Source organism: Adiantum capillus-veneris, chromosome 27 (assembly GCF_014529385.1).
Source record: "Adiantum capillus-veneris isolate H3 chromosome 27, ASM1452938v2, whole genome shotgun sequence".
NCBI classification, from domain to species: Eukaryota; Viridiplantae; Streptophyta; class Polypodiopsida; order Polypodiales; family Pteridaceae; genus Adiantum; species Adiantum capillus-veneris.
In genome coordinates, this window is record NC_140957.1 from 90751283 (window position 1) to 90895461 (window position 144179).

Sequence of the window (144179 nt, forward strand, 5' to 3'; positions counted from 1 at the left end):
CAGGCACAAACATTTTGATTTTCAAATTTGGCTTTATGAGTAACACTATGAAACTATGAAAAAGTTTACCTCGCTATGTAGAAAGAGAGTCCAAAATGGGCTCTTCAAAGAAGAGAGAAGGGAGCGGGACACCAAATTTTTGGTTTTCAAGTATTACCACGGATTTTGCCACGTTTATTACCACAATAATTATCGTAGCTATTCCATCACAGGGCCTCACCCCCCTTCTATCACAGAGCCCCACACCATTCCATTGGACTCTTGTTTTATCCACGTGTCATAATAACTAATATCTAATTCTCCTAAATGATTTTCTCATGTTAAATCGATCATTTAGTATGGGGAAGTACCAGGGGAGAAAAAGCTAGAATATTGGTAAGACTGGCAGCTGACTGGTCACAATTGGGATCCAAAGGGGGCTGCGGAGGGGGCGAGTCCTAAAGGTAGGGGAAGAGAGAGAAGAGGTGAGAGAAAACACACACACACACACACACACACACACACACACACACTCCAGGCTTCCCTTTACACAAAGGGCATAGTGGACACATGTCAGGTTCCTAGCCCAGTTGTCCCAAAGTGCATTCAAATCCTATTGGATGGCCATAGAGGTGGACCAATGAGAATTAGGCTAGAGTAAATTTAGTTTAATTCGTTAAAAAACACTTGATAAAAGAGCCAATAGAAATTAAGCTTTCTAGAAGACTATTGGATAGTCTCCCAAGGGATCCAATGAGCATTCAACAGCCCAATGGCTTGCCTGATTCCTATTGGCCAAAAGACTAAGAGGCCCAATGAGAGATTAGTTGAATTATTTAAATATCTAAAGCTCTCACAAAAGGGGAAAGGGGGACACATGTCACAAGACTAGAAATTATGCTTATAATTTATGATTGGCTAAGCTTTACAGGGGCCAATTGGATGTCGTCATGAGGAAATAGCAAGAGAGGTCGACCAAGAGAGAGAGGGAGACTGATTTTTGCAAGGCATTATCACACACACACACACACACACACCCACACAAGCTCATGTGTGAAGTAAAGAAGACTATCTCCTTCTCAAGCTTTAATGAAAAGCTCATTATCTACTCCAAGCTTGTGAGAAGGGAGGCCAACACCAAGAACTCTTGGCTTTGTGATGCAAATCCAACCATGAGCCAAGCTCCAATGCATGCTCATCTCCTCTACCATGCTAATTACTAACCTATGCTAAGCTATTGAAAGTGATTATGTGAGGAGAAATACTTCTTTCTCGTAAGAATACTTCTTCTTCCTCTCGATCTACTCTCATACCCCGCTAGCTCTCACCATCTTCGAAGGTGTGTGAGGTTTTCGGTTTGAGACCATGAGGGAATTGATGTTGTGTTTTCAAATGTAAGCTTGGTGCTTGAAGCTTCCATATTTATTGCACCAGCAAGTTATTGAAGGAACACAAAGTATTGTATTGTAAAATCACTACAACAAAATAAGGTGTCATGGACGCAGATATCGATGCGGCGCGTCGCTATACGCGTCGCTGTGAAACCAGTCGCTATTTGCGACGCAGGTATAGACGTGTATAGAGACGCAGATTGCCACGCAGATAGCGACGACCATAACAAAAAAAAAAATCTTGGGTAGAGGGCAGGTAGCCTGGCCTGTGCCCAGTTAAAAGATGGACACAGCCACAGCCAGACTTCCTGCTCTCTGCCCAAGAAAGCGAGTAGCACCAAAATATCAACCATGCTCCCGCACGCAGAAATTTCGGCAGAGTTCCCTTTGTTTTTACATAAATTTTAAAAAAAAAATTATATCATGTATACGCCTCCTACATGCTATCCATGTAGGATCTCACATGAGATTTAAGGCCAATGAAAGACAACCGTACCAACTGAAAAGCATAACCATAACGAACCATAACCATAACTTAAAACCATAACCGGCTATAACCACTTTGATCAAAACCATAATGCAGATAACCATAACCATAAACAAAATTAACAATAACCATAAGCATAACCAGAAAGAGAAACAATAAATGTCTATACAATGACAATGACAATAATCATAACCATAAGGGAAACAATAACTCTCTGAACACTAACTGTTTGTACAAAAAAGAGACACAGAAGCATGTCTGTGTCTCACAAAGCATATATATGAAATCTGGTCCACTAATAACTAGGCGTCGCAACCTGCACATAGGACAACTCACAAAATTAGTATTGATATTACTTCACATGTACTGACTTAATTAAATCAACTTACACATATTAACGTCTCACCTCAAGCGATCAGCGAGACTGTAAGGCCTCCCAGTCTACAGGCTCTCCTGAAGCTTCAAGATCATTCAGTACTTCATAGATACCTCTGCGATATCCATCTGACTCCTCCTCGCGTGTCGGAGCTCGATGCATCGCAAGATTCTGCGTTTATACAAAAATCAAAGTAATAAGAATACATGATTCATCGCGTTTTAAAAAACGCCATAGTTAAGATTGGATTAGAAACTCACAAACTCATAGCGAAAGGTGTCGAAGCCTCCGCTGCTCTTTTGCATGAAACTAACCATTACCCCACTGTCAAACGTGTTTCTTCTGCTATCAATTTGTTGTGTTCTGAAATGCTTTCCATGCGACCACAGTGCCATGTATGTATGATACTTCCAGTCACATCCAATAGCCAGCTCTTCCTCTTCTAGAGATATGGGTTCTCCGATCTGTCGAGCTGCTCTCACTGTCTTGTCCAACTATGCCATTGTAGGGAATTAAGATAGAGGAGCGAGATAGTCTGGTAAGGGTATAAGCCTCATTAGGGGAATTTTGAGGTCATTTTTGTGCCTTTTAGCGTGTAGAGAGAGAGTAGTCTCAACCAATGGTTGAAGAGCTTCCGTTACGGAACCTCTATTTTTGAAAACTCACAAAAAAAGCAAATATTCTATCTTTACCGCAACTTTGAGCTGGTAAATAGCAATGTAAACAAGTAAAAGTGCAAAGGCATTCAATAGCTGTCGCTTTTAGAAAGACGTACTTCTCATATTATATTGTTTTCATTTTGCACGTCGTCATCATAAAACAACGTTTGGATTCTATCTCATGATCTTTTCCAGATTTGAACCGTTTTTTGCACATTCTGCTTATTCTTCTCTTGAACTCAGGCTAAACTTCTCTGCTCATTTCTTTTTTCACCATGGAATCTTCATCACGATCAAAACGACCAAGAACTTCCATTGAAGCCATTGTCACTTACAACACGACTGATCAAAATGGAGAATGGATTCCAATAACTATACACAAAGGAACGTGGATACTGATGCAACAGAACAAGAGAATAAAGTCTTCCACCAAAAACTCTTTCTTGGCGGGATGGAAGGGCATTGTTAAAGATTTCAGCTTTGGCGACAACAAAAAATCAATCAAAGAGGTGTTGGTGCAGCATGTGTACATGCATAAAGATCTGCATATTGACTCAGAGAGTTCTGCTTTGCCATTACATAGACCAAACTGTAAGTCTCTTAACTTAAATTCTTATTTGTAATGCATGTTGTATAAGGTTATTTGTTGTACAGATTTGTATCCTTCAAACATTATGGAATGGCAGCCAGTAGAATGTGTTATAAATATTCTGGATGTGTGTCATGGATCAATTGGTGAAGAAATATACAAGGGAAGGACTAAGGGTTCATTGGCAGAGAATGGAATATTCTTCTTTGACCATTATTATGTTCCACCTAGAAGGACTGGAGAACTTGGAGCCACAACTAAGCTAGACTTGCCTGATTTCAAAAGTGGAGAATGGTCACTCCCTAGCTCAAATACAAGTGAGGGCTACAGGTGCAAACTGTTTTGTGAGATTCAAAAGTGTTTGAAAGCAAACATAGCAAGCAAACAGAGTAGAATTTCTATATTCATGCCCATTACAGTTTTTGTAGACTTCTTCTCTAATGCTGAAGTCAGAAAATCTAGAACAATGTTTTCAGTGAAGACTTTAGACTCAGCAAATGTACTTGAATTTGTGGATGAGGGTTGGAACACCAAAACAGTGAATGGAATCACTTGTAATGTGCAAGCTGGCTCAATTGCTTGCAAATACATGATAGGGACACAAAACTTCATTATGTCATTTTATTACAGAAGATGGCACTATGTTGGTGGTCAGCTAACTCCACTTGATCAAGACATGGAGGACTTCATTGACAGCCCAATAGAAGACATTGATATATGGGTAAACAATGAGCATCTGTCAATTGTAAAGATAAGAGGCATGTGTAGCTTACATCAATTGAGATTGGACCTGCAAAATGATGAAATTGAACTGCCCACAACATTCTGCTTTCAAATAAATGGTGGAAAGGTAACTGTTATCCCTAAAAGTCTCTTGTTCTCTTATTGGTTCTTTATTTAACTTGGGCTGTTTTTGTAGGTATCAAAAAGGAATGAAAAGAGGCTACAGTGCAAGGACATCTTGGATGGCATTGTACATTTGGTGCCTTGAACATCCTTTAAGGCAATTTTGTAACACATGACCTGCAAGGATCTTATTTTGTATCACATGACCTGCAAGGATCTTGTTTTGTATCACATGACCTGCAAGGATCTTATTGAAATAAATATCTAAAAGGATCTTTATTTTGTTATTGAAATGCAACTTTTCCAAACATCAATGATTTGATTTTGTAACAGAGTCTTAAAACAAGGTGATCAAAATGTATTCAATTTCAAATATTGGCAATTACATAGACAATTGGATACAAGTGGGCTATAGAATAGACAATTGGATACAAGTGGGAAGCTTGATACAAGTGGGCTACAATTAGATACAAGTGGGAAGCTTGATACAAGTGGGCTGCAAAAAGCTTGATACAAGCTTGATACAAAAAGCTTGATACAAGCTTGATACAAAGGGCTATAGAATAGACAATTGGATACAAGTGGGAAGCTTGATACAAGTGGGCTACAAAAAGCTAGAATAGTTTTCTGCCAGGAGTTTTCCTGTCCCTAGGGGTTGGTGCTTTTGCAGTGGGCTCTTTTGTCCTGGGAGATTTTCTTGTGGGCTCTTTGGCAGGAGGGCTTGAGGGCTGCTTCCTCTTTCTCTTATCATCCATCTCTTCACTTGCCTTTTCCTGCTCACCACTCTCTTCTTCCTCTTCACTTCCCTTTTCCTCTTCTAGTTTTGCTTTCCCCTTTGCCTTTTCTAGCTTTGCTTTCCCCTTTGCCTCTTCTAGTTTTGCTTTCCCCTTTGCCTTTTCTAGCTCTTCAGCATCATCATCTTTAAATACCTCTTGTAGTCGTCCATTTGCTTCAATCATATACTTGATAATCTTTGCTCTTGTCAACCATACATGGTTCTCACTATAGCACTCTCTGTTGATCTATACAAGGCAATAGAAAGCAAGTTTTAGGAACAATAAAATGAGAAAAAATACAGCTAGCAAATATGAAATATGCTATACTTCTATATTCATATTGTCATTGCAGTATATGAAGTCCAAGAGGAGCTTGGCATTTGTCACTACCCTCCATCCACATGAATGGCTTTCAGGCTGGATTGGAACCTGCAACTCATTACATGTATTTATGGGAAAAAATATTTGAGGATAATCCATTGAAGTGAACAAAGCATAAAGAATTCCAACCTTCACAACTGAAAATTGGATTTCAGTCAGCATCTTTGGCATGGGTGGACAATTCTCCAGTGTCTCTATAAATCTTGTAGCAACACTGTCCAAAATTCTTTATTAAAAGTATGTGCTTGAGGTTCTGCTTGTGGTTTACAAAATGTGTCTGCTACTATACTTACAATTTTGCTTGACCATGTACTCCAGCAAGAGAATTGATAAAGTAGCATTTTCTTTTCACAATATCAATTGCAATTAAACTCCAATGTGAGCTATAAAAACAAGCCTCAGTTAGCCTTCTAACATGAATTAGTAAATTCTCTTCACAAGGTGTAGGTAGGAAACTTACCTCTCATGATAAGGAATCAAGAAAATTTCACAGATTTCCAAGTCCACATGAATCAACCACTTTGTGAGCTCTCTAATATTTGTCTCTGTCCCGAGAAAGTGGGAGATAGAAGGGTCTAAAAATTCCACCTTTTCTTGAAGGTCTGGCTCATATGTATGCATCATTAACCTGGTACAAGATATTGTTATATAAAGAGTTCTTGCTATAAACAAAAATACATAGGAAAACAAAAACAACCTGAGGCATGTGATAAGGAGTGGAGAATTGATCTCCTTGGTCCAGTCCTTGAGAATTTCCAAGGTCTCAGAGTCAAGTGAATTGTAATCCTCCCTAGGATCCTCCTCACTGAATAGAGCGACAACAAAACCAGTAGGATTGACACTCCTCAAGAGGGGCACTAGTTGAGGTTCCAACAGGTCAAGCTCCTTTCTCTTTGCAATTTCCTTGTCTTCCTTTGCTCTCTTTTTCCTTTCCTTTTCCTGTTCTTCAGTAATATCAACTACTCCTACTTCAGGCTCCTTGGGCTTCCTCCATGGAGGAATGTTGAGAATATTAAAGGCCTTAATATCATGCATAGGGACAGGCTCCAACATTCTTGAAAACCTGTATCTCAGCCTCCTGAGGGTGATCATGTCTTTGTCCATCAAAGTAACCCTATGGGCATGAGCTGCACAGATATAGGCATCTTGGAAAAGCTCAATCATAAAGTCCTCAGAAGCCTCCTGGATACATGCGAATGCAGTTCTAGTCCACCTCATGTCAATCTTGTACTCCTCTGCAACTTGTCTGCATAGTCTTTGGAAGGGCAGTTTGGGAATTGCAAGATTGATGGCCTTTATGGCCTTCCTTATCTCTCTTAGACATTTGACCCCCTGCTTGAACTTTCTCTTTGTAAGGAGAGGCTTAAGCTGCACTGGCTTGAAAGCTTTCCTCTGATGTGTAGTTTTTCTTTTGCTTGGTTGAGGGTCAGGTGTGCTTGGTTTAGGGTCCTTCCTCTGAGATGTGCTCTCCTTTGGTTTTGAAGTACCAGCTAAAGCTTTGCTAGGCTGAGCTTCTTCTTCATCTTTGGATAGAGGCTTATCAACCGGCTTATCAACCTTCCTTGCAGTCTTCTTGGTCCTTGCCATCTTCAAAAGGGATAGGAATGATTGTTACACAACAAACATTAGTAAAAAAAGTAAACGATGTATATTTAGTGGCACACATTTCCGTACATAGTGGAACACATTGCGGTGACACCCCGTACGCGAAATCACAAAGGGACCAATGTCCTCACACTTACGGTGATCGCGCACGGGGTGACGGAGCATTACACAGAGACGGTGACACTTCGTACGCGAAATTGCGAAGGGAGCACAGTCCTCTCACTTACCAAATTCGCGCACGGGGTGACGGGAGTCCCAAGCGGTGAAAACCTCTTAAACCTCTTGAGACACATATTGTATGCATGGTGAAAATAGTGGCACACATTGCGGTACACATCGTAAACATGATCACATTTGTGGACATAGTGGAACACATTGCTTTGAAACTCCGTACGCGAAATGACAAAGGAGGCAAAGTCTTCTCACTTACGAATATCGTGCACGGTGTGACGGTCAAAGCGCTCGAAGTTTTGGGTTGTGGACCTCCTTCAAAACCTCCTTCAAAATGCGCTTAGTTTGGGCTCTGAGGAGGTTTATATAGGGTGCATGGCGCAAGTCCCTAGGCACATAAAAACTAGCCGTTGGACCAAACTTCGAGGCGGCAACCGATTTGCACACCCCCCGAGGCGGCGTTTTTGGCCATAAAAGGAACCTACCCAACCCGTTTTTTCGCTTATTGTCATTCACAAGGCTTCGAATTTAAGCCTCCAACCCTCCAAGCGACACACCGCGACACCCATGCGCGATTTTGGGGGACGTCAACCTCTTCCTAGCAATAGGAAATCGCGTACCAAGTGTCACTCTGTGCGCGTAGTTAGTGAGTGCCGAGTTTCTCTTAACTTCTCAAAGTTCGCATAGCAAGTGACAAACTTAGCATGTCACAATTTTATGTAATTCTTTTTTGCTTGCGCTTAATTTGTGCGCTTAATTTGCTTGACAATTTTATGCTTTTAATTTGTTTGTAGACTTGATATAAAGAAGGGTGGTTAATGTCTTGATAGACTTCTCTTTTCTCTTTTTCAGCTGAGCATTTGTGGATTGTCATAATGGATACAGAGGATATACAAGAGACCGCTGATGACAGGCTGATGTCTTTTCTTTACAAAGTTAATGAACTTACAAGATTTCAAAGTGTCAAACAGATTTTTAATGCTGCCTTTGATCTTCAAGCACTTGTGGATGGCTTCTCTACACAAATTAGTGACTTGAAAGAGATATATACAGAATTGATCAGAGATCACAGGCTTGACAATCTTGTTCATTTTGTTGATATATGCAAAGCAGGTAGCTTGTCAAGGACAGGTATTGCAAAGAAGTGGTCAAGCCTTCATCCAGACTGGCAAAAGATCATAAAGCCTTGCAAATTTCATGGTAATATGCATTGCCAGTTGGTAGATTATGACCTTGGACTTATCATTTTCTTCAGTGTACTCCCAACACCAGAGGGCAAAGAGATTCCAAAGCAGATTTCCCAGGCTGAGGAGGACTAGGAGAAAGAGGAGATAGAGATGGAGTTCCATGAAGAGGAAGAGAAGCTACAAAGCACTGAGATGCTGGACATTGCAAAATTTAAAGCAGAAAACATCACTAAAGTGGAGAATGTTGACATTGAGGATGAAGATGTTGATCCTTTGCATTGCACAGCAACATTTCCCACATACAAAGTTAACAAAAAGGAATATGTTTTGCTGAATGACATTCAACATCTTTTTGATCTAAGGAAAGATTATGATTTGGCAGTTTTGGCTGAGTGGGGATCTAATGACATAGGATTTATTGATTACTCACCTTGCCCCTTAGCAGTCTTGGACACAGAGGCGGAAAATTTTATTGACAGCTCAAGTGTTGGAAAGCATGTGCAGGACATTGTTCTGAGATATGAGCAACAGGGTGTACCTTCTGAAGAGGAGTTCAATGAGATCCAGAAAAGGCTTAAAATAGAGCATATGGGAGAGGAAAAGACCAGAGATTATGAAGTAAGGCCAACTAGATCCATTGATATATGGGAACCTGCCTTGTTTGAGGAGGATGAGTCTCCTAAGGTATGTTAATGACCATTTTGCCTTGTCTTATTAATGTGCTGAACAATTAACCAAGACATATTTTTGCAGATTGAAATACTGGACACAGACAAATTCCTTGGTAGGGGGAAGGGTTCCAGACCCTTAAATTTAGGAAGGAACCAGAGCTTGGGACACTTTATTGGGAAGCTCAACAAAGAGACTGTCATTATATTCCATAACAAGTTTACAAGAGAACCATTGCTGCCAATGCTTGCAATTAAAGCACTTGCAAAGGTTGTTGGTTCATATCAGCTTCCTCCAGGGTTAGAGAAGTTAATATTGGTGGAAAAGGAGGAAGCCATCATAATTTTTGGATTCTTCCCTGGCCTTACTGGTTCTAGAGCTGGTTATTTTGCAACAATGGCATCCTATGTGCTTGCCCACTCTGGGGACCTCAAGAGACAAATGATAGGCTACAATAAGCAGAAGTTTCTGAAGTTTAGGGGTGAAGTTGATGTACCTTCATCAAAAGACTGACTTTGCTCATACCTGTTCTTTGGCCCACTTTCTACCTTGTCTCTCTCTTGTAGCTAGCCATTGTAAGAATTTTTCATTTGCAGATGAACTATTATATGAATTTTGTCTTTTTTGCTTGTTCCTGTGTAAGGCATTTGCTAAATCTGAGTTCAGTAGTGCTTTCTTTGTCATTCTTGATCTGGTTCTATGCCATATTTGTCTATAGAACCATTGGAAAACCTCAAGCAAGCTGTTTGCCTTCACTGCACCTCCTCCATGTCTTGTATGCTTGAAAAACTTGGTTCTTGCTTGATAATGGGATTTCTCCATGCCTTGTGTAGACCATATGGACAGGAAGCCCCATCTCTTTACAAACCAGGGAGTGTGATTGTAAATTATATGCTGGCAAAGTAAAAGTGTGTCAATAATTAGTAAGTATGAGATTAATCATATGCTTCCAAACTAAAAGTATGTACATATTAAAAAGGAATAAAAAAATTACCATGTAATGTGTGAATTCCTGATCCCAAGCATCTTTCATTGCACTTCTGAAGTTATTGAGCACTTTCTTGAAATTTGGCAGATCATTTTTTCCCCAGGATGTCTTATCATAGTAGGAAAATACTTTGTCTAGTGATTCCCATACCTCTGCCTTTTTGTTTCTTGATGTACCTTCAAGACCATGATCTTTGATGGCATTGTGGAGAGCTTTCCACTGGTTATACTTCACATTGGATGAACCCTTCTTGGCATTTACCTTTCCTAGTTTGCCATGAAACCCTAGGAAAGCTCTGGCCTTCACACCACCAACAGATACCTTTCTAGGCACATTGTTTCCATTTGAATACCTCTTCAGGTCTGTTTCAATCTTAACCTTACCACTGTGAAGGCCAATTTCTGATAAAACCGTTTCAATACATTTGATTGCAGCATCTCTAGCTGCTTTTGGCTGTAACTTCCAGGCAAACCCCACATAGAGATGTACAATTTTCTCCACAATTCTGCAAAGAGCATGCAGAGTGCATATGTGGACATTAGCAAGTGGAATATTTAAAACTTCTTTGAAGTTTGGATCTTGAGTATGCCTATTGGGTGCTTTGTTCCAATTTGCAGGATTACATTCTTTTGCTGATGCCATACAATACAAACAAGGGCTCTTTGCCATAGCTCCTTTGGAGACATTGTACATACATTTAAGGGTTTTAAGGTCTCCTCCCATGTGCCATTCCACCCTGTAACTTCCAAACCCTTCAACTTCAAGCTCTTCCCCTAATTCTCGTGCATTAATGACTTCGGGTATTGTTGTTTGATGGAAAACCCAATCCAGAACATCAAAGTCTTCACTCTCTACTTCAAAAGCACCTAGCCACCAGACATTCTTCTCCGATTGCACGCTGAAGTACTTGGTATCCTTCGGTTTCAATGCTCTGTTCATTAAAGTTATGGAAATCCTCTCAATTTTTCTGTTCTTAACAATCTCACATTCATCAAGCTTTATCACAAAACTGACAACACCATTTGCTTCTGTATGCTCCAGCTCATAGAATCTGATCATTTCCTTCTGAAGTGTCTTCAAGTCAAGGAAAATATTATTGAACTCGTCAAATTGAAGATCCCTCTTTTTACCATGATAGGTACCATGAATGTGGTGAGGCTCACCCAACATCTCCATTATCCTCTCATTGATCTTTTTCCTTGCCTGCTGCACAATGGATGGGTTTGGAAGCAAAGAGGACCTGACCTTACATTGCTTTAACCTTGAATTCATATTTCTGAACATCTTGCTATAACCATCTCTGCTAATGCCTACCTTATCCATAGTATATTGCACATCCTCCTTGTCCAAGCAAGAGCTCTGCAAAAATCCCTCAATGCACTGCTCCTTTGCCTTTTTAAACTTCTTCTCTGTGAAAATATTTTTGGCAACCTTGAGAGGTAAAACATCACAATAATGTTTAGCTGCCATTTCCATGTTTGATGCAGAGTTTGGTTGTAGCAAAGTACTAAATCAAAAGGTACAAAATTAACTGATTATTGTCCAAATGACACCAACAAAATAAACAAACTAAATTAAAGTTAACTGAATATTAATCATTTAATAAAGAAAAATAGCATAATAACAATAACATAAGCATAATAATGTGGATCAGAATCACAATACAACTTAACAAAAAGATTAACAACCTAACATAAGCAGAATCATATAAAATAACAATACCTTGCTGCTCTGATTCTCCTGCTACAACCTCCTCCACCACGTCTCAAGGCTTCAATGTTCTTTAACTTCTTTTCTCTTTGTCTGTTTCCTAACATTGTATTCTTGCTTCTAGCTTGTTTGAGCTGAGTTTGTAGCTTTTCGTTGCTCTCTTTACATTCCTCAAGTTGTTGTTTAAGAGTATTTATCATTTGTTTGGTCAAATGATCTTCTAACTTAAGAATATCTCTCTCTGCCGCAAGACTCTGTGTATAACCCAGCAACCCTCTTTGACCATCACCCACAAATTTTATCAAAGATGAACAATTTGAGAATGGGGGAGTGCTCTTTGTCATTGGGTCCACTGGATACAATCTTCCATCAGTCCAGAGATCAATGTGATTTTTTTGATCTTGCCACATTGCTTCAAATATGGACGAGGACACCTCTGCACATTTGTTTCTCTTGCGCACTGGACAATATTCTTCATTTAGCTCAATGTGTAGATGGTATAAGCTTCTTCTCTTCCTCATGGAAGTCTGTTAACAGTATTTGTCAGAGATAGTACTATAGGAAAAAGCTGTGCAGATACGAGGAAGAAGACGACACAGAAAAGGTTTGTTTCAGCTTTTGGAAATTTTGAATTTTGGGCCAGAACTGACGTTTTCGTTAGTTTTGGAGGGAGTATATTTTAGAATACGAAAGATCCTAGAAAGATTTGACAATGACATGTTTCGGTGGAGGTAAAAAGGACGCAAACTCACCTTTTTACAAACATTTCACTATTTTTAAAATAAAGTATATATTCTCTCTCTACATATTCTTACAGGGCACAAAAGTGACCTCAAAATTCCCCTAATGCTAGTCGTTCGACTTCGCCTGAAATCCTGTCGCTCTAGATTGCGTCTCTCTTTCTCTTCTTCGTACCTTTCAAGCCATTTTTGCATCGGCGCTAAATTTAGTATACAGAACTTCATGATTTTTTCTCGCATGGCCAGGTTCATTTTCTTCAGCACCCCTTGCCCTTGTGGCTCCTCTCCTACCAGTCTTGCATCCTCCTCATCGCTCCACAGTCGAGGCATTTCTGGGTCAGAAACGGATAGAAATTCGGTCGTCAATACAAGAGACTCTTGCACCAGCCATCCTTCTGCCATGCTCCCCTCTGGACGCGCTTTTTGGCGAACAAAACCCTTAAGTGTTTTCATGAACCGCTCTAGAAAGAACATCCAATGGCTGTGGACTGTACCTGCCACTGCAACCTCATCTACTACATGGACGAGCAAGTGCATTTGGATAGTTAGGCAGCTCGTGGGTAGATACTTCTCAATCATGCATAGTCCACATAATAAGTCCATGGATCCTTGCATGCTGTTGTCCTACTGGTTCAATCGCATCTGCTATGTCGATCCCATGCCATAACTCCTGGATCTCGTCAACTAGTGAAGCTAGATAAACATCCATGTTTTTTGCCTTGAACTTACTAGGTACAATCAAGCTTAAAATCAAATGACCCTTCTTGATAGCAAGCCATGGCGGGAGGTTGTAATTGATAAGGCACACAGGTGAAGTGATCCATGACGAGATTTTCAAGCCAAATAGATTGACTCCATCCATTGCCATGCCCAAACGCAAATTGCGTGGTTCACTCTTAAAATGTGGCCAGGTATCTTCAATGTGCCTCCAAGCCTTCGAATCAGCGGGCACCTAAATGTTGCGTTAGTGGATCTATTCGTAGAATGCCACCGCATCAACTTTGCAATGGAACCACAATGAAACATGTTTTTTATCCTAGGAATAATAGGGAAATGCCGCAACACTTTAGCTGGCACTGTCTCGCCAACTGCATCTTGTTTGTAGCGCATTGCTCCGCACTTAGGACACGACAGACAATCTGCGAATTCATTGTGAAAAAGAATGCAATCATTTGGACATGCATGAATCTTGTTGTAGTCCAATCCAACTGAGGTCAGAAGTTGCTTTGCGTCTGGCCTGGAGGGGGGCATTTCATTGCCAGCCAGGAGAAGTTTCTCCCGCAATAACCTGTTTAAGCCACATTAAATTAAAAAGCTCTCCGAGCACATCACCGTTGCAATCGGAAAATCTCTTTTGTAAATTACGTACCTAAACAAAGCAGTGACGCTTGCATCTGACCACCCGTACATTGACTGAAGATTCAAAACGCTAGACAAGTACGAAGCACAGATATTTTGGTGCCTTCATAGATTGGTTGACGTGCCAACTTCCTCAACATCTCTTCAGGAGATAGGCGCACGGCTTCTGGTGCTGCTTCATTCGCGTTCTCCTCGCTTGTCTGGAAGAAGGCATCCAGCATCTCCTCCATGCCGTCGTCTTCTGTCTGTAAGCCCTTTTTTGCTTCCATCCATGGCTCTATATTGGTCGGACCTTCACGCATAATCTTTTTTCTCTCTCTCTCAGATGTAGGTGCTACGTCGCGGAAATCAATGCCCGTTCCGTAGGAGTCGTATCGCAAATTCTGTACGATTTCTCTAGCAAACTCTTCGTACTTGTGCACATGCTCATTACATATCCTACGCTTGCGTAGGATTGATACTTGCAGAGCGTGCACGAGCATGCAATCTTTTCCTCCATGTTAGTTGATGGCGTTGCCATCTACAATGATTATGAATGTTGTTTTAATATCTATATATATATATACTCCTCACAATGTAAACTACCTCGCATTCTCTAGTCTTGCCCAATCTCCGTACACCTCGGTCCAGAGGTGTACGGAGATCAGGACCACCGGATCAAAATCTCGTCTTTATTGGTCAAATCCTATATGGGTAGACACATACGTGCACTCCCAGGTGTACATGGCAATGCATGTAGCAGGCAAAACCTCTTTGCCTCTTTTAGTTCCATAGTTTCTTCTCTGTCTACGTACCCTATCTCTTGTTCTTTCTCTCTCGATCTCGCTCTCGCTATCTCTCTTTCTCTCTCTCTCTCTCTCTCTCTCTCTCTCTCTCTCTCTCTCTCTCTCTCTCTCTCTCGATCTTGCTCTCGCGATCTCTCTTTCTCTCTCTATTTCCCTATTTTCCTATCTCTCTCTATTTCTCTGCCGTAACTCCTGGAGCTCCACTTCCCTATCTCTCTCTCTCTCTCTCTCTCTCTCTATATATATATATATATATATATATATATATATATATATATATATATATATATATATATATATATATATATATATATATATATATATATATATATATATATATATATATATATATATATATATATATATATATTTCCTATCTCTCTCTCTCTCTACTTCCCTATCTCTCTAATGATCGAACGAGCGACTGATCTAGGGAGATCTAGACGCCCACGACTACGGAGGACTACACAACATCGATAGAGGCTGCATCAGAGGATCTAGCTAGGTCACTTTGGCTCGACATGCACAATGCCCGGTCAGAGTACTGACCATGGAGGAGATCTACCTATCCCAACTAGCTCGTTTAGCCGTTTAGTCCACACCCAGCAGTTTAGGATTCCATAATATTTTATTTTGTCATCTTCTTACTCTGACTTTGTATCAAATCCATCACATTGTAACTTTCTTGTCTCATGTCTCATAGGTCACTTTGGCCTTTCGAAGACGTTAATATAACATTTCATTTCATTTCTCTCTTTAATTTTTTTTCTTTAATTTTAATTTCCTAAGCAAACATTAATTCTCTCTCTCTCTCTCTCTCTCTCTCTCTCTCTCTCTCTCTCTCTCTCTTTGATTACCTACACACACACACACACACACACATTTCTCTCTCTCTCTCTCTCTCTCTCTCTCTCTCTCTCTCTCTCTCTACACACACACACACACACACCTCTCTCTCTCTCTCTTTCCTACACACACACACACACCGCTCTCTCTCTCTCTCTCTCTCTCTCTCTCTCTCTCTCTCTCTCTCTCTCTCTCTATTTCCTACACACACACACACACACACACACACATACACACCTCTCTCTCTCTCTCTCTCTCTTTGCTCTACACACACACACACACACCGCTCTCTCTCTCTCTCTCTCTCTCTCTCTCTCTCTCTCTCTTTCCTACACACACACACACACACCGTTCTCTCTCTCTCTCTCTCTCTCTCTCTCTCTCTCTCTCTCTCTCTCTCTCTCTCTTTCCTACACACACACACACGGTGTAGAGGTAGAGAGAGAGAGAGAGAGAGAGAGAGAGAGAGAGAGAGAGAGAGAGGGGTTGGGGAGGGTGGAGATGGACATAATACCCGCGCAGCAGGTTTCGACCAAGATCCGAGCAGGCGAAAATGGTCTCTGCGCGCGGGTTTCGCTTTTTTTCCCCAAAATTTTTTTGCGTCGCTATATGCGTCGATATACGCGTCGCTATACGCGTGGCAAATAAAATCCTTTCCACGCGTATATCGACGCACACTGCGACGTGTATAGCGACGCCCGCTAATGTCGTCGATATACGCGTGGAAAAGCATGGCCGTCGATATATACACGTCGATATCTTCATTTAGTGTTGTAGTGAATGTCTCCCTTCATAGGGGAAACCTATGTTACAAAGCCTTTTGGAGGGGGGACCAGATCCATGTAAATCTGGTCCTCAACTATTGTCAATAGCTTAATTTCTATCTCTTTTTGAAATATTGTTCATGCCTGTCTAACTAGGTGTTATACTTCTTTTCCTCTGTCCATCCAAGCACTCTTGCTATGCTAATTAGGAATCTATTCTTCATGAAATGCTCACTATGTCTATGTTATTTTCCGCTACACACAAGTTACTAGACCATTAAATGTTACACTAAGCATTGTCAGCAGTCCAGAGGTGGTCGACAAACTTCCTCTGACATCGTGTGTTGATGTTTGTCTCAGGGCAGCGAGCGCCGTGAGAGATGGAGTGGCGGGAGGTCGTGTGGCTTTGCTTGTTTTGGTGGTGGAGGAGGGACAGAGTCCTCTATTTTGGAGCGTGCCACTCCAAGCACAAAGGACAAGGACACTGATGCACCCGTGCCAGACACACATTGGAGCTCCTATAGGGTGAAGTTGACTTTGGTATAGCACAAGGTAGGGCATTTTGGTGCCATCTTCAAATTCTTATACACTTGTTGTATAAGAATTGTTTTATAAAATTCAAAGATCAACAACCCAATCATGTATACTACGTCGAGGAAGCATTGCATGCTCGATTTCCAAATGCCCCAAATGAGCGTTTTCAACACAATGGTTGGAGGTATATCATTTATTTATTTTTTGAAAAACAAGGAATTAAGTGTACGGTGAGTAGCAGCCAACCAAGTCGTAAATCCAAAAGCGGCTATCATGGTAGCAACATGGCAAATGCAGAGTGAGAGTGGAAAATGCACAAAAAGGATGAACAAGCTGCAACGGGCTTATCATATAGTCAACAACACAATGCTCGGGTCAGACTCGGCCAGGGGCCAGACAAACTCCTACAAACTATGGTTCGGGAGGAAAAGTAGCTCGGAAGGACAAATATGTAAGTTCTTTAAATTGGACCCTAAACTGGTTCAAAAAATGTTTTAGTTTATGAATTTCTTTTGTTATTGTTAACTTAGAAAAATATCACTCTAACCCGCTCGACCAGAGAGATGATCAAGTATCAAGAGTGACACACAAAATTTGATACTTGGAAATGGTTGGTAGAGAACCATCACATCTCTCGCGAGCAATTCAACTCAGCAATCGGATCTCTATAGGTGGTAAGTATGGACAAATAATATTGTATTAAATATTGTTTTGAGTTATTAACTTGTTTAATTTGGTTTTGATTATTCTAGACTCAGAGTGATCAAACATATGTACCTGTGGACGAGAACAAGGAGGAGGAGGAGGACAGGGACTTGGATAGATAGATAATTTTTTATATTCCTCTTTTACAAGTGAAAATGTGGCACAAAAAACTCTATGGTCATATGTATAAAAATCTCATTTAAAATTTTGGTTTTATTTGTAATTTTTTTAAATTATGTCTCTTTTGTGCTTTAAGTTATCAAGGTAAAATGTAACTTGCAATTTCAAAGTCTGTTGTTTATTTATTTTTCCTTGTACACTTTTCAAAAAAACAATGCAAGTCAAAAATGAAAGTGCTCATTTGGACCACCCAAAATTGGGTGGCCCAATTGAGCACCTCTATTTTTGAGAAGCCGTGGGGTGATAATAAACATGATAATAAATGCAATAATACTCGCAAATATAAATCGATGACTATTACTGTCAATATTGTTGGCAAACCGTTGCCAATTAATTGCCGCTTTTATTACGCAGGCTCAAAGTTTTTCCTCTCCATTTCCATTTGCTAATCCACGGCAATGTTAGCGGTTCTTGATTTTTTCTCTTATAGTGTAAGGAACCCTACGTAAACTAGGGTTGGGTGAAAGCATGATAAGGTGGTAACAAAACCTTGTCCCAAAAGCTAGCCTAGCTCCTTAATTTACTAGTTTGTATTTTACAGTTTATCACATGCCATACCCTATCATGTTATATATCACTTGAAAGGTCTTCATGAGTAGAATCTAAAAAGCTAGCCTCTGTAAACTTTGAACATATTCTACAAAATTTCACCCTACGTCGAACTTCTTTCGAGATTTTACTAAATAGCTTAGCTATTGTACCACCTTAGCATACATTCAGTGGGTTAGGAGAGGCGTTGAGTGAAGGTGGCAATTGGGGTGAGCACAATATACAACAGTCCAAAGTGATCAACATGGTATAATTGAAAGAGCACTCCAAATAAAGTTTTTCCCCAACTTAAACTCGACTCTAACCCTTCAGCTCATCCTCAATTTGAACAAATTATTGGTACATGTTTTGACTAAATTTAGAGTTATTTTTGCAAAAAAAAAACGCTAAACTTCTCTAATATTTGTACTTTTTTACCTTTATATTTTGAACTTTGACAGTGAAATTGCATAAAACCTAGGTTTTTCTTGAGCACTATGTACTTACACTGATTCAATATTTTCTAGAATGGCTAGGATATATATGGCTTTTCAATTTAGGATTGGCTTTGCAAGTAAGGAATCCTAGGAAAACTAGGGTCATGAGCGGCATTGAGTGAAGGTGGCAACTGGGATAATCACAATATACACAATGGTAGTTTAAAGTCATTAGTAGGGTTATAAGTCATTAGCAGGCCGGGGGCTAAAGACTAATATATGTGGGCCTCTCTCTCTCTCTCTCTCTCTCTCTCTCTCTCTCTCATGGGGGGAGGGGGCTAGAGAATAGAAGTGCTTTTCTTCATAGTCCCCCACACTTAGGAAATTCTAAGTGTCAAATGCATGGCAAACAATCAATTGTTGCACGTTGCCCTCTTGTACACATGGCTAGATGGGTGCTAGATATGGGACTTTCCATGTGTGTGTGTGTGTGTGTGTGTGTGTGAGAGAGAGAGAGAGAGAGAGAGAGAGACCAATATTTAGCCATGGGTGACAAAAGTGTACTACAAGCTCCAACTTATTTTTTAATCTTGTGTAGAATCTTTGTACTATTGCATTAGGGTGAAAGCATGTTACCATATTGACATGCTTTTAGTTGTCTCATCTAGTGCTAGCTACCACAATTTTGACATATGCTAAATAGTACAATAACGCAAGCTACATCTTTAAAATCTATGACGTAAGATATATCAATAAAATTTTTCTAAAACAAAGAATCCAAATGTACAAACTCTAACAAATTTTGATACTATTTGTGAAAATTTTACCATAAGTCCGTGTTTTTTTAAATGTGCTAACCTGAATATGCTAAATAGCACAAAAGCATATCACGTTAACATGATTTTACCCATTGCAATTTAGTGTGTCAGTTGTAGGTGGCTTGGGCTTACAAGGTAAAGGACACCCTCGTAGCTCTCAATGTCGATCAACATGTGAACAAGGATTTTCGTGCAACATTAGTAGCATGCTTTAATTAGAAGTCGGCTGACTTTTCATCCATTATTTTCGCTTAGGGACTTTAAATTTCTTTTTGTTTTGCTATAACATTTCACATGCATATGTGATAGTTCATAAGGGCCTCTCAAAAAGCGCAAAACTGCTATCTTGATTAGAAGAAGACACTTGCTAAAGTGTGTAACATTTTGGGTCTATTCAGATACCCATTAATTCATTTTCCAGCAAGATTCCAAAACATCTTAACTTTTAAAACTAACATTCAACTGGAGGCAATGCACACGCTCTGTATGTTTCTCTCTCCTTCGCTTCTACCCCATCCTGTCTCGCTCCACTCCACAGTCTTGTGACCTGTTCAAACACTCAACCCCAACATGAGAGTGGCCTCCTTTGGTGCATGCAAACACGCAGCAGAGAAAGAGACAGACAACAAGATTGCACGCCCCCTTGTATCTTTGTCCTTGCCCTCGTCTCATTTTTTCGACAGTACCGAAGTCTCTCTCTCTCTCTCTCTCTCTCTCTCTCTCGTATGCCGTTCACAGAGCTCTGTCGCCCTACAGTGGTCTGTGCCTAGCCGCGCTCCTAGCTCGCCATGCCTTGCTCCGCAAATGAACACAGACATACCCTTGCTGCCATCCTCTGCAGTAGGCCTCATCCCTCGTATTACCTACCATCTTGTTCGATCTCACTATCTTTCTTGCTTCGTCCAGCTATGCACCACTTGGTAGGACATAGAGATGCAACCCCGTAGCCTTGGTCGCCTACTCCATATTGCTCCCAACCTCCTCCTCATGCAGTCCAACCATTCCCGCCCACTCGCTCATCCCCATAACTCCTACGACCAAGAACCTGCAGTTGGACAAGTACTACCCTTGAGCCCGACCATTTTCCTCCCTTTGAGCTTGACTTTCTAAACTCTCGCTCGTTTTGCTGCTCTGCCAACCCCCCAGCCAGGTTCAACAACCTTTCTTGACACCTGCAGAAGCCGATACACACACACACACATGCGTCCCCCGCATGCCACACTGCCTCCCTCCTGCATTGTTTTGACGCACGGGTTGTCTCCCCCTGCTCCACGTGCCAGTCCTCTCATTTTCGCCTCAATGACACGAGAGCATCTTGGTTGATTCTCCCTAATACCACCTGCTTGCAAAATTGTAGGGACATGCTTGCTAAAATATTTATGGTAAAAGTTCATCTCAAAAAGCACAAAGCTTATATCTTGATTTCAAAGAGGAGACCTCAGAAAATCTATAAGTGCTTAAGAATATAAACAAAAATACAACCACAGTATGTGCCCGTAATCTTGGAAGCACGTCGAATTAACGGGTATTTTGGCAGATGCCTTGTGAAAAATCAAAGGAAAAGGGGAGTTTTTTATCTTGAAATGGGTGCGTGTCCTTCAGCATGGGTGTGTGTGTGTGTGGCGACTTCGTTGATGACTCGCGTCGCAGCACGGGGAGATGTAGGCAGCAACTGGCTCGCAAGGCGGCATTCGAAAGGAGGCGGATGTCAGCAGACGACGACTGCAAGCTCTATCGAGGGTAGTGTGCGCTCAGGCAGCAGGTTTCTGTATGCATGGCCGCAAGCGGTTGTTGCATTTGCAGGAGAGAGAGAGAGAGAGAGAGAGAGAGAGAGAGGTAATGTGGCTATGGCGAGGTGAGAACCCTCTATACGGGCAAGACGCTCCTGCCTCCTTGAACTATCAGGCAGTGGAAGCGTAGTGCTCATCATCCTGCGGACGGTTGGCGATGGCGATTCGGTGCGGCACTGCAACATGATGAAGACGATGGGGACGATAGTTTTTTTGCTTCCAAGTTTGTAGATTCCAAGGAATCTAGAGCACTAATTAATTAATGCACACGACGTAGCCCCAGTAGGCGCGGCCAATTTTGCATAAGGGGTTTCATAGGGGGAATAAATGGAGATCCGATGGTGTTTTGGGAAGGGAAAAGGAAGGGGGGAGGTGACACGTGGAACATACACAGGAGACAGTTGCTTACTTTCCTTGAATTTATCGAAAGGATATTTTGGAGATTGAAAACGGAATGATATTAAGCTGGCATGCATTTTTGCTGAACACGTTATCTCTCTCTCTCTCTCTCTCTCTCTCTCTCTCTCTCTCTCTCTCTCTCTCTTTCTTTGGCCTCGCAATCTGACCAAAGCTCGCGCTGTCCCACACACCTGGCATCTCCATTAGGACTGCTTTCCCCTTGCTGGACCACACAATCTTGCCTTGCAGCGCTTGATGATACATCTCCTACAACGCAATGGAGAAGACTGCGACAGTCCAGCATGGTAGGCAAGAACGGGAGCTTTGGTTTGGGGGCGGTGCAGTGGAGCAGGTAATGGGGACGGTCCGACTGACTACAGGTTTGACTGACATGAGAGAACTCAATATGCAGGCGGACAAGGAGATGCCCGGGCGGACAGAGAGAAAGGGAGATGTTGTCTGAGGGCAGAGATGCGCATTGATGGAAGGGGGGGAGCACACACACAAGAAGAGTCGGTCGGGGTCTCTCTCTCTCTCTCTCTCTCTCTCTCTCTCTCTCTCTCTCTCTCTCTCTCTCTCTCTCTCTCTCTCTCTCTCTCTCTCTCTCTCTCTCTCTCTCTCGCATTGCAGTCCGAACTTGAGCAAGGCAACGACCTGAGGGAGCGTATGTCGTCAGCTAAGGACGGTGGCGAGTTGAGGTTGCAGCGCGGGGCTGCAATGGTGGATGTGTCCAGGCAGAGATAGGCTCCTCTCTCTCTCTCTCATGTGTAGGAGCAAAAGCTAGTCTCAGTCACTCACTGCAGGCAAGGCGGCAGGCATGCGGAGAAAAAGGGAGCCATTTTCTTCTTGTAGGCACTGTTGAACGAGGTGCAGAGCAGGTCTGCATTGGTGGCAAAGCAAGCAGGCATCGAAGGGTGCAATTGCGACAAGAGAATGGAGACGTTATTGAGATGATGATGACAAGGGCTTGATCTCCGACCGAAGGTGTGCAAGCTGGAGAGCGGTTCATGCACTTGAACGCGGCCCCAAGGCCTTTTCCTTCTAGATTTGCAAGATTCGCACAGAATCTTGGTGGCTAATTAATTAATAGATTAGTATCCTTTAGCTATATATAATCGAGCTTAAAATTTACAAGGAAGGATAAAAGTGGCAATGAAGAGCAAGAAGTTAGGCATCTCCTAAAGGATTAGTATCCTTTTGTACGATATTTTTGGTCTGCTAAAGGATTAGTATCCTTTTGTACTATATATAATCGAGCTTAAAATTTACAAGGAAGGATAAAAGTGGCTCTCAAGAGCAAGAAGCTAGGCATCTCCTAGGGTTCGCGCATCCCCTTTGAGGATGGGGGTGAGACGGGAAAGGTCTCTACTTTGGGGGTGCTCTCGTGGGAGGGAGCCTTGGCTGGCCGCCCTTGCTCTTCAAGCCCGGATGCAGTGACCCTACCTTTTTGGAATATGGGCTCCATGGGGGCCTCCTTCAGGTTTGTGGGAAACTTTTGCGCTCTGTTGGCTGTGGGGCACAGAGTCGTGGAGGTCGAATCTAAGGGTGTGTGGCTCGACGTGGAGAGCGGGCACTTTCCACCAAGTTCAGGGGCTATTGCGTTTGGGCCAGGCCCGCTGTGCCTCTGCAGCAGGGGATCGTGCAGGGCAGGGGCCTTCACATGCTAAAGAAGGGCCTCTCGGTCCTTTGCTTGTCTCACAGGCTGGCTCCGTTCGGTTCTTTTGTGCTGGGAAGGTCTTATGGGGCTTGGGATGGTGTTCTTGCTCTCACATGTGGTTGGTGTTTAAGTCGGCTCGATGACAGGAGGTGGAGGTGTGGCAGACCTTCTCGGCTTGGTGGCATCGCCGTGTCCCCTCGAAGGTGCAGGGCTCGACCTCGAAAGCCTCTTTAACATAGTTTTTGGCGGTCTGGTGCTGGCTTGAAACTGCTTGTCCAGATGGTGTTTCTGGTGATGGAACTTCTGTGGCTGATTTGGTGGTTCTTAAACGACTTTATCTGGTAGCTCTTCCCTGGCATGCAGGCTGTTGGTGGCAGTAGAGCTGGCATGGTGGCACCTCGGGAGGCTCCGGTTGGTGATGGGGTTGCTAAGGCCCGCCCGTACTACGAGAATCTCCTGTTTTCACCCCTTTGTGTATGGGTAGCTTATATTTCGAGGGTGGCTCCATGTTCAACCGATGTTTGATGGATTTGAGGATGTTGTGTCTGCTTGACTCCATGGTTCGTGTTGAGCATGGAGGACTATGTAATTTTTTGGTTCCGTTAATATACTCACCCACATATTGTGGGTTTTGCAAAAAAAAAATCAAGAAAGGAGAGGCCTAGAGGTGTCAGTTTTGGTTAACTAAAGAGCACTTACAAAATATGTAACCTAAAATGTAAAAGTGAAGGGTAAAATTTGACAATGTAAAGTCAACAGATTTTTTAGCTTACATAGAATAAATGTACAGCACGTAACAAAAAAAATCCTAATTTAAAGGAAGTTTTTGTTATTCCATGAAAATTTGAATTTTGAAGATATATTTGGACTTATCTTTTCAGGATGGTTTTTTTAAAGACCAATATTATTATTTTTAACAAATTTTGTGCAAATTTATATTTTTTAAAGAGAGAAAAAGAGGAAAGCTCGCCTATCCATGCATTGAATTGGGATTGTCTTGCTAAGAGACCATCACATTGCATGGGTATCTCCATGTCCGTGTGTGTGTGTGTGTGTGTGTGTGTGTGAGTGAGAGAGAGAGAGAGAGAGAGAGATTTGATGATTGAATGAAGGGTAAAATTTGACAATGTAAAGTCAAAAAACTTTTTGCTCTACATAGAATAAATGTACCAATCTAACTACACATAACAAAACAAGTGAAAGGGTCACAACGACTTTCAAAACAATAAGAAAGTGATAAAATTGTTACGTTGAATTAAACTGATATCAGTGTTTGGGAAAGGATTGCCCTAGCTTAGTCTTGAGCCGATTGAAAATCGAGACTAGCCAAGTGCAAACCATGGTAAACGGAAGAAAAACCGATGAAATATGTGAGAAAGTCGTCCAAAAATTTTGCAAATCTCAAAATTTTTGCTAGTGTTTCTGATTTTCTTCTTTGTGAGGAAAAAACTTGATCAGCACCCGCTTAATAAAAGAGACTTTCTTGAACATTAACACAGTGACTGGAATCAAGCTATAAAATACAAGAAATGTAAAGCCATGTGAAGTTGTGAAATGAAAGGTGAAATAAAAGAACTAATTAATATATATGTGTGTGTATAGAATTTATTAGAATTATGCAAAGTGCAGTTCACTTTAGCATTCTAAAACAATAGAATGCAAAAAAAACGTGTGTGTGTGTGTAAAATTTTCTAAAATTTATGCAAGTGAAGCTTCACTTTAGCATTCTAAAACAATAAAATTCAACAAAAGTAAAGACATGTCCAAGATGTGAAATGAAAGTTAAGTTTCCATTTATGTCACGATGTGAAATGAAAGGAGTCTCGCTAACCCAACACAACATTAAGGGTTTTTTTTTAAAAAGCCAAAAAAGTAATTTAAAGGGAGATTTAATTTGTTATTTAATGAAAAGTTTAATTTCTAAGATATATTTGGATTTATCTTTTCAAGGGGATTTTTTCAACATCAATATTGATATTTTATTATAATTTTTTGTAAAGCTGTATTTCTTTAAAGAGAGAGAAAAATGAGAAAGCTCACATGTCCATGCGTTGACTTGGGATTGCCTTGCTAAGGGACCATCACATTGCATGTGTGTGTGTGTGTGTGTGTGTGAGTGAGAGAGAGAGAGAGAGAGAGAGAGAGAGAGATAGTTCTATTATCGTCCTCGGAGGTCAAATATGACCTATGGAACCAAATGAACATGTCACATGGTGTGACTGGAGGTCATAAGTGACTCTTGATGCTCAAAAATGGCTGAAATGAGCATCGCAATAGAGAGTCCACATCGTGGTTGGGAGAGGAAGGTATGTAGGGAGAGCTCATGGCTGAATATATGGGGAAGAGAGAGAGAGAGAGAGAGAGAGAGAGAGAGAGAGAAAGATTTTCGATTGAGTTCATAGGGAGTCCATCTCTACAGAGGCACCCTTGCCATTCAAATTTCAGAGATGTTAGCATTTTCTTTGCATTATAATCTATATTTTAAACAGTAGCTAACAGTTTGCACCTGTAGAGAATGGAGAAAATGCTTTGAAATAGGTAAAATGCTCCACAAAAACCAACCTTGACATTGGCACCCCAAATGGGGGGCCACGCTTAAAAGTCTATAAATTCTCTAAATTTTGACAGACAAGGGTGCTTATAAAAAATCAACCAGAGAGAGAGAGAGAGAGAGAGAGAGAGAGAGAGAGAGAGAGAGAGAGAGAGAGAGAGAGAGAGAGAGAGAATTACATGGCAAGGAGAAGGGAAAGAGAGAAAGAGAGGGGAAAATGTTTAAGGTTATAGTAGCAATCTAAAGAGACATTAATGTTCAACATGACAAGTCTTCAACAGTTGAATACCTATGGGGAGGAGGAAGAGAGAGAGAGAGAGAGAGAGAGAGAGAGAGAGAGAGAGAGAGAAGAAGAAGAAGAAGAAAAGCAGAAGAAGAGAATTTTTAATGCCATAGGAACAAACCCAAAAGATATATTCGACAATTTGGGTGAGAATATTCATGTTACAGAAGAAGATAATTTTTAATGCCATAGGAACAAACCCAAAAGATATATTCGACAATTTGGGTGAGAATATTCATGTTACACCTTCTGATTCTCTCTCTCTCTCTCTCTCTCTCTCTCTCTCTCTCTCTCACACACACACACACACACACACACACACACACACAAAAGTCTTAATAAGCGGAGAATTCAAAACATTGTAGAAACACTCTGATGATAGCTCAAAGATCTATTCCATGGTCTCAAATTCAAGACTTGAGAGAGAGAGAGAGAAAGAGAGATCAATACATAGATTTTATTATCGTCCTTGGAGGTCAAATATGACCTATGGGACCAAAGTTACATGTGATGTAGTATGTGTGTGGCTGATGAGTGACTCTCGATGCTCCAAATTTGTGGTGTTGAGAGTCGCAATGGAGAGCCCACATTGTGGTTGGGAGAGGAAAGTGTGTAGGTCTAAGTCATGGTTAAAAATGTGAGGGAAGCAAGTTTGGATGGAGCAAAAGCTGAGCACTCTAGTAGTACGCCGTACTCAAACTCTCGAATTGAGCATAATGTGCACAATCAATTTGACTCTTCTCCATTGCCCGAATGCCCTGTTCCACATCGAAGGGAGTGGAAGCTAAACTGAATGGCTGTGATATTGCATATCGCTGACAAGGGGATAGGCTCAATCATGTAAGTGTGAGTACGGTTTCCCCTTTTAGGGAAGAACATGGTTTTGTAGTCGGGGGCAATATCAGTGGTGTAATGTATGAAGCGTGACCATTGGATTCCTCCCAAGCCGTAATACATTGGCGTTGTAGAAAATCTTCATTCACTTGCAAGTCAATTGAGGCATCATGTAGCAAGTGTAATTTCTTCAATCATAGTGCTAATTTGCTAGCTACTAAGCCACAATGACAAGTCGTATATGTATGCACACACAAGCTCCAAGCAAGCTACTATCCATAGAGCACTTGGGGGGGGGGGGTTTGTGTGTGTGTGTGTGTGTGTGTGTGTGTGTGTGAGAGAGAGAGAGAGAGAGAGAGAGAGAGAGAGGGAAAGCATAGAAATTTTGAGTGTCATAGTTACCATCCTGGATTGATAGCAAAAGGTCTCAAGCTCTATTCTTGGGGGGTGCATATTTAGAATCTCCCCGTATAACGTGTGTTTGGGGTAATAAAACCCCCTTTTGAACATGTTCAAATCAATAAAAGACCCCTTCTTTTAGAAATTTGTTCCAAAAAGAATATAAAAACCCTTGTGTTATCAATGTATCTCTCTTAATTTGCCTCAAATTTTGCATTGAAAAACCCCTCTTCTTAAACTCATGTGGTACATTACTATGATTACATAGTACACCCTCCAAGGATCTATGTGACAAATCTTCGATTCAAGCCTACACACACACACACACACACATAGAGAGAGAGAGAGAGAGAGAGAGAGAGAGAGAGAGAGAGAGTTTGGAATCATAAGAACAATCGTGATCGCTCTTATATATGTATCCATAGAGACTTGAACTCAAGCACACACTTTGTGTGTGTGTGTGTGTGTGTGTGTGTGTGTGTGTGTGTGTGTGTGTGTGAGAGAGAGAGAGAGAGAGAGAGAGAGAGAGAGAGAGAGGGATGGAGGGAGATCTCAACTTATGCATGCTATCTGCGTCTCATTCTGATTTCATCAAAGGCTTCAAATCAAAGAACTCCAAGTGTGTCATACCCACTCTAACTTTGTCTGCACAGACTCTAACAAGATCTGTTGTGTCTCACTAGAGCATTGTCACTCTACTATTGTCTCTACAGATTCTACTAGCATGTCTTGCACAACTAAATTGTCTGTTTTGTGAGCATGGTGGAGCTCACCCACGAAGGAGACACGTCTCCCCTCTCGTGCAAAGCATGCCAGCAACAAAACCAAGACTATGTCGTCTTGAACCTCAGATACATGCATAGGATATCCCAAGCCACTGCGGGCTCCTCTAGCCATCACTAATGATCTGCAATGCATTTGGAAAGAGTGCTCTTTAAGAAATGTCTGACACCCACAATCTTCTAACTATCTCATTGAGATCAAGCTTTGTTTCATTTGAGGAACATAGCACACATGTCATAGTGTATATGATGCACCACTGGGCAATGACAAGCAAACATCTCCAACACTTGTATTGTCAAATGTTGAACCATCGGCCAATTGTAGACAACCAAAACTTTCACTAGAGGAGGTGCTAAACCACTCACGATGCAGTGTAACGTGGAAAACGGCGTCCTCATCTAGTAACCAATGAGGAGAAGTGTCACCTCTCAAAGACATGTAAGCAAAAGTGTTAATTGAGTCAATGTCAGTTAACAGGAGCTGCTAAAGACCGAAGATGTACGGATGCACATTGAAGATCAACAGGAAGAAGCAGTAAAGATTGGAGCTACACATTTTTCACATTTTCTCAAAATGGTCATGTATTGTAAATTCCCGATTTATTTCAAGACATTGTAATATTTTAATGTGTTGCGGGCTCAATGGGAGTTCCAAGCTGTAAAGAACATGTAATGGAAATTGCTTATGAACTTTGAGAGTAGTGGAATTAGGAAATTAGGTGAAGCACTTTTGAGACATTCTTTGTGAGCATAGCGATTGAACTTAATTGACGGTAGCAACATAAATATGGTACTTAGTTAACTTGGCATGAACAATACTTTTGCAAGAGAGAGAGTTTAGAGAACATGACAATAGTTGAGGACCGGATTCATATGGAGCCAGTCCCCCCTCCAATAGGCATTTGTATTATAGTTTCTCCCATCAAAAGAGACTTGGTAGAATACAATCTTTGTGTTCCTTGTAACCTAGGTGATGCAATAAAGATAGAAAGCTTCATGCATCACAAGCATAACATAAACTTGAAGAAAGCATTAACTATCCCAAGCCTCAGTCCCAAGGCCTCAAACACCTTCTAAGGTGGAGAGAGCTAGCAGGGAATGAGGATATGGAAGAGGAAGAAGAAACATTCCATAGGAGAAAGAAATAGTTCCTCACTTATCATCACTCTTCTTGCTAGCATACATAATAGCATAGTAATGAAGATGGAGAAGATGGCAAGCTTAATCATTGAAGCATGAATCTTGGTTGGATTTGCATTCCATAGCCAAGAGTGTTGGTGTAGGCGTTCACTCTCACCAGTCTGAAGAAGGAGGTGGTGTTCCTCAACTTTCACCAAGTGAGAATGGCTTTGCAAACGAGTGTGTGTATGTGTGGAGTATATCCCCCAAGCACCCCCCCTCCTTGCTTTGGGCGAGTGGTGACCTTTTTGCATGTTGCAAGCTCATTGGACCCCTCTCCCCCTAGTCAATCACATGCAGCATGCAGTCAAGTACATGGGTAGTCTTTTGACAAGTGTCCTCCTTATCCCTTAGAGAGAGAAAGAGCTTGAAAATATCTAGATATCTGTTAGATGTAAGTAGAAGCTCATTGGACCCCTCTTTAGCCCAACTAATAGCATTCAAGCACACCATGTGGTTAAGCTTAGTGAGAGTCTGACATGTGTCCCATGTGCTCTTTTAGAATTCCCCTAACTTTGAGATTTTTATACATAGGAAGTTTCTCAAAAAACTTCCTCATTAAGTGTGTAGGTTCTCTTTTTGACTCAAGCATCTTACCCCCCATGCATAGGAAGCTTCTCAAGCAACTTCCTCATTAAATGTGGCAAGTACCTCAAGTACCTTAGTCATCAAGTATGACAAGCACCTTAGGTGGAGTTCCCACTTCAAGCACATCCCTAGCTTGCCTAAGTTTAGGTCGGGTTCCCACCTCAAGCATAGCCCTAGCTTGGCTAAGTTTAGGTCGGGTTCCCACCTGAAGCACAGCCATAGCTTGCTTAAGGTTCCCACCTCAAGCACAACCCTAGCTTGCTTAAGTTTAGGTCGGGTTCCCACCTCAAGCTCAGCCCTAGTTTGCTTAAGGTCAAAGGACTTTCAAAACTAACCATTGGAGGTCTTTAATGAAGCTAACCCTAAGGTCTTTTAAGCTTCATTAGTTAAGATTGCTCTTTGACAGACCATCTCTCATTTGGGCCCCTTTACCGTTGGTCTCGTGTTGAGATAGATCCGTAAGCACATGTCTATATTCTAACCCTTGTTCTCGTTTATTATCCCATATTAAATGATCAGTTTAATATGAACAAATATTTGGGTTGGTTAGATATTAGATATTTACTGACATTACCCTGTCTTGAAATCATAGTCGTCCTCGACTATGAGGTAAAAGATATAAAACACATAGTCTTTAGTCAATTTGTCTTAGCGGGTAGAGGATCCCTTTTTACCCTATGACATCATTCCAAGATGGATGACTAATCCATTTGGTGCTTGGGAGACATAGCTGCCGCAAGCATGTCTGCTCTTTAGTCCATTTCATCCTCCCAAGTAGAGTGACAAATTCTACATAGTGTTTGAGAGACGTCGTCATCCCAAACATGATTCTTAGTATACATACTACTTAAATTTGTGCACAATAAAGAAAAGAGAGAATTAGTCTTATAAGACAAAACATTGATCATTTAAAAGAAACATGTACATTTGGTTACTCTAATGTAGTATTGTAAGCGTTGACAAGGTTCATACTATCCTTAAGTTGGATTGCTTGCATCCATCTAGCAGCTTCAAAAGGATAATTTTGGAACTTAATAAGATACCGTCAGATAATCTTACCATGTCATAGTACCTTGTCTTCATGCCGAAAGATAGCTTCGGGTTGTAGTACCTCTTCTCGATCTTCGATTTCGGGAGGGTCTTCAATAACTGGTTCATTTGGAGGCTCTCCTTTGTAGGGCTTGAGTAGGCTCACATGAAAAGCATTGTGTATGATCCAATGGTTAGGTAACTTGAGTTGATAAGCCACCTCATTGATTGGCTTCAAAATTTGAAAAGGACCATATTATATTTTTTCTAGTTTAGCATAATACTTTTGATGGCCTGTAGGATTTTTTCCCGTCGTTTGCCTCAATCGAGCCTTAGGAAACTTAAGTAAGACCCAATCATTTTCTTTGAATGTTAAGGCCCTTCTGTGCTTGTTAGCAATAGCTTTTTGCCTTAGTTGGGAAATGGATATAACCTCCTTAATCTTTTGAAAAGATGTTGGCAGGTCACGGCTATACTCATCGGCAGCGAAGATATTCCCATGTACTTTGAGAAGCAAGGGACTTTTAGGTCTTCCATCTATGATTTCAAAAGGTGCTTTTCCCGTAGAAGTATGGATAGTATTATTATACGCATACTCTACAAGAGGTAAGTAATTTTCCCATTGTGAGTGTTGATCTACTTCTATAACATAGGTCTTTAGTAGATCAAGAATCGTAAGATTGGTTATCTCACTTTGGCCATCCTTTTGTGGGTGATAGGCCAAAGAGAAATTCAATCTTGTATCTAAATTTTCAAAGAGACCTTTCCACAAATTAGTGGTCATTCTAGGATCTCTATCTAACACGATGGATGTTGGAAATCCATGGTGTTTGAAAATCTGTGATATGAAGAGAGTTGTCATTTGGTGTGCCTTAATAGTCTTCTTGACAGGGATAAAGTGTGCTTACTTGCTAAACTTGTCGACTATTGTCCATATTCCCATATTCCCATGGATAGATTTTGGTAATCCAAAGATAAAATCCATGGATATACTCTCCCATGGTGAATTAGGAATTGGCAATGGCTGGAGTAATCCAGGTTGCTTCCCTCTATCATACTTGGTCTTTTGGCATATTACACATTTTGAAACATACTCTTGTATGTTTACTTTCATGGTAGGCCAATAAAAGTATGTCTCTACTCCTCGAAGAGTAGGTTTGAAGGAGTACGAGCGGAAGTGCGACGCGAGAGAGAGTGCGAGAAGAAGAGCACGATGATATGGTGAACTCGCTCTACTGTAATGTGTAGAGCATAGTGAGTTCTTATTAGGTTTTTACAAAAGAATATGTGTACATACCTGGCGGCCCGCCCACTTACCTGGACGACCACATTGGGCTTTATACCCCAACAACCTCCCACTTAAAGTCCAATGTGGTACTTTAAGTGTGAGAGAAGCTACTATACAAGCTAATATACAAGAGATGTAGAGAAGTGATGTACTACCCTACACCTAACTGCTTGCGAAAATGCGCAAAGCTCTCTGAGGGAAGTCCTTTTGTAAGTAGATCAGCAGGATTTTCTGTGGTGTGAACTTTGACAAGCTGAAGTTGCTTATCCTCGAGCATTTCCCTGATAAAATGATACTTCACATCCACATGCTTTGTCTTTGAGTGATAAACTGGATTGCGAGCCAATTGTATAGCACTTTGACTATCACAATATAACACAGGCATCTCTTCTTTGATTCCCAAATCTATTACTAGTCGATTAAGCCAAATTGATTCTTTGCATGCCTCTGATGCTGCAACATATTCAGCCTCTGTAGTAGACAGAGTAACACAATCTTGTAATCTAGAATGCCATGATACTGCTCCACCAGCCAATGTAAAGACATACCCTGACGTAGACCTTCGGTTGTCTAAGTCACCTACATAATCTGAGTCTGTAAAAACCTTTACACTTAGCTCCTGACTCCCATAGCATATACGCATACTCTTTGTAGCTTTCAGGTATCTCAATATTCCTTTTACTACCTCCCAATGTTTCTTGCCTGGGTTTGACATGTATCGACTTACTACTCCCACTGCAAATGCAATGTCTGGGCGAGTAGCAATCATTGCATACATCAAACTACCCACTGCAGACGCATATGGAATCTTATCCATTTCAGCCTGTTCTTCCTCAGACACAGGACAATCTTGTTTGCTAAGTTTCACATATGGTGGCAATGGAACACTCAGTGCCTTTCCCTTCTCCATATTGAAACGTTGCAAAACCTTGTCAATATACTCTGTTTGAGATAACCAAATCAACTTCTTTGATCTGTCTCTCTCAATGCGCATACCAAGTATATGACTTGCCTCACCCATGTCTTTCATGTCAAACGATTTTGCCATCTTTGACTTCAAAGCTGAAATTTCTTCCAAGTGCTTGCCAGCAATCAACATGTCATCCACATACAAAATAAGGATCAGCCAACTACCATCCTTAGCCTTCTTTGTATATAGACAGTGATCGAACTCACTACGTTTGTAGCCTTGAGAGAGCATAAACTTGTGGAATTTATGGTAACATGCCCTTGATGATTGTTTTAAGCCATAAAGACTCTTTAACAATTGGCATACCCAATCTTCCTTGCCTTTCTCAACAAACCCTTCTGGTTGCTGCATGTAAATTTCCACATCTAAATCACCATGCAAGAACGCTGTCTTGACATCCATTTGGTGCAACACCAAATCTAATATGGCAACCAATGCAAGAAAGCATCTCAATGTAGTCATCTCGACCACCGGAGAGAAGAATTCATCAAAGTCAATGCCTTGTTCTTGCTTAAAGCCCTTGGCAACAAGCCTTGCTTTGTACTTTGGCTGACTATCATGAGCGGTGATCTTATACCTGTAAACCCATTTACAAGGTAGAGCCTTTTTGCCCTATGGTAATTTAACTAGCTTCCATGTCTTGTTTTTATGTAGAGTTGTCATCTCTGACTGTATGGCCAATTGTCAATTCCCGGAGTCCTTCATTTGCACTGCTTCCTTGTAACATGAAGGCTCATTGCAATCAGTCAACATGACATAGTTCATAGATGGAACAAACCTATCAGGAGGTCACGTGACACGTCCAGATCTACGCACAATAGGTGGCTCAGGCTCAGCCACAACCTGTGGTTCCACTCTATCATGTCCTTGCTCCTCTTGAGCCCTGACATTTTGTCTTGCACGTGCAGGTCCATCTTCTTGGAAGACAACTCTTCTAATCTCCTCAATCGTCTCTGGTTTAGAATGATATTTGGATTCATTAAAGTGAACATCATTGCTGCGGACAACCTTTCTGGATTCGGGATCCCAAAGTCTGTACCCCATCTCACCAGAATTACCATAGCCTAGAAAGATGCACTTTCTACTCTTTGGCTCAAGTTTGTTCCTAAATTCCTAGAGAATATAAGAGGGGAGGACATTGCAAATCTTACCTTGCATGGCGAAGGTCACAAAAGCTCAAGAAGTTCAAAGAGGGAGGAAAGAGTATCTCTTTTCTCACCTATGATGGCACCTTTGGTGCTACCGACAAAGTATTGGCCTTCATCCAACAATCTGGTTGTACTATACCATTTGTAAATCCTCTCTCCCTTGATAAATCAATGAAAAGCTCAGTTTTTGCGTACATGATTTTTGTCAAAGAATCCCTAAAAGGTCCTAATGTTTCATCAAAGGTGAATGGTGGGAATCAAGAAGAGTCAGACTTGTTTAAATTTCTAAAAGGATTCCAAGACGTGTTCATTGATGATATCCCTATGGACTCACCTCCAAAATGAGGGGATGATGACCATTGAATTGAGCTCCTATCAGGAATCTCACCGCCTAACAAACCTCCCTATTGAGTTTCACAAGCTCAACAAGAGGAGATCATGAGGCAAGTACAAGAATTGGTAGACAAAGGAATGGTGAGGCCTAGCTCCTCTCCCTTTTTCTCTCCAGTCCTTTTATTGCAAAAGAAAGATGGTACATACCGCATGTGTGTTGACTATCACGCACTAAACCATGTCACTGTCAATAACAAATTTCCCGTACCCCGAGTAGAAGATCTGTTTGATAAGCTACAAGGATCTACCTACTTTAGCAGGATTGACCTTAAAAGTGGCTACCATCAAATAAGGATAGTGAATGAAGATATCCTAAAGACCGTGTTTCGTACAACGTTTGACCTTTATAAATATCTAGTTATGCCTTTTGGCTTGACTAATGCACCAACTACATTCAATCGATTAATGGAGAAAATTTATAGACCCTACCGCAAATTCACTGGAGTGATCTTTGATGATATCATCATATACTCCAATTCCTTGGAGGAACACAAGAAACATCTCCAAGTGATTTTTCAAGCATTAAGGGAGCATAAGCTTTTTCTTAATCAAAAGAAAAGCGATTTTTTCCTTCAATAATTTCAATACTTAGGTCATATTATCTCTCGAGATGGTATCCGTATGGATCCATCAAAGTTGGAGGTAATAAAAGCATGGCCTAATCCAAAGAATCTACATGAGCTAAGAAGCTTTATTGGTATGTGTGCATAGTATAGACGCTTCATAGCAAAATTCTCTCAAATAGCAGAACCATTACATGACTTAACAAATAAAAACATTAAGTATTCATGGACTGCTAAGGAGAAAAGTGCTTTTGACAAGCTCAAAGAAAAGCTTATCTCCCAACCAGTCCTTATGCTTCTGGATCTCTGAATAGACATAGCTTTCATCGGTAGAGGAAGAAGGTGCAGAAGAAGGAGAAGAGGGTGACCTCTTTATTGCCCTTTTCTTCCTTGGTTTCCTCTCTTCCCTTTTGGAGTGACGAGGAGAAGGACTATGGGTTAACCGTTTCCTCTTGGGAGGAGTTGGCGATCGTTTAGTCCTCCTTCTTCGTGGAGCCACGTCTTCAGAGGAATTTAGGGATTCATTGCTTTCTTGATCTTTGGATTCCTCCTCTCGTATGGGAGAGAGTCTTCTTTTGGGGGTCTCTTCAAGAGGCCTCGTAAGCTCTCTTTCCTCTTGGAGAAGAAAGGAAATCCCATAAGCACGAAGTTGTTGAGTAACTTCGCCTTGAAAAGTGGGGTTGCCCATAGCTTGTTGCAACCTAGTGACAAAATAATTAACAAACATGGGGGCATCATCATTGGCACCTTCATGTGCAAAATCAAAGTTATCAATGTTCATTTTCCTCTCTTGGTTATTGTTATCCATGCTAATTAAACTTATGTGTTTACTTAATGTATGCTTTGGCAATTCAAAACCTTAGTTACTACTTCTCTTAGCCTTTGAAAATAGGCACTTAAGTATCTACACCCACGGCTTGAATTGGTTAACACTAGAATGGTAACCTAACAGGACATAAAAGTGTCCTTTCAGGGTTTTGGGAAAAAAATCCAAAACCATAGTAGATCCACTCATTTTGAAAAATCCTTTCATGAGCTTATAGTTCAATAACTAGTACATATGGAAAAAATGAGAAACTTGTAATTTTTCTCATCCCTTGGTCACTACAAGCCTCCAACGTTGATGGACCAGTGCATTTTGCCCAAAACAGCAATTTCTTATGGTTGATTGCATATTAATAAGAGTGGATATTTTTGTAGGACATGAGATAAAATGCCCCATTAACTTCAATGGGTTGGTGACCAAAACATATGGTTTCTTTTACCTCATTAATTTATTTTTGGGCAAAAAAAATAGGTACAAAAAAGTTGCATTTTTTGCCATTCTGCGGACCTATCATCAAAGTTTCTATAGTCACGCTCAATACAGATACTATATACATGTTTTCTTAGTTCCCTTTGGGCCTCTGGATTCAAAAGGAGCCATGTAGCATGTCAAAAGGATAATGGATCTCTTACAATTGGAACCTTGGGGGCAATGATAAAGTGCTAAATACAGCAAACATGAAAAAACTGGGTTTAGCATTATGACCTCTAGAAACCCATAGAAACTACTCAATATCTAGCCAAGTTTGTAGTCTATGATTAGATATGGTTACTACCTACAAAATACACACAATTGGCCTAAGAAACTAGCAATATCGAGAAAGTTATACTTGCTACTCTAAAATGTATTGTATTCTTCAGTAATCAAAAAACTCAACCATCATCATATACTATGCTAGATAGAATATTAGGTCCCCCAAAAGTCAAGGAAGATTAGCTGTATGTTATACATTACACTTACACAATCAAAATTGAATTTGGATATCAAGAAAACCACCAAAAAAATCATAAAAGTGCTAATTTAGGCCAAAAAACAGGATCATGCAATTCTTGTAAATTGGTCATAACTTTCAATTTTAACACTTAGCTCTCCCTACAAGCATCAAAACATGTTGAGAACTATGAAGGCCTAACCTCTAGCCATCTAAACCTCACAAACATGAAGTTTACCGTGGTATAGTTGCCAAAATCTGAAAAAAAAGCCAAAAACAGGACCCGTTTTTTCACACAGTTTAGGTTCAAAAATGTTGTGCAAGAGTAAGGTTAATGGTGAGATCGATACTCAAAAAAAAATGCTAAGTTTTTTTCAGCTCATAAGGCAACTTTGTGGATATATAGCACCTAGAAATTCATTTTCATACTCTTCAAATAATTCAAGCAAAATGGTCACTTAATAGGACATAAAAGTGTCCCGTTACCATTCTAGTGTTAATTATAGAGAGTAGTGGAGTGAGTCTAACATAGAAAATTGTCGAAGGATAGCTCCTTTCGGACTTCTTATGGCTCAATAATGGTAAAGCCGTAGGAAAGTCTAAAAGGACTCCATTATTAAGACCAAAGCTCCCGAGGTGTGCACCATATCCCACTTAGTGGGCTCAACAAAACCGATAATAGATCCCATACCCACTTACCCTAATATAATTAACAAAAACAACCATTAATAGTCTACTTAAGGACCTCTCTTCCTAAGCAAGAAAAGAGAAACCAAATGCTCTGATACCAATGTAATGAAAATTGACTATGAACTTTGAGAGTAGAGGAATTCGGAAATTAGGTGAAGCACTTTTGAGAGATTCTTTGTGAGCATAGCCGTTGAACTTAATTGACGGTAGCAACATAAATATAGTACTTAGTTAACTTGGCATGAACAATACTTTTGCAAGAGAGAGAGTTTAGAGAACATGACAATAGTTGAGGACCGGATTCATATGGAGCCGGTCCCCCCTTCAATAGGCATTTGTATTATAGTTTCTCCCATCAAGAGACACTTGGTACAATACAATCTTTTTGTCCCTTGTAACCTAGGTGATGCAATGAAGATAGAAAGCTTCATGCATCACAAGCATAACATAAAATTGAAGAAAGCATTAAGTATCCCAAGGCCTCAAACACCTTCGAAGGTGGAGAGAGCTAGCAGGGAATGAGGATAGGGAAGGGGAAGAAGAAACATTCCATAGGAGAAAGAAATAGTTCCTCACTTATCATTACTCTTCTTGATAGCATACATAATAGCATTGTAATGAAGATGGAGAAGATGGAAATCTTAAACATTGAATCATGACTCTTGGTTCGATTTGCATTCCGTAGCCAAGAGTGTTGGTGTAGGCTTTCACTCTAACCAGCTTGGAGAAGGAGGTGGTGTTCCTCAACTTTCACCAAGTGAGAATAGATTTGCAAATGATTTTGTTTGTGGAGTATATCCCCCTAGCACCCCCCCCTCCTTGCTTTGGGCGAGTGGTGACCTTTCTGCCTGTTGCAAGCTCATTGGACCCCTCTCTCCCTAGCCAATTACATGCAGCATGCAATCAAGTACATGGGTAGTCTTTTAAAAAGTCTCATTTTACCCCTTAGAGAGAGAGAGCTTGAAAATATCTAGATATTTGTTAGATGGAAGTAAAAGCTCATTGGACCCCTCTTTAGCCCAACTAATAGCATTCAAGCACACCATGTGGTTAAGCTTAGTGAGAGTCTAACATGTGTCCCATGTGCTCTTTTAGAATTCTCCTAACTTTGAGATTTTTATGCATACGAAGATTCTCAAGCAACTTCATCATTAAGTTTGTAGGTTCTCTTTTTGACTCAAGCATCTTACCCCCCATGCATAGGAATCTTCTCAAGCAACTTCCTCATTAAATGTGACAAGTACCTCAAGTACCTTAGTCATCAAGCATGACAAGCACCTTAGTTGGAGTTCCCACCTCAAGCACAGCCCTAGATCGCTTAAGTTTAGGTCCAGTTCCCACCTCAAGCACAGCCCTAGCTTGCCTAAGTTTAGGTTGGGTTCCCACCTCAAGCACAACCATAGCTTGCTTAAGGTTCCCACCTCAAGCACAGCCCTAGCTTGCTTAAGTTTAGGTTGGGTTCCCACCTCAAGATCAACCCTAGTTTGCTTAAGGTCAAAGGACTTTTAACACTAACCATTGGAGGTCTTTAATGAAGCTAACCCTAAGGTCTTTTAAGCTTCATTAGTTAACCTTGCTCTTTGACAGACCATCTCTCATTTGGGCCCCTTTACCATTGGCCCCGTGTTGAGATAGATCCGTAAGCGCATGTCTATATTCTAGCCCTTGTTCTCGTTTATTATCCCATATTAAATGATCAGTTTAATATGAGAAAATCATTTGGGTTGGTTAGATATTAGAAATTTAATAACATTACCTCTCTCTTGAAATCATAGTGGTCCTTGACTATGAGGTAAAAGAGATAAATTCATAGTCATTAATCAATTTGTTTTAGCGGGTAGAGGATCCCTTTTTACCCTACGACATCATTCCAAGATGGATGACTAATCCATTTGGTGCTTGGGAGACATCGTTGCCGCAAGCATGTCTTCTCTTTAGGCCATTTCCTCCTCCCAAGTAGAGTGACAAATTCTACATGGTGTTTGAGAGACGTCCTCATCCCAAACATGATTCTTCGTATGCATACTTCTTAAATTTGTGCACAATAAAGAGAGAATTAGTCTTATAAGATAAAAACATTGATCATTTAAAAGAAACATGTACATTTGGTTACTCTAATGTAGTATTGTAAGCGTAGACAAGGTTCATACTATCCTTAAGCTGGATTCCTTGCATCCATCTAGAATCTTCAAAAGGATAATTTTTGAACTTAATAAGATATCGTCAGAGAATCTTACCATGTCATAGTACCTTGTCTTCATGCCGAAGGATAGCTTCGGGTTGTAGTACCTCTTCTTGATCTTTGATTTCGGGAGGGTCTTTAATAATTGGTTCATTTGGAGGCTCTCCTTTCTAGGGCTTGAGTAGGCTCACATGAAAAGCATTTTGTATGATCCAATGGTTAGGTAACTTGAGTTGATAAGCCACCTCATTGATTGGCTTCAAAATTTAAAAAGTACCATAGTATATTTTTGCTAGTTTAGCATAATACTTTTGATGGCCCGTAGGATTTTTGTTTGTTGTTTGCCTCAGTCGAGCCTTAGGAAACTTAAGTAAGACCCAATCATTTTCTTTGAATGTTAAGGCCCTTCTATGCTTGTCAGCAGTAGCTTTTTGCCTTAGTTGGGAGATGGATATAGCCTCCTTAATCTTTTGAAAAGATGTTTGCAGGTCACGACTATACTCATCGGCAGCAGCGAAGACCTTCCCATGTACTTTAAGTAGCAAGGGACTTTTAGGTCTTCCCTCTATGATTTCAAAAGGTGCTTTTTCGTAGAAGTAAGGATAGTATTATTATACGCATACTCTATAAGAGATAAGTACTTTTCCCATTGTTAGCGTTGATCTACTTCTGTAACATAGACAAGAATCGTAAGATTGGCCATCTCACTTTGGCCATCCATTTGTGGGTGATAGGACGAAGAGAAATTCAATCTTGTACGTAGATTTCAAAGAGACCTTTCCAAAAATTATTGGTCATTCTAGGATCTCTATCTGACATGGTGGATGTTGGCAATCCATGGTGTTTGAAAATATGTGATATGTAGAGAGTTGCCATTTGGTGTGCCTTAATAATCTTTTTGACAAGGATAAAGTGTGTTTGCTTGCTAAACCTATCGACTATTGTCCATATTCCCGTATTCCCATGGATAGATTTTGGTAATCCAAAGATAAAATCCATGGATATACTCTTCCATGGTGAATTAGGAATTGGCAATGGCTGGAGTAATCCAGGTTCTATCATACTTGGCCTTTTGGCAGACTACACATTTTGAAACATATTCTTGTATGTCTACTTTCATGGTAGGCCAATAAAAGTACGTCTCTGCTCCTTGAAGAGTAGGTTGAATGCCTCTATGCCCCGCATAGGGAGGAGCATGGGATTCATACATGATTTTCTCACGAAGGGAGTGGGTAACACATAGCCTATTGACATGGAGAAGATAACCATCCTGCAAGGTAAATGGTTCCTATTTCTTCCCCAAAGCAAGGGTTGACATTATTTCTTTAAAGTCAGGGTCAGTAGCATACTCATCTATCATGGAAGATAGATCATTGTGAGTTGCTATTGACACAACATTAACTTTTGGTGCATCAGCCACTTGATTGTGCTTACTAGCAATGTGAGCAATGTGGAAATTAAATTGTGAAAGAAAATTTTCCCACCTCATTCGTTTGTTGGAAAGCTTTGTTTGCATCATGAAGTACGTGACGCTTTGATGGTCTGTTCGTAAGATGAATGCAGTCCCCAGTAGATAGTGCTTCCATGTGTCTAGGGCATGTAGAACAGCTAACAACTCTTTCTCATAAATGCCTAAGACCCATTCATCCGTGTTGAGCCTTCGGCTCTCATATGATATGGCATGCCCTTCTTGAAGCAAGACTGCTCCAAGGCAATCAAAACAAGCATCACATTGGACCTCAAATGGATTTGAGAGATCCGGAAGCATAAGGAGTGGTTGGGAGATAAGCTTCTCTTTGAGCTTGTCAAAAGCACTTTGCTCCTTAGCAGTCCATGAATACTTAACGATTTTCTTTGTTAAGTCATGTAATGGTCCTGCTATTTGATAGAATTTTGCTATGAAGCATCTATAGTATGCACACATATCAATGAAGCTTCTTAGCTCATGTAGATTCCTTGGATTAGGCCATGCTTTTATTACCTCCAACTTTGATGTATCCATACGGATACCATCTTGAGAGATAATATGACCTAAGTATTGAATCTCTTGAAGGAAAAAATCGCTTTTCTTTTGATTGAGAAAAAGCTTATTCTCCCTTAATGCTTGAAAAATCACTTGGAGATGAGAACACTCCAGTGAATTTGCGATAGGGTCTAAAAATTTTCTCTATTAATCGATCGAATGTAGTTGGTGCATTAGTCAAGCCAAAAGGCATGACTAGATATTTATAAAGGCCAAACGTTGTATGAAGCGCGGTCTTTAGGATATCTTCATTCACTATCCTTATTTGATGGTAGCCACTTTTAAGTTCAATCCTACTGAAGTAGGTAGAGCCTTGTAGCTTATCAAATAGATCTTCTACCCGAGGTACGGGAAATCTCTTTTTGATAGTGATATGGTTTAGTGCGCGATAGTCCACACACATGCGGTATGTACCATCTTAATTTTGCACTAAAAGGACCAGAGAGAAAAAGGGAGAGGAGCTAGGCCTCACCATTCCTTTGTCTACCAATTCTCAAGCTCATTTGTTGAGAGCACTCTTTGGTGAGAGCTCTTGAGTGTGTGGCTATGGAGTCCTTGAGCTTCTCCTTGCTCATGTGAATTGATTAACACTAATCAATGCTTAATTCTCTTTCACTATGCCTCTCTCATGCTTCTTGTGATTGTGTATGATGCTTTGATTAGCTAGATCATAACTAATTAGTGGCTAATCCCTCTCTAATCTTGTGTCATTGCCCTCTTTTTCTTGTGTGCATGTAGTTTTGATTGGAGTGTGGTGCTCGATAGATCTATGTGTGTGCTTGCAATTAGTGTGTTGCATGATAGAATTAGTGTTGTATGCGTCTTGCAATCATTAGTGTGTGTGATTGGGTTGATTGGAGGTGAAAGAAAGTGGATGTGGAGATTGCCCATCATTGTGGCTTAGCTCCTACATAGGCCGAGAAGCTCACCTCATAGAGTCAACCATTCATGTTGCCATGATTAGCTCACTAATTGTGTGAGTGTTTCCATGCCCTAGCTGGGTAGCTCATCCCTCCGGATTGATAATTTTGTTGGTCTGGAGCTATGGAACGATAGAAACCTCCAACATTTGGCGCCGCTGCCCGGGACGATGGCCTACGCTAGTGTAATGGTGGCATAATTGGATGTGTTTCCTCACTAATTTCACTTGTGTGTTTATGGTTTTGTGGATTTTGGATGTGTATGCGTGAAGCAATGTGTTCATTATTCCCTAATTTGTCACCGTATCTTGCCATTTGTGTGTTTACACACTCTAATTTCACACTAATCCCTTGCTAATTTCACTAATTTTTCTAACTTACACACTAATTTGCTACAAAGCAGTGGAGCTTTCAACCGTCAATCGATCTTCATTGGAAAGGTAATCAAGGTGGTATTCTCAACCTCCCTAGAATCTAAAGATGTGTAGAATTGTGTAGAGACTCCACAATGATGATACAATGTCAATGCCATGTTGTTGCAATGCAATGCTAAGGCTATGATGCTATGCAAATTTTTGGATTGTTCGTTTTCATGCTGTCATAATGCTGAAATTTTGCAGATTTGGTGGCGTATGAATTGATAAGTTCAATTGCTAATTGGTGAATGTGCATTGCTAATTGTGTGCCTAATTGATCTAACTGCATGCTTGAATGGTCAATTGCAAGTGTGTGTGCATTCTAATTGAGTGTGTGTATGCTTAATTTTAGGTGTGTGTACTTAATGGTTTTTTCAATTGTGATGATTGATTTGTGTTGTGGTCATGCCCAACTTGAGATTTGTGAAATCACATTGCAAATTTGACAAGATTTACCCTTTTGTGTGTGCACCTAAAGATTGGTAAAAACTGCCAATTATTAGTGTGTGTGTGTGTGTGTGTGTGCGCGTGCGCCTAAAAAGTGCTTGATGTGCATGATTATTTTAATTTTTGATTGCATGTTTGATGTGTGTAATGGTTAATTACTGTGTTTTTTAGCTCAAAACAAAGATTTACACACTCCAAATGCATCAAATTTTGACCTAATTTTGTCGCTAATTTTGCCAATATAATTGTTTAGTTTGGATTTTATTGATCAAATTATTTGGCAATTAAATTGATGTGCTTTTTGTGATTTTATTTGGTTGCACTAATCTCCTATGTCTAGAGATTTTTTTTTAAAAAAAGGATATTTTTTGCTAATTTTTGCTTAATTCCATTAAAAATTTGATATCTTGCGATCTCTACGAGCTGTTTTGAATGCGTGTTTAGGGCTTGATTTTGAGCGCATTGGGACTTTCATTTGTCAAATTTTGAGCGTTTTGCTATTTTCGAGGACCGGATTGATGATTTTGTCGAATTTGGTACTTTCGGTAAAAACTGCTATTTTTTGTGTGCTCTTGCATGTCGAAATGTTTGATTTAGATTGCCGATGATTTTTAGAGATTTCTAGATTTTTTCGAGAATTTTTTGAATCTTTTTGATAACTTTTTGGGATTTTCATATGATTTTTTGTGTTCTCGGGTGATTTTCAGGCTAATTTTGGTATTTTTTGACGATTGAAAATAAAATAATTAAAAAACAATTTTCGAGCTTCGACGCCCTTGCTTGAGGTGCATGAACTCTCCTAGTCGGTGGATAGATCTTTACGGTCTCTTGGGATAGTTTCCTACGATGTTAAAATAATCTTCGTTCTTCTTCTGTTTACCACCGTGCTCCCTTGCTTCGTGACGCGTGAACACCACCCGTCATAACTCTCCCTCTTACTCTCTCTTTCTCTCTCCCCCACAAGCGATGATTGTCATTCTCTCTCTAACTCTCTCTTTCTTTCTCTCCCACAAGCGATGATTTTCATTCTCTCTCTAACTCTCTCTTTCTCTCTCATCCCCCTCACACTCTCTCTCTCCAGCTTGACCAACTGACCCACCCTCTCTCTCCCCGCTGCCCTTTACACACACACACACACACACACATCGTATACAGCTTGCGAGTTGCCGCCATTTGTGGCCCCACAAATCCTCTGTCGCAACCTGCCTAGGGCCCAACTGCACGCTCTTAGTCGCTTTCAATGGCTCAAAACCCGCCTCACAACCCGCTGCCCGCCAGGTCCTCACACACACACACGCACTGTAACGCACACACTTGCTCGAAGTTCTCTCTCTCTCTCTCTCGCTTGCTCCATGTATTGAGCGCCAGAGTCCAGACCCTGCCACATCAACAGCGCAATCTCTGCCTTGCACACAGGCCGTCCTCTCTCTTTTCCGCCACGTCAGCACTGTGTCAGGACTGCGCGCAGAGTCTCTCTCTTCCGTCTACACCAACGTACTTTCCTCTTCCCTGCCTTCAGCCCTTGTTGAGCGCTCGGCACGCTGTAATCAACGCTGTCAACACACGCCGCCCGCACATCAACGCAACCAGTGCCACATAATGTGCATTGCTATTTTTCAAAAATAAAATTTAAAAAAGTAATAAATCAATAAATAAAACACACAAAAAATAAAAATAAAAATAGAAAAAACATAAAAATGAAACAAAAGTTAAAAAAATAAGGTTTAAATCACAAAAATTTTTCTAAAGAGTATAGAAAATTCATAAAAATTCCACAAATAATTCACAAGACATGTAGAAAATTCGTGGAAACTCACAAAAAATCATAAAAAATAAAAACATTCACAAAAAATCCCTAAAAACATTAAAAATCATAAAAACTCACAAAAAATTCATTAAAAAATCATAAGCTGATCAAAAAAATCATACTTAATCAAAAAAATTCATAAAACCTTAAAAAAACTCCATAAAATTTACAAAGTTCACAAAAAAATTACAAAATCCATAGAAAATTTAGAAAATTACAAAAAAAAGTTTATTAAAAATCAAAACTTTCCCAAACAAGTCATAAAAATATCAAAAAAAATAAAAGAATCCAAAATTTCACAAAAATACAATAAAAATAAAAAGAAAGTCGTCGAAAAAGCCAGAAAGAGGTAGAAAAGCAAAAAAGCAAAGTCAAAAGAGTCGCACACCGAGCAAACAGCACCGAGAAAATAACACCGCGCAAAGAGAGCAAAAAGACCAACTCAACGCCGTTTGAGGGGCAAGCAAACTTGAAAATTTGGCACGCTAGAAATTGGCAAGTGCAAGCAATTGCTTTGCAATTTAGCTTCCAATTGGACGAACAGGGGCACAAATCACCGTGGATTGCACATTAGGCTATTCACTGCCCAGATTTTCATCGTTTCAAAAGGCTACCATCAATTCTGACACTGTCGAGCCAGAGTTAATCAACTCTTGTGAGTCTAAGAACAGTCAACTGCAAAGGTGCTTTGGCTAAAGAAGTTTAATCAAAACCGAGGAGGAGAAAATCTCCTAATCAGCACGAGAATCTACTACGAGATAGTTTTTACAGAACGAGGATTTAAGTACAATAGAGCAAACCAGTAGCAATGGCAACACAAGTACAACTGCAACAAAGAAAATTCTACAACTATATGGCTACAATAGGGATAAGGTTTTGTATGGAGATTCAAAAGGCCATAGATACTTGATGAGCAGCAAAAGCAGCACAGGAGCCAAGATCCTATTGATCAGAGTAAATCCAGATTCAAAAAACTCCCAGATGTTCACAGACTTCAGTGGAACCAGGTATTGCAAGCTCAAAGATGAAGTGAAGATAGAAGTTCAAAAAGTCAACCCAAGTGTTCATCCAGAAATCTGCACGAGCCAACAAAACATACAGTTGGTGCATATGCAATCAGGGTCATTGTACATGGATTACAATGGTCAGATATATAGTCGAGAGCCATAATTGCAAGATCCAACAAATCAACCAATAGAAGCCAGTCTAATTGGAGAACCAAGCCAAAGACGGTACAAAGGTCAAGATGGAGCATTCTACAACATGATGCTCAATGTTTTGAAAGAAGATTTTTGACAACTTGGCAAGCATAGAAACAAAATATCCTAATCAAAAGCTTGACATGACATAGCCAGTTGAAATACCACCAATCATGGCGTATTTCTTAGATTGTGGACAAAAAGGTGGACATTTTTTTGAAGATTGTCCAAGAAATCCAGACAACAAGGACACATCAACTGCCAAGCAAGGTACATAGCATATTGGAAATCTCGATGTAAGTGCATCTACCTTGTCACTTTTAATGCAATCAAATGATTTTTCATTACCATTAGAAGCACCAATAAAAACACTACAAGTTCAAAATGAGCATAAAGATGCACAGGCACCTGAAAAGCTTAAAATTGATTCTTTGAACAACCAATTCCTGCCTGAATTTGGTCAAGGTATTCCAGATAGCACTGAATGTTGAAAAGACTGTTAGGTTTGCAAATGATTCTGCATCCACTGCCACAAGTGTGCAATCATTCACGAGTCTAAAGGACACATCAAACACAATGTTGTTATCTTTGTATGGCACCCATAATTTATATGCACACTATGTAGACCAAAAAGGGAAATTGTACAAAAAGGATCAACCATTGTTTGAACAACCCACATACCAGCTCATAGAAGTGCGTTCAGTGATAGATTAAAAAGGATGGTTCATTTCAAAGGAAAGAATCTTTTATAGCCCATCCTCTCTAGAGTTGAAGGATATTACCCAAGTGAACCCAAAAATCTCAGAGCCAAACTCTCCTCCATCGAAAATCAAGCTTCGACGTTGTAACTAAAGGAGCATATACTTTGACCAAAACAACCATAGATATAGACGCGAGTCTAGCATCTATGATGCCTTGGGTCCTGAAACCACAGAATCTCATATCATAGGGGATAGGAGACCCATGGGATAGACAATATCAGAGCAAAGATACTACTCTCTATAGCTTGACTTGGGGAATAATTTGTCATGTTTCACGGAGATACATAGGAAGCTATGTAGAAGGTTTACAGATGCCAAACATCAATAGTGTTACTCAAAGTGTACCTTCACAATCCCAAAAGGTAGGACTAAACCAAAGCCAAACAATTTTGAACTCTTACAATGAAGCAGGCTATAGTGATCACCCTACGAAGGGGGGAGCTACAAATCCATCAAAATCAGCTCTTGTACCAAGAACCACAATGTCAGTTAGAAGACCTAGAGCCTTTAATTAACCAACAAACTCCTTCAAAGAAAAATTTAACCATTGAAAGATCATATGGTTGTTAGAAGTTTCCAATTGACCCATATTCCATCAGAGTCTATAGAAAAACGCCTCTATGAAGATCATCAGGGACAAAATTTTCAGCTAATCTCCATAAGTCAAAGCCAAAAGGCAACAAATCCAATAGTGTTTAAACCATTACATGTGATCAAGATTACATATGCATATCAAGATGCACATGGTGATGAATATCAGATAGATCAAGACCTTGTACAAACCCCTATGGATGGCCTAACTAAAGTCAAAGAAAATTTGAAGATGATGCAAAGCCTCAAGCTGCCAGAACAGGTGACAAAAAAGTCAAAGTCAATAGAAGCTAAAGTTCAAAAAGCTACACAAAGGTCACCACCAAAATCTTCACAGAAGAGACAGATTCTACCAGAAAGTATAGTGGATCTATTAAGATCAAGAGTTACCCAAATGCAGGCAGACAATTTTCAACAATTGCAACTAAAAAGTACAATATTACAGCCAATGGAGCCAACATCAATTGAAGCAGGTGATCAAAGCAAAGAAAAGGCAAATAAATCTCAACCAAAGGACACTGCCACAACAAAATCACTCAATACACAAAGAAATCATGAGAAGATCAAGTGCAACATCACCAGTGAATACAAAGAAAAGCTGTCAAGTGAAGTAAAGCTGGGTTTTTAGCTAGACAAGAACCTCATGTCCTTTTGCACTTGGAAAAGATGTGGCCAACCATATCTAGAAGATGCTCGTGAGTTTGTGAGCATATCAAGAAACAAACGAGCAGAATGCTGGGGAATCATCTCCATCGCCATTCAAATAAGTTCACAGATCATCATAGCTCAATTTTGCGTGATCATAGCAAAGGATATGCCAAATAACATCATATTGGGAATGTCAATGGCCCATAAGATGTTAGAGATACAGAATGTAAAGAGGATGCCGTCTTCAGAGACAATAAAGAATGAACATGAATACTAGTCACCCGCGGACGACAGCACAAAGTCCTGAATGGAGACTGATATCAAAGCATATTTTATTCAAGATGATTCATCTCCATCAATCAGAACTTCAAAAGATCTTAAAGAAAATCAGGCAATAGCAAGTGCAGATCAAACAGAGCAAAGAGAAACCACAAAAGTTATTGAGCAAAGAATGCCACCAAAGCTAGAAGTTAAGAAGAATGTGGATATACAAGTTCAAGAAGCAATAAGAAGTCCAAAGATCCAAACATTGCTATCTAAATCAGTTGAAGAAAGTCAAGTTGGAAAACAGATACTCAAGCCACCCTCCATAGAGGCACAGTTAGATCAAGATGAGACCATGGCAAAAGCAGGACAAAGATCTTCAATAGAACCAACAGCAAGAATAGATGTAGTTCTCAGCAAACAAAAGGAGCAAGTGTCAGATGCAATGCTCTAGTGGATAAAGAAGCAAATTGGAATATGGTTGCAGACAACATCCAAAGCATTCTAGAGATTACTCAGGACAAGCTAGGTAACAAGAAAATCATGGGTAAGACTACAGGTCAAGAAGAAATGCTTGCTACCCTTAGCATCCAGCAGCATGAAGAGCAAGTAACGTTTCAGGTGAAGCCTTCAAAGGAAATGCTTGCAAATGTCATCCTTGGACATCAGTGGTTAAATCAACACAAGGCCTACAAAGAAGATACAATGCTAATACTCTCTTTTCCAAGAAGTAGCAAGCAACAGTTACAAGTACCATTAATGCTAGAATCAGAGTTGCAAAATTCACAAGAATCAAAGACAAATCTTACAGACAAAGGTAAAGCTAAAGTGGAACTTTCACCGAGTAGCAAAGTTGTGACATCATATGCCTCTTTATCAAAGAACCTCATGGATCAACTTCTTCAAGCAAGTCAGGCTTTCAAAACTTCAAGTCATTTTTGACCCAACTGAAACCTCTAAGGAGACACTCAGAAAAGCAAAGATATATCAGCCAAAGTACTCAAGAAAGCAAAGGAATTCAAGCAAGTGTTTGTTCAGAGCAATTTAGTCAAAGTCAATGATCCAATTTGGATTAAAGACAAGAAATCAACATGGAAAGGCAAACAAATGGGATGGATAGCATCACAATGGATCTTAAAAGCACAGGAGTACTATGGTGGTAACAGACAGATATGGGTGCCAAAACCACAGGTTAGGGAATATGAAGTAACTTCAAGATCCTCCCAAGAAATAAGGCCCACATGGTATCAACCTCGACAATATCCTAGGATACCTAAAGAAGCAGGTATACAATAGAACAACATTAAAAGATACTAAAGTCAACCACAACTCTCAAGAGGATACAGAACAAAGATGGATCTCAAAGAATGTTCCTCTTGGACAAGGATTCTACACAGGTCATACAAAGATTTGGCTACCAGTCAACCACAAGCCAAATGCAACTACACCAGATCTGCATGAAGATCTAAAAAACTCAACAAGACCTAGAGCAAGGCAAAGTCAACAAAGGAGTTACAAAGGTCCTCAAAAGATTTGGATTCCTAAGTCTTCCAATGCTCCTAGTCAAAAGCCAAATGCCAATAGTGAACAAAGGCCTACAACAACATCAAAGACTCCTATCAACAGGTCTAATTGGAGAATCAAACAAATAATGGAGTCTTCACAGTCAAAGAAGGACCACCCAACCAACGTGAATGCAAATTCACAGAAGATAAAATAGATATGGCAAAAGAAACCTTCAATGCCAACTTGGTGTTGTAACATTTAATGGCCTAGTAACATGTGTGTAGCGGAAAATAGCATGAACATAGTGAGCATTTCATTAGAATAGATTCCTTATGAGTATAACAAGAGTGCTTCGGTGGAGAGAGCAACAAAAAGCATAACACCTAGCTAGATATCATGAACAATACTTCAAAAGAGAGAGAAATTCAGTTGAGGATCGGATTTACATGGATTCGGTCCCCCCTCCAAAAGGCTTTGTATTATAGGTTTCCCCTATGAAGGGATACATTTTACAATACAATCCTTTGTGTTCCTTACAATAACTAGCTATTGCAATGAAGATGGAAGCTTCAAGCACTAAGCAAACACTTATAAAACACAACATCAATTCCCTCACAGTCTCAGACCCAAGACCTCACACACCTTCGAAGATGGTGAGAGCTAGTGGGGTATGAGACTAGATTGAGAGGAAGAAGGAGTAGTCTTACAAGAAAGATGTACATCTCCTCACATAATCACTCATATTGGAAAATCATAGCTTAGTAATTAGCATGGTAGAGGAGATGAGCATGCATTGAGCTTGGCTCTTGGTTGGATTTGCATCACAAAGCCAAGAGTTGTTGGTGTAGGCCTCCCTTCTCACAAGCTTGGAGTACGTAATAAGCTTTCTTTTAAAGTTTGAGAAGGAGAGAGAGAGTCTTCTTGCTTCACACATGAGATTGTGTGAGTGTGTGTGTGATAATGACTTGACAAATTCAGCCCCCTCTCTCTCTTGGTTGACCCATCTTGCATTTTTACTCATGCTGACACCCCATTGGACCTCTCCCAGCTTAGCCAATGAAATTTAAGCAACATAAGTGATAGCCTTCTGACATGTGTCCCCCTTTCCCCTTTTCTGAGAGCTTTAGGGATTAATTAATGCAACTAAACTCTCATTGGACCCCTTTGTCTCCTGGCCAATAGGAATGAGGCAAGCCATTGGGTTGCTGAATGCTCATTGGACCCCTTGGGAGACTGTTCAATAGTCTTCTAGAGAGGTTAATTCTTACTGGTTCTTTTATTAAGTGTTTTAATTAAACTAGATTTACTCAGCCTAATTCTCATTGGTCCACCTCCATGGCCATCCAATAGGATTTGAGTACACCTTGTGGGCATCTGGGCTAGGGAGCTGACATGTGTCCCTCATTCCCTTTGTGTAAAGGAAGCTTGAGAGTGTGTGTGTGTGTGTGTGTGTTTCTCTCTCATCACCTACTTCCAAGGCTCATCCCCTCCTATGTAGGACTCATGAAGACTTTTTGTACACACACAAAGCATCCAATTTTCCTAAGCTTTGACCTTTGGACACAACCTTTGACTTTTGGAACCTTAGCATTTTGGAAGTCTTAATGGGTTGAACCTTAGGGTCTTTAAAGCCCATTGTTGCACATTGCTCTTTTACAGATGGCCTCCCCTTTGGATCCCTATTTTTCCTCCTTTGGATTCCCTATTGTGATTGTGGTCTACCAGCTTAACCAATATTCTAGCTTTTTCTCCCTTGGCACTTCCCCGTATTAAATTATCAGTTTAACATGAGAAAATCGTTTAGGAGATTAAGATATTGATTATTATGACATTACCTCTCTCTTGAAATCATAGTCGTCCTCGACAATGGGGTAGAGAAGATAAAGCCTATTCATTAGTCCTTTTCCTAGCGGGTAGAGGATCCATATCTTACCCTACGACATCATTCCAGAATGGATGACTAATCCATTTGGTGCTTGAAAGCCTAAGTTGCCGCAAGCATGTCTGCACATCAGTCTTATCAATTTTCCATTGTAGAGTGACAAGCTCTACTTGGTGTTTGGGAGACGTTGTCTCCACAAACTTGATCTAAGTATGCATACTACTTAACATTTGTGCATAATAGAGAAAAAGAGAGTCTAATAAGACAAATTTTTTTTTATTTTAAACATTTGTACAATTGCTTACTCTAGGGAAGCATTGTAAGCATTGACAATGTTTAGGTTATCCTTTAATTGCATGCCTTGCATCCATCTAGCATCTTCAAAAGGATAATTCTTAAACTTAATTAGATATTGTCGGATAGTCTTACCGCCTCTTAATACCTTGTCTTCATGTCGGAGGATGGACTCGGGCTGTAGCACCTCTTCTTGGTCCTCGATCTCCGGTGGGTCTTCAATAGTTGGTTCTTGAGGTGGCTCTCCTTTGTAAGGCTTTAGTAGGCTCACATGAAAACCATTGTGTATGAGCCAATGGCTGGGAAACTTGAGTTGATAGGCCATCTCATTGATTGGCCTAAGAATCTGGAAGGGACCATAGTACCTTTTTGCTAACTTAGCATAGTACTTTTGGTGTCCCGTAGTATTCTTGCTTGTCGTGGGCCTTAATTGAGCCTTTGGAAATTTAAGTAAGACCCAATCATTTTTTTTAAAGGCTTGGGCTCTTTTGTGCTTATCAGTGGTAGCCTTCTGCCTTTGCTGTAAGATAGAGATAGCATCCTTAATCTTTTGGAAAGATTCTTGTAGGTCTCGGCTATACTCATCTACAGCGAAGATCTTCCCGTGTACCTTAATTAGCAGGGGACTTTTTTATCTTCCCTCAATTACCTCAAAAGGTGATTTTCTCGTGGAAGTATGTACAGTATTATTGTAGGCATACTCCACTAAGGGTAAGTACTTCTCCCATTGGGACCTTTGATCTACTTTCCTTACATAGGCTTTTAGTAGATCAAGAATTGTTAGGTTAGCTATTTCACTTTGGCCATCCGTTTGTGGGTGATAGGCCGAAGATAAATTTAGCCTTGTCCCTAAATTCTCAAAGAGACCCTTCCAGAAATTATTGTTTATTCTAGGATCTCTATCCGACACTATGGACATTGGCAAGCCATGGTACTTGAAGATTTGTGAAATGAAGAGGGTTGCCATTTGATGGGCTTTGATAGTCTTTTTGACAAGTATAAAATGAGCTTGTTTACCGAACCTATCTACTATCTTCCATATTCCCATATTCCCATCGATAGACTTAGGCAATCCAAAGATAAAATCCATTAATATGCTCTCCCATGGTGAATTAGGTATTGCCAAAGGTTGAAGCAATCCGGGTTGCTTCCCTCTATCAAAATTTGTCTTTTGACATACCACACATTTAGAAACATACTCTTGTATGTTTGCTTTCATTGTAGGCCAATAGAAATATGTTCCAATCCCTTTTAGGGTAGACTGGATCCTTCTATGCCCCGCATAAGGAGGAGCATGAGATTCATACATTACTTTCTCACGTAGTGAGTTAGTAACACATACTCTATTGCCATAGAGAAGATAAGCATCTTGTAAGGTAAATGGTTCCTCTTTCCTCCCTAATGCAAGGGCTGAAATCACATCTCTAAAATCGCGATCAATAGCATATCATAAAAGATAGATCACTGTGAGTTGCTTTGGAAACCGCATTCACTCTTGATCGTCTTGAGAGTGCATTGGCTACTTGATTATGCTTGCCAGTAATGTGAGAAATATGAAAATGAAATTGCAAAAGGAAATTTTCCCACCTCATTTGTTTGTCAAAGAGCTTGGTCTGCGTCATGAAGTACTTAAGGCTTTGGTGATCAGTCCGCAGAATGAAAGGAGTCCCCAATAGATAGTGCTTCCATGAGTCTAAGGCATGTAGAACTGCGAGGAGTTCCTTTTCATATATGCCTAGAGCTTGCTCAACAGGGTTGAGCCTTCAACTTTCATAGGCTATGGCGTGCTCTTCATGCAACAAAACAGGTCCAAGGCAATCACCTCAAGCGTCACATTGGACCTTAAATGGCTTTGAGAGATCTGGCAGTGTAAGCACAGGTTGAGAGATAAGCTTTTCAAAAGCATTGTTCTCCTTGGTAGACCATGTTTTCCATTACATTTTTCTTTGTTAAGTCATGTAATGGTCCCGCAATTTGTGAGAACCTTTTTATGAAGCATCTATAGTATGCACACATACCTATAAAGCTTCTTAGTTCATGATGATTCCTTGGTATAGGCCATCCTTTTATTACCTCTAACTTTGATGGATCCATTTGGATGCCATCTTGAGAGATAATGTGACCTAAATATTGAATCTCTTGTAAGAAAAACTCACTTTTCTTTCAATTAACATAAAGTTTATTCTCTCTTAAGACTTGAAATATTACCTGAAGGTGTTGCTTGTGTTCATCTAGTGAATTAGAGTAGATGATAATATCATCAAAGAACACTCCAATAAAGGTTCGGTGAGGCTTGAATAGATTCTCCATCAAGCGGTTGAATGTGGGTGGTGCATTGGTCAAGCCAAAAGGCATGACAATGTATTCATAAAGACCGAACATAGTGCAACATGTGGTCTTTACAATGTCTTGATCAACTATCCTTATTTGATGATAGTCACTTTTTAGGTCAATCCTATTGAAGTAGGTCGACCCTTGTAGCTTATCAAATATATCTTCTACCCGTGGAACGGGAAACCTATTCTTAATAGTGATCCTATTTAGTGCTCTATAGTCGACACACATACAATATGTGCCGTCTTTCTTTTGCACTAATAGCACAGGTGGACAAAATGGAGATGAGCTAGGCCTAACCATGCCCTTCTCAACTAACTCATGCACTTGCCGCATAAACTCCTCTTGTTGAGCTTGAGAAACTCTATAAGGAGGTTTATTAGGTGGTGAACTTCCTGGAAGGAGTTCAATTGCATGGTCATGATTGCCTCGTTTAGGAGGTAGTTCACAAAGGATGTCGTCAATAAAGACATCTTGAAACCCCTTGAGAAAATTGGATAACTCTAATTCCTTGTGGTTGTTTATATTTTCTTTTGCTAAAGCATTAGGTTCATTTTGAGAATCTTTAACAAAAATCATGTACACGGAAATAGAGTTCTTTATTGACTTATTGAAAGCTTGTGTATGTACAATGGGTATGGTGTTACCCATTTCCTTTGCATCTATGTACATATCTTTTTCCCTGAACCTAAAGTAGATTCTCCTTTTAGGGAATTTAACATTGGTAGCCATGCGATCAAACCATGGTGCCCCTAGTATTACATCCTTGTTCTTGAGAGGAGAGATAAAGAAGTCTCTTTGTGCACATAGCTTTGGACATGGAGCCTCAATTTCTCGATTAAGGGAGTGACTGAAGCTTCTTGCCCCTTGAAAGCACCATTTACGGGTAGAACATCTCCCATCTCATAGGCTTGGATGCCTAGCTTGGTGGCCAGCTCTATGGATATGAAATTGTGAGCTCATGCTAGATGAGATGAGCATAAGAGTCGAAGTCTATTAAGTTACAAATGGTAGAGTGTCGTAGAGTCCAACACTCATGCACAGTGCACAGTAAGATGAGAGCACATATCTTCGTCAGCAAAGACCATTCTTAAAGGGGTGCCAGCTTGCAAAGCCATGTCATATGCTTTTATAGCTACACCATCTTTCTGAAGAACCCCTCAAAATATTTCTTACACGGCATATTGTTTTCCATGCATTTTTGTGTATGCATAAATAGGATGTCCCACCATTGGACATATGCATTAGACACTCTTTTTTACTTCCACATATGCACCTTGAGTGGACTACAACAGGCAAACCAATGTTCCATCATGCTACCCTCTCATATTTGTTGTCTTTTTAATTCTATATCTATCAGCAAATAATCCCATGAGTACTTTATTAATATCTCCCATGCTACTAAGTACTCGAATAATGCACGTATCCCAAAGAGACTTTTTTTCCACTGGGTTTTTTTCCCTTTGGTCATCCAAGTATTAGACCCTAATTTAGAACCTCATCATTCTACTTCCCTTATACATACTTTTCATAAATAAACAATAGCCTCATCATTATACTATTACAACGTAAAAATGCAACATCATCTCTCACAAGAGACATATTTGGACCAATCAAGATGCTGCAGCAAATTGAAACTCATCAACAAATTTTCAAACCATCAAAAACCTTCCATAGCCTCCTCGGACACTTTTCAACAGTGCCCAAGGACGGGCGCTAAAATCGGAAGGGGGGAATGTTAACTGAGTCAACGTCAATTAACAAGAGCTGCTAAAGACCAAATGCGTACGGATGCAGATCGAAGATCAACAGGAAGAAGCAGTAAAGATTGGAGTTACACATTTTCCACATTTTCCCAAAATGGTCATGTATTGTAAATTCCCGATTTATTTCAAGCCATTGTAATATTAAAATGTGTGACGGGCTCAATGGGAGTTCCAAGCTGTAAAGAACAGGTCAGTTAGTGTGCCTAGGTAGCAGATCCAGTAAGTGGTGGAGCCCTAAAGGCCTTGGACGCCCGGACATTGCATATTTTTAACCTAGTTATATAAAGCAGTGTGTAAAATAAATTAGGGTTCTCAAGCTCATTTGTTGAAAGCACTCTTTGGTGAGAGCTCTTGAGGTGTGTGGCTATGGATTCCTTGAGCTTCTCCTTGCTCATGTGACTGATTAACACTAATCAATGCTTAATTATCTTTCATTATGCCTCTCTCATGCTTCTTGTGATTGCGTATGATGCTTTGATTAGCTAGATCGTAACTACTTAGTGGTTAATCCCTCTCTAATCTTGTGTGATTTCCCTCTTTTGCTTGTGTGTGCATGTAGGTTTGATGGGAGTGTCGTTCTCAATACATCTATGTGTGTGTGCTTGCAATTAGTGTGTTGCATGATAGGATTAGTGTTGTGTGCGTCTTGCAATCTTTAGTGTGTGTGATTGGGTTGATTGGAGGTGAAGGAAAGTAGATGTGGAGATTGCCCATCATTGTGGCTTAGCTCCTCCACGGGCAGAGAAGCTCACATCGTAGAGTCAACCATTCATGTTTCCATGATTAGCTCACTAATAATGTGAGTGTTTCCATGCCCTAGCCAGGTAGCTCATCCCTCCGTATTGATAATTTTGTTGGTCATTGGAGCTATGCAACGATGGAAACCCCCAACAAAGAGGAACGCTAAAGAAAAATGTGACATCATCGTGACGCATAGATTCCCGCTAATGTCGCATATGTCTGAAACAACGATACCTAATGTGCCCTGTGTGACCACAATGCCAACAACACAAGTATCGGCAACCAAACTTTGGTGAGAAAACCTGGGAGAAAATTGGCAGAGTCTCCCGTGTAAACTAAGAAAAAAACTCAAGTATAATCTCTACCATAAACCATGCCAATTTGGCAACAAAGTGGGAGATAACTCAATCACCACACAATCATGGAAACTATGATCAAATGCATCAAAATCGATGCTCACATATGCATAAAATTAGCTCCATAATTTGCTATATTTGCAAGCACACAATCTGGACAAACAGCTCAACCAAGCATAAATCGCATAACCATATACGTAAGTAGTGAGTAAACTAGCTCAAAACATATCCTCAAGAGAAATTCCCTGCAAAAAATGTGCAAAATACCTGTGAAACCTATGACTAGAAAATTATGTAGCCACATGACCATATGTAACTCTCACTCATGTGAGAGTGTGTACAAGGCTTACAAAACCTGTCAAAATGGGAGTCAAACACTCAACCACTGAACCATTAGAGAGAAAAACTATAGATATGCATAAAATAGGGCGAGAATTTGACTGGAGAGATAGAGAGAGAGAGAGAGAGAGAGAGAGAGAGAGAGAGAGAGAAAGAGAGAGAGAGAGAGAGAGAAGAGTCCTTGGAGCCCAGGTGGTGCCGGACAGGGCTCAAAATATATTTTTTTCTTGAGTGGGAAAGATAAGAGGTGTTTGGTCCAAATTTAGAGGTATTTAGATGAAATTCTTTCAAAGATTTGAAGAGTTTTCCACCCTTAAACCTTTAAAAGAAAATATTGAATTTCGAAGGTGCGCATACATTAAACCTAGGTTTGTTTTTGCACTGGTGCAAGAGAGTCAATTTAATTTCACCCATACCTTGCTCCGTCGTAGGCCTTGGGACCCATGCCCTATTGTGTGCACAATCCTTGATTCAATCTGTGAAGCAAACTATGAGCGATGTTGCTTTGGGGCAATACCTACACTCTGTCATTGTGTGTTGTCCCTCTATGAACCAAAGTACCCTCCAAGTCTAACAAAATAGAGGATTAGCATACTCGTGGTCACCGTGGAGTGCAAAGTCAAAAAGAAGTGGAAACTGATGGACAAAGAAACCCTCATTGGAGGTGCTAGCATGAACATAGTGTCAGAGAGGGTCAAGAATACACCAAGGCTAGAAATGCAAGACAGCACTATTCAAGTTGAGGATTGCGGATCAGACGATATCAGACCCCCTGGGGATGGTGGAGGATGTTCCCATCAGAGTAGAAGGGATGAGTTTCAAAACCTCATTTTCCTGATGCTTAAAGGAGGGGATTCATATGTTGTTCTTCTAGGAAGACCTTGGTTAAGGGCGCTAGAGTAGTCCATGACTGGGGCAAAGATGAGCTAACCATGAAAATAGGTAACAAAATGTTACTGTTTCAACATTGTCCCCTAGCCTTCCATGAGAAAATAGGCCAGGTGAGATATTCATTTCAGAGGCCCAAGAATTATGGAAAAAACTAGAGGCTAGTAGCATTGTCCCAATGGCCAATCTGGATTTAAACTAGTGACTGTTGATTTGAAGTTGGTAGTTCAGTAGAGTATGTTCCCATCACACTTCAAGAACACTGAAGAAGGCACCACACAGGTATGTCGCATGGCCACCCATGACCTAATTGGGGACGAAGTAGAGGAAATTGTGGTAGGAACTGAGGGATAAATGACAGTACAAGTGAATAAGAAATTGTCAGAGCACTTCAAGGAAGCACTCAAAGTATTGTTCCTGAAATACAAGGATGTTTCTGCATGGGACCACACTGAACTCAAAGGAATTGACCCAAGAGGTGTGCCATCACAAAATATTGTTGAAGATGGATCCCAAGCGAGTAAGAATGCAACAATACAAGATGAATCTCAGCTATGCAGCAAAAGTAAACGACGAAATCAATGCACTTCTCTAAAGTGAAAAGTAGTAGCTGGCTATTCCCATTGTGGTGGTCCCAAAGAAGAATGGGAAGCTTAGGATTTGTGTGGATTTTAGGAAGTTGAGCGAGCAAACCATAAAAGACCCATTTCCCCTACTATTCATTGATATGATGCTAGATCAGGTAGCGAGCTATCAAATGTATAGTTTACTAGACAGCTACAGTGGCTATAACTAGATCAGACTAGCCAAAGAAGATATCCAAAAAACTGCATTCATAACTGAATGGGGAGAATTTGTGCATCTGGTGAACACACCCTGGTGAACACACCAGCGACATTCTAGAGGTCAATGATGGCTATATTTTTACAATATTTGCAAAAAATCATGGCTATCTTTGTGGATGATTTTGCTATATATTCAAGCATAGCTCAACATTTGGTGTGTCCGAAGCTCATGTTTGAGAAATGTTGGGAAAAGAGGGTTTTCTTGAGTCCATACAAATGCCTGTCACTAGAGCTTACAAGGGAACAATACTGGGACATGTGGTGTCCAAAGAAGGGTTTGAGATGTCTGATGATAAAATCAAGGCAATCTTGGAACCACTACTTCCCACCAATACCAATGAAGTGTCAAGCTTCCTAAGATATGTCAATTTTTACAAGAGATTTGTGGAAAAACTAGTAGAATTGGCAGTTCCATCATATGCTTTGGTGAAAAAGGAGGCCACTTTTTGTCGGGATGAGATATGCCAAGAAGGGTTTGGGGCAATCAAGAAAATAATGTCAAAAAAAACATTGTGAAACGACCAAGTCGGACCAAATCTTCCCTGTGCACATAACACGTCATGTCTTGCATTGGGAGCAACCAAAGTGGGACCAGATCTTCCATGTACACATACACACGCCAAGTCTTGCATTAGGAGCAATACTGTCACAACTAGAAGGGGAGATAGAATTCCGAGTGTACTTTGTCAGCAGACGGTTCTTCCACACATAACAAGCCTACACCACCACATAATGTGAGGCCCTGGGGATGGCGTTTGTCGTACAAAAAATCAAGCATTACTTACTAGGGAATGTCTTTGTGTTTTATGTAGACCACCAGAAATTGCTACACTTGATCAACAAAGTAGTCATTCAAAGCAGCATGTTTAGATGGATGTCGTTACTATAGGAGTTTGAATTCAAAGTCATTCATAAGCCAACCAAATGTCACTTTGGGGTTGACTACCTTTCTAGGGAAACTCAAACCGATAGTCCTACCAAGATGAATGATGAGCTCCCAGATGCAGTGTTGTTCATAATTGAGGGAGATACTGTGGGTCTAGAGGTGGCAGCCTACTTATAAACAGGGAATTTCCTGCAAGCTAGCCCATGAGAAAGAAAAGAGCATTGATAATGCAAGCCAAGAACTTTACATGGGCAATAGGTACATTATACAGGCTAGGGAAGGACGGGGTACTCAGGAGAAGTATTCTAGAGGAGGAGCGGATTGAGCTGCAGGAAGAGGCTCATGAAGGGGAACCGGGGGGCATATGTCAAGAGAGGTGACATCATGGAATCTCCTGCAAGCAAGGTAGTGGTGGGATTCACTGTTCAAGGACGGAATGATCCAAAGGGTGTGAGGTATGTCAAATAATTTAAAGTCCATTATGTCCCAAGGACATGGGCCCACTACAGCCAATTCAACCTCTAGCCCCCTTCATGAAGTGGGGAATATACTTCATGGGGCCATTCAAGAACATGGGAAAATACAAGTATACAATCGCATCAACTAACTATGTTGCCAAATGGGTGGAGGCCAAGGCACTTACAGATAGCACAGCTAAGAAAACAGCCAGGTTTTTGTACAAAAATGTCATCACAAGATATTGTTGTCCATTGGAGTTAGTCAGCGACCAAGGCACACACTTTTTGAATGAAACTATAGAGGCATTGACAGAGCATTGATGGAAGTCTTTCAAGTCACAGATAAAAAATCATTAACTTACTATTCCAGATGCAATGTCCAGGCGGAGAACACTAACAAAATCCTGAAAAGTATACCAACAAAGATGGTGCAAACAACAAGAGGATCCTGGGACATGCACTTACATTCAGCACTGTGGCCATACATAACAAAATGACAACCAAATAGACACCATTTTGTTTGGCATTTGGTTAGGAAGCAATAATGCTAGTCAAATTCACTATCCCAATGTTCTGCACTTCATTTAAGCATCAGTTGGATCTAGAAGCCAATCTCCAGAATAGGTTAATAGAATCAAAAAAAATGGATGAGCAACACAAGAGGTCCTTGTGGGAGTAGGAGGTAGCCCAAATAAAAATGAAAGATAATCACGATCAACAACTGAAACGCAAGCAATTGAAAGAGGGGGACTTGGTGCTATGGTTCCCAGGGAAGTTGAATGCAAAGAAAAATATCCTAACCATTGACTGATCAGGTCCGTATGAAATGTTCAGGCTCTATGAAAATGGCTCAGGTAAACTTAAATATCTACAAGGATTGGAGCTATCATACTGGGTCAACATGGGAAAGCTGTAGCGGTATCACATCAGGAACACGGACAAGGGGGAAGAAAGGCACCCAGGCCAAGATCAGCAACTTCACCAAAATTCCGAATCTAAGGAAAATTCAAATGAAGATAGCCAAGAGGGGTTACAACTTGAAATACATCAAGAACGGCAAAGGGAAGATATAATGATAAGAGCCAAAACATGGTAGCTACAAATCAAGCAATGGAATTGACCACAAAGGCTCACAATTAAGAACCGCCCATCATGCACAATCGCCCTAATTATTTATGGTTATTAGTGATAGGATTCTTGGCATGGGTATTGATAGTGGAAAAAAAAGGAGGCCCAATAAACCAAAGAAAATACCACAACTCTCTCACGAGCTCTGTGTATTCATCTCTCTCGCTCTCTTTCTTTTCCACCACAATAAGCTCTCGTGCCACATACACACACTCTGCAAACCTTTCTTGACACACTGAGCAAGCTATATTTCTACTTACTTAAGCATTATGGCATCAACTTCTATCCCTACAACCATGAAAATTAGGGTTTCCAAGATTGAAGATGAAGAAAGAGTAGAGTTTGAGGCAACAAGACTTATGTATGTCTCGAAGTTATGCAAAATCCCATAGATGAAACTACGACAAAGATACCCATTAAATGCAGATCAAAGGGGTGATAGTAAGAGACACAAGAGAGTTTTTGAGCCAATATTGAGGACTCTCAGCTTAGGCAACAGGGAAAGCCTAGACTCCTAAGATGGTAACAAAGCATCGGGGAGAGACAGAGGAGGAGAAGATCAAAAAGAAGAAAGGGGCCCAAGGAGTCCCCACTCAGGATCTTCAGGAATACAACAAGCTAATGAGATTTGTCATGTAGGTTGTATGCCTAAAAAAAGATAATAAATACTTGTTAGAACAAGTTTTCATGGACGCGGCCAAGGTCTTTGGGTTGTACAACCAAACCACCAAAGAACAACCAGGTAACCAGTCCAAGGAACGGGAGGAAGAAAAGGAAAGTGCCAGAGAGGCACAAACCCTGAGCCAAAGAAGGTGAAAGATGGAACAACACAACCAGTTCCAGGAGCAAGTCTGGAAGGGACCATCTTGTCCTAGACAAGCCCCTAGAAATGGGCATTGGCACTACCTCACAATCTTAGGAATAGTGACTCAAGCCAAGGCGAAGGGTCAGCACAAGATAATCTAAAAGGGCTGATAGGACCGTTGATACTCAACGCCAAGCCTCCAATAGCAGCAACCCCAAGAAGCACTTCAGGCAATGTTGAAGTGGAAAGAGCTCAAAGGGAGGGGAAGCATTTAGCACAAGATTCTGAGCAGTTTTAATGCAAACCGGGGGGAACTATTATGACAGTATTTTAGATCCCATAACGCATCTCAAAATCAAAAATCAGAGCAACCTCAGGGGGAGGTGCCATTTTATAGAATGCCAATTGTAACCATGAAAGAGGAAGGGGTCACCTCAAATCTATGATGATAGAAATCAATACAATGGCCCTCCAAACATAGCATTTGCTCACAAAAGCCAAGAAGGGGACTAGCTTAGCAAAGCTTAAAGAGGAGAAAGAAGAGCTTACATGGGCCAACCAGTAACTGACAAAGAAAATTGGTACGTTGGAAGAACAAATCAAAGCACAAGAACGACAACAAGGGATTTGAGAAAGCAAAAGGAAGATTCTAATGAAGAAAAAGAAAAAATTGAAGCAAAAACTTGTGCACTAGCTCACGAGGAGGTGAATTGTTCAAAGAGATCACTAGAGTTAAGGAATGTATTGATGCATTTAACCTGACGATATTATTGACATTATTGTAGGGCCTGGCAATAGCACATGAACATTAGGAAGGGAATGAGATATAGGAGGGCCTCTTTATTGGACAGTTTAAGGAAACGCTTAAAGCTTAAGCCAAGTTTGACCAAGCCTAAAAGAGAGGGCAAAAAGGCCAATGCTGAGATTTTTAGAAATACCATTTTTATATTTTGTATTTGAAAATAGGCTATTTTAACCCAAAAGAGAGGTGGGTAACTGAATTTTAAAATGTCTTTTCCCCATCTCTCTCCGCACAGGGCCTGCTTTTGGCCCGTGCAGCGCTGCCAGGCGGCGTCGTAGTGCATTTTGGCGGTTCCACGGCCTCCGTACACACCCAAAATGGCTTCGTTTTGCATAATGTTCAGCAGGTGCTTGGATGGCCGAGGAGGTGCGAACGCATTGCAAAAAGAAAAATTATTGGCCAATATGTGCAATAGAAAAAAGAAAGTACGGGAAGTGATTAAAAAAATACAAAGGACAAAATTATTGTATATTGCTTTGGATATTACATCATGGCTAGTTGGTTTTCTTGTAAATTACATATGTAGGTATAGGGCGAATGGCAACCTTGACACCAAGGGTTTTTAAATTATCCTCTGGGTTTGTTACCCATGACCTATGCTTAAGGCACAATGGGAGAGGACTGACCGAGGGTGCTTTCCTGTAAAGGCATACAATGCCGCCTCACGGTTCCCCAAGATACATTTGTGAGCATTAAGGGTAAGGGCATCTTCAGCAAGGATGACACTTAATGCTTTTCACTTGAGCAGCTCCACGGAACCATGCTTGGAGAACTCTGTGTGAGCAACTTGAAGAATGGATGGCCCCAGATGGCCAAGGTAGTGCCAGTGGGAGCTATCTCTAACCATAGAAACGTTGCGCGAACCTCTAGTACGCATTGCAAATTTATCAGCATGGTATGTGGTCTACAAAACATTTTAAACTTCAACACTTGCTATAGGGTACAATAGACTATTGATAAGTTTAAAAAGTGGTTATTTCAGTTTCTTCATCCATCTCTTCAAGAGTTTTCCTTGTAAGATCGATGCTAGAGCGATCTTCTCCACCCATAATGATCAACAGTTTGTGTGGATGAAAAGCCCTTTTTGGGATGCTCTCACAAAATGAGGCACATGATTTGATTTCTATAAGTGTATTTGCCACAATTTATACCAAATTCTATTTGTTTTCACTAGGGAGGAAAGAGAGGCTTGGTGGGAGACCTTGGTCTTCAAAGTCAATTTGAAAGTTGACCTTCTCTTTCTTTCCACTCGGATCTTTCGTGCCTGCATAGATAGCTAACACTGAGAGCGACTCATCTTCTTTGAGTCCTAGTGTCTTTGCAATTTCATCAAGGAACAAAAGGTGACGACCGTCCACCACCACTGCATGCAAAGTGAGAATTTGGAGGTCGATAACTTTCTCTAATTCCTCGTCTCCCTCTATCATTTGATCTTCCTCCCTAGTGGAGCTAGGATCTTGAAGGAGGAAGAGTGTTATAGATGCTTTAGCTTGCTCATCAACCTCTTCAATAACTTCATTTGATTCCTCCACAATGGTCATAGGAGGTTTCTGGTTGGCCTTTGCCTTTGATTTTCCCTTCTCCATGCCCTCAACAAGCACAAGCAAGACCAGAACAATGTCCCAAGAGATGAATTGGGTGCCTATGCACCCCATTCCCAAGTCTATGAGGTCATCCTCATCCTTTGTCCTGCAATCCCGCTCAGCAAGCCCTGTCATAAACCTCAACAAGCAATAGCAAAAGTTTTTGTCGGCCGAATAGAGGTGTTTGAGAAAATCTACTGGCAACCACGCCATGTCGGATCCCTCGAAGACTATTGCATATTATTCCATGTGCTCCATCATGTAGTCAAGAAATCTTTGGAATCCCTCTACATGAAGGTTAGCAATGGCATGCATGTCGATCGTCCCCTCAAACACATTGACTAGTTCATGTGCATGATCTGCAAGTCCTATGTTCTGTAGTTGTGTGAGAAGTGCATCAGAAGATGTTGCCAAAGGTCTGTTTGCAAAAAAGATGGGAAGAGAGTTGAAGGCTAGTGTTTTGTGAATGTGAGAAATGAAGTTTAAAACCTAGAAAGTCACTTTTATACTCAGTGTTCCTTTTTAAAGCACTTAAAATTAAAGTCAAATTAACTTAAAACTATAATTATGAACAAAATCACGTGACAAGCCATTGAAAGACACCAACATTGAAAGTATTCACGCTCTAAATTTAAAAACTTGCACATTTCAATCAAAATCTTGAACAGATAAACACAAACACGTGAAGGGACAAAACACACTCTTCAGTTGAAACATATAAAGAAACCAAGTTAGGGAAGCTTACTGGGAACCATAGGTGCACTTCATTATTGAATGCACATCCGCCTTGATTCTCCTTTTGATTGCTGTGATCAAGGCACTATTTGTCTTAGTCCATTCCATACTCTGCAAGGTTGGTGGGTGAACCGGAGAAAGATTACCATCCCTAGCTTCCCTAGGCGTTACATAAGTATGGTTATAAAAAAACTGTCCCATGAGACAAGCTCCGCGGATGGACAACCAACGTAGAGCAGCTTGCCAAGACCAACGTGGATGGCCTCAAAAATTCCTGTGAAGGACTTTATTGGCTCCCACTCTACAAAATCTAATGGAAAAACATCTGCAAACATGAACAAGCAATGAAAACCTTATAGACATCAAAGCAATATATACGACAGAAATATAAAATATACAATCTAAAAACTTGACAGAGGAGTGAAATTACAGTTTGCACGAAACCTCGATGGAACCACTGAAGTCTCTAGCTTCAGTTGTGAAGCAACATACACATGTTGCACCTTTGCAAGTTTCTTGCCGTCATGGGTTTTCTTGAACTCCATGATCCTTCCCTTCCAATTGTGTGCTCGAGAATCCATGTGTCTCCTTGAGACCTTGTGTGCACCTCTTGAGCTGGGCTACATTGTCACCACCCACATCAATCGTTTGAACTTCATCGTCACCCAACATGCACTGTCGTCTTGTACATTGCTACATGAAATGGATTCAATGACACTCCTAGGTCGTCAAGTACCTAATGATGCCATGGGGAATAGTGGCACAACCTGTAGACAAACACTTATGATTAGACATTGCACATCCATGTACTCATTTGTATAAAGAGCAAGATTCTTGATGGTACACAAGGACGAAGGATGCCACTTACTGCTATACTGTCCCCCTGCTTGTTTCAGTCACAGACAGAGGAGTCCGAGTAGCCGCAACAACATAACAACACCAGAGGCACCAGAGGCATACTGCTTGATCAGGGATTTATGGAAAAATCACTAACACTTATAGACCAACACATCCAAAGAATACTACAACTATCAGATTAAAAACAAGAAGCTGAACAACAACCCCCAAGCGACCAAGAGAAGCACGGGCATGAAGAAGAAGAGCATGAGGAAGAGGAAAAGTCAGAACCAGAGCATGGAGATGATGATGAGGATAATCAAGGGGGTAGAAGCACCCAGCAGATAGCTAGGGGGGCTGAGTCTGCCACAAAAGAAGAGCACAGAGAGGAAGAGGGAACCTCATATCAGAAGGAGGAGAAATGGAAATACAAATTTGAGCAGAAAGGGAAAGACACAGCTGAGGAGCAAGGGAAAGACGTAGCTCAGGAGTTGAAGAGGAAGAAAGATGTGGAGGATACCTAGGAAAAGAAACCTTTTGTAGGCAATCTGGTCAACAAGCTTGCTCAAGAGCACGGGGAATTTAAAAAGCTCAAAAAAGACTTGAATCTCAGCCAGTTGACTAGAAAAGAGTTATAGCATGAGGAAAAATTTGCAGAGCATAAAAGAACAATCAAAAAAAAATTCAAGAAATGGCTAGGCCAATTCCCCCACAACAAAGAGAGATGACAGCTGCCACCTTACCTTGCATGCATACAAGTATTGGAAACCCCACGAAAGGTAGTACCCACAGCAAAGATGGGATTAGGACCCAGAGGGATCACGTTCGGTTTGGAGAGCCTGGCTATAGATCTAGAGCTACTATTGCGATATAATCCACAATATGCATGTATGAAGGAGTGTCGACATGCCATAAAAGGGATAAAAGAACAAGAACGTCTCATACTGGTTGCTCTGGAGCAAGAATTGCAAGATTTGACAATACACCAGGAACAAGTAGCCTAGAGCAGTGAGATGAATGCCTGGTGGAAATAGTTAAGATACTGTCAGGTGGCTAGGGAGGAGGTGCACTTCATGGAAGCATGTATAGAAAGAGTCCCAAACAACCCCACTCTATTGTATGATGTGGACCCACCATCAGAGGCTCTCCCAAGTTTCATTTAGTGTTATATCTAGGGGTAACAAAGCCAATGGATGCAAAAGAATATGTAATCGTGGTAGAGAAATTCATGAATAGGAGAAATCAGATGGAGGATAACTACAAGGGCATGGAGGAAATGATGTAGGAAAGCCCAAAAAAGGAGGTGTGCAAAGACGCATTCGCAGGATGGGCTAGACACCAAAACTAGCAGATAAAGATGTGCAACAATCTATTGCAACATCACATCATAGCCGAGGAGCTGCCCCCAAAAAAGAAAAAAACAACTAATATGGATCTAGATTCCCAATGGATGGAAGAAAGGTTGTTGAAGGCAAGGATGGATGCAAACCAACTTGGTTATGGGACTTAGCTCATAACAGCTTATTACTGGTGCACTCAACTGGCCAAAGTAAGGGTTAGGTCTGATGATCAGGCAATGGAGTATGTGTCAAAGGGAATACAGAAGCCACAGGCTCCACTTGTTTGAGAAGATTAGAGCACCTGAAATAGACAGGAGCACCAAGCCCAGCTAGTTTGTAGTGGAGCAGATGGCAAAGAGGGAGACTAAAAAAGGGGAGCCATATGATCAATAGATAGAAGAGGGCAAGAAAAAAAGGGCCAAGGCTTTGGCCAAGTGGGGGGGGGGAGAGCCCCATTCAAATTCAAATGATGACTAAATTTGGAGTGTCCAGGTTGTGAGGTAGAGCCTAAAAGTCTAGAGGAGCTGTACAAGAGTGTTCGTGTTGCTATCTGTGATAGCCTGTTGAGGGTGGGTAGAGCCTAAAGGTTGGGGGAGCTGGCTTATCCAAGCTAATTCAACCCAGAGAACCTAATTCAAAAAAAGTGAAAATAATTTTAGAGGCAAGACTCTAGTCATGGGCAGTTAGAATCAAGAACAAGATTTAAGAAGCTCAACGGGCAGTCTTGACAAGCTATAAAAGAAAGAAGACACCAGAACACATGGGATGGCAAGAGGACAACAGTGCATTACGGATTGAGTATGAGTTGGGTGTGTGAGTACGTGGATGTAGCTTGCACCATTGTAATTGGTTTCCCAGCTTTGATGTTGAGTAGTCGTATGCCTTTAACCATGATGAATATAAAGCATCAGGTTATGTGATCAACAATCTGTTATTTGTTTCTAGCTACTGTCTTATGTTTTGTCTTTTCTGTGTCTGGTACTGGCATAGGAAGGAGCTATATCCGAGGTTGACTAACCCATCACTAAGGCTAGTGATTAACACTCTTTAGAGTCAAGAAAATGCTTCAGGGAAGTCCAAAAGGGGACACATTCAAAGACATATTTGTGGACTAGGCTCGTCACCAAAAAAATCTTGTCATGCTATGCAACAAGTTACTACAGCATCTCATCATAGCCCAAAAGCTGTCCTCGCAAAGAAACAGAAAACAACTAGTATGGAATTGGATGTCCAAAGGCTAGCTCAAATACTACTAAAAACAAGGGTGGAGGTCAATCAACTAGCATTTGGAACTTGGTTGCCAACTGCCTATTGGTGTACTTAGTTAGCCCCTCGTTAGCCCAAGCCAGTGTAAGATCTAATTTGATTGTGATGGAGTACATGACAGGAGGTAGATGCAAGTGCCAAAGGCTCCATCTGTTCAAAAGGGTCAGGGCACTTGAAATATGTAAATCCACCCAGGCCAACTCTCAAGCCATTGAACACATGGAGAGGAAGGAGATTGAGAAAGGGGAACCCTATGACAAGCAAGTGGCAAATCGCCTCCATCATCTTGAGCATGAATAGGATCTTATGAAAGTCATAGCCAAGAACCAAGAGAGACAAGATGAGGAAGCCAGAAAAAAGAGAACCAAGGCTTTGGCTAGATAAGAAGAGCAAGATCCCAACTCTGAATCTGACGTGGATGACTGAGGCGATGAAGCAACAAGATATTCTAAAGAACCCTGAGCCTAAAAGGGGCCAATTCAAAAAAAGGGAGAAGAATGTTAGAGGTGAGAATCTAGCCATGGGCATTTAGAATCAAGAAACAAATGGGAAGTGTGGGTAAGGATAAAAAGGAAGAAGACACCAAAACATGATGACAGCCAAGAGGTCAATAGTTTACAAAAAATGGGTAATAAGAGGTGTGCCACACTCCTTATTTCATGCTCAAATTTGTGTGAGAGCCATATAGTGTATTTTTCTTCTTTACTCTTTCAACCCCTAATTTTTTGTGTGCCTAGTACTTAGATTTTTCTTGTCTTGTTTACCTATGTTAGCTCACTTTCGACAATTTTTAGTGTTTCTTATTGAGCTCGAACAACTGTAGGAAATTCTCTTTTCTCTAAGAGTTGAGCCTCTACTTGGTTTTGCTATGAACCAAGAAGATTGATATACACAGCTTGTCCCAATTGCTAGGCAGAAACAAAATCATTGTAAGTATCAAACTACAATTTTAAGGACGATTTGTAGCATATTTGGGTCATAAAGATTAGATGCCATTACGCATCATTAGCCCCTTTCATCTTGCCTATGATTAGAAATTAATTAATCTTTGACGTTCTTAGCGTGTAAACGACAAGGAAAACGTGTGCATCTATAGCCTTGCGCGAGTTACACTGTTGGAAGGAACAACTATTACACCGTCGAAACCACCTGTGGATAAGCACCTATAAAGATTTATGAAAAACCCTTCTAGCATGAAACACACTTGGAATTAGGAGAAACCAAGGACACTATGATGTAGCTTGTCTTGAGTAAATGTCCGTAGAGTATCCATAGACTAAAAAAAGATGAAAGATGAGAGAGATATGGCCTTCCTAAGTTGAGGGTGTACTCTCTCTTGCTCAAAAATGAGCTCTCTGGAAAGTTTGCAGATGTTGCAGCTATAAAATGGGGCCTCTTTGGAGCCTCATTTAGGTAGGAAATGAGGCAGCCGGTGACTTTTGGGCCAAGGGAAGGGGTGGGAGCTAGTGTCCAAGGGACCAAAAAATGGGCCAGGAACCTGGACAGGTAGTGGGAACTCAAAATGGCACCTCCTTCTCCCCCAAGTGTCCACGAGCCCCCATAGCCAAAGCTTGAGAGAGCTCCTCTCTCCTTTGATACACCGCTAATGGGCACCCCATCCTCCCCTTATACCCCCCATTTCCTCCTTCCCCCTTCCCATGTAGGATAACCCTAGTGCCACATGGCATCCTCCTCTTGCACTTCTCCAACTCCTTCCTGCCCCCACAAAAAATTTCTAGTTTGACCCCTTCTCAAGACCAACTTCTCACGAGCATAGTGCACCAGTCCTACCACCAAATGTGACATTGTAAAGCACGGCTTGGACCCCATTACTTTGGCTATCTCTAGAAATTTAAAATCTCAGCATTTCTAATTTTAGATCATCAAGTTGGCCCAGTTGCCTTTGTCGCATGCATCTGCATCCACTTTCTAAGTCGAGACCACCCACTTCAGATGCACATAACTCATGATGTACAAGTCCAATCAACAAGCTATAAAGCACGGTTGAGAATACTTATTGAAAATCATGTTTTGGGGACTTGAATAACCCAAAACACTAGTACCCAAACCTAGAAAAACCAAACCTTTTTACATGAATTTTTACATGGTCACTCCCAAGACTTGAAGCAGTATGAAAACATATAAACATGAGGCTAGTTAGCAAGATTTTTGGCATCATCTACTGGCTTTATTATCATCCAAAAAATGCCTGACAATATCTTTATTTTTGTCTTGTTTTAAGTACAAAATTTTGTACATATGTGTGTGTGAGAGACTAAGCTCTTGTGGATACACTCAAAGTTTTTATCTTTAACTACTAAGTCTCAACGTGTCAAAGTATCCTACAATTCCTTGCAAACTCTCACAGCGAGAGGCCCCGCGCTTCCCTGGCAAGAACGCCCACTTTTTGACATTCTTTTGGTGAACCCAACATGAATAAGCCAGTGTGAAGGTTTGTGAAGGTGTTTCAAGTCTTTATCCATGGTGGATCAACAAGTCTATCAAGGTATGCAAATGGATGCTGGGACAATGGAAATGTTTCAAGCTCTTTCCATGTTCATGCAATAGCAACAAGCTATTGAAAGGAGGAAAGTCTCAACCACAAAGGCGCTTCACTCAATTGTCAACAAGATTGATCAGTTTGATGAAAGAAATATTACGAAGCATCTCCGTCACTATGAGAAGGAGATGGAGTTAAATAGGGTGAGCTTGTTGGTGGTGCTAGAGATCTGAGATCGTGTAAAGACCATAAGGGTTGAGCATGGCAAAGATTGGGAAGCTTTCAAGGTTGCTCCAAAGGATGAATATTTCATAGAGGATGATGAGAGGGTTACAAAAATAACATTCCTAGAGTGGGTTGCAAAGCCAAAAGAAGGGACTTGCATCACCAAATTGTCAAGGGACTTTGAGCATCAATATGCTTAATTACTAGCAACAGAAAGATGTACCTTGGATAGAGAATAGATAGAAGTATTCTTGCAAGTTGTAGGGCCGTAGGTTCAATAAAATCTTGAACTACTCTTAGAGGACAAGAATATACAGCAAGGATTGAAGATAGAATGGAAAGATGTCAAAGATGTAGTCTCAATACTTGCCAAGCGGCAACATCAGCAAGACAAAATGGTGGTGTCTAATGGTACTTCTCTCTCTATCGCACAAAAAGGCCATCAAAGCCTATTAATCCAATGGAAGAATCCAGACTAGATGAGTTGGTAAAGGGCATGCAAGAGATAAAGTTGAAACTAGCTAGGCTGGAAGAAAAGAGGTAAGGGCAGTCATTAGGGTAAAGAGCATCAAACAAGCAAGGTTTTGTAAATAGGTTCATATGGTGTGATAGCATTGATCATACCAAGAGAGATTGTGACAACTTTAAGGATGCTTTGATCAAAGACCTTGTGTTTTCAAGGATGGAAAAATTCATCCCACAAAAATTGGGATGCTTTTGGGGACCAACTTTGGAAAAGGTGGAATGCAGAAGTTAGTTGAAGACATGGCCACAAGACAAGCTATTGCCAGAGTTGAGCCACAACCTATGGAATGAAAATTGAACAGGTGTCAAGTAAGAATCTAAGCAATGATCAGTAGGTATCAAATGAGTTATGGCCATACGCTCTAGACTCTATTGTAAAGGGAATAATAACTATAGATATATTGCATAAAGTTGGGGATTGTGTTCATGGGACAATGGGGTGGAATGATCCAGTGGATGCTTTGTCAATTCCCGCATATATTGCAAAATGCAAAAATTGTGAAGCTATCGTAGAAGAAAAGTGCAAACACAAAAATGGAGATGAAGGAACCTCAAAGAGGGCTACCAGAAGTGAAGGAAACAAAGACACTATTTCTCCAAGGGAAGCTTCACCATAGCGGGTTCCACCACCAAAAATACCCATGGAGGATACATTGTCGGAGAGGAAGCAAACAAAGAGCAAAACAAATATTCATGCATATAAATTGCAATCAGATATAGAGGCTTCTACAAATGTGAAGAAGGTATTGGAAGAAAGAATTTTCAAGAGTAAAGTTGAATTTCATTGGGTGAGGTACTTGGGATTGCAAAGCGGGAGTTTCATGAAGTAATCATAGACATAATCAAGATTAAGTGGTAGGCATTGTGTGAAGAGGATACTTCAAAGGTACAAGGAATACAGGTACACAATGAAAGCATCTAGGAGCTCAAAACACATTCACTTTATGGATGTTGAGGATGATGATGCTATATACAGAAGTCATTATGCAAGGAGCCATTGGGCAGGAGCCATCACAAAAACCTTGGTCAAGGTGGGAGATTAGATGATCCATGTGTAGCCTTGATTGATCATGGCTCTAAAATCAACCTCATGTCCAAAAGTCTCTACATGAAGGGGCAATGGCCAATTGACACAGATCATGGATGGATTGTAAGAGTTGCAAACAACACCTCAGGGAATCTATATGGAGCTTTTCCTAATGTCAAAGTGACTATAGGAGATGTAAAGGATGAGCAAAGTTTCTTTTTGTAGGAGATGTCAACCTACCCACTCATTGTAGGGCAGCCATTCATCACAAGTGTATGGATGGAGACAAAGGTGATGGATGATGGATCGGCTATTGCAAGGAAAAAAATTACATATGGTACGAAAATTGTCCAATTTCTCAGGTGTGTAAACCATGAAAGAAACAGTGATAGCCTATGTGGGAATCCTCTTCCAAAGGCAAACAGGGAACTTAAAGATCACAAGAAAATGAGGGGTTTTGGCCAAGTACCATTGTAAAGGGAGAGTGCATTGGTACAAAGGATAATAGGCTCTCACCTGATCTAGCTATGCATGAAAACTTTTCCACAATTTTTCATAAGTTGACAAGGAATGGATGCTTCACAAAACTTGAAGGAATGAAGAGAAGTGATTGGCAATATATACATGATACACAAGGAGGCTTTAAGAACATTGGGTTGCTAGAGGATAGAAATTACATCACATGTGTCTTTGAATAGCTTTCATTTGTAGATACAATGGGTGATCTTAAATCCATAATGGTCTCTAGTGACTAGGAGAAACTGCAGGTTATTGAAGTTTGTACTTTAAATATGTATAAGGTGATCAAGGCTTTTATAGACAACTCTAAAGAGCCCAAAGTGCCTGTGGAGATAAAGTACAAGACTCTGGCAAAAAGGATTAAAACATTGGCCTTACCTCTACCTTTAGATTGCAGGAGAAAGATAGAGCGGCCTTCTTTGTAGCCAAACCTTAGGGATCCAAAGAAGATTGGCCACAAGTTTACATAGTAATCTTTGAAAGAGCTTCAAATTGGATATGGTGAGTTTTTAACACCTATGGAGAAGAAGTTCCTTGAAGAGATGCTTTCTAGACATGGTAAGGCTTTCTCATTTTAGCCAAGTGAGATAGGATCTATAGACCAAAGCACTATTGCACATATGGTAATTATCACTATACCTCATGCACCTTGGAACTTGCGACCAATTCCAGTTCCTAAAGCTCACCTGCCAAAGTTTATCAATTTGCTTAATGAAAAGATTAAAATGGGCCTTCTTGTGCTCCATTTTCAAACATATGATTCATTATGCCATAGAAGAATGGGGCCTTGTGCTTCATCCTAGACAAGCAGCCAGTAAACAAGACTACAATAAAAAATGTAGATACAGGGCCAACTGTGGATGAATTCACAGAAGCATTTGTAGGAAGAGAAATATACTCTATGGGATATTTGTACTTAGGGTATGATCAGCTCCAACCAGCAATGAAAAGCAAGGACCCAACCACCATGAAGACACCCTTGGGTTTGGTAAGGATGTGTACCTTACTGCAAGGAGCATGATAAATGGCATGAACAAAGTCTTACGTGACTTCATACCCCAGATTACTATCCCCTTTCTAGATGATGTGCCAATTAAAGGATGCAACAAAGATGACACTCGGCTCTGGATTCCAAGGGGTTTCGTAGGTTTGTGGAAAATCATATATAGATGATTGTGATAGGTTACTATTCACGTTAGAGGAAGTTAACCTTACCTTCTCAGGAACAAATTCTATGTTTGGAGTAAAAGAAGTACTTATTGTAGGGCATTTTTGCGGTCCCTATGGGAGAATACCTTGTCTCACAAAGGTTGACGCAATTCAAAGAATGAAGGAGACATGTGTAAGTGTCACTGAGGTACGGAGATTCTTAGGTGCATGTGTCTTCTATGTCATATGGCTACCACATTATGTGCATGTAGCTAATACTCTTACCAATTGCTAAGAAATAACCACAGATTTGAATGGGGAGATGTACAAGTAGAAGCTATGAGGAAGTTAAAGGAGTTACTACAGTGTGCACCAACTTTGAGAAAGGTGGATTATGCATGTGGAAGGCCTATCATTGTGGTAGTGGATACAAGCCCTACAGGGATTGGATGGGCAATAGGGAAAGGTGATGACAAGGGGCATAGGCATGTGGTGAGGTTTGGAGCTAATGTCCTAAATGCTCACCAAAGAAATTATCCACAGGTGAAGAGGACACTGCGATGCATAGTTTTGGCTTTGAAGGTGATAAGGAATATATGATTGGAGCAACTGTAATTTTGAAAACAGATTGCTTTCCTCTTCTTGGAATGATCACAATTTGTTCAACTCATCATATTGCTATGCTACATTGGATTGCATGCATCAAGTCCTTGAATCTAGAATTTAAGCATAATGCAAGGGAAGACAATCAAGTTGTGGATATGCTCTATAGGGTAAGGTATGAAGATGAGAAAGAGATGATGGATGAGATTGATGATGTAGGGATAAATTTCTACACCATATCTCATGCTAAAGATAGCCATGTATGTTTTCCAAGTTCACTCCAAAGGTTTGAAGAGGATATGTATAAAGGAGAATGGTTTCTCATAGGCCGGTATTTGAATACCTTGATAAAGCAAGATGATTGGACCAAACAAGAATTCAAGAGGATACGCAAAAAATCATATGGATACTTCTTACATGATGATCAGAGGAATGGATATTTTTGATAAAGATATGCATCAAAAGCTCGTTTAAGGAGTTTCATGAAAGTCTATGGGCAGGACATCGTGGAGTATGGGCTACTTTTGCCAAAGTCAAAGAAAGGTATTGGTGGAAAGGTATGTATAAGGATGTATCCTTGTTTGTAGAATTTTGTATTACATGCCAAATGCACTCAAATGTATGGAGATGGATTACATCCTACTTATCCCTTGGCCATGCACTTCTAGACTTTTAACTTCAGTCCTAGATCTTGGTTTTCACTCTCTTTTTCTTGCATGTCTAGACCATTTTTTTTCCTACCATGACCTGATGTGTCCCCTGTCTCCTACTCTCTATCTTTAACTTTGTGAAACACCATACGTTCTTTCATGTGATTTTCATCTCCTCTCCAAAGTGTTAGCTTCCTTCTAGCATTGAGATTAGGTTCAAATAATTCAAAGCCTCCAATGATGATTATCTTGATTTCATACTTATAAATAGGCATAATGTGTATGCTATGCTTAGGTAGTCCCAATGTGAAACACCAAACCATCACAGGCCTAAAATGTACTAGATGACAGGTTTATGCTACATCCCTTGTCCTCGAAAATGCTTCAATCCATGCATCTCTAAAGCTACAGAGGATGCTTAATGAAAATTTCCATCAAATTCTCATCTTTGAGTACGTTGTACCTTCAGTTTCAGCCTTAAAAGCCCATAACTTGAATGTTCCTCATTGGTTATCTTTCCAACTTCAACATCAGGGGCTTAGTGGTGTGACGTTGATAACTCATCGGTCAAAAATTTGCAATGAATTTGCTTTTCTTTAAGTGTTGTCAACATGTTGTGAGCCACAATTAGAGTTTTACTGGTCAATAGAATGTGTGTTACTCATCAAAAGAACTTGTTTACATCTATGCCCATGCCCTTGTTTACATCTATGCCCATGTTCTTTTAAATGCTCCATATGATGTGGGGACATGATTTCTAATACAATTTGCTTTCACTTATTTTACAAAGAATATTTGGATAAACATTCGAGGACAGATGTCGCGAGCCCATATTTATATGCAATGGAGGATTGTACAACATGACCCAATTGTAGATGATCACCTGCAAGCACAACCACAGTGCTCTGGGCTACAAAATCAGAAATGGCAACCAGGGCCTCTCTTGTCCTGCTTCATCAAGAAAACTGTGACTAATTAAAGTGACCCCTTTTGAGACCTTATTCCCCAAGCATGGCAGTACTAAAGTAGGTGGACACCACCACCTTGTACTTGACAAGCTTTTCCAATGAAGGGCGTCCAAAAAAAGTGCCATTGATATGGCAATAAGGCTGCAGCTCAGCTTCAACATCATCCACCTGTCGTGTATATGCAATTAACCTCAGCATATCCATGACCTGGATATGTACCCTGAGCTGATCCAATAAGACCTCAAATTGCTTCTACAATAGTAATCGTCTTTCCGGTTCTAGGTGGGCCATGAATAGGATATGGAGGCCCACCAACCTTCTTGAGAACTGCAAAAGTAGAGAGCCTTTGTTCTTCCTTCAAGACTCTTCGTCCGACCCCAAGTGACCTTTATCGAAGCACCATCGGCCTGCCCCCATTAAAGTGCAAGAGGAGTCCAGATTGCAGATTTGACCTTAGGGATGTGTATTCAGCATGTATAGAGCTTGAGCAACAAGCCCTTTGCTAATTTTTGTAGAGGAAAATCAAGAGCAAAAAGTTCTAACCTCGTTTTTTGTTGTTTTTGAGTCTCAAAATGTAGTTTTTTATTTATCTCCCTCATACGGAGTCAAATAGGTTTGATCCAAGTGTCTCAATTGGGATTTTGGCATGGTCTGAACATACTGGTAGTATTTAAATCTTGAAATTCTATGCTCAAAGTTTTTGCAGTAATCTACGGTAAACGGAATGCATAGGAAATGTGTCAAATTGATACCTAGACTTTTGAGCGGTGTATGTTTTAAGTACTTGGACATGTATTTCAATTGTAAATGCTCATTGGGAGCTATTTGAGCTTGCATTTGGAAATGCAAGTGTAGTATTTGGATGACTTCAGCATCACACTTAGCGAGCACCCGGCGCATTCGACCCACTGACTCATGCATCAGCATTACAGGTGGTATTTTTTCCAACCGATGGACATAATCTCGGCCGAGGCGGAGTTATTGACGATGACACTATAGGCGGAGTTTTAGGCTTTACTTCTAGGTTTCACACGTTTTCAGCTAGCACACTTGCTTACTCTCTACAGTTTTCAGAGAGAGTTATGCTTGGTAGCCATATGCTTTTTTTTTTGGCTTGATGTATGCCATTGTGAATTGACACAACAAGTTTAGTTTGTGCAAAGCCATACTTGGCTTTGGATATTGGTTTCCTAGGTACAAGGAGTACATATTGTAGCAAGGATCACTTTTTTCATTGGGAGATATAATTCATTGTGGTTTATGTGTTATATGATACATTGTGCACTGTTGAGTGCTGATTAGCTCTTTTGAGAGTGTTTTAATCCCCACAGGGATACAATGGTTTGAGATTTCCTACATCTCGTAGACTCACCATATGCTATGTATAGAGAAGGCCAGATGCTATTGACACCTTGTTCGTTGTTGTTTTGGTTCAGTGATTTTCAATTTATACATACTAGCAGTGTGAATGATTCTCTATGTGCGTTTTGTATTTGATTTTGAGCTAGCATTTTTCAGTATTTCAGTTGAAATTTTGCTCCTGTTACAAGGGAAACTCTGTCGAATTTCTCCTGTGAATTTTCCATAGTTTGGTTTACGTGTCAAAGGCCTAACTAGTTTTCACTTATGGCTTCCTCTAATGAGAAGGACATCTACAGCATTAGGAACTTTGATGGCACTAACGTTCCTGTGTGGAAAGAGAAGATTCAAGGTATCTTGACAGAGAAGGGTCAGATAGAGCCCATAGAGGAACGTTCAGAGGGCACATATACAGATGCCGAGTGGCGCTTGCTTGATGCTAAAACAAAATATACCATTAGATTTCACTTGGCAAAGTCAATCTACTTTACCATAGTTGGTGAACCTACAACTAAGGTTATATGGAATAAGCTATGTGAAAACTATGAGAGCAAGAGTGCTAGCAAAAAAATCTAGCTTATGAAAAAGTTGTTTGATCTACGTATGAAGGAAGGCGCATAGTTTCTGGTCACCTCAATTAATTCAATATTATGTTCAGCCACTTGACTTGGATTTTGATGAGGAGGTCATGTGCATTTCCTTACTATGTTGTTACCCTTGTCTTGGGATACATTTTGTACTACTATTAGCAATCAATCCCAAACCCTGGTTTAGTGTTTAATGGTGTAGTTGGCAGCTTACTTATTGAGGAGATCAAGCATAAATATCTTGAGCCTGCCAAACAAGGTGATGTGCTCGCAATGTGTATGTTGCTAATGGAAATATATAGAGGGGTAACATTCAGAATCGTGCCAAAAGTAAGGATCGTGGAAATAGTCAAAGAAAATCTACAGGTTCTTTGCAAAATATTGAGTGCTATCATTGCCATAAGAAAGGGAATTTGAAGAAATATTGTCAACAGATGCTCAGAAATTTGACAATTATAGAAAGGGTAGAAGTAAGATTGAGGAGCTCAATGTGGTAGAGTCTCCTAAGACTCTGGATGTACTTAGGGTCTTACCTCCCTCAAATATCACAGTCTTCACAACAGATCTTAGCCTAGATGCTCTTGTTGTAGAAGATTTTTGTATTAATCAGAATTGGGTTATAGATTCTGGAGCCAGTTTCTATGTGAAACTTCATAGAGAGTGATTCTCTACTCATGCACATACATGTGGCATAGTGAAGCTTGATGATGCGTATGAGCTTGAGATACATTGTATTGGAGACATTAAGCCAATTCTACATAATGGCACAGAGTTTATACTCAAAAATGTCAGACATGTCCCCAAGCTAGCAAAGAGTTTGATATCTACTGGTCAGCTTTTGACGACTTGGGTTACACAACCATCTATGAGAATGGATCTTGGATGATCGAGAAGGGCAATCTTGTTATTCTCAGAGGGTAGAATTATGGAATTCTCTACTCTATGTTTGTCTCATGTGTAAAAGAGGATTGTTCATCCATAATTGAGTTGTTATCTACTAAGTTGTGGCGTAGCCAGCTGGGCCATATGGGTCAGAAAGGAATGATAATGTTAACTCGTTTTGTCTAGTTACCTATCTTATCTTTCTCTAATTTCTCTATGTGTGTGAGCATTGCATTTATGGATTAGAAACTAGGACTACCTCATCACCATTGAATAGAAAGCATTTGTAGCCACTAGAAACTATTCATAGCAACATTTGTGGTCCTATGCCAACCAAGTCTCTAGGGGGAGCTACCTTTTTTGTGACTTTCATAGATGATTCCACTAGAAAGGTGTGGGTATATCCTTTGCGTCAAAAAGATCAGGTCTTCTCTACTTTCCAAAAATTCTTAGCATTGGTAGAAAATCAGTTTGGAAGAAAGTTAAAAAGCTTGAGGTTTGATCATAATGGTGGAGAGTATGTAAGGTTAAGCCCAACTTGTGGCACCATGTGGGAAAGCCCTCTAGCGACTTAGGAAGGATAAATGATGAGATACTCCAATAGCAAGAGGGTGCAACCTCTCTAGCGAATGATTGTAAAGCACCAAACTTATATTAGAGGCTATTTTCTAATTAATCTTTGCACTTTGAACTCTATCACTGTGACTATAATCTCTCCTTTTATGCTCTTGCTCTTGGAATAACCTAACCCTAATCACCATCCCTCTAACCCTAACCCTAACACCATGTTTAAGATAAGGCTTCACCCTCCATAAACTAATGCTAATCATTGGTGATTAGGGATTCCACTTCCACATTGACTAACCCATCAAGTGGTATCAGAGCCGACAATTCCATATCTAGGCCTATCCAATCTCTATTTGCATTACTATTCTTAATAATCCTCTCCCTAATCACTAAAGTCACTAATTAAGCTTGAACACACTCTTGGAAATACCAGTAAGCCACTACTCTTCTTAACTAGTTGATTTTGTGATTAGTGGTGTTGTAATCATTGTATAGGTGTGCGTAATTTTTAACTAGTGTGTTATTTTTTGTGTTCATTATCAGCCCATTTTGTGTTAGCACTACTCTCATCGTATTCTTCATTTGTTTTTGCATTTTATGTGTGGGTAAAGCTATTTTTGAGAGCAATCCATCGAGTCGTTAACCTCTTCATTCGCACACCGTTAGCCCGTCTAATTTGATTTTGTGTGTGTAAGAGCTTTTGTGTGTGTCATGCTGTTGCAGAAAGTTGAAGCTCCGGTGTGTGTGTGTGTGCGCGCGCGCCATGAGCTTGTGCCGAATCTATTGTAACTTAAATATGTCTCAAGTGATGCTCATCCGAGCCGTCTGTTTGTAACCCTGTTTATCAGAAAGAATTAGAAACATGTGGTTAATATCCTATGTAAGAGTCCTACCTTTTTCCCCACTTTATAAGCACTTATGAGTATACAAATATCTTTGTATGAGTACACCAAATGTTACGTTCTATGGTATATACACCCAAGTTTCTATTATCACCTAGAGAATAAACCAAAGTGTTGCTTACTTGTGATATTTTCTCTACATTATAGATATGTTTCCTAATTTCGTTTGTAACATCACTCTTTTTTCACAAAAAAACAGAAGTAATCACTAACTTTTTATCCTCACAGGAGGTTGTGGCATAACCAAGGAGCTATATCTTTACCACCATCTATATTCATGTATACTAATTATCGGAGATCTTATGGTTTTTCATTTTTCAGAGTTCAAATCTTTTCCAAAGGAAAGCACTTAATACAAAAAAAAACCCCGTGAAGGTAAAAAAGGAAAGGCCCTTGATACTTTCGACACCATATCCAACAGGGACGCTTCACTAAGTGAGCAAAGGTCCTTCTGAAACTCTTTTACTGCTTCGAAGGCAGCAACATCCCTACAAAATAGGCTGTTAGGAGGAGGGACTATAGGAGTGGAGGGAGCCTTAATAAAGATGGGACTTAGCCCGCAAAATTTTCTGAGGAGATTGGATAGTTCAGATCCTTTAGACGAGAAGGAAGCTAAGTCTTGCATATGGGTTTTGGAAATACCAGCCAGATTAGAAGCAAACTCCAGCAATAGGTTGATACCATCAGATTTATTCTTAACAAGGAGAGCAAGAACCTTCATCCATTGGTCAAAAGAAATAAGCTGGACAAGAGACAAACTAGAATCCTTCGAGACATCACAAATTAAGGCTGAAGCCTCACTATCTTATATACACTTCAACACAAGTAACGAAGCAACAGAAAGGGGTTCCATATGTTGGAATTAGGGTTGCAGAGAAACACACACAGCTTGGAGAAGACGAAGGAAGCTCAAGGCACACAATAGAGAATGTATTCCTTAGTGTGCAATGGAAAGATAGATAGCCCAAGAGTGATGGGCGTATATACAATGCACGGGGGAAAAAACCTCCTAAAGAGGGAAAAAATGCCCCGGCGGTCCTAGTGTGTTCACACACATCACTACCACATGTATATGGTAACAAATCCCCCCTGGAGTGATGCGGTGAACGAGAGCTGGCACATGAGTAAAGGGAAGTGCCATGCCCTGAGGACAGGATCAGTCCACAAAGGGGAGTAAGCCCAAAGCTTTGCGGAAAGCTTCAAGCTTCTCACGAGACAATGCCTTTGTGAAAAGATCTGCAAGGTTGTCCTGTGTTGGCACATAAGCCAAGCTGATCTCTCCTGCTGAGAGCCTCTCCCTGACATAGTGGTAATGCACCTCAATGTGCTTTGTGCGAGCATGAAAAACTGGGTTCCTCGCAACTGCCAATGCGCTCTGACTGTCAGTGTAGATAGTGTTGGCAGTGTCCTGTCCAACACCCAAGTCAGCCATAAGGCGTCTGAGCCATACACACTCAACCGTAGCTGTGAAGACTGCCCTGTACTCAGCCTCACAACTCGAAGTGGCCACAGTAGGTTGCTTCTTGCTCAACCATGATATACATGAACTGCCAAGCATGAAACAAAAACCACTTGTGGACACTCGCGTGTCAAAACAACCAGCCCAATCTGAGTCCGAAAAAGCATGTAAGTCTGGCGGCAATGATCCCCCCTTGGGATAAAACAAGCCAAGATGTAAAGTGCCACTAAGGTAGCGGAAAATCCTCTTGACAGCCTGCCAATGCTTAGACCCTGGGCTATGCATAAATCTGCTGACCTGCGAGACTGCAAACTGAATATCTGGCCTCGTGTTGCATACATAAATGAGGCAGCCAACAGCAGTTTGGTAAAGAGTGACATCAGCAGGATCGCCAGCATCATGTAGACTCAACTTCAAACCTGTTTCCATGGGAGTGGCAATAGGTTTGCAATCCTCAAGTCCAAACTTACATAGCAATGTCTCTATGTAACTTTTCTGACACAAGGCAATACCACCATCACACTGCTTAAACTGTATACCCAAGTAATGATGCAACAGCCCCAAATCTTTCATCTTGAAAGTAGCATTCAAATCAGCCTTAAATTCAGCAATATGTCTCTCATTTGGTCCAGTGATCAGCAAATCATCAACATAAAGAACCACAATGAGAAATACATCATCCTCACGCTTTACATACAATGTGCTTTCTGTTGGACTGTTACGAAAGCCTCGTTTAACCAAATGAGTGTCAGCTTTCTCATACCAAGCACGAGGAGATTGCTTCAACCCATACAAAGCCTTCTTACATTTGCACACTTTGTCCTCTTGTCCTTTTATGACAAAACCGCGAGGCTGCGTTACATAAACTTCCTCAAATATGTCACCATTCAAGAAAGCAGTAACAATGTCTGATTGATGTACATCCCAACCAAAATGAGCTGCCAATGCACATAGAAAACGCACAGTAGTCATACGACAAGTGGGAGCAAAAGTCTCTTCATAATCTATGCCTTTTTGTTGTGCATAACCCTTTGCAACAAGTCGAGCCTTATGGCGATCGATCTCACCATCCGGCTTGCGTTTCAACTTGTAAACCCACTTCGTACCAATGGCCTTTTTGCCAGGAGGTAAATCACATAAAGTCCATGTGTCATTCTCTATAAGTGCATCATATTCTGATTTCATGGCAGCAATCCAATTTTCTGAATTCTGTGCTTCATCAAAAGACAGAGGCTCCTCAACATCATGTAAACTAGACACAGCCAAAGCATAACAATCTGATGCATAAGATGCATGGCGAGAGCCTGAACGAGTACGACTAGATAAAGGTGCATCCAATTTACTGTCACGCAATGTATGCACCAGCCATTTTGGCATACCTCTAGCCTGCTCATTTTCAGCCCTTTCCTCATCAAGTACATCATGTACATCTGCATCAGTAATAGGCTGTTCTAAAACATTTTCAGAAACCCCCATAGGCTGTACATTTGCCTCATTGGAACTTACATTCGTATTTCCACCACTGAAAAGAGGCAACAAAGTGTCATAAATGTCCTGTGAGCTTACATTACTGTCTCTAGTACATGACAGCAAGGGTTGAACAGAATCTTCCACAAACACTACATCCCGTGAAACCAAAATACGTTTTGTTTGCGGGTGATACAACCTGTAACCTTTGCTTTCAGCACTATAACCAACAAAAATACATTTGACAGCCTTATCATCCAATTTTCTGCGCTGCACTTGTGGCACCAAAGCATATGCCAAACAGCCAAAAACACGCATGTGCTCAATAGAAGGTTTTCTATCATGCCATGCTTCATATGGAGTAATAGACTGCAAAGCTTTCGTAGGACACCTGTTAAGTACATAAGTGGCACACATGATGGCCTCAAGCCAAAAAGAATGTGGCAAAGCTTGACTTTTGACCATACATCGTGCCATTTCCGTTAGTGACCTGTTTTTCCTCTCAGCAACACCATTTTGCTGAGGTGTATAAGGCACTGTACATTGGTGTTTTATCCCACGACTAGCCAGAAATGCATTAAATTCATGAGACATATACTCCCCCCCTCGATCGGAACGGAGGGTGCCCATAGTACATTTTGAGACATTTTCAGCCATAGCCAAAAATTGTTTGAAGCACATAAAAACTTCGGACTTCGCTTTAAGCGGAAATACCCACGCATGCCTGGAGTAATCATCAATGAAAGTCACGAAGTACAGGTAATTGCCCAAGGACGAAGTTTGCATGGGCCCACAAACGTCACTATGCACAAGCTGCAACCTGCATGTGGCCCTAACTGAACCATCCTTTGGAAACTTAGAACGCTGCATTTTACCCAGAATACAGCCTTCACAAACATGTTTGATAGGTGCTTCAAGAGGCGGCAAAGAAGCAACCATATCAGATTTCTGCAAACGCAGCAAACTGGCAAAATTCAGATGACCAAAACGTGCATGCCAAAGTTTTGCATCTGAAATAGCCCTTGAATCTGCAACAGCATTTGCAAAATTTTGTCCACACTTGTCATACAAAGTGAGCTTATACAGCCCACGGCACAAAAGCCCAGATGCAACAATTTCATCACCAAAACTGAGATCATGAACTGTACATCTGTCATCCACAAATTTGACTACAAGTCCAAGTCTAGCAAGTGCGGATACAGACAATAGATTCTTCTTGATCCCAGGTACATAAAGTGCATCAACAAGTGTGAAGGAACTGCCATTAGCAGCAGTGAGCACAATCTTTCCAACTCCCTGAACTGGATAAGAGGCGTTGTTGGCACAAGTTACTGAATTCCCATGAGGGACAGACTCGAGAGAGGTAAACAATTCACGATGTGAGGTAATGTGCTTTGTAGCACCACTGTCGAAATACCACACATGTGAATCTGCAGCAACTGACAAGCATGCATCATGGACAGCAGGATTGTAAGTGCACTCTGCGCTAAAAGCCCATTCTGCATCAACATCAGCATCACAATCTCCTTTCACAGAAGACTCAACAATGGCTGCATTTGTAGTGGAACCAGCATTTGCAGTGGAACCACCCTCTTTCTTCTTAGCCTCTTTGGCCTTCAACTTAGGACACGACTTGATCAAGTGATCATTGGCTTTACAATAATGGCAACGCATCTTCTTTTTGCCCTTATCACCAGAATTGCCAGACGAAGTGCTGCCAGCAGAAGCATTAGGAACAGAATTTTTGCCACTCGCAGCAGACTCATAAGAAGTGGCTGCATTACTGTTACCACCCTTTCTTTGAGAAGCAATAAAAGCCTGTTCAACTGCACGCTGCCTAGTCCTGTTTTTTCTAGAAAGTGACTCTTGCAACAGCAATGTGCATAATGCATCAAACTTGACAACTTCAGGATTTCCTTGGGTCATCAGTCTCCAAGTACTAGCAAAAGTCTGGTAGGAATCTGGTAAGGCATCAAGAACAGTCTGCACAAGGGAACTGTCAGAAATGACTTCACCTGCAGAAATGAGTTGCTCATTGATATCCTTGACACTAGCAAGGAAAGTGTCCATATCATCTTCCTCATGCATAATCTTCGACTCTAGCTCTTTACGCAGCAAAGCAATTTTAGCCTCATTGCGGCTTGCATAAAGACCTGCTAGAATATCCCAAGCCTGTTTTGCAGATTTTGCTGAACGGATGTGAGGAATAATGGTGCGCTTCACAGACAACGCAATCAATGCATGAGCCTGCGCATCCTTAACATCCCAACGAGCTTGTTCTGCAGTAGGCAAAACAACTCTAACAGCTGCAATCCTTGCAGCAAGACCTGCAACATCCTCAATATCGCCTACATCTTCAGAACCAGGACGTACATCAATGCCCTGCACAATGTTCCAGACACCTTTTGACACAAGAACGTGTTGCATCATATAAGCCCACATAGGGTAGTTGTCCCCATCCAACCTGTCCTCAGCAGCAAACATCTTGAACACATCTGTGTTGTTGTTGTCAACCATGGTAAATGCTGCACCTGATGTGAAAACTGCCCGAAAATAGGAGAAATGGAGCGGGAACAACTTGTGCTATATAGCACAAACCGTAGAAGACTATAAGGCACCTGTTATGCAGAAAACGGCACTGACAGAAAATCTGCACAAAATGACGAAATAGCCTGTGCAGTACTGCCCGTAGTGGAAACGGAGGCCGAAATGAGCCCAAATCAAAATTCTGAGTAGACCAAGCTCTTCGAGCTTTCCCAAAATATTTGTCGACCTGCGAACGCTTGCCAAAGCTCACTGAAATCGGAGAAAGTGAGCAGGCGTGTGCTGGAGCAGCTGGCGACTAAGCCCGGGAGGACGTGACCTGCTCTGATACCAATTGTTGGAATTAGGGTTGCAGAGAAACACACACAGCTTGGAGAAGACGAAGGAAGCTCAAGGCACACAATAGAGAATGTATTCCTTAGTGTGCAATGGAAAGATAGATAGCCCAAGAGTGATGGGCGTATATACAATGCACGGGGGAAAAAACCTCCTAAAGAGGAAAAAATGCCCCGGCGGTCCTAGTGTGTTCACACACATCACTACCACATGTATATGGTAACACCATAGGAAGAGAGAGCCCTTGGGATAAGGAAACAATCTGCATAGATTTTCAAGAACATTAGTTAGATTACATCGTAAGGAAGAGTTGAGTGGTCCAGAAACTCTTATACAGATTTTTACTTCTTATTGAATTTTACAGCCCTGTGCAGATAGGGCCGAATTCTATGAGAGATATAAGGAAAGAAGCTTTCAATTTCTCTAGCAAGCCGTAGTTTTTCTTAAATCAGAGCTCTTTTTTTTGGGTCAGAACAGACCGCTATTCTTGTAGTGAGCTTTCCAGTAACCTGGTAGACAGACGTAATAAACTAGTGAAATGGAAAGTAAAAAACAAGGGAAATTTTTCTGAAAAGTGAGAATATAGAGTGGAATGGTAGTGCTAGCAACCTTTCACCAGTCAGCTCAATGAGGACCACAGTGACTGTGTGATAGCACCCCAGCCTATTATCATATAATAAATTATATAATAGTAGGCGATTTTTTAAAACTAGAACTAGGGTCTGAGAGAAAAAAACCTACACGTCAGTCTCTCTTATGCGTTTATTGTGTGTGTAGCAGTTCTATATATATATATATATATATAAACCTATATATACGCAAACGAACACTACAGTTCACAGACCACTAATTCTAGGACAATACAATGGTATTGTACAATAATCTATTTGCAGTTGAAAATAAATTTTGTACAAGGCAGTAAAGATATCAATGTAAATCATGGGGTGAAGTCGTCCCCAACTTCGGAGTAATGTAGCTTCAAGTTAAGCGAACATCCACAGTCGTCAATAACTTAGAACTGAATGCTTTAATCAAAGAAGGTAGCCCTCACCTGCACCCATAGCCACAAGAAAACAATTCGTTAGCACGTGACTGTACGCAGGTGATGATGCGCATCCCAGTTGTTATCCATGTCACTTTTAAAAAAACACGGTTCTTATCTAGTATCTTGTTTTTAATGAAAAAGATCCATGGATTATTGCCAATCCAATACAGAAAGTGAAATCATCGTAGTGTAGCTATTTAATTTTAGGATTAAAAACTTAAAAATTTTCCAAAACCTTAGTAGGTTTTGTTGGGGTATAAAGCCCAATGTGGTCGCCCAGGTAAGTGGGCGGGCCGCCAGGTATGTACACATATTCTTTTGTAAAAACCTAATAAGAGCTCACTATGCTCTACACATTACAGTAGAGCGAGTTCACCATATTGTCGTGCTCTTCTTCTCGCACTCTCTCTCGCATCGCACTTCCGCTCGTACTCCTTCAACTGGTATCAGAGCTCAGATCGAGGCTCGGGGCAGCACTGCAGGAGGCTAGAGTCACCAGCTCACATTGGAGTGAAATTCGACAGGCGAAGACACGGCCCCAAATCTCATGGGAGAATCCAAAGGGCTCGGTGTTCTCAGAATTTCATTCTGAGGTCATCTCGGCCACCGTTCGGCTTCGACAAAGGTCTACGCAGGCCATTTTCGACTACGTGGTCTCGACGGGTGCAGATCTGACTCTGCAAATTTGGGGTTTTCGGCCTACGACTGCAGGTGCTGAGGATATCGACACTCCCAGAGTGTTGATTTGTGGCTATCTACACATCGAAGGACGGCTCACAGTTCTTGGAGGCGTGTCACATACGACACGGGCGCATCTACACACAGACTGTAGGCGACATCCACTAGTTCATCAGGTAGCTTGTGTTTGCTGCTTGATATTCGAGATTTCATCCTGACATTGCAGGTACTTCCACATGGGATGTATTGTCAGAGATGATGTATGTCTGTTGAGGGTTTGCTGGCTGTGAGTCACGCAGCAAACAACCGCCGCAGCGGTTACAGCATATAGTGGGAAATTTGTGGATGTATGACTTTGTGGGAAGTCTATGTACTGTCAAATTTACTGCAGCCTTTGTTGAGGGTCGAGTGAGGTTTGATTGAGCTGGGGGATTCTCGAATGTTGAGATCCTTTCGGTGATACAGGTCTTGGAGCGATCCCTCGAGCACCCTTAGATAGGCAGCTAGGATGTATTGACTGTGAGTTAGACAATTGGGATTGCATCTTTGCTTTACTGCCGTTGAGGCATTGTCACAGTCTATGCCTACAGGACAGTGACAGGACAGTCAGAGATAGTACAGGTGCAGGACAGGTTTACCCGCAGCTTACAGTGTCAGAGAGACAATGTTTTTTGAGCTGTTTTTTGGTCTATTTTTAGTACACCAGAGCCATTTTACAAAGGAGACTCTGCCAAAATTTCTGCAGAATCTGAAGCTTTCTTGGTTCATTTGACAGGTTGATATTGGTTCAGAGGTCAGTTTACAGGGGAAACTCTGCCGAAATTTTCGCAGGAAAGTAAACTACTGTGAAGCGTAGCTATGGCTGGATCACAGGACACTGCTCTTTACAATATCAAGAAGCTGGATGGAACCAATTTCCCATTGTGGAAGAAGCAGATTTGGCACGTGTTGGTAAAAGAAGCAAATAAAACCTATAAAGCTCAAGGAGATAAAACCAGAAGATATGGACGAAGATGAATGGAGCGAAATGGATGAATTGGCACTTTCTACCATTATGCTGACTTTGGCAGAAAGCATTTACTTTAATGTAGCAGACGAGATGTCGGCTTATCAAGCATGGTTAAAGCTGAGTGATCTTTATGAGAAGCAGAGTGCAGCTTCACAGGTATACTGGCTTAAGAAGCTTGTTGGCTTGAAGATGAAAGAAGGGACACCTATGTCCAATCATCTGAATGAATTCAACACAATCTACAGTCAGTTGTCAGCTCAAGGTGTCAAGTTTGATGAACCTGTTAGAGCTATGTTCCTGTTGATCACATTGCCGGAAAGTTGGGACACTTTTCGCACAGTTTTGAGTAATTCTGCACCTCCAGATGGTTTGAACATAGCAGGTGTAGAAGGAAGTCTGCTTACTGAAGGAACCAATAGAAATACAATGGACAAAGGCAAAGGAACAGCCTTAGTTGTCAGGGGAAGGACCAAAGAAAAGTACAAAGGTGGAAAGAGGAATCAGTCTCGTAGCAAGTCCCGCAGTGCTAAAGGCAAGAGTGACATAGAATGCTACCATTGTACCAAGAAGGGTCACATGAAAAGAGAATGCAGAGAATGGAAAGCAAAAAAAGAAAAAGAGAAAGCTGAAGACCATGGTGAGAAGAACAAGTCCTCAGTGAAGATTCAAGAAATAAATGTGACAAACACTGTTGCAGAGGATGACAGTCTAGTGTCAGGAGACATCTACTTCTTGAATAATACAATGGACTCAGCTCTTCTTACAGCATCTGATGGAAATGCACTGAGTGACTGGATTATAGACTCAGGAGCATCACTTCATGTGTCTCCAAACAAGGAGTGGTTTACTTCTTATGTGACCACTAAAGATCATGTTAGGCTAGGCAATGGGCAGACATGTGAGATCTTAGGTGTTGGAGATGTTCAATTGAAGTTTCTGAATGGCTCTTCTTTCACGCTGAAGAATGTGAGACATGTTCCCGCAATTACAAAGAGCTTGATCAGCACAGGTTTACTTGATGATGCTGGCTACGTCACCACTTTTGGACAGAACATGTGGAAGATATCCAAGGGTTCTATGACAGTAGCACATGGAGTAAAGTCTGGAGGACTTTACATGATTTATGTATCAAATGTCTCTAAAAATGTAATCAATGTAACCGAGCAGCCGAACGTTTCTTTGTGGCATAGCCGGTTAGGACATATGTCCAAGAAGGGAATGGAAATCTTGTCTCGTTCTGGTTATTTGCCTGGCTTTTCATTTAATGATTTTGAATTCTGTGAACATTGTCTGTATGGTAAGCAAACACAGCAACCACATAAGCATAGAAGCAGTAGAAGAGATACACATTTGGTACTTGTTCATAGTGATTTGTGTGGACCTATGCCTAGCCTATCTCTAGGGGGAGCTTCTTACTTTATGACATTTATAGATGATTACTCGATGAAAGTATGGGTTTACTTTCTCAAGCACAAGGATGAAGCGTTTAGTGTTTTCAAAATGTTTGTGACACTTGTGGAGAATCAGAGTGGCAAGAAGCTTAAATGCTTACGCACTGACAATGGTGGAGAGTATGTTTCAAAGGCCTTTCAGGACTTTTGTGAGTCAAAAGGTATAAAACGTGAACTTACTGCTCCTTACAATCCTCCTCAAAATGGTGTTGCTAAGAGGATGAATAGGACCATACAAGAGAAGGTCAGAAGTATGTTGTCTAATGCACAGCTGCCAAATGGGTTTTGGGCTGAAGCTGTATCAACAGCTGTTCATCTTGTAAATAGATCTCCTAGCAAGGTTTTGCAGAAGGATTCAGTGCCAGAGATGGTATGGTCAGGCAAAATGCCCTCATACAAGCATCTCAGAGTCTTTGGCTGTGAGGCATATACTCACGTTCCAAAGGAATTTAGGAACAAAATTGAGCCAAAGAGTAGAAAGTGCATCTTTCTAGGCTATGGTAATTCTGGTGAGATGGGGTACAGACTTTGGGATCCCGAATCCAGAAAGGTTGTCCGCAGCAATGATGTTCACTTTAATGAATCGAAATATCATTCTAAACCAGAGAGGGTTGAGGAGATTAGAAGAGTTGTCTTCCAAGAAGATGGACCTGCACGTGCAAGACAAAATGTCAGGGCTCAAGAGGAGCAAGGACAGGATAGAGTGGAACCACAGGTTGTGGCTGAGCCTCAGCCACCTATTGTGCGTAGATCTGGACGTGTCACGCGACCTCCTGATAGGTTTGTTCCATCTATGAACTATGTCATGTTGACTGATTGCAATGAGCCTTCATGTTACAAGGAAGCAGTGCAAATGAAGGACTCCGGGAATTGGGAATTGGCCATGCAGTCAGAGATGACAGCTCTACATAAAAACAAGACATGGAAGCTAGTTAAATTACCACAGGGAAAAAAGGCTCTACCTTGTAAATGGGTTTACAGGTATAAGATCACCGCTCATGATAGTCAGCCAAAGTACAAAGCAAGGCTTGTTGCCAAGGGCTTTAAGCAAGAACAAGGCATTGACTTTGATGAAGTCTTCTCTCCGGTGGTCAAGATGACTACATTGAGATGCTTTCTTGCATAGGTTGCCATATTAGATTTGGTGTTGCACCAAATGGATGTCAAGACAGCGTTCTTGCATGGTGATTTAGATGTGGAAATTTACATGCAGCAGCCAGAAGGGTTTGTTGAGAAAGGCAAGGAAGATTGGGTATGCCAGTTGTTAAAGAGTCTTTATGGCTTAAAACAATCACCGAGGGCATGGTACCATAAATTCCACAAGTTTATGCTTTCTCAAGGCTACAAACGTAGTGAGTTCGATCATTGTCTATATACAAAGAAGGCTAAGGATGGTAGTTGGTTGATCCTTATTTTGTATGTGGATGACATGTTGATTGCTGGCAAGCACTTGGAAGAAATTTCAGCTTTGAAGTCAAAGATGGCAAAATCATTTGACATGAAAGACATGGGTGAGGCAAGTCATATACTTGGTATGCGCATTGAGAGAGACAGATCAAAGAAGTTGATTTGGTTATCTCAAAGAGAGTATATTGACAAGGTTTTGCAACGTTTCAATATGGAGAAGGGAAAGGCATTGAGTGTTCCGTTGCCACCATATGTGAAACTTAGCAAACAAGATTGTCCTGTGTCTGAGGAAGAATAGGTTGAAATGGATAAGATTCCATATGCGTCTGCAGTGGGTAGTTTGATGTATGCAATGATTGCTACTCGCCCAGACATTGCATTTGTAGTGGGAGTAGTAAGTCGATACATGTCAAACCCAGGCAAGAAACATTGGGAGGCAGTGAAAGGAATATTGAGATACCTGAAAGCTACAAAGAGTATGCGTATATGCTATGGGAGTCAGGAGCTAAGTGTAAAGGGTTTTACAGACTCAGATTATGCAGGTGACTTAGACAACCGAAGGTCTATGTCAGGGTATGTCTTTACATTGGCTGGTGGAGCAGTATCATGGCGTTCTAGATTACAAGATTGTGTTACTCAGTCTACTACAGAGGCTGAATATGTTGCAGCATCAGAGGCATGCAAAGAATCAATTTGGCTTAATCGAATAGTAACAGATTTGGGAATCAAAGAAGAGATGCCTGTGTTATATTGTGATAGTCAAAGTGCTATACAATTGGCTCGCAATCCAGTTTATCACTCAAAGACAAAGCATGTGGATGTGAAGTATCATTTCATCAGGGAAATGCTCGAGGATAAGCAACTTCAGCTTGTCAAAGTTCACACCACAGAAAATCCTGCTAATCTACTTACAAAAGGACTTCCCTCAGAGAGCTTTGCGCATTTTCGCAAGCAGTTAGGTGTAGGGTAGTACATCACTTCTCTACATCTCTTGTATATTAGCTTGTATAGTAGCTTCTCTCACACTTAAAGTACCACATTGGACTTTAAGTGGGAGGTTGTTGGGGTATAAAGCCCAATGTGGTTTCCCAGGTAAGTGGGCGGGCCGCCAGGTATGTACACACAATGAGTACCAACCATTGATTAAGCGCAGTAAAACAAACACACATATACCTCCCGCTTCCATAGACACGCTCAGAGCTCAGGGAGCTAAAGACATAGATATCTGGACGAGAGGCTCTCTCTACCCTAAGAATCCAATGACTAATGCGTCTCCACCGTTTGTCAATCCTACAAGCTTATTGACCTTTGCTGGTGATGGAGAAAAGGGCCTTCTGGGTTATTGTAAATCTCTTACAAGAGAAGCTGAAACTTACAAGGGCATTCTCCAAGCTCAACAATGTGAGATTTTTCGCCTTTCACATTTACATTCTACAGATCAGGTTACCATTTTGCAACATAAAACAGAGGTACAAGAACTGAAAGGAAAGGTGCGAAGTTGTCAAATGAAGGACACCATCTTGGGTGGTCGTATCCGAAAGAAGAAATTGCGCAATCTTGAAACATTGCAGGTTGCATCAGGAGGTCTCAAGAAAAGAATCTGAGCATTAAGGTGATGCTTCTTGGTTGGCTACATTGTCTTAGTTAAGTAATCTTTTTGTTTTTTCTTGTTATGCATTGTTTTCATGTGCCTAAATATTGTTAGTGAAGCAAATTTTTTGTTATTTACTTATGCATTGTCTTCATGTAGAGATTCAATCTATCCTGACAAGGAAAACATTGACCCCAAAGCCAATATAGGAAAGAGATTGAAGCCACTTATAAGTAGAAGCCTGGCAGCAGATATAGTACATGACAAGAAGTTTAAGGTCCTACAACGAAATGTAGTGGACCACTTTATTTCAGAGAACTCAGTGCCTGCAAAAGAGATACAAGCCACACTTGATTCACTTGGTGTAAGCAAAAGAGGATATTCGGCTATCCAAAAGTCTGTCTCATCCATCTTTGTTAAGAAGGGTATAAAATCCAAACTTCTACCATCAGCCTCAAGTGTTTGGAAAGAGAGGCTTCAGCTTAACGAGGCACAGGGAGACTATCTTGGACAGCCCTTTCATATTAAAGCAACTTACAGTGGCCATGGAGCAAACATGGCATATGATGAGTTCAATAATATTTTTATGGACTTGCGGATATTACAGAAGAGAATGGTGGAGTTTTACAACATCACATTTGAAGAGTCACGAGGGGTATTACATTTTGTGTTAAAACTGGATGAGTGTGAGCTTGTTAAAGAGAAAAAGCTAGAGCGTGTTACTATTACTTTAATGAATAGAGCCCTCTCAAAGTGTCCCAGTGATGATCCTTTATATTTTAGTGTTCAATCAGAATCTAACATATGGTGGCTTGGTGCGTTTGAGGTAAGCGATATTCTCAGGTAAGCTCAAATGTTCACATCTACTTAAGTCTCATTTATTTTGTGTTGCAGGTAAAGAAAGAAGATCATGAGATTCTATATTGGGTGTTCCATCGAACTAATATTCCGGAGGTGATTGATCGACAGACTAACCAGAGAGAGGTACTACGTCTAGATGGAAGGGGAGACTTTCAAGTTCAGTGGCATCTTGCAGGTGACCTCAAAACATTAAAGTGCATGTATAATTGTGGAATGGGTGCAATGGAAAAGTCGCCGTGTTTGTTCTGCATGGAGCCTGCAAAGGTCATGGACCCAAAGTGGTGGAGAAAAGATCCAACACGTCACATTGAGGATCTTGCTTTTCGACCGGTTTTGAAAATACCACTTGTGAATGTCCACATTTGTACAATGCATGCCCTTTGTAGAATTGTGGAGAAATTGGTCTACTTATATATCAGGTTTGCTTGGAAGATTAAGAACTCGACAGAACGACAAGTAGCCCTGCAGTGCTTAGAAATGGTACTGTCGGATATGGCTTCATGGTGGCAATGTGAAAATCCAGCAAGATGAAAAGAGATCAACTGCTGAGAAGGATGTCCCATGCAACCATCCATCGGTGGGGTGAAGGCATGGAGGTTTTTATCTAAACCCCAAGGTACAAGAGATACGAAGCTAACAAAACATGGAAAAACATATCACACATCTTATGTTAGCAAGGTAGAGTATCAGAGCTGGAAAAAGCTACATATTGCAGTCAAAGACCAAGAACCAACTACTCGTAACGCGAAGGCTGAGGTTTGGCCATCAATAGACATCCTATTTTTGATGTGCGACAAAGATGACTGGTCACAAGGTGATATGAACAAGTTCAAGGAGAATCTCAACCTTCTGAAAAAATCATTCAAGACAGCCTGGACAGACACCCAGATTACTCACTACATGGTATTATCGTGTATTTCATTCTCTCTTATGTGCAAATATGTGAGTGTGAAACATTCTAACTAATCTGTTTTCATATCCAGCACATCATCTTCAATCATTTACCATATTTTATACAAAAGTATGGGAACCCGGCAATATGGAATACCCAAGGGATGGAAAAGTCTCATTACATGGCGAGGAATGCTTATTTCAGGCACACACGACATGGTGGCTCTCGAATCAAGGCTAACAGTTTGAGAGAACTATTTGAATGGTTCTATCGTAGAATCATTCATCGAATGCAGGCAAAAGAAGTCTTGGCAAATTCAGCAACAACACAAGCCATCAGACATTTACAACAACAAAAAGTTAAAAGATCAATGGCATACAACAACTCCGGAGCTCATGAAAGTCAACGAAGGTGGAGAGAGACAATGGTGTATGTGAATCACAAGTGGAGAAAGATACTCTGAGTGGATGACATTGTACAAAATTTATGTAATACATGATCTTATACAATTGCTACTTGAAGTGTATCAAGATTTTGAAGGTTCAATTTTGTTTTTTGGCACGTCACCCTTGTAACGAATCATGATATGTTTGCCATACTCTAAACGTTCATCTGGGTTTTGTCTACCAAGAGCTAGTGCCATTGTTGTGTAGGTGTAGTAATACGCTGCCCGACCACCTGTATAGCCCGGGCAGTAACCAAAACAATCTCTAGCAAACACTTTGTCCACAAGAATGACTTTATCTGTACTTTTGGGCAGCACCGGTCCACCCAAGAACCGTGATAGTGTCTTGAATGTGTAAGTTTCTATTGAACCCTCTTGTGACATGGAATTGTGAAAAACTACTATCGGCCTCATCCTTGTCAGCAATCCAAGACTGCACATATCATGTCAGAAGTGACACAAAGAGAGAGAGAGAGAGAGAGTTACCATGAAGCTCTCATCCTGCAGAAAGAGGTTTTCCTGCCACAGGTCTACAGATGTAGTTGACCCCTGACCTGAATGGTTAAACCAATCCTCCACTTCTTTGTTAGTTGTTGATGGTCTTAGGCTTTGTCTTATTGCTTGGAAGGTGGCTTCATTAGGTAGTGTCTCCTTGTATTTTTCAGCTTTCTCAAAGCATCTTCGGAGGCATTCCATTGGATTGCTGGATATTTCCATTGCCTCATCATCACTACTATCCTCTAAAACAAATCCACTCCTCTCCTCTTGGACTCTGGAAATAATAGCCAGGGAGAAATCCTCCCTTAAATAAAAGACGCTTTGCACATCATGTAAGAAGATATAGGTCCTATCTCCAATCCTGAATTCAGGCACAGCAGGCAACATCATCTGAGCATGCTTCTCAGTGAAGTTACTGACATCCAATGGAAGTTTGATTTCTGTGGTTTTCACAGAGAGCATCTTACTTCTTTGTACTTCAATTGCCTCAACCTCAAGGTCGACTGTATCTTCAACCTCCTCGACTTCTTGTATATGAGTTGTCTCCTCGCATTCTTCATCTGGTGCTGCATCCTGCTCCTCTAACACCTCATCAGGATTCTGCATGAGGAATCCAAACAAGCTGTTCAGGTAAATCATAAAGCCAAAGGCTTCCTGAATGCCTGAATGAGTTTGCATTCTTTTTGGTGCAAAGGGTAGGCTGAATGTCGGCAAGAAGGTGGTAATTCCCTATACTTCTTCAGTCCCTGTCCCTTTCCACCACAGTCATTTAAATGCACAAGAGTCATAGTGGGCAGAACAACCCTCCCTACCTGCACCATCACTTCAAACTTATCTCTGTAGGACTGCAAGAAATTACTGTGCTGAGCTAACAGGTCTTCAATGTCAAACTTTGGATTAAACATAGAATGAACTAGATCAAACTTGTCCCCAGCACCACAAGATGCTGCAAAATCAAACAGCCTCTCATCAGTTGCAGCTAGGTCTTCCAGAGAAGACACATCCTCTTTGGCTTTACATTTAGTTGCACAGGGACTACTTTCTAGCACATCTGCATCATCTAAGAAGTCTATATTTCTCTTTCTTGTATTTTTCTTGACAAGTACTGTACAGGGTGAGGGAGCCTTGTAGGGTGAGGGATCCTCTTGCCCTGGTGACCTCTCTGATTGATCTTCACCAATTGACTTTTCTTCAGATATGTCCTGACAAAAGTCAACAGTTCCTTTGGCACAAACATTACTGAGCCTGCAAAGGTTGAAATCCTGGCACAAGCTCTGGGTCTGGTTTCAGCCTCTTCTGCCTACTGGACCTTAATCCTATTCATCAGGAAACATGACAAGTCTCACTCTCTCTCTCTCTCTCTCTCTCTCTCTCTCTCTCTCTCTCTCTCTCTCTCTCTCTCTCTCTCTCTCTCCATATATATATATATCTGTCTCTCTCCAAAGCACAAACAAAAACACACGTAGTCTCTCTCTCTCTCTCTCTCTCTCTCTCTCTCTCTCTCTCTCTCTCTCTCTGTGTATGTGTCTCTTTGTGCTAAAGGCGCGCAAGGACGACAACATACTTTTTGCAACTCTCTACGCGCGCCTTAAGTACAATTGAGAGAGAGAGAGAGAGAGAGAGAGAGAGAGAGAGAGAGTCATAACTATACTATAGGCGCGCGGAGAGAGCTGCAGCCAGTGTTTGGTTGGCTCTGCGCGCCGTTAGTAACGAGGACAGAGAGGGGAGGGAGAGAGAGTGTGTGTGTGTGTATGTCTTTGTGTGTGTGTCTGTGTGTATGTGTGTGTCTCTGTCTATGGAAGTATGTGTTGAGGTGTGTGTGTGTTGAACAACAGTCTGGGTTTTTCTTTGTTTACACACACACACACAATTTGTACCAATTGTTGGAAATACAGAGAGAAAGAGTGAGAGATCACCTTTTGTTGGTGGGGTTTGCAGAAACTCCAAGGGAGGTGTCTCCTCCATTGCTTTTTGTCTGTCAAACTGACTCTGTCTCTCTCCCTCTCTCTCTCTGAGAGTAGGAGTCCCTCTCTCTATCTCTCTCTCAATCTGTCTCTCTCTCTCTCTCCTTCTCTCTTTCTATGGTTCTCTCTCTCTCTGTCTCTCTATCACTCTCTGGCAGTAATGAGGCTCTCTCTCTCTCTCTCTCTCTCTCTCTCTCTCTCTATTGTTCTCTCTCTTTCTCTCTCTCAAAATCACACTTATAACGGATACACACGGCGGCACCCCACGTGTTACTATAAAATAGAGTATAATTGCATGTTGTCGCACGTGCGGTCATTATTGAGACCATATACTTTTGTACGTCATATATAGAGGTCATGAGAGAGAAAAACCACAACACTTGAAAGAGAGTGAGTGAAAGAGAGAGAGAGAGAGAGAGAGAGAGAGAGAGAAAGAGCCGTCGTCTGCGTCTCCGACAGCAAGCCGACCCATCTTAGACATAATGAAGGTCTGCGTCCTCAGGAGGTTTGGCCCTCTCTCTCTCTCCCTCTGCTTATGAAATTTCCCTCTACCTTTGCCTCTATATCTCTCTCTCTGTTTCTGTCACAGTATATTGCATATCTAGCTCTGTATTAACAAACAACACACACATACAGTCACAAACACAACACACACACACACACTCACTCACAAACACACAGACACACAAATAAAACATACACACACACACACACAGAAACAGACAAATATAACATACACACAAACACACAGAGACACAAATATAACATACACACCAAAGACACACACACTCACAAACCCAAAGACACACAAATCTAACATACACACACAAACACACATAGATACAGACAAATATAACATACACACAAACACACAGAGACACAAATATAACATACACACACACACACAGAGCCTCTCTCTCTCTCTCTCTCTCTCTCTCTCTCTCTCTCTCTCTCTCTCTCTCTCTCTATACTAAAGGCGCGCGTAGAGAGGCATAACCGGTGTGCATGTCTCTATGCCCGCCGTTAGTACTGTGCATTGACTAGTGTATGTGTGAGTGTTATAGAGAGAGGATGTAAGGCGGGGGAAAGAGAGAGAGAGAGTGAGTCTTTCTTTTACCTTATACTAATGGCGCGCGGAGGTGTTTTTTGAGGTCAAAACATGCTCCACTCGCGCCTTTAGTAATGGGAGTCTCTCACTCTCTCTCTATTTAAATATGCTAAGCTATAGAAAGGAGAGGGAGAGAGAGAGAGAGAGAGAGAGAGAGAGACTCCTCTTTTTGTATACAGTGAAATGGCTAGTGTTAGGAAATAAGACGTAGCTAAATAGATTTTTGAGTAGATTACTTAATGGAGAGAGATAGATTTCACACACAATAGATTATAGAGTAGAGAGAGAGAGAGAGAGAGTACACACGATATACGTGGTTCACCCAATGTGGGCTACGTCCACGGGAAAGCAGCCACTCATTGGCTTTAGTACTTCAAAACAAGAAGTAGTTTACAAAGGGATTATACCCTTAATGGAGCTCCCGCCTTGCTTCACTCTCACCACCTCACACTCACCTTGTTGCATCAACTTCACACTCTGAAATGTGTGTAGAAATGTCCTCCTTTTATAGGCCAAAAGGGCTGCCCTCTCTTATGAGAGACAGCCATGTGTAGCCGCCCTTGTGCGAATAAGTCCAAATCGGACCCTCCAATCCGCCCATGTGTGGCCGCCCTTGAGAAGACAAGTCCGCTTTTGAATTCGGCCACCGGCCACCGGCCACCGGCCACCAGCCATTGACTTCCGACCACCGGCCACCGGCCATTGACTTCCGACCACCGGCCATCGGCCATTGACTACCGGCCACCGGCCAACCGATCGGTTGTTTTCCGACCACTTTCCGGCCGCCGTCCGGCCATAATATTTCGGCGAAAAAGAATATTCCGGAAGTCAAAACAACAACGTGGACCAAAGTTTTTTTTGGAAAAAAAACGAGTTCTTTTGTCATGTGAAATCCGGGTAAGAAATCTCCTACCTTAAGAAAATCGGATATGTTACACATAGTGTAAAATATTATAGTATCACTAGCAAAAACTGTTAGGAAATAAGACGTACCTAAATAGATTTTTGAGTAGATTACTTAATGGAGAGAGACAGATTTATATACACGAGATTATAGAGTATAGAGAGAGAGAGAGAAGAGAGAGAGAGAGAGAGTACACACGATATATGTGGTTCACCCAATGTGGGCTACGTCCACGGGAAAGCAGCCACTCAATGGCTTTAGTACTTCAAAACAAGAAGTAGTTTACAAAGGGATTATACCCTTAATGGAGCTCCCGCCTTGCTTCACTCTCACCACCTCACACTCACCTTGTTGCATCAACTTCACACTATGAAATGTGTGTAGAAATGGCCTCCTTTTATAGGCCAAAAGGGCTGCCCTCTCTTATGAGAGACAGCCATGTGTAGCCGCCCTTGTGCGATTAAGTCCAAATCGGACCCTCCAATCCGCCCATGTGTGGCCGCCCTTGAGAAGACAAGTCCGCTTTTCAATTCGGCCACCGGCCACCGGCCATTGACTTCCGACCACCGGCCATCGGCCATTGACTACCGGCCACCGGCCAACCGACCGGTTGTTTACCGACCACTTTCCGGCCGCCGGCCGGCCATAATATTCCTGCGAAAAAGAATATTTCGGTGAAAAAAACGTCTCGGGGGCCTTTGCCCCCGAGGCCTTTAAAGTTGCCCCTGATTCTTGTCCGTGAAAATTTTGGTTTCCGGTGAGTGATTTTCCTTCACGCACGATGGCTTCTCCTCATAATGGGGGCCTTACAAATGTGTGCTTTTACCACAGAAAATTACAAGGGTAAATCAGGCTCCATACTTAACAATCTCCCACTTGGAGACTGATCTCCAAACCAAACCGGTGACTGCTTTCCATTCTGGCTTCTTATCCTTGAATGCCGATTGAAGATGAGCAAAAGCTCAACTTCTCCTTGTTGACCACCTTTGTAAACATGTCTGCAGGATTTTCACTTGTATGCACCTTTCCTAGCTTTAGTTGTCCCTCTTCCAAAAGAGTGCATATGAAGTGATATCTCACCTCAATGTGCTTTGTCCTTGAATGAAAGGCTAAGTTCTTCGCAAGATGGATAGCGCTTTGGCTATCACTGTACAAGACACAATTGTCTTGTTTGAATCCAAGCTCTTCTAAGAATCTGTGAAGCCACAGAATTTCTTTGCTTGCCTCCGTCATTGCTACATACTCTGCTTCCGTGGTAGAAAGTGAAACCACTTTCTGCAGCTTTGAAGCCCAGCTTACTGCTGTGCCTCCAACCGTGAACACATAGCCAGTAGTGCTCCTTCGAGTATCTTTGTCACCTGCCATATCTGCATCAGCATACCCTTCTAGAAAAATATCAGTTCCTCCAAAATACAAAGAATTTGTTGTTGTCCCTTTTAGATACCTAAGTATCCACTTCACAGCTTGCCAATGCTCTTTACCTGGGTTGTCCATGAACCTACTCACAACTCCCACTGCACGTGCAATGTCTGGCCTTGTCCAGACCATAGCATACATTAGAGAACCTACCGCTGCAGCATATGGAACTTTAGACATATAGGCTATCTCCTCTTGTGTTTTTGGACACATATCCTTCGTTAGTTTAAAATGACCAGCCAAAGGTGTAGAAACTGGTTTTTCATTTTGCATTGCAAACCTTTCTAGTACCTTCTTGATGTAATCTTCTTGAGATAGCTTTATTGTCTTCTTCGTCCTGTCCCTTGATATTTTCATACCAAGTATCCTCTTTGCAGCACCTAAATCTTTCATTGAAAAAGATTTGGACAGCTCCTCCTTTAGGTCTTTGATGTCCTGCATGTTAGCACTTGCAATCAACATGTCATCAACATACAATATTAGGATGATGAATTTCCCATCTCCCAAATTCTCCGTGTAGACGCAGTGATCCGAGTTGCATCTTGTGAATCCATGATCCAACATCCATCGATCAAACTTCAAGTACCATTGTCTTGATTCTTGCTTTAAACCATACAAGCTCTTCTTTAATCTGCAAACCATTTTCTCCTTACCTTTTACTTCATACCCCTTTGGTTGAAGCATGTAGATTTCCTCCTCTAAGTCACCGTGAGGGAATGCCGTATTTACATCCATTTGCTCGAGATTTAGATCATGAGCAGCCACAAGGCTTAAGACAAGCCTAATTGAGTTCATTTTTACAACAGGAGAAAATATTTCATTGAAGTCAATACCTTTCTTTTGAGAAAAACCTTTTACCACAAGCCTAGACTTGTACCTTTTCTTCCCACCTTCTTCTTCCTTTAGCTTGTACACCCATTTGTTTTGAAGTGCCCGCTTACCTTTAGGCAACTCAACCAACTCCCATGTTTGGTTGCGATGTAGTGAGTCCTTCTCCACTTGCATGCTCTTCATCCATTATTCTTTGGATTCATGTTGCATAGCTTCTTCATATGATTCCGGCTCTCCAGAATCTGAGATCAAGAGATGGTTGAAGGAAGGAACAAACCTTTCTGGAGGTCTACTTGCTCTTGTAGATCTTCGGGGAATAGGTTGAGGCTCCTCATTTGGTTGACGTTGTTGCACATTGTCACCGTTTGCAGTCCTTGAGTCTTCACCGTCCTCAAGCTCCATGTACTCATCACCTGTTTCTTTTGTTTGTTTTCTTTCCAAGTAATCTTTGTACATATTTTGTTCGTTAAAAATTACATCCCTACTCCTTAAGATTTTACCATCTTCAGGATTCCATAGGCGATACCGAAAGTCTCCTTCCCCATAGCCAATGAAGAAACACTTTTTGGACTTTGCATCTAGCTTTGATCTTAGGCTTCTATCTATGTGCATGAAAGCCTCACACCCAAACACTTTGAGAAATGCATAATTCACCGGTTTACCTGTCCATGCCTCTTCTGGAACACCTCCATCCAAAGCCATTGAGGGTGACCGATTGATTAAGTACACAGACGTACTTACAGCTTCCGCCCAAAGCTCAAGCGGTAGGCCTGCATGTAGTCGCATGCTTCGTGCTTGTTCCATGATTGTCATGTTCATCCTTTCCGAAATCGCATTTTGTTGAGGTGTCCTTGGGGTTGTCCTTTGCCTCCGAATGCCATTGCTAGCACAAAAGCTTTCAAAGGCTTGGCTGCAATATTCGCCTCCATTGTCGGATCTGAGGCATTTAACCTTGGTACCTGTTTCATTCTCCACAAAGGCTTTCCACCTTTGAAATATGGAAAATACATCGGATTTATTCTTCATGACATAAACCCATGTTTTTCTAGTCGCATCGTCTATGAATGTTACATAGTACAATGAGCCACCAAGTGATGGTGTACTTGCAGGACCCCAAACATCAGAATGAACCAACTCAAGTTTTTTATTTTTTCTTTCATTTCCTGATTTTTGAAATTTTACCCTCTTTTGTTTACCATAAACACAATCTTCACAGAACTCTAAGTCCACTTCTTGCAAACCTGGTAGAAGCTTCTTTGTTTGAAGGATTTGCATTCCTTTGGCACTCATATGCCCAAGTCAGTAGTGCCACACCGCACTGTCAACTTCTGTAGTTGCTGCACAAGCTGAAGGTTGCGTGCTAACAGTACACAAGTAAAGTTTATCGACTTTTTCACCCTTGGCAACCACCAAAGATCCCTTTGAGATCTTCCACCGTTTGTTTCCGAATGCAATGTTGTGACCTTCATCGTCCGATTGTCCTGTAGAGATCAAATTTTTGCGAAGAGAAGGAACATGCCTAACATCTTTAAGCTTCCATTCATTTCCGTTAGCAGTTTTGACAGAAACTGTACCTTTGCCGACAATCTCACAAGCTTCATCATCTCCCAAGTATACATACCCAAAATTACCTTTGGTGTAGTCTTGGAAATGTTGCTTGTGTGGTGTCGCATGGAATGAAGCCCCGGAATCTACTATCCAGGAATTAGACACATTGTCTAATGAGAGAATTACAGCATCTTGCTCTACTTTACCTGCCACATTGGCCTCCGATGTTGGCTTGTTGTCTTGAGACTCTGTCTCCTTCTTCTTCTTGGACCAGCAATCCTTCTTGACGTGGCCCTTCTTGCCGCAGTTCCAACATTCAAGAACTGACTTTGTGCGTGACTTGCTTCGCCTTGAGCGATCACGACCCTTTTGGTTTTTGAACCTCTCCTTAAGCCTTCCTCTTGTTTCCACTGATAGTGCAGCACTTGATGATTCTCCTGTGCTTCTCCTTCGCATTTCCTCGCTTAGGAGAACACCCACAACATCATCAAAATTAAGAGTATTTGTGCCAGAGAAAGAATTACTTACAGCCATCACAAGGCTGTCCCAACTATCCGGTAGAGATGATAGTATAAGGAGAGCTCGCACTTCGTCATTGAAATTGATTTTCACTGATCGAAGTTGACTTATGTTTGTGTTAAAGTCATTTAGGTGTTCTGCAACTGAACCATTCTCTGCCATCTTTAGTTGAACAAGCGCTTCATAAGAAATACCTTATTGGATGCCGATGGTTTCTCGTAGAAGTCGTCAAGTGACTTCATCAAGTCCTCCGTGGTCTTCATCTCCGAAACATTGAAGGCCACCGTTGACGCCAAGCTTAACCGGATTGTTCCCAGTGCCTTTCGATCAAGGACAATCCATGCTTCATCTGCCATTGTTGCGGGCTTCTTTGCAAGACCGCCTAGTGGCAAATAGAGGTCCTTCTGGTAGAGATAGTCTTCAATCTGCATCTTCCAATGTTGGTAGTTTTTGCCGTTGAACTTCTCAATCTTGAGCTTCCCTTCCTCCGTCATAACTCCCACTCAATTCAAGGAATCCTTTCCTTGAGATAATTTAGCTACGAGCAAACCTTGCTCTGATACCAGTTGTTAGGAAATAAGACGTAGCTAAATAGATTTTTGAGTAGATTACTTAATGGAGAGGGATAGATTTCACACACAAGAGATTATAGAGTAGAGAGAGAGTACACACGATATACGTGGTTCACCCAATGTTGGCTACGTCCACGGGAAAGCAGCCACTCAATGGCTTTAGTACTTCAAAACAAGAAGTAGTTTACAAAGGGATTATACCCTTAATGGAGCTCCCGCCTTGCTTCACTCTCACCACCTCACACTCACCTTGTTGCATCAACTTCACACTCTGAAATGTGTGTAGAAATGGCCTCCTTTTATAGGCCAAAAGGGTTGCCCTCTCTTATGAGAGACAGCCATGTGTAGCCGCCCTTGTGCGAATAAGTCCAAATCGGACCCTCCAATCCGCCCATGTGTGGCCGCCCTTGAGAAGACAAGTCCGCTTTTGAATTTGGCCACCGGCCATTGAATTCGGCCACCGGCCACCGGCCACCAGCCATTGACTTCCAACCACCGGCCACCGGCCATTGACTTCCGACCACCGGCCATCGGCCATTGACTACCGGCCACCGGCCAACCGACCGGTTGTTTTCCGACCACTTTCCGGCCGCCGTCCGGCCATAATATTCCGGCGGAAAAGAATATTCCGGCGGAAAAAAGTCTCGGGGGCGGAGGCCCCGAGGCCTTTAAAGTTACCCCTGATTCTTGTCCGTGAAAATTTTGGTTTTCGGTGAGTGATTTTCCTTCACGCACGATGGCTTGTCCTCATAATGGGGGCCTTACAAATGTGCGCTTTTACCACAGAAAATTACAAGGGTAAATCAGGCTCCATACTGAACAGCTAGAACAAAAGCCACTGCAAGGAAGGCAGGCAAGGGACCAGGATTAGCAGCTAAAGCAAGTAGCAGATCTGCACCCCCAAAGAAAAGACCTGGAAAACCCAATAAAATTCTGAAAGGTCCAAGGGTGAAGAAGTTACAAACCTGCATGGGACTTTTCAGAGAAATCAGAAAGGCACAGAAATGTGTAGATTTATGCATACCAAAGCTGCCCTTTTAGAGGATGGGGAGGTCCATATGTGAAGAAGCTACCTGGGGCACCAAAAGGTGGAAGGTGGTGGCAATAATGGCTCTACAAGAAGCAGCAGAGGACTTCCTACTAGAGTACTTCAGTGACATCACCATTGTTGCAGCCCATGCCCACAGAGTTACTATACTGGACAAAGATAGTGAGACACTAAAAAGAATAAGGTGGAGGTATGACAAACTACTGGTCCCCAATGTCTGCAGGGATAAGAAAATGAGGGAAATTTTGTTATACCCCCCTGAGCTAGTGCCACAACTCACAGTTGTAGATGTCACACATGATGTGAATACAAGGGCAAGGGCAGAGACTATTGCTCGCCAAACAGAGGACATGAGGGAAGCAGAGCTTAAGGAGAAATCAAAAGTAGCAGTGGAGTCCCAGAGGCAAACAGAATGCAATGTGACCCTGTCCATAGAGGCAAGCAATCAAGAAACTCTACTTTCAATGAAGGATGGTTTGCTTGCAGAGATACCATTTGTAGATGGAGCCAGAAAGCTAGCTCTGGAAAAAGTGGACATTAATTTATTGCAGAATCCAGATGCTCAGATTTCAGACACGATTATCTATACTTGTCTTAAGTAAGTGTTACTATCTTGCTAGCTTTGAAAACTCAGATAATAGGTTTGCTAACTCATGTAAACTCTCTGCAGCCTGATCAAAAGTCAACTCCCACTGCACACCCACACAGAGGTGTTTCTGCTTGATCCACAAATGTCAGTGATTATTAGACAAAAGAACAGTCCATCTGGGACCTTTGAGAGTTAGTTTCTCCACTGTGCTATGCTGGAACTTACTGTCATCATCTTTCCATATGAGAACAACCATCACTGGAGTCTCATATGCCTTGATGTTGACCAACCAGCAGTGTGGGTGTTCAATTCAATAAAAGGAACCCACCTTGAAATTAGGCTGTAAGTGTTTTGTATCAGAAAGTGTTTCTTATAGATATCCATGTAAATTTGAAGCCTCATGCTAACATCTTGACGCTGCTTTGTGTAGTTTTATAAAGAGGTTGTTGATTGCCTATGGCAAGCTATGTGGAAGGTATGAACTATACAAGGCCCCAATCAAAGATGTACTTGTCCCAAATCAAACCGATGGAAATTCTTGCGGCTGGAGATGTCTTCTCCATGCAGAATATGTCCTGCAAAGCTACTTTGCATTAAAATCTTTCATGACTAAGGTAACCATTTGGCAATGCATTCAGTCAGTTTTGGTTTAGTTTATAAAAGAATTCTCACCATGTGGTCTTTCAATTTTGCAGAGTGCTTTAAAAAACTACACATATGATTATTTGCAAAGATACTGGGTAAGTTTAATACAACACCTGCTTACTATGTCTAGCCCCAGAGAGCTTGAAGATAGCGGCTTGGATGACCGCACTATTGATCTAACAAAACATGACGTGCCACCACGACAAACCCCTGCATCCGATACAGTGGAATCACAACGGGACGAGGGGGTCATATCAGCAGAAGATGAAAGAGCCGAGGATGAGGAAAGGTCAAATGATCATATGGAAGGTGCTAGTGTACAACCAGAGGAGACAATGAAAGAGCCAAGTCAACCAGTGGAGGAGCCAAAAGAGCCTATGCATGAAACCCAAGATGAGGAAAGCAGGCCTATAGATGAGCAAAAGGATATGGATGAGGAAAGTAGGCCTAGGGATGAGCAAACTGATATAGATCAGGCAAGGATGTGTAAGGCAAGCCGGTCAACCGAGGGAGAGGAAAAGACCTTGGAGGAAACCTTGAATGAGGCAGAAAGAGCCATGGGGGAGACCCCTGATGAAGATGTGAATGATGACTATGAAGATGTGAATGATGAAGCTAAAGCAGAGGAGAGCAACAACGACATCAACACTACAGAGACCCAGTATGGACCCTTGCTACCTGTAGATACGGTTGTTCCGGTAATGTCTATTCAAGTATGGCAAAATATGTTCAGCTTCTAACTACTTATATGTACTTGTCAACTTTTACAGAGGTTGATTATCTTGGACGTCAATGGATTGCTGCTGATGCGCGTGCCTCTCGGTGACACAGAACCCTTTGAGGATTTGCAAACGTTTCGGATGGAAACTTGTCGAGTCGTGGTTCGTCCAGGAACCAAGGAATTTATTCAGTTTCTTCTTCCGCGCTTCAGAGTTGCCATATGGTCTTCAATGCAAAGGCAAAACTTGTCGCCAGTAGTTACAATAGTTTGCAGTGTATGCGGCGCTCACACGTCAGATTTTGCCTTTTTATATGATCAAAGAAAATGCGTTACCGTTGAGGGCCACTACCACCCTAAAAAACCACACTTACCTCTTTTGTACAAACCGTTTAGCCAAATCGGTGTACCCTTTGATGCAACTAATACACTACTGATTGATGATACTCCTGAAAAGGGAGAACTAAATCCGCCGGGAACAACTATCTCACCACCAGAGAGAGAGAGAGAGATTTGACATGGTAAAGAAATGTATTTCAAGCACACTTTTTCACAGGGCACAATTGACAAATGAGCTCAATAAACTTCATGTATTGAAAGTCATTTGTATACACTTGGGTTCACAAGAATATCTGTTACATTGACACTACTTCAACCCAACCATCCAACTCTTTGCACAAAATATCTTTTTCCCTTCGTCGCATCACCTTACGGCCAGCTAGGAAAACGAAAAAATCTGATAGGTCCCTGTGCATTGACTCTTCAATTATGTCATGCCGCAAATGCTTAAGACTGCATAGCTCCCTTATTGTAACCACCAACAGTAGGCCATGCTCTTTATCAATCACTTCCACATCCACAGCAGAATTATCTTCCAAACCTACAAAAACCTGGTCCATAGGAATGTACTTACCATTGAGCATTTGTGATCGCATATACCAAAACGAGAGTAACAGTGATTGGCTTGCAATCATGTACTTGACAACTAGAGTATCAAGCGCGACCTCGCACCGTAAACCAATCTCTTCCTTTACATACCATCCTCTGTCAAGAAGTTCGTCACAGGATGACTGCTGAAATGACTTGCACATGAACATAGTTTTCGTAACACGGATGTTGTAGCTATGAAACAACTCTATGAAGAGTACAACAGGACAAAAGTTTGCAATTCTAACCAATTTGGTGGGAATAGAGCTACGTAGAGACCTCTGTATATCCTTATAGAGCTTACTTCGCATTGCCTCCACCATTGTTTCCTCGGGAACTGGCCAGTCCACAGTGTTCCAATCGGTTGGTAGAGGCACTTTCACCAACATGCCATTCTTATTCCCTGAGCTGAGTTGGTAGAAGTGGTCATAAAAAAATATTCCCTCATCAGCCAGGCTTTTGCTGCTCCTCCCTGAATACTGTAGAGAACCAATGTGGGCATGAACAACATGGAAGAGGCCTATTATGCACTCCACAGGCTCCCATTGCTCATAAGAAGAGGGATAAACATCTGCAATATATATAAGAAGAGTTAAACTAAGAGTATCAATAAGTAAAAATGACAAATCTAATGTAATTGAGCTGTGAAGAATGGAGACATTGCTCATAAGAAGCGGGAGAAACATTGCAAAATATATAAGAAAAGTTATAATGAGAGTATCAGTAAGTTCACATGTCAAGAGTACTTACAATTGCAACGTGGTTGATGTATATCTGATACATTTCCACCGTTTGCTATCACCTCTGGATGGGTAAACACATGTTGAACAAGAACTTCCTTTACAGATCTTTTGCCGATTTCAAATTTGAAATCCAACACTCTGGCCTTCCATGCTGAGCGGTAAACGTTGATACCACTAGACCTCTTGGGTCTTCTTGGTTGCATGAGGACCCATGAACCTTTGTTTATCCTTTGTCCAACCCATTGGTTCTCTGCACTTATTGAAGTTGCTATTGTAATTGAGGATATGCTACTACTTGGCCTTCTAGACAAAGTGCAGCTGTTGGTTGTTGGTGTGAGAGACAGTAAACACCTGGAGCTTCTTGGGCGAGAAGACGTGGAAGCCATAGCTCTCAGAGAAAAGCTTTAGTGGAGGGAGATTCACTTTGAAAGCATTCTAATGGAGGGAAAGTGTTTTAGAATTCCAATATCTTGTGCGGGATTAATGGTCACCCTCCAGTACGTTAATGACCATAAGAGAATATCAGAAGTGGGACCACATGCAAGCACCTAAAAGCTCGGTAAAAGGAAGGAAATTACGATGCTACAATCCTAGTTTCGTGAAAGTTTTATGCTATTTTCCTATTTTTTGAGTCTTTCCACGTACTTTCCTACGTAACGTAGCCTTCGTGCTCATTGGACGCACTCTATTTTTCTCTCTCTTCATATGGCCCTCCAAATGACCTCTGAAATTTCCTAATGGAGAGAGAGAGAGAAAGAGAGAGAGAGAGAGAGAGAGAGAGAGAGAGAGAGAGAGAGAGAGAGAGAGAGAGTCCGACTTGCTTTTGAGACTCTAAGAGTGCGTGACAGAGAGAAGCCCTGCGAGTGAACAAGACACAACACTGAAAATTCACTAAACTGAGAGTGAGTGACCACTGCTCGAAAAAACTTTTTTCCAAAAACTTGTCAAACCTACATGTTAGAAACAATTGAGGTAAAATCACTAAATCTGAAGGTTTTAATACCAATTTACACTAATTGTTTTTCAAATTTTGGAGGTTTTCTCACCTTCAACTACTCCTCTTATCTTATCAACCCTTTGATAAACCTGGATGAGTATGACAGCATATTACTTTCATGGAAAGTTGAGCAGAGGTTTTATTGCACGTTCTAGTACCTCCAGAAAGTCTGAAATCTGGGTTTGTATTTAGACACCTCTTAATTGTGATAACTCATTTAGCATTCTCAAGTGAGTTCTACATGGAGTCTTCACGCTATGTTGGTTATGAGTCAGTTAACCAAGACGGTTGCACAGGGACAACAATGTGGAAAATCAAGATGTTAATCTTGATTTCATTGAACCTCCTACTGAACCGCGTTCCGCTCTAACAAACCGTTGGATCCATGAGGAATGCCACGGTGGAAAACATTAGTGTTCTTATGAAGATACCATCACTTGTGTTTGTGAGGACGAAAATGCTTCTAATGTTAGGCCAATGGTAGGACCGGGTAGCAGGCCAAGGGCTAGGGATTGAATGGCTCAGTACAGCTAGGAGCCGAGGGCTAGGCATGAGTTAAGGGGACCTACTTGCAAAGGCCAAGGGCTATAAGTAGGGAGGTTGGGAGGAGAACCACATACCAGTCCATCCTTTGGCCGCCTTTCACAGAGAGAGAGAGACAGAGAGAGAGAGAGAGAGAGAGCTTTCTCTAAACCCAAACAATAAATGTCAGTGCCATTGCTCCCCAATCATGATTATACAAATCTAGTCATCCTTATACATGTCACTATTGCTAGCAAAAATATGTTTTCTTGGAAACTTAAATATATATCAATTTAACAACTAAGTTCACAAAGATGGAAGATGCAACTCCTTTCCATAAAACTTAGAGGTTAATCTTAAAATTTGTAGGTGGGGTTACACTAAACCTAGATTTTTGCTACAGTAAACCTAGATTTTTTTCGAGCACTGTGAGTGACTTATACTAGAGGTGGCAGTGAGTCTGAGCGGAGAGAGAGAGAGAGAGAGAGTAATTGGCTAGATTGGTCGAGAGCATGCACCCCCCTTCCATGCAGAGCTCGCTGCCCAGTGGTGGAGTCAGGCCCACTTTTGTGGAACTCTAGAAGAAGGTGGAGGTAGGGATTGTTGAACAAGGGCATCGGCGCATCAAAGTCATTTTTCACGCGTGACCAAAAAGGCTGGTTTTTGAGAAAAAAATCCTCGGTAGTGATCCCACAATTGTGGAAGACGAACCTTATTCTCTCTCTCTCTCTCTCTCTCTCTCTCTCTCTCTCTCTCTCTCTCTCTCTCTCTCTCACACACACACACACACACACACACCCAAACTCTTCATCTTTGTTCTCGTCGAAAGATGGGGCCGAGGTGATTGCGAAGGCACTGCATAAGAGGTGATTGCCAAGCTATTGCATGCAAGTGGTAATGATCGTTAATGTCGGCATTACCTTATGATCTTCATCACCTCTCATGCCCTTGGCCACAAAGTCCTCGTGTGGGGCCTCCTCTTTTGCAACTCACCATGAAAACTCTAAAAGAGTTCGTAGTCCGTGAAAACTATTCTTTTCAAGTATGTGATGTGAAGGATATTTTCCTTTTCCTCTTCGTATCTCAAGTGTCATGATTATACGCTGAAAGATCTTTTTTGCGAGCTAGACAAAATGGAGTCACTCACCCAAAAAAAATTCTCCCCAATTTCAATAAGGTACAATCTAGCACCAAAGATTTCAATTACACATTGTCCATATTGGCTCCAACCTACCAATACAATCTACCAAATCTACTTCTTCTATAACTTCCCTACAAGCACTTGCCATAATATTATGTATTGAGAAACCCTCCTCCCCCCTCCACAACATTGCACGCGTGCACGCACGCACACACACACACACACTTTTACTTGTCCAAGCATCTACCATGGCTTGAATATTGATGAACACAAGCCGTGATTGAGAGGAGGGAGCATAACCTTGGATAATCAAGGAGTTAATATAAGGGTGGATGATTAAAGTCTTCATAAGGAATGCTCTAGACGTTTAGAGACAATGATAGATAGATTGTAATATGTAATTTGATGCTAAATGTTTCTATTATGATTTAAGTTCTATGTATCTTGTGGGGTTTTGCTCCTTTTTATGATTGCTCGGAAAGTTTTGCTTGGGGTTTGAAATTCCTCATCCTGCAATCAAGCATGGCAAGGCCCATAACCATTTATGGACGACAATGTGGCCACAAGATTGTTCTTATGTTTGACGATAGCATCTATGCACTTTCTATCTCTTTTGTGATACAACATTATGAAATACCTAATGCATTCAATTTTCATCCATTAACTCTAATGGGAGAGCAGGTGAAGATAAAGGCTACTGAACTTGCTAGTGGTGAACAAATCTTCCTTCTCAATCTTCTAGAAGGTTTGCATTGCTATTGAAAGCACACAAGGTGTTGGAATGAAGGACACACTAGTAATAGTCCGATGGTCCCTCTAGAGTAGTTGGTATACTACATGCAATGCCTTCACAAAGCAGCCTACACATGGCACTCAAGCAAGCAAAGGACATCATTCAAGTTCAAGAGCTACCTATGCATTATGATGGATATGTGGCATTTCAGTTACCAACTTTTGATCTATTTGTGCACGAACTTATGACAACTGCAACATGTGAATTTACCATGGAGAATAAGTTTGCACAAATAGAGTTTTAGAATATGCTCAGCAAGATGGTTCAGGAGCAAGGATATGACTGTGTATCAATGTGTATGTGAACACATTAAAGGAACAGTATGGCTCTTTTGTTTGAGACTATTTTAATGTGTGTGAACATATTACAAGAAGAGTATAGCTCTTTTGTTTGAGACTATTTTAATGTGTGCGAACACATTACAGGAAGAGTATAGCTCTTTGTTTGAGACTATTTGAGATGTGTATGTGAACACATTACAGGAAGAGTATAGCTCTTTTGTTTGAGACTATTTTAATGTGTGTGAACACATTACAGGAAGAGTATAGCTCTTTTGTTTGAGACTATTTGAGATGCAACATGGTTACTTTGCTATACTATACTCTATAGAGTAACTCTATATTGAGATCTTGATCTAATCTTTTTCATTGCTTATTCTCGCTCGGTTTCTTGTCTGCTCGGAAGTACTCGCTCCAGGATTTGGATTCCTTCCACAGCCGATATACAGAGTGGCAGAGTTCTATCCTGCAACAAAGGTAAGCTTACAAGTGTGTGCATGTATGCAGGTAGCGGTGTGCGAAAACCCTGCATATGCATGTCATTATATATACAATAAACCCCCGGGTGCAATGCCAGGCGCGATTCCACTGAGGTCATGTTTATATCGCAAATGGGCATTAGGTAAGGTAACCAAAAATAACCTTATGTAGTTAGAGTACAACTATTTATAGTAAGCCAATCACCATAATATCCCACCACCATCGCCATGTGCTAGGCCACATATGAAGCATCCAAAGAGTAGAAGGTTTTTAGTGATAAAGAAACATTACAATATTGGGCATACTCAAAGTACATAGAAGGAAAGAAGGGGGGAAAACTTGATTAGGGTTAAGCTTGCAATTTCACCATGTCATTTCCATCACCCAAGCCGAGTGAAAATCATGTTCACATGCTGTCCGAGGGAAAACTAGTGGCCAAAGTACTTTCTTCTGCATAAACCATCATGTACAGTCATAATCATGAATATAGATCAAGACATATCTTGGAAATATTGTCAATTTGAATATTTGACCTTCAGGATTCCGGCACGATTCTTTTTTTTTTTTTAAGTTTACATGATTTTGTGGTACTTCATGATTTTAGGTATTTATGGAGCATGCGTATAATCTGATACTATTCCTGTGATCCATCCAGATCATCCCATGCTATGACATGTATGTGTGTGTGCGTGTGCGTGTGCGTGTGCGTGTGCATGTGCGTGTGCGTGTGCGTGTGCGTGTGCGTGTGCGTGTGCGTGTGCGTGTGCGTGTGCGTGTGCGTGTGCGTGTGCGTGTGCGTGTGCGTGTGCGTGTGCGTGTGCGTGTGCGTGTGCGTGTGCGTGTGCGTGTGCGTGTGCGTGTGCGTGTGTGTGTGTGTGTGTGTGTTTAAGAGATATAATATGACCCACAAAGTGCACCACAAAAACATTTCAAATATTAAACATATTGAGTAGGTGCCGATGCACATACCTGCATCAGGATGTTTCCTTTTCCATAATCGTTGGCGCATAAAGTGTTGAAGATGTGTGTATGTTCAGGCTCTCAACCAATCCACTTCCACATAGCACGAATGTTGTTTTTGAGCTGAGCCATTGTTGGATAGCTATGGACGAAACTATAATGTGCCAGTGTGTATACGTGTGTGTATCCAGTCATGTTACAAGTGAAGTGCATGTATGATGGCCAATCCTACACCATCTTGAAAACATTTACAAGCGAGTCATGTTTGAGCAATGTGAATCAGCATGTGCAAGCACGTCAGAGAGAAAGGGGTTTATGCGTAAGGAGAGAAACTGTCCAACGCATGTGCGTGATTATGTACACACAGGGTTCCTCCATGTGAGGCTCGTCCGTGCGCCTGGTGTGTGTTGTGTGTGGGGGGGGATGAGAACGTTGTGCACCATGGTGCTGCACAAAAATTTCTAAGTAAACAATATGAAGTGTTCAAAGAGGTATTCATCATATGTAAAAAGGTTACCAATTGGTAAAGTGGTGCCACGAGGGCTAGTATATAAGCATAATCACACTGTGTAACATAGGGATCCTCTACCCGCTAAGAAAAGGACTCATGAATATGCTTTATCTTCTCTACACCATAGTCGAGGAAGACTATGATTTCAAGAGAGAGGTAATGTCATAATAATCAATATCTAATTCTCCTAAATGATTTTCTCATATTAAACTGATCATTTAATGTGGGGAAGTTCCAAGGGAGAAAAAGCTAGAATATTGGTTAAGCTAGCAGACCGGCCTCAGTAGGGATCCAAAGGAGGGAAAATAGGGATCCAAAGGGGGGGCCATCTGCAAAAGATCCATGTGCAACAATGGGCTAAAAATACCCTAAGGTTCAGCCCATTAAGACTTCCAAAATGCTAAGGTTCCAAAATTCAAAGGTTGTGTCCAAAGGTCAACCCTAGGGAAAATTGGATGCTTTGTGGGTGCCCTAAAAGTCTTTGCACATCCCTACATGGGAGGGGGCGAGCCCCAAAGGTAGGGGATGAGAGAGAAAGCCACACACACACACACACACAGGCTCCCTTTACACAAAGGGAATGAGGGACACATGTCAGCTCCCTAGGCCAGATGCCCACAAGGTGTGCCCAATTCCTATTGGAAGACCCTTGAAGTGGACCAATGAGAATTAAGCTAGAGTAAATGTATTTTAATTAATTTAAAAACATTTAATAAAAGAAACCAATGAGAATTAAGTCTCCTAGAAGACTATTGGGCAGTCTCCCAAAGGGTCCAATGAGCATTTAGAAGCCCCATGGCTTGCTTGATTTCTATTGGCCAGGAGACAAAGGGGTCCAATGAGAGTTTAGTTTAATTATTTAATTACCTAGAGCTCTCACAAAAGGGGAAAGGGGGACACATGTCAGAAGGCTATCACTTATGCTGCTTAATACCTATTGGCTTGACCTGGGGAGGTCCAATGAGGCAAAAGCCAGACCTAATTAGCAGCTAGGGCTCGCCCAAGAGAGAGAGGGGGCTGATTTTTGCTTGGCTTTGACACACACACACTCACACTTGACCATGTGTAAAGGAAGAATACTCTATCTCCTCCCAAGCTTTAATGAAGAGCTCATCACCTACTCCAAGCTTGTGAGATAGAAGCCTACATCAACACTCTCTTTGCATGTGGATGCAAATCCAACCAAGAGCCAAGCTTCAATGCATGCTCACCTCCTCTACCAAGCTAATTACTAAGCTAAGCTATGCTAATATGAGTGATTATGTGAGGAGATGTACATCTTTCTCGTAAGATACTCCTTTTTCCTCTCAATCTACTCTCATACCCTACTAGCTCTCACCATCTTCGAAGGTGTGTGAGGTCTTGGGTCTGAGAACGGGGATAATTCAAGTTGTGTTTGATTAAGTGTTTTGCTTGGTGTATGAAGCTTCCATCTTCATTGCACTAGCTAGTCTTGAAGGAACACAAAGAATTGTATTGTACAATGTCTCTCTTGATGGGAGAAACCATAATACAAAGCCTTTTGGAGGGGGGACCGGCTCCATGCAAATCCGGTCCTCAACTGTTGTCAATAGCTTAATTTCTCTCTCTTTTGAAAGTATTGTCGATGCTATCTAACTAGGTGTTATGCTTTTTGTTTCTCTCTCCACCCAAGCACTCTTGTAATTCTCATTAGGAATCTATTCTAATGAAATGCCCACTATGTTCATGCTAATTTCCGCTACACATAAGTTATTAGGCCATTAAATGTTACACTGTGTTTATAAGCAGACAACCAATTGACATGGACCATCTTTCGGGCTTATGTACTGCAATACAACCAAAATTATTTCAAGCCAGGACAAGGTCAAATCCATAATATAGTACATTCATATTCTTTAATTCAAACGAAAAATTATATTTGCCACCCAAGTTTGAAGCAATATGTAAGAGCATATCCCCAATCATACAAAAAAACCATCTGCATATTAGTATCTTACCTTAATGATGTGTGAAAAAGATATGTAATGAGTGGCACTAAGTCAAAAACTAGCAGACCATCATCAAGAGACATAATATGACCCACAAAGTGCACCACAAAAACATTTCAAATGTTAAACATACTGAGTAGGTGCCAATGCACATACCTGCATCAGGATGTTTCCTTTCCATAATTGTTGGCGCATAAAGTGTTGAAGATGTGTGTACATTTAGGCTTTCAACCAATCCACTTCCACATAGCACGAATGATGTTTTTGAGCAGAGCCACTGTTGAATAGCTATGGTCAAAACTATAATGTGCCAGTGTGTATACCTGTGTGTATACACTCATGTTACAAGTGAAGTGCATGTATGATAGCCAATCCTACACCATCTTGAAAACATCTACGAGCAGGTCATGTTTGAGCAAGGTGAATCAGCATGTGCAAGCGCGTCTATACGTAAGGAGAGAAATTGTCCAGGGCATGTGCGTGATTGTGTACACATAGGGTTCCTCCATCTGAGGCTCATCCGTACGCCTGGTGTGTGTTTTGTGTGTGTGGGGATGAGAAGGCTGTGTGCCATGGTGCTGCAAAAAACCTGTTGCGAGTGCTCAAGAGTATTGTATAGGTTTATGCGCGATATTCTTAGTAAGCCAGCACACAGTGTCATATTTCCCATGTATGGTTTGTCACCACATCCCGAATTTAAATGTTGTTCAACAGTGATCATCTTCGCCTGACCCGAAGATTTGCTGGCATAATATTCCCTAATCTGCCCATTATGCCAGCTCTTTCTTAGGAGATTATCCTCCCCTTTTTTATTAAAATTCCGAGACATGCTAAGTTTAGTTTGTAGTATGATGAGTTATTGAAGTCCATATATAGTAGCCAGAGCGAACATCCCTTGCATTTTATTCAGGAAAACTTGGATTGTCATTGAAGGACACGTTTTATAGGTATATTTACTTAACGGTTACAGTGAAACCACATATGACAGACGACAATGTATACCACATACCATTAATAATTAATATTTTTCAAAGATGCAAGACTACCCATCATTGAGGTGAAGAAAAGAATGCATTAAAAATAGACTAAATCAATATATAGGTATAGTGCGAGGTCTTGCCATTTGTTGGAGCCTTGTGCTTGTTATGCCCTTGGGGTAAGAAATGATGGTTGTTTGGATAGATTACCTTGCGCAAGGAATCGGTCCTCTCCGTCACCAAAGATGGCCCGCAAGTAGGACATGCATTGTGCCCCGATGTGGACAACCCTGCATACATATCATAATGTTAGAGAGATGAATGAACTAAAGTGAACTAAAGGGAGAGAGGGAAATACAAAAAAAGAGATAGAGAAAAGGGGGTTACCAGAAATCTCTCCAAGCCCAGGATGGTCGTGCATAGTCCACATAAGGATTCCCCTTACAATGGCCTCTCTCCCCCCTTTTGCAAGTGAGACATCGAAAACAAGAATGCCTCTCCATAACTCCTCCAACTCCTCAATGAGGGGCTGGAGGTAGACGTCAATATTGACACTTTGTACTTCCCTAGCACAAGCAAGGAAAGAAGTATATTGCCCTTCTTGGTTGTCTCCCATGGTGGAATATTGTAGTTGACGATCACCACAGGCCAAGTGCTCCATGAAGTAGACTTAGTGCCGAAGGGGTTGACACCATCACTTGCTAACCCAAGCCTCAAGTGTCGAGGCTCCAACCCAAACTCTGACCATTGAGTTTTGATGTGCCTCCATGCAGGTGAATCGATAGGGACACGCACCATTCCATCATTTGAGCGATGGTTTGCGTGCCACAAGAGAAGCTCCACGATAGACCTGCTTTTAAACATATGTTGGATGCGAGGAATTAATGGAAAATGTCTCAATACCTTGTGGGGTAGGTGCGCCCCGCTCACTCCGGTCTTGTATCGTGCCTCCCTGAACACGGGACATGAGGTAGCATGTGCATGCTCATTGCGGTATAGCATGCAATCGTTGACACACGCATGGATGCGCTCATACTCCATTCCAAGTGCAGTGACATACAATCTTGCTTGTCATCGATCTGAAGGCATATGGTGATCTTCTGGCAACATTTTCCCATCTAACTACAACAGACATGCATATTAGTATAATTGCTAGAAGACGGCACCATAAAGCGAGTGGAGAGTATATAAAAGCCACATTCCATACTTACAGAAGTAGTGCATAGACACTTGCATTACTCCAACCAAATTTTGCTTGCAAGTTGAGGACTTCCAACGATGCTCGGAGCACCGAGTATCGTGCACCGTCGTAATGAGGTGTTCGAGCACTCGTCATCAATCTATCCTCCATTTTGGTAGCCTATTTAGTGCAGGGCTGGCAATCCTCCTCGCACACCTCGCGCTCATGAGCTAGTAACTCATCCCACATGTTGAACATGTGCTCATCCTTTGCCTCAAAGTGCGGCAGAGACGCCGTAGGAGTTGTCGAAGTAGAGGCAATGGGAGGATCACCATGTGGTGCACCCAAATCACCCAGTCACTCTTGCCTCTGCCGTTTGGCCTTGCGCGCCGATGCATCACCACCAAACACAAACCAATGGGGCACCTCCTCAAGCAACGGGTGAGTCATGTTCTCATCTCTCCGAGCGCTTTTTCGAGGATGCCAAATCCCTTTGTCCTCCACGTGCTCCAAGGCAATGTACCTCAAGCGAGGGATTGCCCTTTTGCACTTGGCGCAAGGACAAGGGAGTTTTTCCTTGAGCCAACGATCGCTCTCATGACCTCTAGGAGGACCACGATCATCCTAGTCGATGTCCTGCACACGCGAGATGTTGTTTATTCAGTCATGTGTCCTAAAAACTAAATAATTAGAAAAGCCCTAAATTCCATTTAAAAAATTACATGAAGTTAAGTTCAAAGAGAGAAAATGACAATGAGTGCTAAAGTTATTTTAACTATAAAAGAACTTTAAAAATGCAATTAATAAACATTTAAAAGTACTAAAAAAAAAGTATCCATTAGAAATTAAAAAATCTTCATTAAAAAACTCAAAAGGCTAAAAAATCGAATAATAGATAGCTAAGGGTAGAGGGGGTGGTTTGTACCCCCCCCCCCAACCTCGGATTCGCATGTATCCGTTTGAAATGACCGGTAATAGAGCTAATAGGCACGATAATCTCTGCGGTAATATTCACGGTAATGATTGGAGCCTAAAATAGACAAGAAGGCAGAGTATGCCGCGTTTTGCTGCATACTCTACTCTCCTTCCTCTCTGCCATCGCTCCCTCTCCAAACTTTCCCCACCTCCCCCCCTTGCCCTCCCTCTCCCTTCCCTCTCTACCTCCCAAACCATCACCACCACACCCTCCCCCTACACCTTCTCTCTCTACTCCATCTCAAGCACAACATCAACACATACACACACACACGCACGTTCGGGTCAAGGAGGAGTTCGTCGAAGGGGGTTTTCCACCATCCTCTTTGGAAGCTCAACCTAGCCAACAACCACGCTACAAGGAAAGGTAAACACAAAACAACGCTCCTTCCCCCTCTTTTCCTATTGTTTTTTACCCCACACACACATACACATGCATGCAAGCATAAACCGTAAAAAATTTTTAAAAAAATAGAGAATTCATGACACACCTCGTTCATTTGTAAATGGTTGCTTTGCTCGGCTTGTTTGGAAATGGTTGCTTTGCTCAGCTTGTTTTGGAAATGGTTTCTTTGATTTTGCTTGTTTGGATAGAATGTTAGATAGAAATGTTAAGTTTTTTAGAGAGAGAGAGAGAGAGAGAGAGAGAGAAATGGAGAAATAGAGAGAGAGAGAGAGAGAGAGAGAGAGAGAGAGAGAGAGAGAGAGAGAAAGAGAGATAACTTTAAAAGAGGGAGATAAATGGAGAGGGTGTTGAGGGAGCGAATCACACCACCTATAAAGCGCATGCAACACGCCTAGATCAACATAATGTCAATCAAGGACACAGATGACACAATAGGCACACGGAGGAAATCTTGTTAGCTTGTCAGGCTCATACCATCCTACACATACAACACTCTGGAGGCCAACTAAACCACAACCTAGAATCTAACTGCTCTCAACTACACCAGGCCAACTAAACCACAACCTAGAATCTAACTGCTCTCAACTACACCACCTATCCACATACACACAAATGGAAGAAAACTTACTAAACCATGCCAGGATCGTATGAAACTCAAGGAACACCATCCCCTCACTAGGATACACCTTTCCCTAAGCCTCTACATTCAAAATCCTAGCTCTAGACCCATCTACGGAAATCGCGTATAAAGACAGAGCATAATTTAGGAAGTGCCCAAAACTGAAATCTATGAGTACCTATGTGTAGCTTATGTCGCCACGATTCTAATGACTACTTGCAGGCGGAAAACAGATATCATTTGATATACTTACAATCGCAATAGCTCGTCTATGCGTGACCTCGTTCGCTCCGTTCTGCAAGGAATGCTTGGTGTTGTTGTGTAGCTCTTGCCGAGGCTAGCACAATAGTGCAGTCGGATCTACAATGTGATGAATGAGCAGGGGGTAGTGCTAGGATGAAGCTCACGCTCTCTCTCTTCCTCTCTCACACACAGTGGATGGCAGCTTAAAACTATGATTATAATAAAAGTTGTCCTTACAAAGATGACCTAGGTACCTTATATACTAAGGTCACCTTAGGTTAACCAAAAATAGAGTTTGAGGGGTCCAATGACTTGGTATTTACAATCTGGAAGTGCCATTTCACCCCAGCTTCTGCTACTAGACTACCTACTTATTACAAATGATGTTTATAACCATAACCCGCAGCATTTCATACTCTCAGAGAATAAGGCTTTGTTGAGTTATGTCGTAGGTACTCATAGATTTCAGTTGAGTTATGTCATAGGTACTCTACGCATAGGTACTCATAGATTTCAGTTTCGGGCAATTCCAGAATTCTGCTCTGTCTTTATACGCGATTTCTGCAGATGGGTCTAGAGCTAGGATTTTGAATGTAGAGGCTTAGGGACAGGTAACTCACGTCATTCTGACCAGTTAGACTTCGTACGCGTATGAAGTCTAAAGGGCACTTTTAGAGACCAAAATTAAAATATGATCTTACCAAGGTGTTAACCACAACAAGACAAGCTCACACACCAAAATTTGTCAAATTCTGAGAACATAGACTTTATATGCGTATGAAGTCTCAAGGCCAGATCTGAAAGTCAAATTTCACTTTTGGAAATGTTGTGTTAAGGTTGCTTGCAAAATTTCATCTCATTTGGACACATACTTTTGCACTTAAAGAGAATTTGCAGATACAAGACTGTAAAGGTGAAAAAGAGGTGATTTTGAGCAATTTTTACATCCAAAATTTGTTGTAATCACATATTCTTGTTGTATGCATCAAGGAGTACCTTGGGTAGAAGTCTAAGTGAATTCTGAGCCAAAAGACTTCATACGCGTATCTGGGTCAAATTAGACATTTGAGTATCTCAGTGTCCTAGAGCGTAAAAGAAGTCCCTAGCCAAAATTTCATTGAATTTGGAGCTCATTTGGGGTTGCAAAGAGCAAAAGGACAGAAAATTATAGATTCACGCTTGTATTGGTCTTAACTTGCTCAAAAAATGTCCAAATTGAATTCTGAAACTTGCTGAGGGTTGCTTGAGTGATAAGAAATCAGTGGAACAAAAGTCACCTCTTTCTGCCACAAAAGACCTTATACGCGTATAATGTCTCAAGTGTCAAAATAAAGGTCAAAGTCACAAACTGAAACTTGCAGTGGGTAGAGGACATCAAGGAGAGCTCACATACCAAATTTTGTCAAAATTTGAGCATGTAGCCTTCATATGCGTATGATGTCTCTAGCCCTCTTTTGGAGGTGAAAACTCGCAGTGAGCTTCTAGAAGTGTTAAGCACTATAAAGAAGCCTAGTGACCAAGTTTCAACAAATTTTGGTCACATTTGGTCAAGATACAAGCGGAAATCCTTGATCCTGAAACTATTTTGAGTGATGTTTCAAGTGCAATTCACCAAAACTGCTCTAACTTTTGATAGACAACTCCAAATTGAGTCAGGTATAGCCAGGAGAAAAGCTTGCGAGCAATAGGAATTTTCCTAGGTTTCCTAAGTTTGAACTGAATTTTCCCAGGTTTCCTAAATCCAAACTTCTAGGGTACCCAGAACCAGTATTCAAAGACCAAAAGAGTCACAAATTCCTGACTTTTGAGAGACCTGATCAAGGGCCAAAGGTGCTAGAGAGTTTTTAGTGAGCTTGACATTAAGAAAAGCTAAGATCATCGGGATGGAAAGCCAATCTACCAATACTTTTATAGATATGACCAGAGGTATCACAAGCCAAGTTAGAAGTGTTGAAATGCCAATCTATCCATATTTTGATACAAACCCACACAATGCACTAGAAAGAGGTGGACATTTGCTCAATGACAGACCACAGATACCTCCATCAAATACGAGAATTCCAAAAAGGGAGCCACCTGGATTGCCTTCTAGAGCAATAACGAGAGATGAAGTGATCACAAAGATGGCAGGCATGCCTCCTCAAGTGAATCTACCTAATGGACCATGGCTGTACCCAGATGCAACCATAGAACATGACTTATAGAAGGGGAATTACGGTCACAACAAGACCATATGTACCATCACCACGCCTATAACTTACTCCTATCCAAATCAGAGAACAACCTTGAGAAGATATGATACTAAGAGTGAGAGTAAAACATCTTCTCAGAGGAGTGATTCACCGAGAATCAAACCCGCAATAAAGCCAAAGATATCTAGTGAGAAAATGAAGCTTATAGAAGGATTAGCTCAGAGACTTGCCCCTCTAGTTAAATCTAATCTCCAAGAACCTCTATGGTGCGAGATTGAGAGAAAATGGACAAACCATACAAGAGAAGACTGTTACTACGGCATGGAAAATGCTAAGGAGAGGTATGTACAACCTATTCCAGTAACACCTACTCCACCTAGATACGCTATGGGAGTGCGCTAGGTCTAGTAGGAGCTGCAAGGCCATAGCTTGTCGTAGGACAACAACGTCTTTAGCCAAGTGCTAGAATTCCTATAGACATGAGATACACGCCGATGATGGAAGCATCTAACAAACAAGCACTAGTACCAGCTCCAATGTATTATAACAACCAAAGTGGGTACTTTCCTTCAAAGCGATAGAAGATGAGAGAAACAAATAGAGTAATGAGGCCGGTACAACCTCCACCTCTTGCGTTTCGACCTGAAGAAAGAAGATATGAGATGGACGAAAGGACACTGCGGTTTGTTGCTAATAGAGGCTTAGCAAGGTCAGAGCCTAAGGTCAGAGCCTATTTACATCCATGAGGAACTGCAAGAAGAAGCTCCTCAATCGGAGATAGATTGTCACAAAAACGGTGGCAACCACTTGGTCAAACAATGTCCTCAAACGGAGATAACCCAAGTGAATGCCGATCGTCTTGACTGTGGTGTCATTCACTTGATCCCCAACTGTCCAAAAAATCCAAACCGAGTCAGAAAGATCACGACAAATGTCTCAAGCATTGTTCAGCTACCCAGTAGCTCGAAAAATGAAAATGTCTTACCAGTTCAAGTAGTTACGAGAGTGCAAGCTCAAAAAAATGCTGATGAGAACCTAGAGACAAAGAAAACGGAAACTGACGCGAGTCCAAATACGGATGAGCCAAACACCAACGCACCTACTAAGAAAACCAAGAGCAAACGAAATAGCTGGAAAGTTAGAAAGACTAGAATGAAAGCACGTAGAGAACGAGAGCAGAAATCCCTAGCTGAGAAGCTTATCCAAGCTGAAGAGAAGCTAACACAACATGAGGAAAGGGTTGCATCTTCTCTTGCGGAGGCATCTCAACCTCCAACAGAACCATCAACATAAAGTGAGCCAAAAAGTACTAGCTCGAGAGGATTAGTGTTGGTCAAGAAGGTTAATGACCATTTAGATGACCTCCTAAAAGATTATGAAACACGGCTCAAAAACAACCTAGCCCAAGCTTTACTAGAAGCACCAGTTGGATTAAAACCTAAAGGTGTGATCCCTGTCCCACCTATACCAGTAATCCCACCAAACCAAGAACAAAAAGAGCCAGATTCTAGTCACGAGCATGGACAAAACCTCAAGGACCCAGCATTAGAGCCAAGGATAGTGTTGAATACCACGGATAACTCTTCTGAGGGATTTCACAAAACTATACGTGAGAGTTGTAAAGTCATAGATGTTCTTGATGAAAACAAGTCAGAGAGGCCAATGAAGCGAGTAATCTAAGCAGATGCGTAAACCAGACGGGTGATGGAAGAGGAGTGTCTCTTCTACAATAGAGGAATTTGAAGCTGGATTTCAAATGAATCTAGAAATGGAATCATATTGGGGAGACAAAGGATCTGTACAGTCTATGGACAGTCAATCCCATTCGTTAAGAACACTGCCATCCTATACGGGAAGGTACTAGGCCAAGCCAGAGGTTGTTGCAGTCCAATCATAGAGATTGTCTCCCAACAAGGTCATTGATTCAAAAGCATTGATAGATATTTTGTCAACACCAGTCACCTGTGCAATAACCTTAGCTAAGTTGCTCAGAATACGACCAAACATGTGGGCTACTTTGGGAAAATGCCTAGAGAAATTTGGTGTTAAGAAACCAATGACTCAAATAGAGGAAGGGATCAAAGAGATAGAAATGCCTTAGCTAAATACTAGACCAGTGCCTTTAAACAAGGTAGGTGAGTACTATGAGGGAGAAAATGAGAACACCACTCTTCCTGTGGAATTTCAAGGTGTAAAAACCATGGCAATCCTTGACAGCGGAGCCGGCGTTTCCATCGCAACAAAAGAGTTCTGGAAAAAATGGAGAAAACCAGCAGTGAGGCTACAAGGATGAAACTGCAACTTGCAGACGGACACATGGAAAGGCCCATAGGACTGCTAGAGAAATCAGTTGTTACTTCTTGTGGAATTGAATATGTGCAAACCTTTGCTATTGTTGACTTTGGCAAGAAGAACAACTATGATATCATTCTAGGAAGACCATTCATGCAACAATTGAAAATGGTACAAGACTGGGGATATGACCATATCTACCTAAGACATATGGAAACCACAACAAGGGTAAATTTGAAGGAGCATAGTGATAGGGATGTGAGAAGAACACCAATGGAAGAATTTGATTCCGCTACTATAGCAGGATCAGAACTTCTAGCATGGTTCGGAAAGCCTAAAGAACTGTGGATATGTGGACCTTCACAGTGCGGAAGCTTAACACGAGAGGAAGGCATCCTAGAAAGGGCAATTGAAGATGAGGATTATGTCCCAGAACCCTTTCCTTAGGAAGAATTAGAGCCACATGGATGGGAACACATCTTGGCTACTCTGGATGTGTGTGCTATTCAAGAAAGTCCAACAACAAAGTTTTGTGATGAAGATGGCTTTGATGTCGTTCCTTACTTTGTAGTGAGTGTAATCCAAGAAAACAAAGACGAAGAAGAAGACAAGTTCTATGACTCTGTAGAGCACTTGGAGCTTCAAGAAGATATCGACAACAGAAATCCAAACGACCCAACAGGTGTTAAGCACAAAACTTTAACTAATGTGCGGCTTTATGATTGTCTAGATCAGAAACCCAAAAACTAATGTTTTCACTACAAGAATAACATGCATCAGATGTGGATTCCAAAATCCATGGTGGAAACACAACTGCAACAAGAACCCTCATACGTGTCTCTTATACAAAAAGGAAAGACTCAACCAAGAAGAACACAGCCATGTCAACGAGCTACCAACGCTCTAATCAAGTGGATACCAAAGTCATCCCAGAAACAACCATCCAAGAGCAAAGAGACAGTAACTTTCCATAAACAGTCAAACTAAAAGGGAAAGTGCTAGAATGCAACCTTGTTGAGGATAGCAGTGATAGTGATGATTCATACGACATCCCCTACCAACAACTCAGATCGTCATGATCACTAGCAACTTCAGTAAAAACCAAGAAAGGCCAAAAGCAAAGAACAAAGAGTGAGAACCAAAAAGTTCAACAAATCTGGATACCAAAGAGCTAGATTGGCCAAAAGCAGGTATGGATCAAGAAGACAAAGATCTCTAACAAAAAATCAAAGATCCAATGCCAAAAGGAAAACAATCAAAGTCTCCAAGAACGGCTAAGCAAATCCCAAAGTCCAAGCTTTTGCAACGCAAATTCGGGTTCCAAAGAAGTTGATTCAAGCAGAAAGAGGTCAGGAATTCATTTGGATTCCAAAACAATTAGAGCATCAACTCCTAGAGTCTGAACCTCGTCCTCAATCAAGAGTACAAGAGCTGAAGCAAAGACTGTTAAAGACTCACACAAAGACAAGGTAGATACCAAAGAAGTACATGAGATGGAGAATTTACCTCTTGAATGTTGATGACACTGCAGCCTGGTAGTAGCACCTCAATGAAGGCGGCTAGGGCCTCCTTCGTCTCTTCTTCTTCCGTCCTCCAGTTAGAAAATTCCTTTAGCCACTCGTACATGATTGATAGTGGGCGTCACTTTCAGCATTGTAAACTGAAGGGTCTTAGAAAATCCCTCCTCAGTGGGGTCACCAAATAATGGACGCAAAGCGGACCCCGAACCCCGACGGCCTCTAAAACGCCGGGGGCCGAATGGCTCGCCTCGAGCCTGCCACGGTAAAGCGAACAAGGGACACCACCTAGCTTTGAGCGGCTAGGACGCAAAGCCCACAGTAATATGAACACCGCAAGCCTACACACCGAGAGAGAGAAAAGGGGAGAGAGAGAGAGAGAGAGAGAGAGAGAGAGAGAGAGAGAGAGAGAGAGAGAGAGAGAATACTTGCAATTGATGAAAACAACCTCGGGGGTGTGAGGGTGAGTTATTTCTGCAATATTTACAAGGTGGCATGCCGTGATGGTAGAGAGGTAGGGAGAGGAGATGGTGCAACCTACTTGGTGCGTTCTCTAGGGCGACTCAATGACGGTGAATACTCATTGCCAAGAGCGTGCATACGTGTGTGCATCGACCATTGGAGTCCAGAGGTGGATGTGGTTCCCTTCCCATGGTGCAATTTCCAAGGCAAACCCAACACACAAGACCCCCTCCCCGTGATGGTGATGGTGTCAATCCCTCCTACTACACTCTACCCAATGCTTGGTTCCACATAAGTTGCCCCCCCCCCCCCCCCGATAGTGACCTCTCAGTGCCAATTTATAGGTGTTGGCTGCTTGGATTATGGTAATCCCAGTGTGGTTAGGGTAATCTTAATCGGGGAGACAAAGCAAGTGGTGGGCCCGGTGTGGTTGACCCTTGCTTTGTTTTGGGGAAGGTTATTAAAAGATGGGAATCTCTAGGTGGGCCTTTGTCACCATCACCTAGAGAGAGGATATTTACAAAATGGAAATTTACAATGGCTCGGGTGAAAAACTAAAGATAATGGTAAAATAACCTAAAAATTACTGGGATGGCGTCGTGGTTGCATGTTGCCAGCGAATGGCATGCTGTCGGTGCGTCGGTGTCGAGCGTACTTCTTTTCGGAGTCGGCCGGGGCATGCCTTCGACGCATTTCTATTTTTTGTTGTTGGCGGCGCGTGCTTTGGATCCTTCTTCTTTTTTTTTGTTGATGTCGTAGCCTTTTCCTTCGTATTGCGGTGCGGTGCGTATATACGTGTGTGTATGTATTTGTGCATGAGGCGGGTGTGTGTGTGTGTGTGTTTTGTATAGGTATGTGTGTGCGAAAGCGTGCGTGGGAAGGGGGGCTATATATATATATATATTTTTATTTATTTATTTATTTATTTATTTATTTATTTTCCTTCTACATATGGCCGGCGGCTTACTCTTCTGCGCAAGGCGGAAAGGGAGGGGGGGTAGGATAGGGGGTGTGAGTGTGTGTGGGTGGGTGAGTGTGTGTGTGTGTGTGTGTGTGTGTGTGTGTGTGTGTGTTGTGTTGGCGTATTTGCTGTTGCCCGCATGGCGTGTGTGTGTGTGTGTGTATCGAATGTAGCGCGCGGCGCACAACGCATGGGAGAGAGAGGAGAGGGGGGGGGTGTTGTGGGGTGTGTAGTGAGAGGGAGTGTGTGTGTGTGAGTGTGAGACTGCAGTGCTGCCCGCGAGAGAGAGGAGAGAGAGAGAGAGGAGAGAGAGAGAGAGAGAGAGAGAGAGAGAGAGAGAGCTTGGCGTGGCCGTGAGAGGGAGAATGAGGGAGAGGGGGAGGGGATAGGGGTGAGGGGATAAGAGATAGAGAGAGTGTGTGAGGAAGAGTGAGGGGAGAGGGGGAATGGCGGGGTATGGGAGATGTGTGGGTGAGAGGGAGAAGAGGGGGGGTGGTGTTGTCTTGCATGGGTCTTGAGGACGAAGGGGAAATAAGTCAATGGGGGGGGGTGTAAGGGAATATATTTGCGGACCAAAGAGGGGGGGAATGAGGTCGAGGGGGGGTGAGGCGAGCGGTGAGGGGATAAGAGGGAGGAGGGGTCGGGGGAGGGAATATTGGCGGGCCAAAGAGAGTGGGGGGGAAATGAGGGTAGAGGGTAATGGGAGAGGGGATAGGGTGAGTGTAAGAGTGAAGGGGGGAGGTTCTCATGTGGCTCACACCGAGGGAGCACGAGAGAGGGGTTGGGGTTCCTTCTCTGAGTTTCTGCCTGGCCGGGGAGGGTAAATCGGGGGAGAGAGATATTAGGAAAGGGGGTATGTAGGGAAAATGGGGGGGAGAGAGTGCGAGGGCTTTATCCGATGCCCGTAGGGCGGGAGGGGAAAAAAATAAGTTACGGTGGGGGGGTACTGAGAGTGGGGGGGGGGGGGGGGTGTAATGAGTTTTTTTTTCGTTTTTTTTACTTGATTTCCGAAAGTCGGCTATCAACGCGTATGAAGTCTTTTGCTCACATTGTAGTTCTGTTTCTACCAGAGGTGCCCCTTAGTGTGTAGATCAAGAATATGTGCTCACAATAATTTTTGGATGTCAAAATTGCACAAAATCATCAATTTTACAAGGAAATCCTCTAAAAGAGTAAAATCCTCCCAGTTTCCAATCTATAAGCCCAAATGATATTAAATTTAATGGGTGTGCTCAATAGAACATGCAGAACACAAGTCTAATGTCAAAAGTTCAAAATTACTGCTAGAATCACCCTTGAGACTTCATACGCGTATGATGTCTGCTAATGATTTTTTGGATAGTTTTCATTCACAAGCATCTCCAAGTGTCTAGCACTAGTTTTCAAGCACTTCTACCAATTTTCATGCAAAAATGTGCTCAAAATCACAAGTTTCTATTTTTCTGCTTCAGACACTCCGTCTTTTGTCTTTTGGGTATCAAGGGTTGGTCAAAACTTTAGTTTCAATGTATACTTGAGGCAAATCCCCCCTTTTGAACACACTGATGTAGTCCGATTTTTGAAATTTGGTCTCAGGATGGTGTTGGAGACTTTATACGCGTATAAAGTCTACTTTCTTAGATTTTAGATCTGTTTCTATTCTAAGTTCCCCTTATCATTCGCAACATGTGCATGTGTTTACAGCAAACTTTAAAGCTGAAAAGTGCTCACAAACACAAGTTTTTGCTTTTTTCAATCACAGCCACTCTATCTTTTGGCTTTTGGTGCAGTCATATTTTTTAAATTTGGTCTCCAGATGCCCCTTGAGACTTTATGCGTGTATAAAGTCCAAGTTTACAGAATCAAAGTTTTTGCTCACAGAACCCTTGCACATGCCCTCTTATGTGCTCAACACCATTCAGTCATGCAAAAATGTCAATAGAACTCTTTTTTTGCATTTTTACTCTCAAAAGCAGACTTTTCAGTGATTCCAAATGCAAACAAGCACTTTAGCAAATAAATCAATGATGAATAGCTCTAGATCAGAATCATATCACTTACCTAAAGCTACTCCTACAAATCAAATGGGGTTTTGCATTTATGAGTAGAAAAACGCTTCAATGCCACACACGGACTAGTAAACTCTTTTATCACCTCACAAACCACTTGACCACCAACAACTACTCTAATTTACAAATCCTAACTAAATCTACCTAGTCGCAGACCCTCGGCAAGACACAGGCTTCCTGGCTACCACTTGATCTCAGAATAACCTCTTCCGGATCCACTTAAGAAAAATGCTTTCTTTAGCCGAAACTAAAGCAAGCAACCATCACACGAGTGTTAGTAGGAATACCTACCTAAGTCCTTGTATCCCCGGCAACGGTGCCAATGTTGCGGGAGCGAATCACACCACCTATAAAATGCATGCAGCACAACCTAGATCAACATAATGTGAATCGAGGACACAGATGACACGATAGGCACACGGAGGACATCTCGTTAGCTTGTCAGGCTGAGACCATCCTACACATACAACACTCTAGAGGCCAACTAAACCACAACCTAGAATCTAACTGCTCTCAACTACACCACCTAGCCACATACACACAAACGGAAGGAAGCTCACTAAACCATGCAAGAATCGTATGAAACTTAAGGAACACCATCCTCTTACTAGGATACATGTGTCCCTAAGCCTCTACACTCAAAATCCTAGCTCTAGACCCATCTGCGAAAATCGCGTATAAAGACAGAGCAGAATTCTGGAAGTGCCGGAAACTGAAATCAATGAGTACCTATGCGTAGCTTATGTTGCCACGATTCTAATGACTACTTGCAAGTAGAAAACAGACATCGTTTAATATACTTACAGTCGCAAATAGCTCGTAGATGCACGAGCGTGTGCGCTCTGTTCCGCGAGGAATGCTTGGCGTTGTCGCATAGCTCTTGTTACCATATACATTTGGTAGGGATGTGTGTGAACACACGAGGACCGCCGGGGCATTTTTTCCCTCTTTAGGAGGTTTTTTCCCCCGAGCGTTGTATATACGCCCATCACTCTAGGGCTATCTATCATTTCCATTGCACACTACTTAAGTAACACACTCTCTATTGTGTGCCTTGAGCTTCCTTCATCTTCTCCAAGCTGTGTGCGTTTCTCTGCAACCCTAATTCCAACAGTTGGTATCAGAGCAGGTTACGTCCTCTCGGGCTTAGTCGCCAACACACGCCTGCTCACTTTCTCCGATTACAGTGAGGTTTGGAGAGCGTTCGTAGGTCGACAAATATTTTGGGAAAGCTCGTAGAGATTAGTCCGCTCAGATTTCTGATTCGGGCTCATTTTGGCCTCCGTTTCTACTACAGGCAGGTCTGCACATGCAATTTTGTCATTTTGTGCAGAATTTCTGTCAATGTCATTTTCTGCATAATAGGTGCCTTACAGTCTTCTACAGATTTTTCTATATAGCACGTGTTGTTCCCGCTCCGTTTTTCCTATTTTCGGGCAGTTTTCACATCAGGTGCAGCATTTACCATGGCTGACAATAACACAGATGTGTTCAAGATGTTTGCTGTTGAGGACAGGTTGGATGGGGACAATTACCCTATGTGGGCTTATATGATGCAACACGTTCTTGTGTCAAAGGGCGTTTGGAATATCGTGCAGGGCATTGATGTACGTCCTGGTTCTGAGGATGTAGGCGATGTTGAGGATGTTGCAGGTCTTGCTGCAAGGATTGGTACTATTAGAGTTGTTTTGCCTACGGCAGAATAAGCTAGTTGGGATGTAAAGGAAGCGCAGGCTCATGCATTGATTGCGTTGTTTGTAAAGCGCACCATTGTTCCTCACATCCGTTCAACAAAATCTACGAAACAGGCTTGGGATATATTGGATGGTCTTTATGCAAGTCGCAATGAGGCTAAAATTGCTTTGCTGCGTAAAGAGTTGGAGTCGAAGGTTATGCATGAGGAAGATGATGTAGACACTTTCCTTGCTAGTGTCAAGGATATCAATGAGCGACTTATTTCTGCACGTGAAGTCATTTCAGACAGTTCCCTTGTGCAAACTGTTCTTGATGCCTTACCAGATTCTTACCAGACTTTTGCTAGTACTTGGAGACTTATGACCCAAGGAAATCCATAAGTTGTAAAGTTTGATGCATTATGCACATTGCTATTGCAAGATTCACTTTCCAAAAAAAGCCACTACAACAAAAAAGGGGACCTTCGACGCTCATATCGATGCATTCCGTCGCTATGCTCGTCGATATACGCGTCCCTACAAAATCATTGCTATATGCGTCGATATGCGCGTCGAAAGGTACTTTAATCGACGCATATTCCGACGATCGTAGCGACGACTGTAGCGACAACCTTAACAGAAAAAAAAATTCTTGGGCAGAGGACAGGCAGCTTGGCCTGTGCCTAATGAAAAGATGGACATAGCCAGACTGCCTGTCCTCTACCCAAGAAAGTGAGCAACACCAAAATCAACCATGCTCCCACAAAAATTTCGGCAGAGTTTCCTTCATTTTTACATAAACTTTTCAAAAAAAACCATATCATGTATACGCCTCCTACATGCTATCCATGTAGGATCTCACATGAGATTTAAGGCCAATGAAAGAAATGAAATGAACTTTGTACAGAACCATAACCGTACCAACTTAAAAGCATAACCATAACGAACTTAATTTGTGCAAAACCATAACCAAATTAAAACCATAACCGGCCATAACCACTTTGATCAAAACCATAATGCAGATAACCATAACCATAAACAAAATTAACAATAACCATAAGCATAACTAGAAAGTTAAACATAACCATAAACCATGCATAGTCCACATAAGAAGTCCATGGATCCTTGCATGCTGTTCTCCTACTGGTTCAACCGCATCTGCTATGTCGATCCCATGCCATAACTCCTGGAGCTCGTCAACTAGTGGAGCTAGATAAACATCCATGTTTTTTGCCTTGAACTTACCAGGTACAATCAAGCTTAATATCAAATGACCCTTCTTGATGGCAAGCCACGGCGGGAGGTTGTAATTGATAAGGCACACAGGCCAAGTGCTCCATGACGAGCTTCTCAAGCCAAATGGATTGACTCCATCCATTGCCATGCCCAAACGCAAATTGTGTGGTTCACTCTTAAAATGTGGCCAGGTATCTTCAATGTGCCTCCAAGCCTTTGAATCGGCGGGCACCCTAAATGTTGCGTCAATGGATCTATTCGTAGAATGCCACCGCATCAACTTTGCAATGGAACCACAACGAAACATGCTTTTTATCCTAGGAATAATAGGGAAATGCTGCAACACTTTAGTTGGCACTGTCTCGCCAATTGCATCTTGTTTGTAGCGCATTGCTCCGCACTTAGGACACGACAGACAATTTGCGAATTCATTGCGAAAAAGAATGCAATCATTTGGACATGCATGAATCTTGTTATAGTCCAAGCCAACTGAGGTCAATAGTTGCTTTGCGTCTCGCCTGGAGGGGGGCATTTCATTGCCAGCCGGGAGAAGTTGCTCTTGAAACAACCTGTTTAAGCCACATTAAATTAAAAAGCTCTCCAAGCACGTCACCGTTGCAATCGGAAAATCTCTTTTGTAAATTACGTACCTAAACAAAGCAGTGACGCTTGCATCTGACCACCCGTACACTCACTGAAGATTCAAAAACGCTAGACAAGTACGAAGCGTCAATATTTTGGCGCCTTCATAAATTGGTTGACGTGCCAACTTCCTCAACATGTCTTCAGGAGATAGGCGCACGGCTTCTGGTGCTGCTTCGTTAGCGTTCTCCTCGCTTGTCTGGAAGAAGGCATCCAGCATCTCCTCCATGCCATCGTCTTCTGTCTGTAAGTTCTTTTCTGCTTCCATCCTTGGCTTTATATTGGTCAGACCTTCATGCATAATCCTTTTTCTCTCTCTCTCAAATGTAGGTGCTATGTCACGAAAATCAATGCCGGTTCCGTAGGAGTCGTATCGTAGATTCTGTACGGTTTCTTTAGCAAACTCTCCGTACTTGTGCACATGCTCATTACATATCCTACGCTTGCGCAGGATTGCGTGCACGAGCATGCAATCTTTTCCTCCATGTTAGTTGATGACATTGCCATCTACAATGATTATGAATGTTGTTTTAATATATATACTCCTCACAATGTAAACTACCTCGCATTCTCTAGTCTTGCCCAATCTCCATACACCTCGGTCCAGAGGTGTACGGAGATCAGGGCCACCGGGTCAAAATCTCGTCTTTATTAGTCAAATCCTATATGGGTAGCCACATACGTGCTCTCCCAGGTGTACATGGCAATGCATGTAGCGGGCAAAACCCCTTTGCCTCTTTTAGTTCCATAGTTTCTTCTAGAGGGAGAGAGATAGAGAGATAGAGATAGTTTTTGTCCTTTTCACACATGCAATTGGTCAGCCAACCTAACTCTTTCTCTCTCTCTTACTCTATCTACTATCTATCTCTCTCTCTCTCTATCCCTCTCTCTCTCTCTCTCTCTCTCTCTCTCTCTATATATATATATATATATAGAGAGAGAGAGAGAGAGAGAATTAACTAGAGAAATAAAGAGATAGAGAGTGATATATATATATATATACATATATATATATATATATATATATAGATAGATAGATAGATAAATAGAGAGTGAGAGATAGATAGTAGATAGAGTAAGAGAGAGAGAAAGAGTTAGGTTAAGTATGGAGCCTGATTTACCCTAGTAATTTTTTGTGGTAAAAGTGCACATTTGTAAGGCCCCCACTATGAGGAGAAGCCATCGTGTGTGAAGGAAAATCGCTCGTCGAAAACCAAAATTTTCACGGCCAAAAATCAGGGGCAACTTTAGGGGCCTCGGGGGCAGAAGCCCCCAAGACCTTTTTTTTCCCCTCGCTGGAATATTATGGCCGGACAGCGGTCGGAAAGTGGTCGGAAAACAACCGTCGGTTGGCCGGTGGCCGGTAGTCAATGGCCGGTGGCCGGTGGTCGGAAGTCAATGGCCGGTGGCCGAATTCAAAAGCGTACTTGTCTTCTCAAGGGCGGCCACACATGGGCGGATTGGAGGGTCCGATTTGGACTTATCTACACAAGGGCGGCTACACATGGCTGCCTCTCTCATGAGAGGGCAGCCCTTTTGGACTATAAAAGGAATCCATTTCTACACACATTTCATAGAGTGTGAAGTTGATGCAACAAGGTGAGTGTGAGGTGGTGAGAGTGAAGCAAGGCGGGAGATCCATTAAGGGTATAATCCCTTTGTAAACTACTTCTTGTTTTGAAGTACTAAAGCCATTGAGTGGCTGCTTTCCCGTGGACGTAGCCCACATTGGGTGAACCACGTATATCGTGTGTACTCTCTCTCTCTCTCTCTCTCTCTCTCTCTCTCTCTCTCTCTCTCTACTCTATAATCTCTTGTGTGTGAAATCTATCTCTCCCCTTTAAGTAATCTACTCAAATATATATTTAAGCTACGTCATATTTCCTAACATATATCACTCTCTCTCTCTCTCTCTCTCTCTCTCTCTATTCCCTATCTCTCTCTCTCTCTCTCTCTCTCTCTCTCTCTCTCTCTCTCTTCCCTATCTTTTTCTCTCTCCCTATTTTCCTATCTCTCTCTCTCTCTCTCTCTCTCTCTCTCTCTCTCTCTCTCTCTCTCTCTCTCTCTCTCTCTCTATCTATCTACTTCCCTATCTCTCTACGTACTGATCGAACGAGCGACTGAGCTAGGGAGATCCAGACACCCACGACTGCGAAGGCCAGACTACATAACATTGACAGAGGCTGCATTAGACGATCCAGGTCACTTTGGCTCAACATGCACAACGCCCGGTCAGACTACTGACCATGGAGGAGATTGATGAGGTCCGCCCAACAGATGTTGGATCTCCTATGATCTACCTATCCCAGCTAGCTGTTTTAGCTGCTTAGTCCACACCCAGTAGTTTAGGATTCCACAATATTTTATTTTGTCATTTTGTCATCTTGTTATTCTGACTTTGTATCAGATCTACCACATTGTAACTTTCTGGTCTCATAGGTCACTTTGGCCTTTTGAAGAGTTAATATAACATTTCATTTCATTTCTTTCTTTAGTTTTAATTTTTTATGCAAACCATAATTCTCTCTCTCTCTCTCTCTCTCTCTCTCTCTCTTCAGTTTTAATTTCCTATGCACATTTTTCTCTCTCTATCTCTCTCTTTTAATTCCTACATGCACACACACTTCTCTCTCTCTCTCTCTCTCTCTCTCTCTCTCTCTCTCTCTCTCTCTCTCTCTCTTTCCTACACACACACACACACACTTCTCTCTCTCTCTCTCTCTCTCTCTCTCTCTTTCCTACACACACACACACCGCTCTCTCTCTCTCTCTCACAAACACACACACACACACCGCTCTCTCTCTCTCTCTCTCTCTCTCTCTCTCTCTCTCTCTCTCTCTCTCTCTCTCTCTCTCTCTCTCTCTCTCTTTCCTACACACACACACACACACACGATGTGGAGAGAGAGAGAGGGGGGGGGGGGGGGGGGGAATAGTGCCATTATACCTGCTGCGCAGGTTTCGGCCAAGATCTGAGCGCGCCAGTTTGGGAAACTGTTAACATTGCAATTTGCTCCTATTTTATGTGTGGCAACAACACGTTATGATGCATCGCTACCAAGGCAGACTCTGCAAGGTACTTATGGTTTCGGCTCTCATGCTTGAGGCCGTTATACTAGCCAAGGGCTTACAATTTTGCATGCACGACATGCTAACCAGGTGGCATGAATTCCACCGCTTCATGGATTACACTTCCGCTATTACACTCGCAACTCTGTCAAGGACAGACTAAGTGATGAATTGTTTAATGTGTTTTTTGGTTGCTGTCAACACAACAACACTAAAACGAGCCAAAATTTGGACTTGATTCCCAGGCAAAGTGCCAATACCAAGTCATCCTCATACAATCACGACCCCTACAAGGTAGATGGGTCGGAATGAGTTTTATGTTTTTCTGTTGCCTCTCTTGATGAGAGTGTTCTACAAACAGATTGTGGAATGCTTTTAGGATAAGCTGCAATTCAGGCATAAGATGTCTAAGAGCACACATTCTGGGAACACACTCTACAAATTTAAGGAAAGTTCCTCAGCCCAGCATGCTCTTCTTTTCTTTCTTCTTCTTATTTCTTTCACAAATAACGAAACTCTTCTAAGAAGCTTTTGATACATATTCTGCTCTTGAGCCAGCTTGGGCCAAGGTGCTCTCACTCACAGCTAGCACGTGGCTAAGCTGCTACTCAAATTAGTCTTCATCGGTTCGTCGATCGAACACTATTTTGCATAAGGGCTATGAGCCAAACAGGCTACGAGCCAATGTCAGGACACGGGTAAGATCCCAATGCTTACATTTCTTGGGTGATTGTTCTTCAGCTTGAACAGATCTACCCAGTGAAGTCCCCATTGATGTTAATGGCCAAGCAAGAGTCTCGCCATTCCAGATTTTGGGTGTACTTCTGTAAGCACAACATGTTTTTGGTGTGACACTCGAATTGAGTTTCTCACATCAACTGATCTATACCACGGAGTATAGATGCATCAAGCAATTGAGACAGCATGGCTGACCATAAGAGCTAGACATCTCACTTGTGTGGATCTCTTGCTCTCTCTATAGCACTACGACGTGTCTATGGATATACTTTTTGGGGTAAGACCCGGCGGGTGATTTTTACATCACCCCATAGGCATTAAGGATCACAATTTTATCTGCATTGAGGATCACAGTTTGATTTCTCCCAGTTAGACTTTCAAGGAAAGAATTCTACAATCTACCATGCGGTAGCGGACAAATTCAACTTTTCAAGTTGATTTCAATCATTACGTACACGGTTAACTATGTTGGTTACTGTTACCTGCTAGTTGAGCAGTTTCTACAAAGGGTCTTACCAAAGGGTTTGACTATGTAGATTTTAACCAAAGGGGTTGGATTGCAAGGGCAACACCCATGGTTCTCAGTGCAATGTTGTTTGTTTTTTCAGGTAGGAGACGTGCTCCTCTCCATTTGCATATGGGTAAGTGAACATTACGTTTAAAATCTCCAGGTACGCATCTATTGATTTGGTGTTATTCCATTTTTAGTATGCTTTGCTTGGTTTTTCAAGACGTATAAGTACGCTTGAATGTTACAAAGTCATGCCAAGGGCATGTCGGCACAAAGTATTTTTGGCTAAGTATCCAATCTAGTTTTCTGCCTTATGTTCTTACGAACCTAAGATGTTGAATTTGGCACATGTTGTCACATGGGATACAACATGGTCTAGGAACTCCAGGAGTTCGGTTTAGCCAGTGTGGAGCAAGATAATGAGGGTCCCTCTCTCTCTTGTCGCGGAGTGTTTTACAGTTCCTCCACACCCAAGTACATCTTGTACTTGAAGGATGTTCTTTTTTACACATCCTTACATGAGACATATTTCACATGTGGAGAATATGAGTCTCTGGACTGACACTGGCGCTCTATTTCAAATATGTGTCACGACAAAGTCCCTAAGTGCTGGTCACATCTGTCTTCTAGACCATTTTTTAGCACGACATATCAGGAGCAATTTCGTGGCCAGAAATTGTCGGGTACTTAGACTGACTTGTTAAGGTACAAGTATAGCTAAACAATATTATCGATGGTTGTTTATACATATAGCCAATGAAAAAGTTTCATTGTTTGTATCTAGAAGTGATCACTGTTTCACCTTCTATTATGATTCAGACGTTTAAGCAAAGCTTGCAAAAGATTGCAAATGAAAGTATTTAGTTTCTTTTCAGAACTATTTACATTCCTGTTGTGTTAGGCGCATCACATTTGCCATAAGTATTGGCAAGGATCACCATGGATATACGGGCTCGGATCTGTTTTTTGCTAAATGCATGCACACTAGGTGTTATGGGCCCTAGTGTTTAGCAAAGGCTGATTTGGAACGGCATGCATATTCCTCAAGTTGTTGCTTATGAAGCATTTTGCACTTTATGTGCACTATCTCTATGAGATTACTTTTAAATCCACTAATCACCAATAGAGGTCATGGTTAGGTTTGGACGTTTCTGGATTTTTTCAAGTTAACCACGATGGTTATTTCGGACATTGTTGATTCTTCCCCAATGTTAAACACTACTTTGATTTACCGTTTACCAATCATCTGGGACGATTGTCTGTAAACCGTGAGGAAAACACACCTCAGTACTGTCAATTATCCAAGGGGATAGGCAGATTACAAAGAGTAATCTTGTGCTAAAGGATCTGCTAAGAGCATATGTTAGCACAACGCATTTCTAGATAGATGATTTTCTCCCTATTCTAGAATTTTCTTAAGTACGATTTACGACTTTGAACACCTCTTGTGGTGGGGTTGGAGATTGTGTCAATACTTTCATACGTCAAGGACTTACTAGGTGTGCTGACAGAGTACGTTGGCACGTAACCTTCATTAGGGACGAACATGTAACGGACTTTTCAAGATACTCAGGCGAGTAGGAAATCTGGCTCACAATGGCATGGAAAGTTACGCCAAGGTTTCCTTGCATTATTCCAGTACCTTCAGAAGATCTGAAAATTGGTTATGCCTTTGGACAACTCTTAGTTGTGGTTACTCCTTTACAGTACTCACTTGAGTTATAAATGGAGTTACCATTTAAACCCAAGTGACTCTTAGTTATGGTTACTCCTTTACAACACTCAAGTGAGTTATATATGGAGTTACCATTTAGACCCAAGTGGTTGCAAATGGACAACAATGTTGAAAATCAAGATATTCCTCTTGGTTTCATTGAACCTCCTCACTGCACCAATTATCGGTCATACAGACAACTGGCTCACTTATGGGACGTCGATAACGAGAACATCAGTATTCTTAAGAAGAAGTTTCCCACTTTTGTTTTCGAGGACGAAAAATCTTCTTTAAGGGGGGAGTAATGTCAGGACACGGGTCCTGTACCCTAAGAACTAGGCTAGGCAAGGACTACGGCCAAGGGCCGGGCTAGGCAGTGTGGACAGGGGATCCGTCTAGGGCAAGGGGCTAGGAGCCCACCTATAAAGGGAGGTTGGGAGGAGGATCCAGTAGAGCCTAGTTGCCTAGTTTCTTACAGGGTCAGTGTGCTTGCACTGCATGTACTTTCTATTGAGAGGATTTTGCATTAAGCTATGCAACTACTCATATGAGCCGCGGTGCTTTGAGTTAGTGAACAATAATTTGTAAGTACTCTGCTGCTCAACTATACTTCATATGGTGTCACACAGGTAGTACATTTTTTGTCCTTTTTATGTCTAGCCTAGTCCATTGGTCACCAACACAAAGATTCGCCGATTTAGGTAGTGTGTCGATACTCATCTTGGTGCAGATCCGCCGATTTAGGCAGCACATTGAAAATTACAGATTCATGATTTTTAAAAAATACCAAATATAGATTCGTCGATTTAGACAGCATTAGTGCAGATTTGCTAATTTAGGCAGCACACCTTATTGGTGTAGACTCGCAAGTTGAGGCAACACCGATCACAAAATCATGCTACATTGGCTGGCCACCACTGTAACTGGTATGATTTTGTTACCCGGGTATAGAAAATGAAAGATATTTTTGGATTTGGATTTGGAATTGGTATATGATGACTTTCTGTCGCGATAGTATTTATGAAAGTGAACTTGAGATTGATGAGAATTGATTTATACAATGATGACTGTGTCCAGTGATATCCTGATTCATCAGGGTATAACATATACTGCTTATTCTAGTGGTATGGGACACTAGAATAGGTAGTATGTGGATGACGGCAGGCATAACCAATGTGTCTAATTTTATGGATTTTTCTTTTACTATTTGATACAGATTCCTAATCATTGTTTTTTATAAGTATTGTTTGCAGATTTTTATCTTCCGAACTAAGGACAGTTGCTTTCCAATGGAGAGGTATGTTATAGAATTAATATTTTATTATCTATTATAGCTAACATGTAGCAAAAGCATCAGCAGATAATGGATTATGCAGATGGATATTACATTTTATGTATATTTGATTATTCAAGTGCTCTTTATGAGCTTTGGCCAATTATGTCCGGTCGGCCAGTTTGTACTCATTTTTGGGCATTCAAGAAATCTATAAATAAATACGTGCAAGAGGGAAACGCTCACTCTTGCATGGGGGGAG